The 144179-nt window shown below is 44.6% G+C and overlaps 1 long non-coding RNA gene across 1 annotated transcript; it reads right to left on the bottom strand.

Moving 5' to 3' along the window:
- Positions 1–96485: 96485 nt before the first annotated feature.
- Positions 96486–97822, bottom strand: LOC140002555 (uncharacterized). The gene is made up of 2 exons (XR_011809383.1): positions 97613–97822; positions 96486–97523 (listed from the first exon to the last, which is right to left on the bottom strand). It is a non-coding gene; the product is annotated as an uncharacterized lncRNA (long non-coding RNA).
- Positions 97823–144179: the final 46357 nt, after the last annotated feature.

Raw genomic sequence — 144179 nt, 5'->3', positions numbered from 1 at the left:
CAAACATAGAGATTACGTGCATATATAAAACTAAAGCAAGAAAGGAACTCAGTGGTGATGTACCTGTTACACGGAGAGCCATCACCTAGTAACTGCACTGTAAATGCAAACATTGTGCTAATTCAGAAGATGAGTTTTATAGACAAACTCAGTGGATTAACGCTTTTATCGTGTTCTTTTCTTTTATACTTGGCATGGTTTTTGTCTCCAAATTTCTTTTCAGCCATCTCATTGCTTTGCTTGTTATTTTTGAAATACATTAACAAGAATGCTGAAAGGAAAGGTGAGCAAAGGACACTGTCAGCTACCGAACTGTGCAATGAAGAGGTGATCAATCCAGGTTTGGTCCACTTAATTTTCAGTCAACATAATGAGTACATTTGTTTTGCTGTTCTTTTAAGCTTTGTTGTCAAGGATACAACAATATCCCCTATGTCAGAAGATGAATCTACTATGAAGAACTACTTTTCATTGGCATTTACTCAATCAAACTTGACATAAAGGCAGCATCTGTCCAATAATTTTTTACTTAAAGTAAAGCCATTAGTTATAATATCCAGCTCAACAACAAAAAACATAAATCTTTCTGAAAGCCAGCTGGAGTGACATTGAATGCTACTTATTTTTTGCCTGAAAAGGACAGACTTTATAGTGGTCGTGCACTGACATATTCTCTTATGACTGAGGTGAAGGGTTCAAACTTGGTATACACAACAAGGGAGAGAATAAATGTGATAATCTATATGCATAGGGCCACCGTAAATGCAGCTATTGAAGCACACAGCGAAGAGGGGGGAAGGTTATACCCAGCCTGCATGCAGCTCCTCCATCATGCAGGCTGCATATCCAAATCCAAACACTCTTGTTCCATTAGCTACGTCCTGTAATGAGGCACATTACACAGTGTATCGTCCCAAATTGATGCACATTATTGCAAGCTGCTTCTGCTTAAAAAACAAACAATCCTGTCTCTGCGCTGTGTGCAGCACAATGCACTAAACACACAGATCAGCTAAACACACGGCAGAGCTATAATCTTTCCGTCACTCACTGACCACTTGTTTGAAAATGAAAATACTACCTGCTCACTCCCTGCTCTCTTTTGAAGCTCAGATTGTGATCTAGGAAAATGTTTGCTGGCTAATAGGCAGCTCGGGTAGCTTTTAACCCTCTTGCTCTGATAGACGACGGCATGGAGACGCTGATGCAGACTCAAGATGTTTTTTCTCACCACAACATGGTTTTAGAGGCAGTCCCTCTCCACACCAGGAATGATTGAGATCTTTTCATTCTTAAGCATTACAGAAAAGCACTGACAGTAGAATGTATCAAAAATATATCTTGCTAGCCAACCCTGATTGTTTTTTTCAATAGACTTATCAAAGCAGATTCAAGAAATCTGTATTATATCGGGAGTGAAGTGGCAGATACTGTCTCAGAGAAATTCTACCTTGAAAACTAATTAAATAGGCTTAGATAGAAGCACTTTCATGTGGGCTGGAAATTAATTGAAAGGCAGCATACAAAAGGTAATGATGAATATTAATATGCTGAATTGGTGGCAATATCAAATAGAGTGAGATTTTTATCTACCACTGTGGACTGGGAAATATTATAGAAAGATGTTAAAACCATACGATTTCAATTAAGGAAAAAAAAAAAAAAAAAAAAAAAGCAAACAGGCTAAAAGGCTAATACACACATGGCTTAGAAGGAAACACACTCAACAGAAGTGTGAACTTCTAAGGTGAGAAGGGATATAGAAGGGATATAGATACCATGAGGAGCCACAGCACATCAGTGGATGCTCCATCAGCACTGCCTACCCGTGGCTCCAGCCTCTCCTTCCTTCGTGGCTATGTGCTGCCCACACAGACGAAAACAGCTGCTGTGAAGGATGCTGGCCACATCCCGTACAGCCCTTGGGCACTGTGGCCACCCCGCAGCCAGGAGGCACGCAGATGCCTGATGAAACTTTAGTCTGTGGATGGGGATGCAGCACACTGCAGGGGGCTGGAACTATCACTCCTTCATCTCCTTTGCCTTTTCTTCAATGTGATGCACCTGATTTCAACTGGAAAAATTACTAAAACACATATAAATACATCTTATTCATGATAAAAGCTGTAGTCAATTAATTTCCTTTGTTCAGAAGCTGGTAAGAGAAAAGCATGAGGCTGAAACTACTTATGTTTCACTTAAGATTTTTTTTTTTGAGTTAATTGACTCCTTGTTGTTACACGCACATATGTAACTTTCCTTTGAAGGAGTGCCAGAACATCTGTAAATTATGGTATGAAAAGAAGTTCAGTTTTACCATTTTTCCATTAAAAATTCACAGGTGAGTGCAGAAACCCTCATCCCTCAGAGACAGCTATATAAAACAATTGCAGTCACACCCTGGGAGACCTGGTAACACTGCACTGGAGGGGCAGGAGATTTCTGACAGTTACCAGGTAAGGGCAGCACCAGGGATCAATTCATTTGGAGCAGTGTGGGCAATTCCCAGCTATGAATCGATACATGGACCACAGCATGTTCTCTGGGAGGTGCTTGGGCTGCCCACAGAAAGGAGGGCCAAAGGAGCACCACCTGCACGACCTGTCCCATCCAGAACCATTCTCAGGTGAGCTGAGCTGTGCTCGGACTTCTTTAGTGAACAATTTGAGCAAGCACTGCTGTTCAAGTACAAGCTTAGACGTCTGCTTGGGCAGAAGGACTGTTTTCTCACTCATTGGAAACACAGATGGAACAGAAAACCTGTTAGCAATCCCTTTCTGTCCTAAGTCAAGCAAACACACTGAGGGAAGGTTCAAGAAACACTCTATGGCCAGACGTATACACAGCAAAACCAGCCCAGAGACCCTTGCGTTCATTTGGAAGTTGTTCCAGTAAATTGGGAAAACGGTTTAGGGAATAATTAAGGATCAGAGCAGGCTCCTTGGCAGAACGTAAGGGAATTAGACCAGGGCAAACAGACTCATCAGTTCTGCGAACTACTGAGACTTTTCTGTGTGCCAAAGCTTGTAGAGGGAAAACATTCAGAGCTCAGAAACCTGCAACTGGGAAAGAAAAATTTTGCATCTTTAAGTTTGTGCTGGTACCATTACCGCTGAAAAGCAGCAGCTTATTCCAACAGCACGAATCGCATCCAGTGGTCACTCGTAATAAAAAGTGCCAGGCATTAATCAAACAGACAAGGTCAGGGAGTTGGTAGAAGCTTAAAAATAGTTATCTAGGTCTGCTTTGAAAATAAGAATGCTATTTCTCAGGGAAAAAAAAAATAAAAAAAAATAATAAAATAAAGTAATAATAATAATAAAAAAGCCATTTGTTTTTGTCTGGCCCCAAAGAGGACCTAGGTCTGCTGGAACTCCTCATGCAGCGTGGACAAGGCCATCATCAGCTGCAAGGCAGAAACCTGGTGGCACATCCCTGAATCTGCTGCACACCAGCACTGGAGGTGGTGAGGGAGGAGTGGGAGCCTCCAGCCCTTCTCTGTAACCCACAGCACACACGGGTTCACTGCTGAGCTCTTTTTGCTGAGAGCCTGGCATTTTCATGCCTCCGTTTGCTAATTACCCACACGATGGTACTCCAGCCTGCTTTGGCACACCTCTGGCATTTAATGTCTTTAAATATTGACAGATGGATTGTTGTCTCCTGTTACTCAGTGAAAGCTGGGAGCATAATGCTAAGCTGATTAAAAGAAGGGGGATCACCAGTTAAATCCATTTCTTCCTGACTTCTAAATGTGGATGCACCTTTTCATTGCTTAAGGGATATATTTTTGTAAAAGATCTGGCTCCTGAACCAGCAGTACAAACACTCCCTGGATGCTCTTGCAAGAAGCAGACTTTCTTGTTATTCTGCTTAAAGAGTTTTTCACCCTACTTATCCTGCTGTGTAAAAAGAGTGCTTTTTTTTTTTTTTTGCTTTTTTTTTTTTTTTGTGTCTCACCTTGCAAAAGAAAGAGTCAATTTTGTTCTTTCATTGGGAAAAAAAAATGAATAATAGACAAAGCCTGCTACTTAAAAGGAAAATTGTTTAGTGCCTCAGGGTCCAAACTTACAGCAAACCACGTTGTCCAAACCATTGCCTCTGCCCAGACTGGCTATTGATCTGAGCAGACAAAAGGGAAGCGAGGGAACGGAGAAATAAAGAGGCTGTTTGAACCTCGCCCAGCAGGTAAGTGGCAGAGCTGGGAAGAGCAGCCAGCACTTCTGCCTCTGTAACACTGTGCCTTGCTCACTAGACCAGATCAAGAGCCAGGGAAGACATTTCATCTGTTTTTTTAGAAGTTTTATTGTTCTGCCTCGGAAAATGCTAATCAGTGGTGGGGCCGTGAGCCCAGAAGTCCCACTGAAATGACATCACAGCCTCAGAAGGGGGGAGGCAAGGAGAAAATTTGGGAGCTTCACTTTTTTTCTCCTTCCCTCATCACATGTTGATGTTATACTTGCAGCTGATCGTACGTTTCTGCTGTAAGCAAATGCGTTTTTGCCCGCCTGGCACCTGCAGCTCCCTCACAGGGCTATTCTGTTACTCTATCCTGAGTGTCAATACATCTCAAACCAGTACTTTACATCTGTTGATCTCCACGGTGCTTATTAGGCCCAAAGGGCTGAGCTTGGCAAGTGCTTGTGCCCATTCTCAGCCCCAACCTGCGAGCTGCTGCAGCCGAGGGAATGCAGCCTCTGCATGGGCACGAGCATCAGCATGTTCCTAACTGCTCGCTGGGTTGCTCAGCTGCTAATTGACCCAATAAAAATGATCAAATAGAAATTTCCACTTTTTTAAAGACTGGAAGCTTACAGACTGCAGGTAAATGAAGATGGAAAACAAGTCAAGGGAAACCAAAATTAACATCCGTCTTCTAAGAAGACACTGGCATGAATATGTATGACACATTATAGATTTGACTGTTGAATGACCCGTAACTCATCAGAAGTAATGGCTTACACTGAGTAATGGAGGCTTCTCTTTCAAGATGAAGCATTAGTCACTTAAATGCCTTCCACATCATAATGCAAGAAAACCTTTTGGATGTTTAACTTAAGTGCTGTTTTCTTTATAAGAATTTATAAAAAACCATTCCCAATTTAAATATGGCATCCCATTAGACACAATAAATACTCCAAAACACATTTCCTTGCATTTTCTTTGGCTTTGCTGTCATCGCTTTGCCAGCACTTGGCTGTTATCTGTGCAAAGGGAAGGAAGATCTCATTCCCTCTTGTCCAGGAAAGAAACCAGGGATGAAGTAGGTTCCCCTGTGCAGGCAGAACTGAAGAACGGGCTCAGCCAAAGGAGCTAGAGCATTTTCAGGCCCAAGCTTCTGTGACACTGTTACAACCCAAATAATGCTCTGGGGGTTATTGCTTCGATGAGTCGGATGGTCTGGGTGCTTGTGGACCTGCAGAGGGTGACTGAACAATGGCACAACCCATCTCATTATGCTTTAACAAGCAGCCACAAGCAGGTTTTGTCCTTCTGCTGTAGCTGAGCTAAAACCACGAAACCAGAACTTCGCTGGGCAAGCTGAGCAAGTCTTTGTCAAACAAAAGCCTGAATCAGGCAATAGCTAGAATAGATGATACCTACAGATTGATTCAGCATTGGTAATTGGCCAAATCCAGACTCCTTTTTTTCAGATCAGGAAGTATATAGGAATTTTGTCCGTGCAAAAACTTAATGAAATGTGCTGCATCTGTGTTTCTGGAAAGTAATGACTCTGTCCCACACAGTTTTCCTAAACAATTCGTTTTGCCCATTTAATTGTCTTTCTCTTTGTCCCTTAACTTTAAACAAAAAAATCCATGTCACCATGTCCATCTGCCACCCACCACCACCAGTGCCAAAGCCAAATTCTGTACTGGTCATACATTTCATACACTGGACAAAGCAAATTCCATACTGCTCTTGGGCTGGCAGGGGAGGAAAACAGGCAGAGAGCTGGGGGGTCTCCTGCCTTCCCCCTGCTCCGTGCTTCTGATCTCCCAGCTGGAGAACCGTGGATTTAACGATGATTTGATGAACGTGGCAGCTGGCAGTGGCAGAGCAGAGAGGTGGGATGGGGAGAAAGGCAGGCTTGGAGCACCATCTGAGCCACCCGGGGCATGTGCCAGCAGCTCCAGGGGCTCCTCTGCCAGGAGGCTGCAGGCACAACACGAAGAGGCAGAGCCATCAGGATTTTAACACCCAGCCAGCTCCAATTCTCCTGAATTCTTCCCTTCTGAACCATTAGGTTAAAAGATATAAAAAAGGCACTGTGTCACTGCTACAATTCTCTAACTAAAATTGATTTTGTAAAGGTAATTTTGCTAAGGAATTCACCAAAAATTGGAAAAAATGTCATTTGAGGTCAGATTTTCTACTCAGGCTTGCAAAGCAGCACTGAAAACCCAAGCAGATAATGGTTTATGCTGCATTGTATTGCATTTGCTATTTGATGGTCTGGTAACATTTTAATAGTCTTGAATGAGCATTTAATTTAGATTTAATAGGGCAGCTTCTCTGTTGTAATTAAATATCAATTGATTGTTAAAAGAGCACTTGCTAGATTTAATATATAAGAGATAAACCTGGTTTGCTGTATAATTAACTCAGAACACAACAATAAAAGTGCAATTAAATTTCTAGAACACAGAACTTGTAAAAAAAAAGTTTATCAAGTTGGTGGACATGAGAGGAATTAAATAAAAATGGTGTTAAAAATTGTGTTTAATAAGGACAGTAAGATCTATTAATTAGCTTGGTTAACTATTGATGATTTTGACCTTTGATGTAGAGATTTCTTTGAGATGGAAATCAAACAATGAAAGTGACTGTTCCCACTGGGCATGCATGGTACCACCAGCCTGCTTTCTTCAAACAGGTATAGAAAAAATGTCAGACATCTAATGTAATTTTAATGTGTTTTTTTTCAGCATTAATAGTTAGTGTTTATCTTATCTGCACTTTAAAAATTCATCCTTTTAAATATTCAGCTTCACCATGATTTACAAACAGGTACTTAATTCCCACTCTGTTTTCCACATCTATGCTTTAGCCATTACTCCTGGAGATTTTTTAATAGGGTCAGTCTCATAAAAACGGAAAACCAAGAAGCCTGGCAGCGTGATGTTACTGACTATTAACCATGACGAGCCGTCCGTGTGCAGAGCATTAACCCTGTACCAGAATCGTCCTCCATCCTGCCGGCCACAGGAAAACAAAACCAGAAATGATGCGAGCATCAGAAGAATCATCTCCAAACATCTTAAATGGCTTGAGCCATTTTCTGAGCTTCCATCACACATGTGAAGCTCCTTGCTACTAAATTATTTTCTCCCTACAAGACATTGACAAGATGCTCTTCACAACTCACTTGCGTCTTGCGATGTGCCTGCCCAGCAGTGACCGTGCCTGCAACGCACTTTCCTCTCCCAACATATGCTGCACACCAAAACCGAACAAAAACATGGCAGAATATTGTAACTTCTGTTTTGCAGAATATTCTAACTTCTCTATATAATTTCTGGGTCCCCCGGCAGAGGGAGCCCAACCCGTCACCTTCCATGTGTCCTCAGACATTTTGCTTCCATTCAAATTCATGCAAAGTTTTTCCAATAAATCCCTTATCAAATAGTGCAGTTGGGATCACATTTTTGGGATGCCTGCCACGAAGCCCTGTTGGTGTGCATCCCAGGGCCTGAGTCCTCCCCATGACCGGACCCCATGGCTGCAGAGGAGCGGGGCCACGAGCTGGCTGTGTGTTTTGTAGGGACAAGGGGTGGCTGGGACCTCCACCGGGCTCTCCATGGCCTTCAGAGATGGGGCTTGCTGCCACAGCCGAGCCACACTCAAAAGCCACCTTGTATCGTGATGGTAAATCTCACAGATGCAGGTGTGGATGCACTGAAAACCACCATTATTATTGTTGTTGTTGTTGTTACATTTTCCCTGAAATTAAAATCAAAACCATTCAAAACCTATCAAAACCATTCCATGTATTTGACAAAAAAAGTAAAACCAAGATTGATTTTTAAGTCAATCTTTCCTGAAAATGCCCAAGAGGGGTGTGCTTTATGCTGTTAAGACAGAACTGCTATTAAAATAGAATTGCTAATATCAGGTAAGGCTTTTAGGGTGCTGGTGCGTTGTGTAAAGCAGGAGGAAAACCAAGACGGTGCTGAGGCCAGCGTGATGGGCAGAGGGACATTCATGATGGCTGTTGTCACAGCCCCCCAGGTGCTGGGATTGTGGGGAGCAGGTGGGACTTGTGATTAATTCACATTTTTTCCACTGCACATAAGAGAAGTGCGGGTTAAAATACGACTCCAGCGCAAGCACCAGTGAGCTGCGCTAAGTGCAGCGAGAACAGCCTCTTCAATCACGCTGTTTGCTTTTGTCCAGATAGTGCTTCTAGACGAGTCCGGACAGAAATGGAGTGGAACATGATAAGTTTTCTCACAGCAGCCATGCCCAGGTCACAGAGCTCTGCTCTTATTTATGCTGCGGCGGCGGAACAACCCGCATTTACAGCACGCGGGAGCCAGCTTGGAGGACACGGATGGAAGCAGGCTCACCTGCATGCTGGCTTTTATTAGAGCTTGAAAAGCCTGCAAGCAGGGAGCAGGGAAGCAAGTATTACCGCGTAAGAGACAATGGCACATTTCAGACCATGGTGAAAATAAAGGATCGAAATCATCACAGGTTGGGCTCTGCTGGCACTGGCAGCTTCTGCTCCTCTGCACCGCTACGTTCCCAGTAAAGCTGGCCCTTAGGAATATTTAGGATTATAAGGCTCCTGGCTTCTCATTTAATAGAAATATACAGAAAATCTTCATTACAGGCAAAAATGTCCTACCGTATGTGCTCATGATAGATGAAGAACTGACAAATCTGTCTCAGTGGCTGGTGAGAAAAATCTGGCAACTAATTCCTGAAATTCATGGATAGCAGCCACTAAATAATGGGGCGCACACACACACACACACACAACTGCTGCTGTAGGTGACTTGCTCGGCTCGCATGGGCAAGCTTTGAGTCCTAAATCACTTCCTAGTCTCAAACACACAACGCAAAACTGGAATGAAGCAAAGCACTCAACTGGAATCACTTTTAGCACAACAGCAAGAATATCCTTGGGTGTTTTATATTTGATTTGAGGTCTAACTTGCATATCTTATTTCCCCCAAAATGCTGGTGGAAAATTAGTCCCAACCTTCTGTAACTCACAGGCCAAGCAATGCAATTTACCAGTATGTAAATCTCACTTCCACATAGCTTAAAAATAGCAAAGCTTAAAGGCTTTGCAGCTGAGAACCAAACTGATCCAGCTCCCTGGAGAGTTAATGCAAAATCTCCCATTGACTTTTACAGGCATTAGAGCAGACCCTCGGCTGACTTTATAATCTACAAAGGGAAAATAATTGGGATTTCCAGAAAATTGGCTCAGCATAATTTTAACACTATAAATGTTTCTTCTTGGAAACAGTACAAGTTGTATGTTTTTTTCCCAATCCAACGATAAAACAATTCCCATAATAAATACACTGTTAAAATGCTTTTTGGAGAAAGTCCCATCCTTGAAAGATGCTTTTGCTAGGGATATTTCTGATGCGATGTTCTCATTTCAGAACACCTCATGTGCGCCCGAGTGCTAATTGCTCATATCATTACTTTCTAAGAGGCAGCATCTTTCTATCTCCTTCCTTTCCTCCTGCCAACAATCTTCCCACACCTGTCTTTATAGCTAGTTTTCCTCACTCTGCCCCCCACTTTTATTATGGAAAGGAAGTAATTAAAACCAAAAAATTCTAGTATTAGCACAACAGCAAGGATATAGATCAAGAATATAGCATCAAGAAATTCCAAGAATTAAGGTTGCTTTTGTAACATCTCCGGATCTCCTTCACAGGAAGCAGCCATGGCTAAAGCCCAAGCTGTAGCTCCCTGCTCCCTTGGAGGGGATCGAGGGGAGGGTGCAGGGTCACGGTCCTTGTCCCCTGATGGAAGGAGATGCACAGTCATCTGTTAGAGTGGAGTGACCAGATTGGCAATCCGAAATTTTAGTGAGAGAGGACAGAAAATCTCAGGTTTCAGAATAGATGCAGGTGTGGATGTTACCTTCACAGTGGATTTGTGCGAGTTTAGCAATTTCTCTGCATCAGCCTATTGTACAATAAATACAACCTATTGTATTTATTTTTCAAGGCAAAATTATCATAACAGCCAGGATAACTTTTGTTGTCCATACTTCTGGAAAACCCTCTCACCCCCCAAAAAAATCATTTCCTGTGAAAAATGGGTTATTCACTTATTTGAATATCTTCCTTTTAATATGGCAGCACATCCTCACTGAAGTATTACCACAAACCAGCATTTTCCCTTTCTGAGTGAAGTTTGAAAACACACACATGCAGGAAACCAGAGGCACACGAAGCAGGTGGCAGCAGGGCGCTCCTGCTGTAGTTTTCCTCCCTCACCTTCTGCGTTTCCAGATTCCTGCAGGTGGAGAGCCACGTGCGCTTGGCTGGAGCCTCTCCACTAACAAGCGCCTTCATTAGCATTCACATTTCATCAGCAGAAACCAAGCTTCCTTTTTTTTTTTTTTTTTTTTTTTTTTTTTTCCTTGAAGGAAGAACAAACAAAAGCTTTATTATTCTCTGCATTGTCTGCAGAAGTCAGACAACTCTTTGGCTTCAATGAAGATCAAATATTAATGCCATATTCCAAGCAGGATTTTTGAAGCTATCAGCAGCTCATGCTTGTTGAAAACAGTGGCTAGAGAAAACTCTTCACAGCAAAGTCCTTTAAAGTGTGTGATGCTAGCAGATGAAAAACAGTGGGTTGTTGAATGTAATTTTTGAAGAAATTGAGTGAAGCCACGGTAGAGCAGCCAGATTTCCAAGCCCAATAACAAGCACGGAAGGCAGTGGGAGCAGCAGTGGATGGCAGTGGGAGCAGCAATTCATTTTCAAATGGGGAACTTCAGAAACAAGCAGGGGGCAGAGGCTGCGGTTTACCTGGCCCTCAGGGTGTGCTGGCTGCGGGGCCCAGCTCACTTTTCGATGTAATCCCATCAACCAGCCACCAGCTTGAGGCAGGCAAGGTGTGAGGCACAGCGACAGCATCGTCACCTCCTCTAGAACAACCCCTGTCGATCTGTGAGCTTCGGGTGGAAGTGGTCATTGACAGTAAATGACCATTCTTTTTTCTTTTCATTTACATTTTCCCACTTCTTATTCCTCTCAAGGGAAGGTGGGTAATTAGTTTGCTTATATTCACTGCAAGCCCTTACCCTGATCCACCAGGGGTCACAGGGCAGGCAGAGGAAGAAGGGACGAAGAGCATGAGAGCAGGAGTGTCCCTGCCACGTCAGGGGAGCTCTGATTGCTCCTGTAACAACTGCACCAAATGGAAGAACATCACCCGTGCTGGAGACCATAAGGAGATGGAGATTTCTGCTTGCTTTTTTCAAAAGATTAAGAAATAAAAATTCCAGCTGGGCTTTTCTATCCATGTAAAGATCTGAGAGCATCAGGAGCATCCTTGTGAATCTCCAGGTGCTTGTGATCCTAAACACATCGCGTTCCTGGATGCTCAAAATCTTTTCCAACCCTGCTGGAGGAGTCCTGGTCACCCAGGTGTTCACCGCTCCATCTCACTCCCCAGCCTGCCCATGTCAGATGCTGAAAATGCTTAGGAGCTATTATCAAAGCACAGGAATGATCATCCTAGGTCCGACCCAAGGTCCATCTGGGACCATCTTCCATCTGGGTCTATCTCCCCGTCCCTGAGTATGGCCATGCCTAACCCAGCTTCTAGCCTGGCGATCTGCTGAGCAGGGGGTGTGACAAGAGCCACTACCTGTTCAAAAGATGTGTTTCCCTGCAGAACTGCTGAGGATAATAAAGACTGTTTAAACTCTTTGGAGAATGGTGTTATAATTTACAACACAAGTACCGTCAAATCTTTCAAGAAGGGACTATAAACACTATGTGCGTTCCCACTCAAAGCCAGACTGCTAGATGTATTCTGTTTCCAAAAGGCACCGCTTTCATTAGGTTGGCTACTAATTAAGTTGTTTAGTTTTTTTCTTTTTTTTTTTTTTTTTTATTTACAAAGATTTCTTACTCCTACTCGTTGCACTTCACAAAGAAAATGGAATGTGTTCTTTCAAAGTCCTTAACAATCCCTTACAGCTCTGCAGCATCCGAGATCACAGAGAAATAAAGTAAGAACAAAGTTATAGCAGACGTAAATATTAGCGAGAGACCGTACCTCATCTTGCTCGTCTGTGGGGCTCCGGAGAGCAGAGCCATGGATATACTGCTCTCAGTCGTCAAAACCCTGCAACTGCACACACCTGCATATCAATTACCTGCGTGCTGCACTGCATCACTGACAAACGTGCGGTGACAAGGGAGGCAGATCAGACCCATTTTAATTTTTCTTGTATCGTCTCCAAAAAGTTGCCATAAAGTCTGAAGACGTATGTGCTGCTATGGAAGAGCTTAGGGCCATCTGATGGCATTAACCCTTTAACAACCACTCCTCCACAGAACTCTGCCGTGCTTTTACGCGCAGGCAATCTGCCTTTTGTACTCCGCTGGCTGTTATTTTGTCCCAAGGACATAGCTGGTGCAGCAGGAATTACAGCTTTGGCAGACCAAGAAGCAAATTAAACGTCCAGTTTCCACTTCAGAGCAATGCTGCTGTCTTTGGGATGACTCAATTGCTCCTTTTACCATCCCCTCACTGTGTCTGGGCTTCTTCTTTTCCCACCCACATGGTGTTAGATGAGCCTTGAAAGTGCTCAATGTGCGTTCGCAGCGTGGGATCCCTCGTTTTTCCATGGCTCTTGGTATGGGCACCGGGGCACCCAGTCAGCCCCGGGCTGACAAAGATGTTATGGGAATCACACTGAGCAGGACGGGACGGGAGCTGTCAGCCTCCACGCACTGACAGTGCTGGCTGACCCTCGGTGAGAGAAACTGCCCCTATTTCTTAGAGAAATAGTGAAATGAAGGGCCACTGTTAAAAAGAAATACAATTTGTGGAGAACACAGGTATTTACATTTCACACGGTGATTCCTAACACCCTGCTTTATCCCAGCCAGATGTCACTAACGTAACAGGGGGACCAAAGGTGTTCAGTTCCCTGTGCCTGATGTGCTGCCTCTGACGTCCTTGTCTACAGCTGACTTCCCAAGAAATAAAGGAGCCTGCTTTCCTCATGGACACACCGCCTGGGACTTCAGCCCACCTCACAGTGCCCACCAGCTCAGCTCAGCACTGAGACATGGGGGAAAGGCACAGCGCGGCCTGCAGCACTGCCAGGAGTCCCCACTGCTAAGACATGCCCCGTGCTGGGAACCCCTCCTTGGGGATTTCTCCCCCTCTACTTCCCATGTAAAGACCCCGGGTGACTTCTGCCTGTGAAGGCTGCTCCACAGGATGGGCTTCTAGAAAAGAGAAATGCACATGGGACTCTGGGTGCCAGGGTGAGCTGTGACACTGGGACTTGCTGGGGGCTGCGGGGCCACCACCACTGCAGGGCCCTGGCTGCACGGTGACTCTGTCATCTGCCACAGTCCCACCTGCAGAAAAGCTGGGTCTGCACGGCTGCATTTCCAAATATCCACTGGGAATCAGAGAATCCCAGAATATCCCGAGTTGGAAGGGACCCATAAGGATCATCGAGTCCAGCTCCTGGAGGTAATGTAAGCAAAGGGGATGATGATGACCCAACATTTCCTCCCATGGTCCCTGTGCTTTTTAACGTCACTATTTTATCCTCTTGGATCACGCTGAACCCAGAGACCCCTCAGCACTCCACGGTCCTTCAAATAACTGGTAGTGGGGAATGATGAACAGAGCAGGAGCAAACAGGGAGACACGAGGGGCACAGCCGTCCTCCATGGCACCTTCTGTGAATTTCAGGGGATCTGCAGGCTCTGAAGCCTCTCTCCATCCCTGTGTTAATCTGATAACTCATCCCCTCCCAGGAATGTGGGAACATTTATACAGATATAAGAGAGGGAGAGAAGCAGAAGGAAGAGGAGAAGGACAGACGGGAGGTCTGCATCCAGCCCAACAGCCATACTGAGCACCCACCTGTGGTGCCAACCCCTCTGCCGTCCTGGCATTAAGGAAGAAAAATCTGCCCCTTAGCAGCACACATGAGTGCTTCAGTGACCTTATGATGACATTAATTTGTTGTGGCTTCTTAAAGAAGATTTCAATTATTGCAGATTTTTAATACCACTGGGGAAAACACAGAAGGCTGTCAGCATTGGCTGATCTGAAATGCGATGCAATTATCATCCAGCCTTAGTAAAGGATTTTAAATTAAAGACAACTTGGTCTGTAAATACTTTGTGTCTAGATTATTGTTCTCTTTTTCTAATGGCTTTTGGCACAGGCCTTGTCAGTGGTTTATTGTACAACCCTTTGGCTGTGACAGTGTCTTCTATGAATAAATCATACACTTCACTAAGCACCAGACGATGGCAAAATGCAACAGCAGATGAAATAAGCAATAAAGAACCATTACAGCTGCCTGTTCTCCTCTACAGGTTTACATCACCATCTGATTTAATTTCCTATTTGTAAAAGCACAGCTCACTGCAATGCCATTATGAAATAAAATCATAAATGTTCACACGGGCACAAATGAAAAGTGAGGCACCTGCTCGGTTATGAGGTATTTACTCCCTCAGCAGTGTTGTTCAGCATCTTATTCATACACTCGGGTCAGAAAGACACCGGAGGATTTACAGAGGATGAAATACCTTGGGCATATTACTGCTACAACTGCAACGCGCCACAGCCGTGTGTGTCCCGTGGCTGAGATCGGCTTTCACCCCCTGAGGGAAATGCAGTGAGCAGTGGGAGGGGATGGAAGAGGCAGCACATCGATTTCTGTCCTGCAGGCAGTGCTGCCATCGAGCACGCCTGGCTCTGGGGCTGCACATGCCAATGCTCTGCTGCTACAGAGGAGCAGCTCTGCATGGAGCTCAGGGACCCTGTGCACCCTGAGAGCCCTGGGTTTCCTCCCCAGAGCGTGCACCCCCTGCTCAGGGACACAGATGATGGGAAGAGCAATGTCAAGGTTATAATTCAGCCATTTGTTCACCTACTGCCTCAGCCATCCTTCTATCCTAACCCCTTCCACACGTCAGGCCATGCACAGCTCATCCAAATTACAGCGAAGGCAAAGCTCTGGGAGATCTCACTGTGCTGGAAACAAAACCATCCATGCCCTGCATCGTCACAGCCTTTCTGCAGTCCTTTTGGGGAAATGTGGTGCTTAGCAGCACTGATTTGGGTCTCCAGCTCTTTTTCCTGTTTCTCTTCCCAACCATCCTTCATAAAGGTGAGTGGCTGTAACAGTGTGGGCATTTTTGCTGACTGCGTTTGTTTCGGAGTGGCTCTGAGCAGAGGTACCGTTACGGTGTGCCACGGCCTGACACCACTGTACGTGGATGAAGTTTTACCAAGGAGAGGTACAGCTGAAAAAAAAATCATCCACTTACTTGAGATAGAGCTCTACATGCTTCTTCAGTGTGAAAATACCAACCACAAGTTGTGTTCTCAAGGGAAAACAGTGGGGTTAAACATGAGAAAATGGATCCCGGACCAAGGTGCGGGGTGGCATCAGGGTGTCAGCTCACATACAAGCAAGAACAAACATCGGGGTATGCACAGAAACCTGGACTTCTCTGGCCTTTGCCTGACACTGGAGAGAGACCTGTTGGTGAAAGGGGGAAAAGGACAATGTCAGGGTAGGGATCTCCTCCCTGCCCCCAGGTAGCATCTGCTGAGTGGCTGCAACTAACCCGAGCCAGCATTGCATCTCCCGTGCTCCTCTTCCTCCCCACAATGAAGAAAAGAGTCCCAGAGGGAGCCTTGGACGACACACCTGGCTTTGTTAAAAAGCCTGCGGTGCTGCTCAGGCCACTCAATGAGAACAAGCATCTGCTGCGTGTGCCAGCCTCCCGCAGCCCATTGCACACAGTCCCAGCTGACTGCACGCCCAGCATCTGCAGGGGGAGGCTACCTGATTGCTGGAGACTGCTGCCAAGAAAGCGTTCCAGCAAAGCCCAGGAATAATACCTTTCCTCTGCACACACAATATGGCTATGACACGGTCAGCAGCCATGCAGTCCTGCTGCACTTTAATGCCTATCCCTGCAGAGGCTGGTTTTTGACACCGCATCACTCCCTCTGCTTCGCCACAATCTTGGTTGTATGAGTACGTAAAATTACCAAGGAGCTCTCTACATAATTTCCACGTAAACTCTCTGGCATGGTACTACAGCTGCAGCACTTGCCCAGGCGGTATTTTAGGTTTACAGTTAAAGCCCAAGCACTGACCTTTCAAAATATAATTTTTCTCTCGTAAAGCTTTGATAGGGACATGTAAACGGAAAGCTTGTAGCTACATACTCACGTATATTTTCCACCAGCTTTCCTACCAGACATCCCAAGATCTTCAGCTGCTGTAAATGGGGACAGTTTCACCAACGTCCCCTTTGGCATCCAGCCCTGGCTGGGGTCAGCCCCCTGCTCCATGGGAACAACGCTGCACCTGTTATCACCCCCACCTGGCTCAACAACACTTACCTTACACAAAAACATGTTAAAAAAAAATCTTTTCCTTCTTTTAGTACTTAACTCTTCGCTATCTGGGTCAGCTGATGATGTGTCCAGCAGACGCTGAAGGAGAGCAAAGCACCCAGCACTGCAGCTGCTGACCCCCTGCTATCCCCTCCGTGCCCACACACTGTGAAGCAGAAGCATCCTGGGCCCCCCTTGCAGCTTTTTCTTCTACACTTATAGTACTCTTCTGTGCCCATTTTTTTTTTACTTTTTTTTTTTCAGATTTCTGATCTACTTTTTCCTTTCTGTACAACTCCTTTTTGCTCAGAGTCAATAAAAGACCTCTTGGTTTAGCCATCGTGGTCTCTTTCTGCCCTTCTTACTGCTCCTCTGCATTGGGATGGATTGTACGAGTGTCCTTAATAACAGTTTTTAAAGAACTGCCAACTTGCTTGAGCTCCTTTCTTCATTTGCTCTTGTTTCCCAGAGGATTTCACCAGACAGTTCTGAGTTTATTGCACATTGCCGTGTAGAAGGTCATTGCTTTTGTTGGTGAATTTTTGAAAATTTTGGAGGAGTTTTTTTCAATTTTCTGCACTTTTTACTCTTCCACAGCCTTCCTAATTATCGTGACTCTAAATTTCATGGCCATGCTCACAAGTTACTCTCCACTGTCATGATCTCCATCAGTCTGCCTGCTGCTCTGTATCAGAATCAGAAGCTCTCATATTTTTATCCATGTTGGGTATTTGAATATCAGCTCCAGCCCCTTCTCCTGGATGGCTTTCAGCCAGTTCCTCAGGACAAGAAACATCAGCATGAGTTCAGCTTTCATGCAAACCATGGGACCTCCTCAGGGATTTATGAAGCAGCTCTTCATGTGCAGTAAGTGAGCTTGCTGCTAGGGAACTAGCAGTCAAAAATATCCCCTACCCCCAATTTAAAAAAAAAAAAAAAAAAAAAGCATTTTAAAATCCCTCCAGGGTCTCTTGAACATGTCTGAATGCAAAGTGTTTTCTCCAAACCCTCTGAAGGGTTTGAATCTGCCACCCTCACCCTGCAGTGGTGCTCACCCACATGCGGGTAATAGTGGTGGAGATCTGTGTGAGCCCGAGGACCCCTCCATCAAACACTGATTTGTCAATATGTTGCAGAACAGAGAAGGGATTTCTGTTGCTTTCCAGGGCAGGCTGCCTAGCACCAGTGGTGTGGTTGAGTACCGAGCCACCATGAGGATTTTCACAGCTTGCCCTTCCTCACTTGTCACCAATAGCCCAAGAAAAAAATGATAGCACGTAACATCAGCCAGTCTGCTTGGGGCCTCAGCCCAGGCCTGGTGTCAGAACTGCTTTTCAGGTATAGAAGTGGGAAATTAATTCCTCTTGAAGTCAGCTCCTTTTTTTTTTTTTTTTTTTTTTCATCATTTCCATGTAGGGTTTTTAAAATAAACACTGGTTATTTGGCAAAGGGACAAACGGAAGAAAGAAATTCACTGCATCCCACCATGCATCTATAGCTTTATTCCTTTTTCCACTAGACTGAAAAAATGAAACATTCAGGGAGGAACAGAACAGAGATAACAGCAGCAGATGAGGCACAGCCATGCTACTGACCTGATATATAGCCTTGGTTGAATCACTTTGTCTTTCTTTCTGAATGCTGTGCAATGAAATGCCTGCTCTCTGCAGAGAGGCTGCATGAGTTACCGATGTGCAATGTGCAGTAAGCGCTATAAAGGTGCTCACAGACTCCCCAGGTGAACTATATTTAATTGGAGACATCAGGATGGGGCACTGAGGTTTTGAAGAAAGGTTCCCACTAGAGAAATTCCTCCAAATAGAAGTGACCACCCAGTGGTTTGGAGGGAGAGAAGGAGGATTCTTCCATGGCCACATTTTAAAAATAGAGAAACGTTTTAAGGTTTATTTTATTGTTTCCAGAGCCACGAACAAAACTCCACTCTCCAAAAAGCACTCCCCAGCTTTTGAAGTGGTGCTCACATTGCAGATAGGCAGCTGTAAATGGGCTAATTGCTTATCTCTGGGAGACAACCTTTAAAATGTTCCAAGCTTATGACAAAATGCAATGGCTCTGATCAGTTGTAAAACAACTACAAATAAAAGAATAAAAACTTAAAATGAACCTTGATGCATTTTCTGCTCTGGGTGCTAGAACACAAATGCACGTTAGTGGGTTTCTGCGCTTGGAAGATTGTGTCTTTTGTAATGTGCTTATAAATTTTTAAGATCATCTCATGTAGCTATGAAACACCCAACATGGGAAGTGCATTTGGCAGAAGCCTATGAATGTCAGGAAGATGTTAAGGATGATAAAATCAGTCACCTTTTTAGTGCCTGCTGTTAACTCCAAAAGCTTTATGTGCCGTAAGAGGTCAGGTATATTGGAAGAAATGTTTGGTTTCCATCTCAGTAGCAATTACAATGTTAAATCCCCTTTTAGATGTTGGGATCTGAGGACAGAAGGGAACATTTATTTGCTAGATGGCATCTCTTGCACAAAGTGGCATAAACCAGAAACCTGCATCTACTTTAAAGACACTGCATACAATTTACTGTCCTGTAATTATTGGTAAAGAAACGCTTGTTTGGGAAGTCCTCAGAGCCACAGCTTTATAGCTTTATAATGGGTGAATCCAGGGATCTCAGCCAGGACCTGATCTTTCTTCTTTCATTTTTATGTGTGATTTTAATTTGAAATTAAAAATCAGATTAATTATTTGTATCAGAAGGCCCTGCTCTTGTTCTTGTTGCTTTCTAACCTCCCTTCCTCTTGCCTTCCTTTCTCTGGCTGTCACCACTACCACTGCTACCCCCTGCCCCCTCCAAGCATCCCCAGTCCCAGGTCTGCCCAGTGCCACCCCACGGGGGCATCTAGGACACCAGAGTCACAGACATGTTGAGCACCTGTTGATGGGACTTAGCACACACTTACACACTGGTCCTACATTGATAAATTTGAACCTTTGCCTCCTCACCTGTCTCCTATCCTCTCCTTAGCCCTGCTAAGTCCGAGCTCCTTATTCATATTCGGAACTTGCTCTTGTTTCTTCTCTGCTCTCCATTTTTATTTATTTTTTTCCCCCAGAAAATACAGTAGGCACAGACTATCAGCATCTTTAGGCACCTAATGACCTTCACAAATCTGGCCCACAGTCACTTTACGCTTATATTTCCCAGAAAGAGCCCTTTCTATTGCATTTTTTCACCTTAGAGGTTTTTAACCAACTGGAGGACCTAGGACATCCAGCTTCCACAGGAGTCCAGGCTGGAATAACGCACGCAGGCATCCGACATCCACAGTTACACCTCACACAGCTCCTGCTTCATATCACCAAACAGCCCAAGCCTACTCTTACCAAGGACAAATGTTTCCCAGGGAATTTAAGAAGCCAATTAGCTGGCTTTATCACCACCATTTAGTGGTTATGTGCTCTCTCTCTGGCCACGTTCCTTCCTATTAATAAGATGGAGGTGACCAGCTCTGAAGCGCACTCTGATTCATAAATCCTGCTCAGTAATGCCGAAGCTGCTGAATGCACAAAGTCTGATTTGGGAACTGCTTTTGTTATCTCAGGGAGAGAAGAGCCCCAGTTTAAGGTCAGCAAAATTTCTAAGGCTTCGCCCATTTTATCTCAGATGGACGAGGCATTACAGAGGCATTGCTTTCTGTCTTTATTACTGTCTGGCAACATCTGCAGCTGCAATTATCCCAGAGCTGCAGGAGGGGATGAACTCCATCCAGTGTCACCTACAATATCTGTCATCTTTTAGTCGTGCTGCCTGAATACACCTCTGTTGCAGGGAGCCTTCTCTGTAATCCAGGCTGATAGTGCAAAACCCCATCTATAGATATGGGGTCTGTATTATTTGGTCATGCATCTTGCTCTGGATTTTTGCAAATTCCCATTAGCAAACACAAAAGACATTAAGTTTGCTTGACTAAATAAATGTTTGGCTCCGCAAAACCCAACTGGTGCACATTACAAACCTTTTTCACCTTCCTACACACCCCGTCCATTAATACACTGAACTACAAAGATTCCAGAAAAGGGCTGGTATCTGACAAGTTTCAGAAGGAACAGAGGCTGTAAAAGCTGTTCCCACTGCCCATTCTAGAACTAGGTGAGAAAAGATGGATGCATTAAAGATGGATGCATAAACCTGTATTTATTGGTTTGGGGTTTCTTGTTGTTTTTGTTTGTTTGTTTGTTTTGTGTGTGTGTGTGCTGGTTTTGTTTTTAAACCTGGTAACGCTGCAGGCAGCAGAGAAAACTACCGTAGCTGAAAATTCTGGCTTAAGAGCTGCTTTTCTAAATGCTAACTCAATAATCAGTTTGACCTCACCTCTGAACGCAGGAAGCAGTGAGGTCCTAGGGCAGCAGTCTGATTTTCTGTAATTACTGAGAGGCTCTAGCTGTGATCTGGTATGGACTGTTGGAGTGCCGAGAGTACAGCTGGTCAGGAGATGGCCCAGTGCCTTGTTCTGGGCGCATTGTTGAAGGCACAGCGTGGTGCTGGGTCTTTTGGGCCACCAACTTGCCTGAGAGTAAGCCCCACAAATGGTCGGGTTGCACTGACTTCAGCTCCCACAGTCCTGCAAGCTGATGCTGGTGTTCACTTTGCTTGGGCTTCAGTGGGAGTCCCACAAACAGAGGACTTAAAAGTTGTGTTCCCAGGAATGTTTTTGTGATCCTAACCGGCTGTTCATCCTGTTGCCTATTCCCCCCAAGTACAGCGTACTAGGTAGGTGCAAAATTAACAGAAATGTCACGCACTTCAATTAATTCAAACTTACACGAGCAATAAATACATCATTTGCATTATGACTAACATACAATTTAAGAGGCATGTTTGGATATGAATCTAACATGATAGCTTTAGTACGTTAATTAGATAATTGCTAAACATACTAATTGATTTTTAATTAGAGAGAGCGAAGCCTGCAGCAGAGCCAGGACTGGCAGACTTCTCTGTCATTAGAGAACAAAAGGAACTTCAGCAACGCTTCAGCATCCCCAGACTCAGACGTGTTCTGTTTTCTGTACCTTCTTCTCTAAGTCACTTACAAACCCACCAAGGTTTCCCCATCTGCTGATTTTCTTGCAGTTTTAAAGATTCTTGGGTAAAAGAGAAAAAGCTTAAAAAATAAAAATAAAAAGTCCCGGGAGAAAGATGTTTAAACATGTTGGCTTCAATTCACTTTTCTGTCTATAAACAGTAAATTCAGGACCTGAGACAGCCACCTCCACAGATTTGCCACCAGGAAAAGATTTCAGTTTGTTTCCTTTTTGTCTTGTGCTTTGCTACCTCCTCTGAGGCCATACTTATTCATCCCTTAGAAATCTTCTCCAGCTCCTGTGCACGAGCACAGCAGTCAGCTGCCAAGGACCTGGAGGTGCAGTTGTCAGAGCAGCACCCACCAAATTCGCCCAGCTCAGGGCCATGGCACTAAGGCACTGTCACTGCTACACAGCCAAACGTGGGCTGAAGAGCTTTCCTCCTCATCTTGCAGAACAGTCTTCAGGAATGAAGACTTCATAGGATTCAAAGTGCACACCAGAGAACCACGCTTGCTCCCTGGACTACAGTCCAATACCCCAAGAAGGGCCCCAGGGGAACGTGTCCAGGTTTGCATGTGATGTGGATCTCCACAGAAATCAAACTGCTGCCTGTTGGTGATAGCCTGCATCACTTACAACCCCCTTTTATTTGCCACCTTATACTGGAGGTCTGCCAGCACACCTTGGTGCCGCCTTTGCTGTGTCTGTTGCCCCCGTGAGGATTTTTCCAGTGACTGAGACCAAGGCCCTCAATCCACGCTCCTCGTGCATGAAATTTTCTCCTGGCCACGCTGTTGTCTGTGCAAGAAACACACCGATCTAAAACCAGCTTGGAGGCACTGCCTTTTGCATTGCTCTGTGTGCATTTTACCATGAGATGTCACATTATTTTCACCTGTACTTGTCCCACGGATCCCTGAAACGAGGGCATGAGGACAGCTTTAGAAATGAAGGCAGCTTCTGATCTGCCAGTTTTTAGCAGGGATAGTATACAAGAGGGACCTGAAGCGGTACAGCTGTTCCACCACCTCCCTCTGTAACCCCAAAACTGCGAAGCACACCTGAACCAGCCCACCCACACTGTAGAAAATGGAAATTTTCTCCTGTTCCCTTGTTATGAACAGAAGAGCTAGGTCGGAGGGCCAGCTGCTGCCCAAAGGGAAGAACACCTCCACCAAAGTCCCTGGGACTGGTGAGTGGGCAGGAGAGCTGCTGTCAGCCCGGAGGCACTGGTAGGATTATGGCCTTAAGGGCTTTTAAGCTCATCTCCATCCCTGGCGAGGTGAGTCTGGATCTGCCTCACCCACGAGAGCTGTCACAGAAAGGAGCTGCCAGCGGCCTCCTCTATGTCAGGCTCACAGTAGTCACAGGCTGATAGTCCCCGTCTGCCCTAGAGGCCCTGGTGGCCCTGGGTGAGGGTGATCTCCTGTGTGTTTGGGACAGTGACAGGAGATGTGCACACGGGGAGGCTCAAAGTCCAGGCTGAGATCAGTAATGAGTGGTGTTCCTCACAGGTTGGTATTGGGACCGGCGTTGTTCAACATCTTTGTTGGTGACATGGGCAGTGGGATCGAGTGCACCCTCAGCATTTTTGTGGATGATGCCAAGCTGTGTGGTGTGGCCGCCACGCTGGAGGGAAGGGATGGCATCCCGAGGGACCTGGAGAGGCCTGGGAGGTGGGCCTGTGCGAACCTCCTGAGGTTCAACAAGGCCAAGTGCAAGGCCCTGCCTCTGGCTGGGGCATCCCAAGCACAAACACAGGCTGGGGGGGTGAATGGACTGAGAGCAGCCCTGAGGGGGAATGGCTTTAGACTAAAATGGGGTGGATTTAGATTAAATGTAAAGAAGTTCTTCCCTCTGCAGGCAGAGAGGCCCTGATACAGGTTGCCCATTTCCTTAAAACTTACTTGGGGCACTTCGGGCTAAATCCTACCTCCACCCTCCTTAGCCTGTGAATGAGATTCGAGGTGACAGATGCGGGCTTTTTCCTTCCTCAGCTCCATGTGCTGAACTATTTCAGCCCTGAGACCACAGCGGGATCAAACCCTGCATTCCCACCTATTTACTGCTCATCGCCTGGACACTCACCCACACCGCAGTAGCCACAGGTTTGTTTTCAGCCTGTGCAAACAAATTGCTTCTTGGGACACCCACCACCAAAGCCAAACCCCTCGATATGAAGATGTGCCACCTATTTTGTGTCCCCACTGAGTGGCAGCTCCCGTGTTGATGCCCACAGATGCACAGTGATGGCTGCAGAGCTCACCTCTCCGTGGGAGGAGGATCACGTCTTTGCTCAGCTCAGTCCTTCTTCAGGGAACTTGACCCCAAGCTGAGTTTATTTTTTCAGATTATGCAGTTCTCTGCGGATTTCTAAGTGGCAGAGACACTTCCCAGCCAGTAAAGAAATCAGCCAGCAGAAGTACAGCTGCTTGCTGTCACGGTGCCCAAGGCAGAGAACCGCATGCCTTGAGGTGTGTATCGCCCCGAGGCAAACACGGAGAGACTTCACAATTCTGCAGGAGCCCTTCTTGCAGCTGCTGCAGTGGAGGAGAGCCCTGGTGTCTGAATGCCACCAGTGTGCTCAGATCCGTTGTCTTACAGCACGGGAAGCCATCTGAGCACACACTTAATTTTCCTTTACAGATCTGGCATGTCTGCACTTGTACGTGTTAGACCTCAAGGGATCACGACACTCTGCTACTGAAAACCCATGTGAAAGATTTTGGGAGGGTGGGTTACTGTACACAGCTGAGACTTTAAATGCATCTTAAAGTGTATTACTTCAATACTGCAGCCACATCCGAGAACACAAATTTCTGACAGCACATTGACAGTCTATTTCTTTTTCTTTCCTGCATAGCTTTAAAAATTGTTTCCAGATGAAGCTCTCACATGCAAGAATCCAATATTCATGTTCTAGGTATGTTTTTCTCATTCTCACATAAAATAACATCTTTTCAGTAAAATCTCTCCCACATGCCTTGGAGGATTATCCAGTGGAAATGCCAGGGATCAGTTTTCAGATTGTCTTGTCTTTTATTTGGCTCCCAGAGCCCTCCACACCCACCCAAAACCCAGCCTGTGCATGCTCCAGCTCCTGTTCAGATGCAAGGAGGAGCTGCTGCACATGCTCGAGATCAGATCCTTCCAGTCAGACACCAAAACTGGCCTCAGACAAAATGATTTACCCAATGCAGCCTCAGAAAGGAACAGGAGATGAGTGTGACTTTGGCAGGGAATTTAAAGGCTCGCTTCTGCCCTCTCTTTGCCACAGGGGCAGCAGGATTCTCCCCTTGGAAACAGCTTTTGCTAGAGGGGTCAGGGCTAGGCCATGGCATAGCCTGGAGTAATTAGTAACTCCCTAGACTTCAATGGCCAGGAATGTAACTGGGCTGGGATGCTCCTCTGTAGCTAAAACAGGGCCTGAAAACCTAAAAGTGGGCATTTTGCATGACCTCCCAGACCCTGCCAGGATTCCTGCATTACTCCTTGCTGCTTTCCAACAACCATCTGCACTTGGTTTTTGTTCTCACCACTGATGTTCCATCATGCCACTGTCCAGACACTTGTCTCACCCTCCTTGGGCCACAACTGAGCATCTGCATTATGAAAAAACAAAGCTCTTATGAAAACAAACCCTTACTTGTGAACACAGCCAACTAAATCTGCAGAGACTGAAATGCTGCATTTTATCTCATGCTATGGGGTCGATCAACAGAAAGCAGGATGGAAAATGATACTCCAGACTGCTCCTCGGAGCAGTTTGAACCCTTGAGACTCGTTACACAGCTGTTCAGCGAAAAACCACCTCATATTTTATCCTCCCCTCTCCACCTCCCTCATAAACACCATTTACTAAAAGCTCGTGTTTTGCTCCGTTCCCTCCAAGCCCGGCATGCAGCATGTTTGATATTTCGATCTCTTTGGCCATGCATCATTCCCAAGCCTCCCAACTCATTTTGCTATAGCTTGGCACCCCGAGGCCCGATCACATCTGCATTTTGTGCTGGCAGCTCCGTGCAAGGTGTGGCTGTGATGGTCCATGACATGCTGTCCTGTGATGGTCCATGACGTGCTGTCCTGCCGAGCCGTCGCGAAGGGATGCACTGCACAGGGTGAGCCGCTTTGCAAAGTCACAGGTAAAAATAGCAAGGCAGTTTGCAGCCAGGCACAGAGCAAGCAGTTTGCTGTGACTTGACGTGACAACAACTGACTTCTGCCATTTGCCAGCACTGCGTGCAAGCAGTGCCAGCGCTGGCAGCCCCCCTCCACGGAACACAGTGGCTCTGGCACTGCAGAGCTCAGCAGCACAGGGCGGCTGCTTGTCACTGCGAGCAGGGCTGAGGGCAGGCAGATACCTTTCTTTAAAGCAGCTGATGAATAAAAATAAACATTGATATCTCAGGAAGCCTGGGGCAGCAGGGCAGCTGACTGGAGGAGGGCTGAGTGAGGCACTGCAGCCGGGCTCTCCTGCAGCTCCGTTATGAAAAACAAGAGCAGGCGCTGGCAGACAAAGGGAATGTGAAGCACCTCACATCCCTATAAATGCACTTTTTGTTCCTAAAAAAGATGCGTTGGAGCAGCAATCACATGGACAGCCTGGGCTTTACCTGCTGCACATCAGGTGGAGATGCCAGGGATGAGAGAGCGAGGCTGAGCTGAGCTGCAGTGAGCGCCTCTCCCCAGCCCGAGCTCTGTTCAGGGGGAGAGGGGAAATTAAAATGTGGGAAGGGGCGAGGGGGTGCTGATGGGGTTCCACAGTGCAGCTGAAACCATGAGACCATCGACGCTTCATGACAAGGAAAATGAGCTGTTTAAGAAGGCTTCAACAAATATGTTATTTCCAACTCAAGGGAAATCCTTTCGCCCTCTTTTATCGAAGACACTTACTCAACACCTGGCTTTGTATATAGGAATGGTGTCATAGCAGGGCTTCTTTCTTGTTTTAATTTATTTTGTCTTCTTCCAGCTTTTTTTTTTCTTTTTTTTTTTTTTTTTAATTTTCTTTAAGAACGGTGCACTGTTTTGGGGAGCTTTCAGAGTAACTAGACCAGAGAGAGACATGTCACATACTGTGGAGGGGAACAGCGCCCCAGGAAACCTCTGGCAATTCAGAACAGCCACAAAAAAAAAAGAAAAAAGAAAGAAAGAAAGAAAGAAAGAAAGAAAGAAACACTAGCAAGTACTTTATGTGAAATTCTGAATTCTGTCCCAGTACAGGCAATGGGAGTTTTGGGCATCAGCTTCAACAAGTATGGGATTTTGCCATCAGACTTTAAAAGCTGGCATGTGGATTATTAAACCTCTCGTACCACACACAGGGTTCTGAAAATCGCAGGCAGCACTGCCTTTGCTGATGAATGAACTGCAGAAGAATTTATTGTGACAAGGTCTGAAACTGGCTGCCTGGCTGAGCCACCGAGGTCGCACACAGCTGGCGTTCTGAGGTGCCATCACCCCATCAAGTCGCGGCCAAATACCAAGAGGCAGGGGGAGAATTTGGCTGTCTGGAGTGCACGGGCAGCACTGTTCGGAAATAAGGAGATGATCCAGCACCTCGGGGCATACCGAGGGCTTCACGTGGAGAATTACGAATGTATAGTTATGTGTTAAAATGAATTCAAAAGGAAACCACCGATACCTAGCACAAATTACTGCAACAGCACAGGGACCCAAGATGCAGCATCTGCAGGCACGGAGCGGCAAGGGAAGAGGCTGCTCGTCACAGACTTCTCTGCCTAAGGAGAGAAATGAGCCTAACCACCGTTTGGTGGAGATATTTAAAAGTGGGCTGCACGAGGAGCCTCCCCCCAGCAGCTGCTGGAACAGGGGCTACAGGGGGGACACAGAGGCTCGGCACAGCCACAGAGCAGTTCATGCATTTGCCCCAGCCCTCTGCAGGCAAACTGCCTGCAAATCCATAGGTGTATTTTAAAAACAGGGAAGATGATATCAGACCACTGTTGACAGCTCAGAGAACATATCTCAAAACAAATAAATAAATAAAAAATAAAAGCTACTCTAAGTCCAGCAAACTGTAATTTTGCAGTCTTTCTTGTGGCTTCTCCAACTGCTTTCAGCTTTTTTTTTCTGCTTTTTTTAAATTTTTTTCCCCAACAACCTTACACTTTTCTTGCCAAGTTAGAGTGGGTTTTCATTAGCAAGGAAAAGGTTGATGTCAAAGAGAATCAAAAGATTTCAAAGGAGAGCTACCAGCTGCATGCTATCAGCACACATCACAATGTAACACCAGCGCCGTGCACCTCCTTGCTGCTCCATGATGCACCTCACACTCCTCCACCTGTGCTTCTTGACTAATTGACTGCTTCACCAGTGCCAGTTCACTGACTCAGTGCTTCCAGCATCATCCAGAAAGAAGTAACAGAGCCAGGCTTTAGCTGGGCATGTGGTGCACCTGCATGCAGGGTGCTTTACCTTGAGGAAACCACATGCTCAGGGGTCTGATGAGCAGCAGATAGAAATGTTCCAAGCAGCACGTCCTCAGCAGATGTGGCAGCATGTGGGAGGGTCAGATGTCGCACCACGGCTGTCTTCGGGCTCTTAGCAGAGGAAAAACTAAAGAAACAGGTGATCTGCAGCAGGAGCTGCACCTTCACAGCTACAGATCCAGGCAGTGCGTAAGAGCAGAGTGAGGGTGTGGATGAAATGGCACGCTGCTGGGTAGCCTGGCTCCGACACAAACCTACAACGCCTGGGTAAAATATATGCAAGTTGTCTCAGACGATCTCCTGAGGGGGAGGGATTTCCATCTGTTTTTTAGAAAACCGAACCAGAAAAGACTTCAAAATTGTAATTTTGTTTTAGCAGCAGCACATGGATTTCATTATGCAGCTTCTAGAGAGATTACTGACATTTCTGAACAGGCGCTGGCAGGCGGATGTGTTGCTTGTTCATTATTTTCCAGCAGCCAGCTCTCAACTACTAGTATTAAAACGTGTTAAACATCGTACAGGCAAAGGGTATGGGAAACAGGTAAAGAGTTTGCAATTACACGAGAGCGTGCGGATCGCTAACCTGAGTCAGACAAAAGGCTCTCCTTGCCCAGCATTGCTGCTGGCAGTGGACAGCTGCGGCCAGGCAGCAGGAGGAGAGGCAAGCTGTGCCAGCCCTCAGCACGTCCCCGCTACCTCCAGCACTCCTCTCCACCACCTTCCTCGGCCAGAGGCTGTACCTGCAGCCTCACTCTTAATTAACGGCCGCTAAAACCTGTCCCATGGCATATGTCATTGCTATCACTGAATAGCAGTAGAAGACCGGGACGCACGCACCTTTCTAGCTTAAAAAATAAGCCCTCCTGAGCTGGAGGGTTACAGCACATCAGTCAAACCCACCTGAAACGATGAAACCCTGCCCAGCGAGTGGGGCTCCAGAAGTGCTGGCAGCAGAGAACTATCACAGAGCTTTCTGGCAGCCTCCGCTAGACACCAGCATATGCTCTACGTTCATTAATGAACTGAGCATACACACGGAATAACAATCAATAAAATTAAGCCACTTTTCCCTCTCCTTACACCTCGCCAGGAAGGCTGACAAAATGGCTGAGATTTATTTCGGGCAGTACTGCTCGCGTGGAGACCCGTGCAGACGGAAGCTGGCTTTGGACACAGCTGAGGACACAGCGAGGTGGGCAAAGAGGGAGGACGCTGGCACCCCCGACACACCACGAATCTGGCTCACTGTCCTGCCGAGCCTCCAGCATCTGCTCCGGGATGAAGCCTGAAGACACAGGGAGCAGCAGCACCACAGGGTTTATGGCTCTCTCCCTTGGAACAGACAAAAGCTGGCCAAGGGACTGAAAAATTAACTCTCGCTCCTATTTCCTAACACATTAGGCTTGCAAAGGTTACTGCCAGGAGCTGGTAAGCCTTCACATTTACCTCTTTAATGCTTATTTTTCATCTTTTTTTTTTTTTTTTTTTTCCCTGCAGCTATAACAAATGGCACCTGGGAGCAAAGATGCCTGCTGGTCGCTGCCTCCCCGCTCATGCAATGGGTGACGGGTCCATGATATAAGCACAGGGCAACAAAAGCCCATGAACGCAAGGAACAGAGGAGAGCAGAGAGATGCCTCCAGGGAGTCAGCTCCTTGCACCAGTGATGTTCCTGGGTGTGCTTAAATAAATTATTTTCTCTTGATAATCCTGACAGTGGTGAAGCTGAGAATTCAATACTGACTATTGCTCTCGTGCTTTCATTTCTAAAAGGAGGTTGAAAAATTGGAGTGGAACAGAACTACAGAAATTACTCAAGGACTGGGAAAAATGCCATGTGCTGAGAGCTCGATGGAGAGGAAATGTGATTACACAGGATAAGCACCTCTACGGGGAGAAAAATGCCTGCTACGGCAGGACTCCCTGCCATCCTGAGGAAGGCAGAACAGGCAAACCGGAATGGGAAAACAGCCTGAATGCTTTAGAAGAGGTGGGAGCTGAGCACCAGCTTTACCAGGACTGATGGGCTCCCCACCTCCTCCCAGGGCACGGGGTCTTCTCGGTGCTGACCCTTAAAGCTGGGAGCCCCCAGGCCCCGGGGTGCAGCCCTGAGCCCCAGCGTGCCTCCCTCCTGACACCTCCAGATCTGCAGAGGTTGGTTACAGGAGGGACACCAAATGCACCATGTTACACGAGGGACACAACGATGCCCCAAAGCAGCTGTAAAACGAGGCAGGGCTGGCTGCTGGAAAGAGCAGAGGCTCTGCAGCAGGAGCTGAGCTTTGCCTGGGCTGATTTATCCCAGCGAGCAGAAAATGTGCTGTGGGAGCTGAGCTCAGCTATCTCCACACCGAATCATATCCCGATCATCTCCCATCCCACACACCCAGAGAATTCAGAGCTGTGAGAACCAGAGAGGAGGAGGCTGACAGTTGCACCATGAAGTTGTGTCATTTCTTAGACTCTTTGCAAAGAAACCTCTGTTTACAACACTAGCCCACCAGTTGGAAAGGAAAAACCATCAGTTATTCAGGTACCAGCAAAAAAAAAAAAACCTGTTGGGCTGTCACAGGTTCATTTTATAGTTACACATTAATTTTACCCAAAATTATAGTGGTGAATTCTTTTGTGTCAATTAATCAGTTGTTTTAAGCTTTTTTTTTTCTTCTGTTTTTTGTTTGTTTGTTTTATGTTTTTCTCACAAATACGCATTTCTGCCCCGACCAGCCTCAAGGCAAGAACTCAGGAAACGTTTTGCTGTCTGAAGCTCAGTGGCTCTCGCGTATCTCCAGCTCACAGAAGCAAACTGCTGTGCCCAAGGTGACTTCTGTGCTGAACTCCTGGTGACACCCAGCAGTTGTGGGTAGGCAAAGGCCCTGAACAAATGTGAGCTGACTGCAGATTCAGCACGCGTACCTCCACGCCTTCGCACAGACACGGTGTTCAATGGGTGAATAGCCCTGATAGGCTTTTTTCCCCCTCTTGTTCTTCTCTTTTTCATTAGCATTTATTTGGCAGTACCCCCAAAACGTACTAAATTATTCATGCCTGAGAAAAAGACTAAGAAATATCAAAATCCAGCTACCGGCACACAATGTAGAAACAGAAGGCAAGGTTATTTATAGCGGCAATCCTGATTTTTTTCCTTTTCTGCTTTCAGGAGCCAAAGCAGCCCAGAGCAGAGCTGCAATTGGCAGTGCAGTGCAGCAGTGGGGTTGGACACGCTCACAGTCCCGAGGAGGCTCTCGTCTTGCAGGGTTTTAAATGCACAAATTACATTTGTTAGGTGACAAAGCACGAGATGCAGGAACTTACAGTAAAATAACAGTAACAGCATCACAGCCATATAAAATGTGCACTACCGAGTACAATCCCAGCCTGTGCTTGCTGTGTCATCGTGCTACTTGAAATGAGTCAGTGGCTGCATGGATGAGACCCGTGGCAGGAGGGGGCCTGTGCGGCACCGCCTGTGCCACCGCCGACCTGTCCCTGCTGCGCTCCCCTGGGGCCACCACCACGAGAAACGCGGCCCCTTTGGTGAGCCAGCAGGTTCACACCGGGGAGTAGCAGTGCTAATGTAAATAATTCATCACGGAAGGATTTTATGAGAGCTGTAACACAAGCTCCATTGTAAATGTTACAAATCTGTGAAGTTTTGCGGGCTCATCCAGCAGCCACGGTGCTGGCGGTCGGCAGCCCTCTGCCAAAAAGTGAGAAGAAAAGCCAAGAGCTTTTTGGGGAGCCCAAGCAGGGCTGTCAGTGTAAGGTGAGCTACACCAGCAGGGCTGGGAGGCTTCCTCCATCCCAGGGCCATGGCCACTGACAGCCAGCAAGATCAGAGAAGTTTCTGTGCAAATTGGTGTAAGAGCTCACAAAGAGCAGAGTGCCAAAACTCCTGACATTAAAGGAGTCATCCTTTTTATTTTTTTTTCAATTAAAATTTTCAATGGGGATGACTCTTACTCCTCTTCAGAAACTAGATTCATTGGAAATATTTTTGTGTTTTGACAATTGATTTCTTATGTGTCAGCCTTAGGGTTCATTTTTAATTGGTGCAATTTTTCCATTTGTCAGCAATACTTCTCCAAATGTTTGTAAAACCTATTAATCTGTCAAGGGAAAAATAATGCTGTAATTTGTCTTTCTCATGTAATTCCTGTCATGTGAGATGTGGTACTCAGGAATGGACAAAACTTTTAATAGAGAAATTACCTATAATAACTTCCTGCATTTTATGCTTAAAAAAAAAAAAAAAAAAAAAAAAAGTAAAGGAAGTAGTTGAATTCCCACAGTAGAGTTCTGCATAATTTTGTGGCTTTGGCAAGAGACTTTAGGGCAAAGCTTTCAAACAGCTTACCATTCAGGGACAGTTTCCTTCTGATCCCGATAGATAGCAATTAGCTTATTCAGTGGTACTTGGGGTTCCTAAGCCTTCAGAAACTGGTTGAAATACCATCTTTTCTTTTAATCCTGCCAAGTTCTTAACCTCCCACAGCAGCTACTCAGATAACCCAAGCTGGTGCTCTGCGGTGCTGCACAAACACCTCCTCTTCGTTTTTGAACCAGGTCTGAAACATTTAACAGCAAGTTTCCTGTGTTTGTTTTTCCGTTCCCCACAAGGCTGAGGCTGTGGCTCCAAGATCATTATCACCGGATCCACGCACTACTCCTTTATGCAGATACAGTGCTTCAGATGGCACCGCGATGGTGAAAACCTGCCTGCTGTCTGCTTCCCTGAAAGATTTATGAAGGCAGCGGGAAGCAGAGGGTACATGATACAGACACAAAGTTAAATGTGCTCTAAGAAACTCATGTCATGAGAGCTAGTTCATGGAAGATCAGCATCTTCCCTCCTGGGGCCACGACATTTTTCATCTGGTGCCAAGTGTCCTAGAGCCAGACAAGACCATGGTTTCACATCCATCTCCCCCTCCATAAAATACCAAATTTTGGTGTAACATTAACAGCCCCAGGCTCATGAAGAAGCTCTGCATAAAGCACATGGGCACTTTGCAGCCTGTGCCAGGCCAGATCCCCCCCCAAAGAGAAAGCTCCTCTGAAGGCACCTCCGCCTCAATAAGAGCTGGCTGGGAGCGTGGGGATGGTGCTGAGCTCTGCTGAACCAGGCTGATGGCACCGGCACAGCTCTGGCAGGAGATTTTTATTCATCTACGACATTTTGCTTTGTCCTTCCGCTGGCACTGCTGTGCTTGACCTTCCCACACGTGAGGATCTCGTCACATTTATTTGCAATTCATTGCTGGCCAGTGCTGAGGATCGATGGCCATGTGGGGAGGGCAGAGGGCTGGAAAAGGCAGCAGAAGGAGAGAAAAGGAGGGTTAGAAAAACAACAGAAGGGCTCAGAAAAACTTGCGGGCACATCTCTGGACTGGAGAGATCTGTGTGAAAAGGCTGCTGGAGTCCAGGATGCTCATCAAAAGACTTCAGGACTTGGTGCTAATTGATGCCATTTATGAACTGGTGGTGTTTGCCATGCTGCAGCAAAGGGCAATGTGCCTGTTCATCCAGACCATGAATATTTCATCTTTGTCCAGTATTAATCCGTTGGTTCAAGATAAAATGTGCAGACAGATGATAGACTCTAAATTGTGAACCAGTTAAGAAACACATAGTTAAGAAGTTGTATTCTATACTTGAATGTAGTGATTTAAAGTGTCACCAACACTTCCTCTCCTAAGGTCCCTAGATTACAAATGTTTGGAATACAGATGGAGGTTCAGCCTGCTGCTGGGGAATGCTGCCAAAAAGGCTGTTCAGCCTAATAGAAATATGGGGAAATTAAAAAAGAAGAAGAAGAAGAAAAAAGAAAAACTGTTAAGAAGAAAGGATGAAAGAAGTACCAGCTTTACATAACACTGTGAGATAGGAGAGAAAATAACTATATATAGTAGGGAAACTTGAGAAAATTTCTGATTATGATTTTCCTAATCCTACTCATTTAGGATTTTTTCACTTTCTAGAACCTGACTGCAGATCTGTGTTAAGAGAGTCAATAAACATTTTTCTCTATCTCTTTCTGGAGTGAGAAGTGTTTGAGTTCATATTACTTTTTTTTTTTTCTTCCTTTTCACATTTGGATACGTAGCTTTATCAGAAAGTGCCTCACGTCTCAGTTTTACCCCATCAAGTCTGCTTTCCTTATTAACCTTTCACAAGAGGCAGTGCTGCCACATGAGGAATCCTCTGCCTCAGAGATGCCTTGGCAACATTATCTGATCCAAAGGCACAAAGAAAACGGGAACCTCTCTGTGGTCCCAGATGGATCTCAAAAAATTCACTGGTACGTTGAGGGAATAAATTGTGTAGAGAAGACCACAGGCCTGTGTGTTTCTAAAAGTTGACCAAACTGTAAGTTTTCATTTGCATGGCTTATGTTCAAGTTTCTACCTAATAGTACACCGAGAAATCAGAAATAGCCTTTTCTATCAATTTATCAAAGTAAGGAACAGGAAAAGAGCATAGAGATTTTTTATTTTTTAATTATTAAAAAAACAAACAAACAAACAAAACAAAAAAAAAAACAAAAAAAAAAACACAACTTTATTGTCTAAAGCCGAGAATTTCTAGTTTGTTTTTTTTTTCTTGACCAAACTGAAATCTGCAGAATGGACTAGGTAGCTGCCCTCATGTAAGTCATTCCAATAATAGAAACAATCTGGGACTGATGCAACACCAAAGACTGCCCTGATGTGAGCAGCACACTGGATGGATCATGAAACTCTGTACCATTCTCTACAGTATTAATACTGCAGCACAATATAATCTTGTCATTGTAAAAGACATTTCAAAGAGTAACTGTGAAAATCTTCCACCTAATTGCAAGTTTATTTAAAAAAAAAAATAAAAAAATCAGAGGTTTAGCAAGTTCCTAAATCCATTTCTATCTCAGGACTCCTCCAAGTAGTAAACCAAAATTCATTTGCCACTGCCTAAAAAAAAATATGAAAAAAGCCACCACATACACAAGCCAGAAGGTGGATCAGAATCCTGGAGCAATTCAAGAGTCATTCATGCAGGTCTATGGCACATTGGGTGCAAAATCTGAGTTGCTGTCGAAGGATGGTTGTTCTCTTCCACATTTCCAAATGTCATCATTGTTACTAATTTTTAACATCTAAGAAGTCAATTAAGGACATGGAAATTTTTTTCATAGGATGGAAAATTACATATTAATTGTAGAATAATACTGGTATTTACTGCCTGTGGCATATAGCTCTAGAATTTCAAAGCATTGTGTTTACCAGTGTCAGATCAGGAAATAAATACGATAGTGGGGGGCTGTTGGGTTCGAACTCCCCAGATGCTAGGAATATGTCTAAATACCACCCTTGCCCCACAGCACCAGCTTTGTCCTGGTCTGGCCCAGACCCCCGCAGAGGAGGGACAGCAGTTTGGTGTTGCAGCAGTCAGGGTTCATTGGGCCAGTGAGCTCAGTGAGTGCGATGCCATTTCAGATGACAGCCCGATCTGGAAATGAAGAAAGATTAATTCATGCCAAAGGCAGAGTTGTGATACCTAAAATGGTCCTTTGAACAGGAATTATGGCACATTAACCCTCATTCTTAATTAACTACGGAATCCATACTGTCACGTACACGGCTGCTGCTTCGTATTGTTTCCGAGGGAAAAGGGAGAAGCTGCTGCTGGTTTAGTCCAAGCACGGAGGAGGAATATTCACGTTCACTTGCCAGAAAAAGCACCTTAACACCACTGATCCCTGCCACTGCAGGTCCTGGGACTGGGACTTGGTGGAGTCAGCCCTTCCAATGCAACGGCCAAATTTGTTTGCTGAAGTAACAATGGTTTCATTCCCAGCTTGTAGTTAGCTGCACAAGATCTCCTACATCTCCTTTTTCCTGCAAGGTGATATTTTAAAATGGGAACCAAGCCCCACGTGACACCATCTTTACTCCTGGCTTCTCACAAGAATAGGACATTTCATTTGAAAAATCAAGAATTTATAAAATTGTATCACGCAGTACAGAAAACAGATAAGAAATCAAAATAATCCACCTACCAGGCCTACATATTTTAAGACATTTCCATGTTTTCCCTGCTATTGCTCTCTAAAGAACAGCAGAAGGAAAAGTCAGACCCAGCCATCACACAGGAGCCTTGTAGCACACATTGCACTGCATCGAGATGTGGAGATCATTTAAATTGATTTTGATACGTAACCTTATCTGCAGACAGATCAGGTCTGATTTATTTTCCATTGCAGAATGGAAGTAAAGTTCTTAAACACAGAGGAATTTCAAAAACAAGCAAACAAACAATAAAACCAAAAAGAAAACAAAACCAGCACATGCAGCACAGCTCCACTGGTGCCTGCAAATGCAGCACTTCGTGGAGCTGTGTGTAACGTGAAGGCAAAAGTTGCTACTATTGCCTTGGTAGCTGGAAGTCAGCCTCTATTAGTGAAGGCCAGGAGGTCGGAAGGTCAGATCCAAAAAAAAAGGCTTTACATCTACCAAATTGGCATTAGTGCTGCAGGGTAGCAAGATCCATCGGAAGGTGTCTGAGTTTTTCAGAGCAAGGAGCCAGCCTCTGGGATTTGTTGCTGATGTTCGTATTTCTGTGTTCTGCTGGACTTGGGGCAAAGCACAGGATTGCCAGTTAATGCATTTCCCTTTGTGGATCCTGATGCAAAGGGTGCCCACACCTTGTAATACACAGTATCTTGTATAAAATGGCATGACATTATTTTACAAGCATTTAACAAAACCGTCAGACCTCCATATCGTATTTTACTCTTACATATTCACTAAACAATTTCTCATGCCGATGTGTTGCTTCTCTTAAAAAATAAAAGGGATACATATCAGTAAGAGTGACTTATCTCTACTCTCCCATGAAATTACTTTTGCACAATATAGCATTTCCAAAATACACTTAAAAGCAAAGCAATGTGCATGCAGAGACCACAGTTCAGTGCTTGCCCTGAGTGCAGCTGAACCCAGGAGCTGTGACTTTGCACCTCAGCTCCCAGCGCCTGGGTCTGAGCGTGGCACTGCCCTTGGTGCACTTCTGCAAATGACCGATTCCCAGGAAAATCTCCCTTCTTCCCCCACCTAACCAGCAGAATGCTAAATTGCAGCAGCATTTCATGGGGCAAGGGCCACAAGACAGTTTGAACACTGATGTAAATCTGATAGCAGTTCCCAGTTAGAAGCGGCTCGGTCACACCGCAGGCAAGTTTAAGGTGAATCTTCAAGTCAGATTCACAGCTTTGCCACAGTGACTGGCCAAGGAATTACTGACAGGTTTTCAGCCCAGACAAGACAACTAGATCTCTCCAGCTGATCTCTCGATGGCACAACACATCAGAGGTTATGCTGCTGCTCCTGTGCACAGCCCAGGTTTGTGTCTGACCACAGCATGTGTTCATGGGGTCTTTGGCAAGAGCTCGATTCTTTTTACCACAGCTTTTAATTATTTTTCCATGTGACTCACACCGGTTCCTTTTGATCAGTGGCACATTACACCTTGATGACTTTTTTAAAATTTCTCCAGCATTGCAAACTTTATTTACTTGTTTTGTTGGTTTATAAACTGTTCATCCAAAATATCCTCAATTGTTTTAGTTGTTTTAAGTCATTTGGGAGCAAACTATCAAGTCATGTCTAAACAAACCTATTTTTTTTATTTGTAGGTATTGTGGAGCACTAAAAAGGACAATAACTCCTCATTAAATGAGTGCACCTGCTTCTCGCCAAGAAAAACACTGAAGCAGTTCACAGATATCAGCATTAGCAACCTTTCTGTTTCCATCTAGACAACACTGCTCTAAGGATTTCTTTTATCATGGTAAAGAGGAAGCAGAAGGCGGTTGGTCAAGGCCAGCAGAAGAGAGAGCATTACCCTGAGTGCAGTGGTACACCGCAACGGGGAATACACGAGAAGGAACAGCTTCAAAGGCCTAAAAGCTACGGAAACTCACTCGGTGTCCTGAAATACACGGACATGAAAAGATGTGCTCTGAAGAGATGGGCCTGTTCACAAGGGCTCGCAGTCTGAGTACACCACAATAATAATGCATTGACGAGGCAACGCTCCAAAACGTGGCATGGCACCGCCTGCACGGCCCCGAGGGAGCACCGCAGTCATCTCAAGGAACAAGGAGTGCATTTGCACCTCATCCAGGAGCATGTGAGCCGTGGATTTGTCCCCTCAGCACTGCAGGTGCCGCGTTCCCACTTGTTCTATAAATAAGGTTGGTCCTGAGAGTGAACATCAAGCACAGGAGCTGGCCTCTCTCTTTCGCTGTGCTTACTTTTTACCTTTTGGCTAGGCAGACATTATTGCAATAGTAGTAATAGCTACTTACAATTTTCTCCTAGCATCACCCAAAAAAAAAGCCCTCAAAAACATTCCCAATAGACACTTCTCTTGCAGGGACTTTATAAATATATATATACATCTATACAGGTGGAATATTTTACTACTTTTTTTTTTTTTTAATAAACCTCAGTTTATCAAGATTCTAGTTGCAGCATTTATTTTTCAACTCTCAGAAATAAAAAGTTATAAGGCTTTAACATCAGAGGCTCTGGTGGTCAAAAGCCACCTACAACTACGTGCAAGACTCTATATTACACTCAGCTATTTAACACTGAAAGGATTAGCACACACACACCTTTGCTCAGCATCCTCCTCAGTTCCTCTCCGCTCGGTGTACAGACATTAAAAGCCGTAAGAAGGATAGAAGGATTCTGAAATTCCTTCCAGCCCCATGGTGCTGCTTCCCATCTATTCCCATCCATTTGTTCAAATGGCCTCAGGGCCACAAAATTCTCTCCGTAATTCAAGGAAGTAAATGTTGATTTGTGGTGAAGTATCTCCTGTGGCTCACTACCCTATAGCAAAGGCACCGTATTACTTATTCCGTTAAGCAAAATGAAGTTATTGCAAGGTAGCAGTGGAAAAGTTACTGTCTTTTTATTTATGTATTTATTTATTTTTTTAAGCACTGTTTTGTTACCCCTTGGTGCTCAGCAGCTCCTGAACTTTGCTGTTTAGTACCTGAGGGCAAATGCCTGTTTGCTCACAGCTCCACGCGAGGTTACGCAGGTTGCAGTCCCCCTAAAGAGCTGCGATCTTTCCTAGGTGCAAACCATGACTCGGTTTGCATTTGCACAGCATTCAGCACAGTTGCTCCACTGGGCTGTGCTAACAGTGCTTGCTGTCATTTGTGTCCCAGCTTCCTGCAGAGCCGATGCAGGGCACACACAGCCAGCAGACGGGCGGTCAGCTGCACCGCTGGCTTAGGAGGGATTCCAGAGCAAATGTACCCCCTTCTACATGCACCCATCACAAACCAGACTGCAGCAAAGCTACTGGCAGCCTCTGCATGCATCTGATAACCTGATCGGTAACAGGCTGTTGTGGTTTGACCAGGACACAGGTTTAAAACAGAACAAAATAAAACTCATGGCAATGGACACTCAGCCGGTGACCTTCCCTGCCTGCACACACTCCATGGAACGAGTTGTGCACAAACCTGACAAAGTGCACAACTTTTTTTATTTGCATAAGGAGTAGTGAAAATGTAAGGTAGTTGAAAAGTATTAATTTTCTGAAGCTTCAGAAACAGGCAAGCACTGTTTGTAAGATCAAAAGCAGGACAGTGAATGCAGTACAATGGAGCATCGTTGTAAGAAGCATTTTCATTGTGTTATGTTTTTGATCTCTGACACTAAATTTGTCTCTTCTCCATTGAAAATCTGCAAAGTTGCCAAACCACTAACTTTGAGGAACCCCTGACTTGCAAGAAATGCTTGATCATTATCTCTGACCCTAAGGCACCCATCCCTCTGTTGGGCTTTGAACAGGGATCTCAGAGGGGCTAACCTTCTCCTTCCTATAGATAAATTGATCTCTTTCTCTTAATTGCCACTCCCTCTTGAACTTTGGCTGGCCGTGCTTGCAAGGCTTAGAAGCAAAACCTGGCAAGTGATTTGAATTACAAGGGTTCTTCTAATGTTTTCTTTATGCCTTTTCCTATTAATCTTTGTAACCTCCACTCAAATATTGCGGCACTGCAGGTATTAGGCAGCTTGACCTTTACAACTTCCCATTATTGACCAAAATATAACATTAACACAAAACGCCATTCTTTCATAGAAGAGCTACTTGCCTGGTTAATTGTGAAGAAATTATTCTGTTAGAATAAATGGCTGCAGGTGCTTGTTACAGGAAAACTATTAGAAAATCCTAATTCATTTTCAAAAGAGTTACAGAATTATAATTTATGAAGGCAGCATTCTTTTAACTAGTTGTAATGATGAAGTATTGTGTTCAGAGCTCGCACGATAAGATGCCTGAAGGAGTTCTTCCAATTACAAACAGATTATGCGAGCAGCGTTAGAGCAATGCCACTTTATCTGGAGCAAAGGAAGATCAAATAAAGGCTATGAATGCCTCGCCAATACAAAACACTGAGGCATTCAGGCTGGTGATTAATAAAAGGTCCAAGTCTGAATTTGCAATTATGAGCGTCTAGTAAAACAACAAGAAAATTGAATGAAAACAGGTGTTTTCTCAGTGTACTTACTTGTACAAGATTGCAGTACTTTAGGGAAAGGACCGGAGCTTTCCTAAGAGCCATCCCGTGTTTGCTACCACGGCATCAGATTCCAGAGAAAATCTGCAGGTAACAGCCTGAATGTTACTGCTAGTGAATATTATTGTTATGGCAGGAATAAAGAGACAGCCCTGTTACATGCCTCCTGGCATGCTTTTTCAAAGCTTTTTCAAACTGGAGGCTCCAAACTTTCAGTTTTTGGGGAACTTCTGGTTTGTTTGCTTCCTTCGTGTGCTCCCTGGTGGGATCTGGGGCAGGACAACTGGTTCTCTCACCAGGTTTCTTGAACCACAGGCAACCCCCAAAACCTGGCAGCCACCAGGGATGTGTTCAGGTAGAGATGTGAGAGAGGGGGCTGCCACAAGCTGGTTACAGCTGCCTCTGTTGCAGCAGTGCTGTATATCAATAAAACAGATGACTCCAGTGATTTCCTGACCCGATGCATCCCCGGTGGCTTACCAACAGCATCAGTTTGCAAAACCTACATAAGCTGGGAAAAAGACAAAAAACTTCAGGCTTAAAACTCCACCTGTAATCATATGGGATCAGCTGGTCTGCTATTGCTAAGCCTCCAGAAGTACATGAAATCTTGGTCAGCCAGCTACAGCAGGTGAGAATTACTTGTCCTTCCCTTATGCATGGGCTCCAAGAACAGAAGCAGCCACCTGAGACCTCGCAATTCCCATCATGTAGACAAGTACTTTCTGACCTTGAAACACTTGCAGTAAATCCACTGATATCCCTTATTCCCTGTATCCAGCACTAGCTAATAGTGTAGCAAATGTTAGACACTGAAAGGTATTGACCATCAAGGAAGACTCTGGGGTTTGTCTGACCCCATCCCAGGTCACAAGTGGGAGAGGACAATAAGGACACGGCACAGGCACTGCCAACCCCTCACCCAGCACTTGGCTCTCTGCAGGGATTGCTTTGGAACACCAAACAATTGAAGGGAATTTCTTTTAACACTAGCACTAAATACTCAAAGATGGCATAATAAACAAGTCTGGTTCACAAAATTAAGCTGCTATAGTTTACAAGGACTGTGCAGCAACTTCACGTACCAGCAATTCGGAAAGGCAGGTAAATAATTACGGGCAGTCATGGGCTGTAATTCCTGCATGCATACAGCTCACAAACCCTTCCCATCTAAATTTGTCCTTTTCTTGTGTGCTAATTTCTTAGGAGATCTTGATATTTGAGCTTCATGAATATTAAAATCAGTTCTGCACGGAGCTGTGAGAGCTTTGTGCAGCCTTTCACTGCACTCTGCATGCCCTCGGTGGAAGGAGTTGCATTGCACTGCAGTTTATGATCTTGGCTGGGTGTGAGTCAATGAATGCACACTCAACTGTTCCCCTGTGCTTAATGAAGGTCGTAAAAGCCAGTGAGAGCTGTAATACATTCTGATTTGCATATCCAGGCTGAACAACCCTGTTCACTTTTGCGCCTTACTAGCCTATTGTACAGCTCATCAGGCGTACTAGAAGAGAGTTATTTTATTTGTCCAAAACTTGCACAATAAGAACAAAAATGATCCCTCAAGGCTTTTCCTTCCGATAATTAATCATTGTAAAAGACTGCATTGATAAATAAGGAAATAGGTTTCACAGAGCTACTGTTCAAGGTCTTCTCTGCCAACTCATCCACTACCCAAGTCCTACTACTCTCTGAAGGTGAATGCTGAAGAACATGCATAATGCACATGCTATCTTTGTTTATCAGTCTCAGCTCTGCTCAGGACATTCCCTTCCTCCACTTTACAAGCTGTCATGAAAATCTTTTCAGAGTCAAGTCTCCAAGAGCAGACACGAAGAAAAGAGATGTTTTATCAACCCAGATAAATTAGAGCAATGTCCTTTATTAAAGCATGTTAGTAAAGCCCTAAATCTGTCTTCCAGAATTCCTTTCTCTACCTGATTCTAAAATACTCAGTGGAAGTGTGTAATTCCTCATTATTTCTACCAGGCCTTACCTTGTGTTCATACCATTGTGGTGAGTGCAGCTCTTCACCGCTCTGCAACGTGCAGTGCAGATCGCATCAATGCAGAGCAAGTTTGGAAAAGCTGCTAAGGTCAGAGTCTTGCAGCCATTGGCACCGTAATTACAGAATTCATGAGCCACACAGCACAGCCACCACAGCATGGTCTGTGTAGAAGCGGGTAGGAGCATGCTGATCAGGCACTATTGATAACAAGAGGCACTGTGGACCTTTCACCGCAAGGAAGAGGCAGAGAAGAGCTGGGCACTAAAGACTAAGCAAAGGCACCAAAGATGGGCTGTTTTCCTTACCTGAACACAATTTGGCAGCATGCAGATCACTCAAAAGGGAATTCATTTTAAATTAGTCTGGACTGTACACAAACCCAGGGGGAACAGGATGAAGCCCAGGCTAAAAGCCTGTCTCTGCTACAGCTTCATCCCTCAGGTCAAATTCAAATGGGAACCGGCTTCCAAAGCCAGGAAGACCCCAAAGAGGCAGAACTGAGATGATCCCTAGCTAAAGCCAGAAGCCTTCCCAGTAGGCTGGGAGCCAGGCATTAAAATTCCTCGGACCGATATCATTGTCAGACCTCTCGTGTAAGCCCAAAGAAAATACCAGAGAAGCCGCAGTCCAACCAGAAATGAGGATTTCATGCTCGTTGAATGTTTTGCAGATAACTTCCCACAGTAAAATCGGTAAATCAGAGAGAGGCTAACGTAAGTCTTCCTATAATGCATCGAGATGTACTAACAGAAACCTGTAGCTCTATCCTGGGCTCATTTATGTTAACACGCTTCCGCTAGTGTTTGCACAAGGACATCGCCTGAGGGCAGCTGAAGATACAAACCACCCTGCCCAGTGCAGGATCAGCATCGGCTCACACAGAGCCCTCCCCACGAACCAAGCACAACAAATAAAACGAAGCTGATCTGGGGCCAGTGGGAGGACGGATGACTTGAGCTCATTTGAACCAGGCCAAACGAGGCAGCAGCTGATGCACAGAGCAGCGATGCCAACACAGGCAGCTTTCCCTCTGCTGCTATGACTGATGGCAAAGAGAATGACACTGGAGAGCAAACAGCAAATGTCCAGATGATTTAAGAGGGTCTGAACTACAGAACACTAAATAAATATATTCTTTACTGAATCCTTCTTGTTTTATGTAGCTGTGGTGCTACATCACCTCATCAGCTCCCAGAACAATAGTATGGCTAAGAAACATGTGGCTGTAGCAATAAGGAAGACAGAGGAGAATTAAATGAAAATCTTTAAATTCTCAACACTGTAATTTACGTTGACATATGCGTAGGGGGATGTGGGCAGTATTTTTTTAATGGGAGAAAAACTGGAGAAGATGCAGGAAAGCACCACCAAAATAATTCGAAGGTTAAAGAAAATACTTTATATGAAGCCATTTAAAGAATTCACCGTTTCTCTTCACCAAAAAGGAAAAACAAGAGGGAATGGTGGGGATGGGGGGCAGGACACCTCTGTCCCAAGTCCCACGGGGCCCCAGCTGCAGGCAGGGACTGCAGGTGAGCACGACCCCCGCTCCCTGCATTCAAATTCTGTGCAGTCTCATTGAAACTACAGAAATTTATCTCAGGTCTTTGTGCCAAGTTGAAAGAGTCAGGGGAAAAAAGGTTCTGGTTTGGTCTGTGGCCGGGAGTATCCATTTCCAAATCAGCCTGGTTTTAGTATTCCAGCCTCAGCCCTGCTTTAGTGCAAAATGACCAGAGCGAAACCACACGCCCAAAGGTTAAAGACAGGCAGGTAATCCGGGAACTAAAAATAAAAAGATACGAAAGCTCGTGCAGAAGGGAGCATTAGCAGCTACCATAAGCGATACAGACATGCAAGCAGATGCAGATAAGGGACAAAAAGAAGAAATAGCAAGTTTTGAAAGATAAATTGAGATTTATCTGAGAGTTATTTCTTGAGGCTGTGTCTCCCTGATAAATCCACAGGGGGTGGTGATTCATTTTCAAAGCCTTGCTTGAGGATTTAGCTATGTGATTCCCATTAACACCACAGCCAAATCCCTCCACACCATTTCTGAAGTCTAGCACCAGACGCAGGCACGGGGTGACAAAACAGTTGCAAGATACAATCAGGGGGCAGTGAGAGGCAGGAGTTACCAAATGCTATCTGTAAGGACTGAAAACAGCGTTTTATATAAATGAATTGCAAAAATAGAAGCAGGAAATGAGAAGGGATTGTGGAAGGTGTTGGTTAATAGCTGACTGTGTGAGCATGGCACATTGAGGTGTGGGAGAGGCCACCAGGAATGCTAGGGGAAGATAATTTTGCAAGACTTGTCTGTCCTAAAAGACACAATTAATTATTTACATTGGATTTACGTGCAGGCAGTAAGCAGAGTCTGGAAATCAAGCACTAATAAAGAGATGGAGAACTGTCTGTGCATGTCAGTGTGCTGCTGTGCCCATTGCCTGAGCCACCAGGACTGTGCTGCTTGTGTGCCCGTCACACAGCACTGTTAAAGTGAGTAAATATTGGTTAATGACACCAAAACTGTCACTCATAGCCTGCACAAAGCAGACAGCAGGCATGGAGGGTCAAAGCATCTAAAAAAAGCATCTTCTGCTGACCCCAAATCACACTCATGCTCCCTAAACTATGACCAGACTTGAAAGTAAAACCTGCCTTTCATTTTCTTCTTTCTTTTTTAAATTACAGATTGAGTCAATGTTTTCTTGATAAGTGGCAGTTTCATCAAAACTATCTTTGAAATACTCTTACCTCAAAAATTCAACAATGATGTCAGGTTTCTTTCAATTTCAAACATTTCAGAAATATTATTTTATTTCTAAGATATTAAAAACTCAGAATTCATAGTAAAAACATTCAACTCTGTTTAAAATATTTCAGTTTTCTGATACTGGCATTTCTAACAATTACCAATTATTTTACCAATTATTTACCAATTATTTAATTTTAAATGGAACAGAAAAAGTATTCTTTAAAAAAAAAAAAAAAAACACAACTGCTTGAAGTCTTTGTTTCATAAAATGCATTCTTTGCTGAAACAAATGAAATTTTGTGATGTCATCCATACTGTAATGCCACAAGAAAAACTAGAGAAGAGCAAAACTGGAGAGGTGAATGCAAGAATGATGAGAGAAATTTAATTAGATGTGAAAATGTTAATGAGAAGTTGTGTATAATACATGAAAAAAAGATGCAGTCTTCCATAAGAGACATTTCATCAAAGATTTTGTTGCTGTCTAATTATAAAAGTAATTAAAATGGTGTTTGTATGAAGCCCCTATGTGGAGGAGAGAACAATAGGATACGGAGAGGGATAAATGGATAAGACTTTAAAGAAGAGGCATTAATCAGAAAGTGAGGGTAAGCGATCTCCCTTGTTATAATGAATTTTAGTGAATTGCTGCCATTTCAAACCATTTCAAACCAGGCTTTTGCACTGGGAAGAAATGTTTAACTCATTGCTTGCGTTTTGGAGGTTAATCTATTATAATTTATTCTGTGAAATAACTGCAGCTATAGAGAAAAAACGAAATAGATTGCATTAAACAGCCAAAGTCTATCCAGTCTCTGCCAGAAAAAAAAGAAAAAAAAATGAAGAAGAAAAAAGATAAATTTGGAAGAGTTGTTAGGCGACTAGGAAGATGTAGAGATACTCAGAGGTGGCGCAGAAGATTCGATTGCTGTTCTCCTGAGGTCCACCAGCTGGTTTATCAGCCTCAGCGATGTCCTCATTGCAAGGTGACCCCGCCGTGAGCTCCTCTGGGCTCTGCCAGCTCACAGCTCCCTCTGCGCTGGGGGCTTCAGGATTTGGAGGTGACATTTATCACACCACTGCTGTGCGGCTCCCAAAATGGAGCGAGAGCACGGGGCTGGAGGTGGGCCAGCACGAGCCCTGCTTCACACGAGTTTCCCCAGGAAGGGAGAGGGGAAACTCAATCACCCCCGGCATCTGCAGACAGAGCACATTCACTTCCCTCACTCTGATAAGCTCCTTGAAGGTTTTCCAAAGATAAAATCACAATAGGTAAGCCCATTAGCAGAGAGGAGTTGGAAAGGTGGCTTTTGAAGAGGAGGAGCAGGGTCCTGGGTGGTGAAGAAGCCTCCTGCAGGGCTCCAAGCTCCAGGGTCTGCCACAGGAGCGATACGGATGGACCGGGAACCATCAGCTTGTGGGTAGGACAGAGCTCAGTGATGGCACAGGGAACCAGGCTGGTTTTGTCACCTGAACAGACAGACCCACATCATTTTGCATTTAATAACAACGTTTGGCTTTGCTTTAAGCAAAAAGGCGATCAAAATTTTTATAAGAAACCAAAGGGGAGAATTATTGCCAGACAGGAGCAGCAGAGGACATGAGCAGCAGATAAAACACGTTTATGTGGAGGTGTGCTACAGAGACACATTTTCTGTAGCTGTATTGTCACATTTCAAAAGTCCTAAAAACGGGGACTCTGTGGTGTTTAAGCGTGCCTCGCTGGAGAGGTGCATCGGTGACTGCCCTGCTCCATGGCACGATGCTTGTCCAGCCAAACCAGCCGCTGGCACAAGACATCACACCTTTATGTGCCACGTTAACGTGGAGCAGCTGCAGGTCTGACCCCTGAGTTTCACTGGGCAGGGTTTGCCTGCACCTCCAGCTCTGCTAACGTGCTGCCGTGCCCTTCCTAGCAGAGCAGGGGGAAGGCAGAGCTCTCTCCAGCAAAAAATACACGGAGGAGGAAAAGAACCAAAGAAACGCTGCTTTCCTTAAAATGCTCAAAAGCATAAGAATATTTTTCCTCTGTCAAATCTGAAAACCTTCAGACGTTCAGATGAGAAATGCTGGTAAAACCATGTTACGTGCCTACCAAGTTATTTAGGAAGGGCTAAATGACCTTTATCTACGCTTTGTCATTATGAACCTGAAATATGCATTACAGATCAAAGATCCCTTCAGCCTAGCCCTGCCCACCCTATCTCCATCCCCGATCAGCCAAATCCTCTGCCACTACTCCGAAGCATGGCTTTTCCTGCAAGGTTGACAACTGCAGGTCAAGCAATAGATAAAGGTGGGAGTCAAAAATTCATTCCAGGTGTGACTGAAGCAAACTGAACGTCAGAAAAACCTCTGGGTTTTAATTCTACCCGGCAGATCCTGGGATGCACATGCCACCTGACGCCCTTTTTACTGTGCATGTTGCTCTCAGCATCCACTTTTTAATGTTGCCTTCCCTTTCATACCTCCTTCCTACAGCACCTCCCACAATGGGACCCAGACAGCCAAATCTAGAGGTAGTGCCACAACATCCTGATGAAGATACCATCAAAGACACAAGGACAGCACGTGCTTGACCTGTTCCTTGGCTCCTGAGCCAGAGCCAGGAGCTGCCAGAAGCACATCCATCTTCTCAGCTTCTTCAAAAACTCCATTTTCCGCTCGGTAGCTCTCCCCAGCAGGGATGCTGCAGCTCGTGCTGGTGATGGGCATGCTCTCTGTGGTGTGGGATGTATAGGCTTTACTGACTCCCTTCTACATTGGGGAAAAAAAAAAAAAAAAAAAGTATTTTTGAATCTTAACTTTTTTTCTTTCTTTCTCAAACTTCTCAATCCCTGTGTGAAAAAAAAAAAAAAAAAGGATCTGGCTTTTATTTCATAGCACTAGGGAATTTCATAATACACTGCAGTCATACATAAAGTCATGAAAAAGGAAACAGCTTCCCACTGCAACTAAAATGCCTTGATGCAGCACATATTCTAAACAGAGAAAACACTACCGGGCAGGGCTTTTTATCTTCTAAATGTCCCTGCCATTTTAAAGGGATTTATTTATTAATGTCTATTATGAGCACAAAGATAATACACAAGCACAGCATTCTTCCATATTTTATAAAATAAGGAAAAAATAGTCACTGCAGAAGAAGCCACCATGAATTCAGCTTAAGCATGAAACCGAAATGTGTGAGAATTTAGGTAAGAAAATGACAGGCAGGACAATGGTAAAGGTACACACGCCTGCTGCTAAACTATCACCCTCTTTTTCAGGGCAGGTATACTTTTTTTTTTTTCCCCTGAGTGTAAGGAAATAATATGAGACACTTAGCTCCCAGTTTTGTTTGGATGCTTTTCTGTTGGTTCCTAAAACTCGCCAGCTGCTGCCTGTTCTCGTGTAAGCTGTCCCACGCTGGATATGGATTGACACTGGGAAATCCACCGGTCACTTCTGCCCAGTGCTCTGCTGCATGATCCAAAACACATCACCACCTGTCCCTAACATTTCTGTTCTTTCCCACAGTTTTATCCCAAGCCTGGGTGTAAAATTTATGATGTTACATTGGATGGTAACAGGAAATTTTAGAGCAGAGTCTTTTTCTCCCTTAACAGTATTTCTCTTTGTAGCTTTCCTCCTGGTCTTGTTTGTTCTCCCTGAGCCCATTTACTTTTTGTCCTTTGCAGAAGGCAGTCCCAAACCATGTCAAAGCATCGTTGTGACCATGTGGCTTTCTTCTCCAATGCTTTTGCTTCTGGCAGCTCTGAGCACCCGGAGGCTGTGCTCAGATGCAGAGCAGGAGCTCTGAGCTCTGGGAAAGATGTGCTTATTCATTTCACCCACCTCCAGAAACTGCCATCTGCGAGCATGAGCATCCTGAGACTGGTGTCTAAAGCACAACAGCTTCACAGCTCCCTCAGGTAAGTTTCTGGTGGAACACAGGTGATAAAAATCTCATGTGGAGATGCTGAGGGAGATGATGAAAGAAGCTGATAGATCTGGTGATCCCTGTCAGAGAGGAGAAACTCCAAAGATTTCCGATGATAAAGGCAGTAGGTGGTGCTTGATGAGTGAAGGATGAAGAAAATGTCAAGGAAATGTCTGTGCTATGAGCAGGAGAGCACAAGGACTGCCTGTAAGCAGAGGCCCAAGAGCTTTATTAAAACAGCAGGAAAAGCCAAGGGGAAGGAGGGAGGAGGAGGGTGGGTGGTTGGAGCATGAAATGGGAAAGAAAAGGCATAGGTGTCCAGAAGTAAAGGAGAAGCTGAAAAGTGGAGGAAAACAGTAGAAAGAGGAGGGAAGCTCATCACCACTAACACTGTTACATATATAAATACGTTCCATTTCCCTGGTTTTAGGAAGCACACGTGTCTGTGGGCAGCCAAGGTCCATCTCTATTGAGCTCAGCCTTGACCAGTTTACAAGACATGGCTCTGATGTGGCTGCCCACAGCAGCCAGGTTGAACTTCGTGACTCAGCAAGTCTTTTTCTGATCCTTTTCCTGGTCTTATTCCTCTGTTTCTTTGGAACATTTCCCAGCTGCGTGGTTGATTGTCACACCTCCACCACCACCCTTTGAACTCTCCAGGACTAGGCTGCTTCTGTGCTTCTGGAGTTATTTTCTCTTCCTTTAAAGTTATAAACACCTTCAAACTAAATATGAAAAATTAAATGAGATGAGAAAACTATGCCAAACCTGACTTGAAAAGACCTCTTTTTCCTAAAAAAAAAACCTAGAATGAAAGTTCTCCTACCATTTGTTTTTAATAGATAGGCATTAGTACTGAGAATGCTAGAATTACTGAGATGCTTTGAAACACTAAAACCGTTTCCAATTCATGTGAATCATATTTTTAACATCAATTTTGTCTTAGAAATCACTGGCAGACATTAAATCATTTTAGACACTGCAATTATAAACAGATTAATATTCACTCAAAATGAGTCTCCTGTCAATAAGAAACAAAGTAAGGTTGCATCAGAAGGACCAGAATAAAAATGCAGTTGCAGATTACACAGTGAAGTGTTTAAATAAATCTTTCTAAGGCCTGGTATTTCCCTGTGCAGCCTTACAGCTCCTGGGATAGACTGGACTATTTAAATGAGCATACACAGAAGACAGAGTGAAAGCTGAGCAACTGGGCTTTATTTTAACAAATTAATTTTATTTTGACTCTCATTCCTGGGATCAAAATCATGTCGTATTTAATTATCTTATATACTGGAGAAGGTTAGGAATGGTCTTTTTATTTTTTTCTTCCAAGCCAGATGCACAACACTCTACCCAGGAAAGATTTATACCTAAGTAATGTAGGGAAAAAAAAAAATAGAAAGACCAGACGAAGAACCATTATGCAGGTTGCAGTGCAGGACATTGGGTGTTACTGGGAATCTCAAGCTCAACATCAATCAGAAATGTCATTTTATTGCAGAAAAAAACAAACAGGCCCTGAAATGTTTTATTGGCAGTAGACTGCAAATTCAGAGAGGTAATGCTCTGTGCCCTTCTGTACTGAAGTACTGCACACAGTTTACACCAGTGCCTGTACCATGGGTATGGATGGTTGGGGGGGAGGCCAAGAAATGGTGATGGGCGTAATCAGAAAATAATCACAAATCAGAAAAAATAAATAAATAACATGAATGACCTACAAAGAATGACCGAACAAAGTAGGATTTGTAAACCAAGACAGAAGATAGATTTGTACAGGCAGTAGTTTTCAAGGTCATAAAGGCTGTTGCATGCTCACTATAGGACAAGAAGTCATATGCCTAAATGCCAGGAAGGAAGGCTAAATTAATTCCCCCCAGAGTTACATTCTAACACAAGGGCTACTGAAATCCAGCAAGTCATTGCTTGAGAAGCTTCAGATTCAACATCCCTGGAGTCTTTTGGAAGAAATCCATGTTTCTGCCTGAAAATCCCAATGTGTGGCACATCATTATCTAGTGTAGCAACCAGACTAGAGACTTCTTCCAGTCCAATACAGGCGCATCAGGTTGTACATATACAGAGAAAAGGACCCTAAGAAGTGAGAGGCACAGGGAAATCCTCAGCGTACAATATATTCCGAACTTAATATTCCCTTTCTTATTTCTTTCCTTCCCTAATTCCATCCATTCTTAGAGGTTTCCAATAACATTACAGTGCTGGGTACCCCAAAGGCAGACTGAGCCTGCCCAGTCCATTTAAAAGCTCTTTTCATACCCACGGAAATAAAGTTTCCACAGTGCTAAATGGGAGAAAGAGTCTGATACCTGGTAGATACCTCAACAGACATAGGCTTAAAAAGAGCTGCCCACATTGTTTTTCTAAAGTTAAAGCTAAAACACGAAATTAAAGATTGTCATTACATGAGATGGGGAAAGATGTCTGATAGTAAGGGAGCATTTTACTTCAATGATAAACATTTATAGGCATCGGGCATTATCAGTTCAGCACCACTGTGGATATATAATTTTCATAATTTATAAACCATCAAAAAACTCACCAAAAACTTTACACAAAGTATACTTTTCACAAGTCAGTTCTAGCTGTTCCCGCCTTTGTGTTTAAGGATCAGTAACACAAAATGGGGTCTCAGTCATTTGTGACAATTTCACTGGGGTTACTGCAGCATAGTCATCATTTCTAACATTTCTGTGAGAATACCAACAGCAAGAGGAGCATATAGGAGAGACCGACTTATCATCCTAATAGCTCATGCCTGCTGCCAGTTTATCAATCTTTGAAATATTAGCAAACAATTCCAATTATCACCGAGAAAGGCATTCCTGCCTTTGTCCTGCTCCACCTGTAGGCTAAAGCTAATTAATGCAACACAGCGAGAAAAATATATCACAATAAAGGATCAAGCTTTCTCTGCACTCACTATACGTTCTCCTGGCTCAGCCAGGATTCAAAGACTGCTCACAAATGTCCACAGGGCAATCTGAGTGGTAGAAAGGATGAAGCTGTCAGAGAGGTGAAAGATGAGTTGTGCTTAGTGCAAGAGAAATTAAAATGATAAGAGCTGAGCAGTATGCAGGTGATGGATGTCAGCAGGGAAATGGAAGGTAAAAAAAACAATTAGCATGTTAACTTCTTCCTAAACTCAACCTCACCTTCTTGGAGGCTTTGCTCTCCTGCTCAGACCATTCTACCCAACCCCATACTGGATCAGCCCAGTGTGCTCCCCAGCCCCCCAAACCCTCAGTACTGTGCCATGAAAAGGGTCTGAAAACCCTTGTTGGCTTTGGAAAAGAAATACTGAATTTATTTAGACAACCTCTCTGTATTGTTCTCGTCTCTTGACTGAAGATGAGAGTGCAGATTCTAACCTGAGCATGGAAGGATGCTCACTGAGCACACCCAGAGAGCGCCTACACAGGAGCTGGAAAAGTCAAAGTGATTTACGTTTTAGCAGTCAAGGTGTCAAGGCAGGCTCTCCGGGAGATCAGTTCTCTGAGAAATTGAACGTGCTCCACAAAAGATGAATCACAGCATGCAAATACATGGATCACGTCCTGTCCTATCTGCCAATGCTGGCTCTGCCTTCGCTAGCTTTGCTACAGATATTTGCATTTCACACAAAAGAAACAAAGAGCAAGTGAAGATTTTCCATGCCTGAAATTCTCTGTTCTTCACACAGTTAATGGATACAGGCACCCAGTAAGCAACTGTCCCCAAACTCCTCTCTGGAGAATTACGGGTGATCCTGACAGTTAATGCCAAAGGTAAGGGGTAGAGCTTTGGAAAAATGAATCTAGGTAAGTTTTATTTCCATATTAAGATGCTAGATACAAATTCTGCTTGGATTTATATTGGAAGAAATCCCACAAGCTCGAGCAAGAAGACAATTTCTTCTCTATATTTTAAGAGAAGAAGTTACAGGGATTTAAATCATTTAACTCGACAACTTCCTTCAAAACCATCAGCCTATCACTGCACCATAGTTCTGCTACCACCACAGCCCTGGCCAGCAGCTGCCAGTACTGCTTCTGTCTCCCCCAGAAGAACGTGGGCTTACCCAGACGTCTGCAGATGCAAACTTCTGAATCCGTGTGAATCAACGGGCCTGTCCGAAACCCAGGGAGGAACATGGAGCGCGGTTATTTACAAATAGATATGGGGATGGTTTTATTTGACCTGAGATCTAGCACAGGCTTCTCCTCTGATTAAGAATAAAGTTAAAATCAATCCCTTTCCTAGGCAATAAGAAAGTTTGACCGATTTATCCCTCATCTGAAAAAGGTAAAATCGCATCTGCAAGAGTGAAACCAGAAAATTCCATTAGTCCATTTCCTAATTAGATTTGTAATCAGGTTATACTGTCTAAAAGAGGTTTATTTGGTCAAAAAGGAAGTCTGAACTTTTTGAACCCAAGGGAACTATGATTTCATTGTGGATAATGCCAGGAAAAAAAAAAAAAAAAAGGTATTAAAAGGAATGAGACAACGTAGGTAGCTGAGGTATTGGCACAGAAAACTGCTATCCTGACCAAATATTTTCTTCCCTGTGCTTCTTTCTGGATACTTCCCTGCAGCAGAACCCCCTACCTCTACATCATGGTACTGGGGCTTCCAACAACCAGCGTCCTCCCCCTCCTCCTTTTTTTAAACAGACCTTATAGCGTTATCTGAAAGTATAGCATCTGGTAAATCCCCAAAACATTGTATTTGCCTTCTGTCATTCACTTCCAAACAAACTGCTTCAGCTATCGCCCCTTCTAACCTTCCAGGTATTTTGTAGAGGAAAAGTCATGCCTTCCCTCTGGCAGCTTCAATGCAACTAAGCTAGAAGAGCATCTTCATTTTTATTTCTGTTCAAAGCAAACAATTCTCAGTCAAATCAATGTAGACCTCTTACTTAGATGAACAAAATACAATGCATCATCAAAAGATAGCATATTACATAATTAATTTAATATTAATGAACTTTATTTCATGCAGAGTTTCACAGGGTTTTCTATTTAGTAACTGCATTAGGCTTATGGAACCTCCTAGAAAAATGAAACTTTGAAATTAACCAGAGGTATAATAGAATTTACAAGTGGAACTTAATTATGGCAAGCTATTTTTTATGCTTTGCTAGCCAAATTAATACTTCGATGTCATTGTTTTATAAAAATAAATCATAAACCCTATAGAAATGATTAAAATACATGCAATTACAATCCTCAAGACAGCAGTAGAGGAAAATAGAGCAGGAAACAGAACTGTAGTTATATTCTTTTCTTTTCTGTCCCCAAGCCCCATATAGCATTTCTTCCTCTTTATCTCCAATTTAATAGGCAATAGTTGCTTACCATATTGTACACACATATTAGCCCTCTTAACAATCCTTAGATTAGGCCTAATCCTAATCTTCAAAATCCAGAACAATTTAACGACATCTAGAACAACTTCAGCACAGTAAGTTCCTTATCACTGAACTCCAAGGTCTTTTGTAAAAGATGCATAAAGAACTACTTCCAGGAATGTCCTGGAACCACCCCCAGTACCTATTGCACAAGGCCAAGGTGCATCAGATGACCCTGGACAATTCCTTTATCCTTCAAACCTAAGCACCACTGGGCTGGCTGAGGCTGTCCCCTCGTCCCCACCCACACCTCCTCCAATTACTGTGCCACTATGCATGTGTGTGAATATCCTCTTGTGTTTCAGTGTTCAAGAGATGCTCTAGATAACTGCATACCAGAGGGAAAAATGAAAGGAATTTTTCTGGGAATTATCTACCCCCAAAGGCCTTTCCTTTGTCCTCAGCCAGTTTTGCTGTAAGAAAACTCCATATGCAACAAACTGATGTATACGTAAAGGTCTAGCTACACAGTCTGAGGTAGCAAATCCAAGGCCTAGGAAAATTAATTCCACTCAGGACACCAGTATGTGAAATGAAGTTTTGATGAAGTTACTGGAGACCAGATCCATCCAACCACACAGCCTTATCTTTGTGCTTAATTTTAAGTTCTAAGATATCCCCTGATGCTTACGAGATTGTGTGTGGTTCAAAAAGGCTTCTTCGCTTTCAAAAAGTTTCCATAAATCATGACACCTGATAAATACTTAATTTTATTTTTGTCTGAGATCTTGAGCCTGTTCCTTATAATATTGCTTACCACTAATAATGGTGGGGGACAAACCTGCATATGCAGACACGGAGAAAGTTGTCTGCTACTGTCCTGCTCTTCCCAGCGTGGGATTCAGTGACAATTCCCAACATACCTGAGCCATTCTTACAAAAGTGTGATCTCACCTAAAGCATAGAAGTAGATTGAACAGACAAAGTTCTAGATATATTATTAGCAGTCAAATAACAAACCAAATACCCTGTTGGTTGACTAATGTATTTAAAAGTAGCATTTGAATCTATCGTATCCTCAAAGTCCCTGCTTAATTAGAGGACTGACCTGATGCGATGGCTACGCTGCCTGCATAACCACCGAGTTTGCAGGGAGTTTGGTTTTGTTGTTTTCAAACAATGTTCAGCTAGGCTCTCAGAAACATACCTGCATAAACAATCAGTTTCATAATTAAATATCTACCCAGAAAGACTGCAGCAGAAGTAGAACAAGGTCCGCTGGCACACCCTGACAAAGACCATAGGACAGTGGGGCTTCAGCAGGACAGAGGTGCTGGAGCCAGGACTAAAATTCCCCACCCGCCAGACGCCTTCCCAAGGAACTGTGAAGGCCCAGAGGTCCCTCCTCATATGTGAAAGGAGGGCATCTGCACTCAGGTCCTTGGTCAGCGAAAACTCTGCTTTGGAGGTCCCCAAAGCACGGCTCCGCTTCCACCCCCAGGTGATTTGGGAACTGGGTGAATCTCCTGGCTCCCCAAAGCCAACCCTCTTTACCCTTTCGCATCACTGTGTTGGCTCCACACCACTTCAGGCTCCTGGAGCCCTTCAGAGTTGCCAAGACAAAAGCCTCCAGCAGCACACAACAGCAGCTTTCTCCTGGTAGTAAGCTAAGCAGAAAACTCCCTGGGATCACTGCCTGGCTCTCTTTGCACCATGTCACTGCTTTCACTTTCCTACAGCACTCATCACTACTTCAGGAAGGTGTTTTGCTGGGCAGCATTTTCCCTGCCCGGTCTTGCTCTTCATGTGAGCTTCACACGTTCATTATGGATTTCTTGCTGCTGCTCTGGTGCCAGCAGAAAAGGTTCAGCAACCAGCCTCACGGGCTGAGCTAGCAGGCATGGAGCCTCTGCAGGTTCAGTAGCAACCCACTGCTCTTCTGGAGAGAACAGAGGGAAGAGAGTGAAAATTCAAGTGTCGTGAATCCCTGCAGATCATCACAAGCTTCTGCACTGTGTTAGCATCGAGAAACGAAGCGGAATCATCAGCAGATCTTGGAGCTGGAGAAACGTCTTGCTTAGAATAGGGATGCCAGCACCATGCAGGAGACGAGGCACTAAAGCACACACATCTGCATTATAGTCTCTGATATTCAGTAACAATACAGATAACTGTAAGGAAATATTGAACCATCTTACAGTGAAACTTAACTCACATGCATGCTATAAGCCCTTCAGCATGGGAAGGTCTCTGCACAAGTCACAGAAGCACAAAATTCTGGCCAGAAATACTTGTAGAGAACTCTGGGTCAGCCCTCACTCAAATCAGGGCCAACTTTGAAGTTGGATCTAATCTGAAAATTAGGTCAGGTTGCTCAGGGCCTCATCCAGCTGAGTTTTGATTTCTAAGGATGGAGATCAAACATCATCCCTCTACCCCTGGGTGTCCACTGCCACAGTGGATTTTATTCTCCTAATACCTAATTAGCACTTCTCCAAACCTGTGTCCACCACGTCTCATCCCACCGCTGTGTACCTCTTTTGCGCACCAAGACCCCCAGATCCTTCTTTGCAGGTCTCCTTCCCAGCTGCCAGCCCCCAGCCCGTACTGGTGCCCAGGGTTATCCCACCCAGGAAAGAGCTGTTCTTCCCTTGGTTTAGCCCCATCGGGCTCCTGGCATCCCATTTCTCCAGTGTGTCCACATCTGAGAGTCAGCCCTGCTCCTCCATTCGAGGGGGTCTTGCCTTGCAATACTTCCTACAGCAATACTCACAGAACGTGTGTGCATCCTTCCTCTTCTCCTATCATTTGCTTCCTCCCTTTGATGGCTCTTCGTATATCTGGCTGAACAGCTCCCAGTCAGTGCTGGGAGCTAACGCTGCTCAACTGCCCTTACACTGCAGAGACCTTCCCCAAAATCCTCCCCTGCATCCCCATGCCGCAGGGCAAATGCAATTTCATCAAGTTTTTGGGATGCAGCAGAACCGGCAGCCATGTGCTAGCTGTTGGAAGCAGATGGGAAAGAAGTACCCACAATCAGTGAATCCAGAGCAGCAGGGCACGTTCATTCTCCCTCCCACCTCTGTGAGCGGCTGTGCCATCGTGCTGGGAGCGTGCCCAGCCAGCAGCACACCCCTCACCTGGCAGCAAGCAGATCCAGCAAGCACCAAGCACCAGGAGAGCCGTGGTGACACCCAGCAGGAGCAGCAGCCTGGCAACTACAGCTGGTAATCACCAAACCTGCTGATGGAGAAAACACTTTGTGATATCCCCAATGAGTCCAAAATTATCCGTTTGCCCAAGGTGTGAAAAAGCAGCAAGAACAGCTGTGTTCGTTAGCACACTTTTACCACGTCCCTAGTTATTTTCCTGGGAGGTGGGCAGTGAGCAGACAGCAAGGGCAAGCAGTGGGCAGGATGGGTGGGAGAAAGCCATGGAATTATTTATGTGGCTGTGGTCAGCTGCGTGAAATTTGCATTCAACTAAGCAATTACAGGCAGACGATGATGCTGCAGAGAGCACAGCCTGGCAAAGAGCTGCGAGGTGGATAGAATTTTTAAAACCAGAGGTTGCAGCCAGTGGTGCACATCCTCCTGTAGGCTGGGCTTCCTTGCAGCAAACACCTGTAAGGTCCAACTGTGTGGGACCTCAGTCTGCCAAAACCAGGGGTGGTGCAGCAGATGTCAACTCAGTCTTTCAGTAGGAGAGCTGAAATGGCGTGAGGAACAGGGAAACATGCTGGAGAGATTTCTTCTTGCCATTTTCTCCTATCCCCTCCTCATTCTACCAGGAAAAGCCCACAAAGCACAATCTGCTGCTAACTGGAAAGGTCCTCGGCCACCTTACCTCACTGTTCATAAAGAGAAATCCTGTTTCAGCTTGATTCATCATTCTTCAGAAATGGAAAGGGTTACCTGGGACCAGCTTGACATACGTGCCAGCTCTCACCATGTCACCTGAACACAACTCCCATTACTGTGGAACAGCAGCCTCTTAACCGCAGCGTACAACAGATCACACAGAGACACGTATAACAAGGAGGTACAGCCCTTGCAAATAGAAGTAAAATTAATTTCTCTTTCCAGAAAGAGAGCTGTACAAATTCCTTCTTGCTCAGGAAGGTGACCTAAGGGTGGTACCCCAACGCGTCAGACTGAGTAGCTCAGAACCAGTCTGCAACTCTGAGAAACATCCCTCATTCCTTATCAACTCCTTACTTTAAATACAAAGCAAAATGGCTTCAGTTTGAAATTTTCCTTTGCTTCTCTAGCGGCATGCACTTTTCCTAAAGGCACATCATTAGATCAGACTACTTCAGCCAGAGGCATTTTATCCTTTGAACTAACTCTTCTTGGAGGAAGAATATTCATTACAGCTTTGCACAGTGCCTATCCTCAGCACATCCTAGGCTTGCTTTGGAAACCTACAGACTACAGTAAAACAAACAGAAGAGACAGAAGAATGGCAAATCAGTTACCTTAATGACTCTGCCTGCAGTAAATAGCTTCCCAGAATTACTCTTAGAGGCAAAATTCATTAAATTCGAACAAGCTCAGAACCTGAATCAGTTGCTCACATGAAGGTGTTTCGTGCTTTTTTTTTAGTGCTTTTTTTCTACCATAAACCCCTGTGGGATATGGTAGAGCCATCTGGAGACCTCTGCCCCACAGCCTGGGCTGGATCCCACAGGGCAGCTCAAAGCAGCCCCGTATTCAGGCCTCCCTCCTGTCAGACACTCGTTGCTTTTCTGTTCCCGAAACGTATCCTTCTCCCCTCTTCGTCTCTCTTCGTAGTGCAGTGCTCCTCCTTTTATGGTTGGACAAATGCTCAGCGTGTATCTTATTCTATTTCATCCGCATTTCTGTAGTCTCCTCATTAACTCCGTACTGGTGTTGGTTTCCAAGGCAGAGGAGCAGCCCCCAGCCCTTCAGCCCCTGTCCCTGCAAGGTCACTGCCAGCAGGGACGTGTCAACACAGCTCTCTTCTATCCTTTTCCTCGCTACTAAATTTTATTGCTGCAAGGTTTGGCTTCTACTGCATTGCGAACTAAATTTTAAAATGAAACCACGGTTATTTATATCCTGGATGAGCCCTTGTTTAAGACCAGGTTGATGAGGCCCTGGGTGACCTGATCTAGCGGGTGGCATCCCTGCCTCAGGGGGGCTGGAGCTGGGGGGTCTTTAAGGTCCCTCCCAACTCGAGCTATTCCATAAATTCTATGATTATATGCCTAGAAGTACTTGTACTAAAAGAAAACAAATAGTTTTTATATCACGATTCAAATACATGTTTCAGAGGTGCTCAAAGGATGTTTTCAAACATCTTGTGAATCAGGGAGACCCACGTTTGTCTGCTGATCTCCAAAACGTCACTGCAGTATGGGGAAGAGTGGAGCAATACATCTACTACATGAATGTTTGTTGGAAAACACTAGAGCAAATCACCGAGGAGCCAACAGAAATATCTAACAGTTTAGAAGAGCTGACAGGGCACAGGCAGCACATACTTACCAAAACCAGAGGCTGGCTAACTGATCTGATTTCTTTTGCTACCATGGCAATGAGCCTTGTGGTCAGAGGACTAGAGAATATTTCATTATTTTAGAGAGACTTTTGACAGTACCTCTCATGACAGCAACTGCTTCCTCCTTCCCCAAAGTAGTCTGGGAGAAGACTACTTGAGCATTGTTAAACTGGCAGAGGAAAGGAAGCACAGAAACAATTTTCCCAATTTTTCTGATTCAATTTACTGCTGTCCTAAATGAGCTAGATGAAAGAATAAAAAGGACATCTACAAGACAAGAAAGCAGGACATATCACAGGTGTTTTGTAGAACAGGAGAAAAAGTTCAGTTGTTGGCAATTCAGAGAAAACACACACACACCCCAAAAAAAAAAAAAAAAAAGACAGGGAAAAAAAAAGTCTTGGGGTGAAATTGCACAAAAGAAAGTTCAAAAACTCTATGCATAGGTAAACTTCAAATACACAGGAGAAAGAGGCTTGAGAACATTTGGTTAGCTGGCCACAGTGCTAGAAATGATTGCAGGGAGAGAGATCAAATAAATCACAAAGGAAAAGGAAATATCATGTTGAGCATTATTAATTGGACTGCTGGATAGCAAACACTGGAGGCAAACCCCCGGTTCGGTGCAGACCTGGTGAGGCCTGGAGAACACGCTCCTCTCATTAGCATTGCTCTTTAAAAAATCCAAACTAATTGCAAAGTGTCAAGTGGTGGGAAGGCGACAGATTTATTGAATGCAAATTCTGAGGCAAGAGGGGAGAAGTAAGAGAACACGGGAAGGAAACAGACTGCCAACATGCAAAACACCCCGGTTAGAAGAAGGGTCATCAGCTCTTCCCCGTACCCCCCCAGCCTGTAGATAAAAAGTAATTGAAAAAATTTCATAGAAGATTTAGAGGCAATAATGGCAAGAACTTTCTAACTAAAAGGTAGTAAAACACCGGAACAGCTGCCTTGGGACAATGTAATTCCCCTTCATTACACGTTTTACTGTCTTTTAGCATGGCTCAGGAAGGTCTGAGTCACTCCAGCAGCTGCCTCCAAGGACCGTCAGTGCCTGCACGGCCACGCGCCCGCCTCACCTGGAGGCACGGAGGCAGAAACACAAAGTGCAGAGATGTTCCTTGTCCTTAACCGGCAGCTAAACCGTCCCAGCCCTATGCATTAATTGCTATTCTGCCCCAAATCCCCCCCCAATAATCCTAATTTCAGCCAGCTCATTGCAACTCATTTCAAGAGGTGCATGTCATCAAGGACAGCAGTAATAAACTGTTCTCAATATGCCCGTACAGATTTGTAACCGTGTATGTGGGAGGTTATAGTATCTACATAATTTAAATAAAAAAAAAAAAAAAAAAAAAAAACAGTTAACAGAAGAATGGGAAGAGGTATTTCTTTTGTTCTAAAACTTTAAATAAAAATCTCAATATACAAAATGTCAACAATTCTGAAAAAAGTTCCTAAGGAAACTTTTGATGGATGAAGTCCTGACCAAAGCCCACAATGAGGGCATGGGTTTTTTTTTGTTTCTACCAGTTTGAACTGGGTGTGTACGAGAAAACTCTTTACTAAATTCAGGTATACGGAAAACCAATACTACGTCACAGTCTTTCCTGTATGCATCTGTTATTTGCAAAACAACAGAGAAATACCAAGCATTTATGAGGTTTTCTTCACTCTCCTGACAGTAATACATTAAAATTATACTATGTTTTTACTGATTTCATTTTTACCTATGGAGTAGATATAAAATAAATAATTTGTACATTAATGAGTCAGCACAGGTTAATTGTTTACATGGTTTAAAATAAATTTTAAAAAGGAAGAAATTGCAAGACTCCTGTGGTTTTGAAGTTTGTACCATTATTTAAAATACAAAAGCAATGAGATGACATAGCAAGAAACCTGTTACCTGAACTGTTGTCTTATTACAGCAGGGACAATGATTTTATTCCCGTATCTACAGTCACAGCATAGAATTGTCTTTATTGCGAGGTTTAATTCTGAGAGACTGACGGGTCCTGCTAAAGCTCCGACGTTAATTCGGTCAGGCCATTTAACTGCCCAAATGCCTGCCTTTTCCAGGCATTGCGCCCCTGTCCAGACCTTGTGTGCACAGCAAGTTTCACTGGTGTGAAGGAGATCATTTTTAATATTGATTTTTATTTTTTTTCAAACCAATCCGACCTCTGTAATGGTTGAATCAATTCACATCTGGGTGGCTCATATCAACACAGTGGGCAAATGAAGGCAGTAGCAATAAGCCAGCACTAAATCCCTTCATGAACGGGCACGTGAGTGCTGCAGCCGTGCAACTCAACCCGTTGGGCATCCTACAAGAGTACAATTTCCTCCTCCTCCTCCCCACTAAATTCACACTGGCGAGGCTCAGACACTTCCCCTGGTGCCCCAAAAGCAGGCGGCATGACACCAAACTGCACGGGCTCCACAGAAACCAAAGCTGCTCTGTGATGCCAGGGGACTGGCTCCACGTTAACCCCGTGCACCAGCACCAAGACAATTTACATCTAGCAAAAGGCTCCGTGTTCCCAGCCTAATGCTCTGAAATTGATACAGAGCATCATCGCTGGGAAAAGGGACGTGGTGACCTTTCAAAAACTAGGGAAAAAAAATCTAATCTAAATAAGAAAGAAAGGTTGTACCTACAATCTTTTAAGTATGATAGAGACAAGCGTATAAATCCCGCTGACCAGGGAGAAGCAATTAGAGTGATGGATTGCAGCCAATTCAATAGAGATGTGAAATACTGAGACAACTCTCAAATACAAATTATTACACAAAATTACCCTTAGCCCGCTCAAACTTTTCAGAGAATTAGTCATTCACATCACCAGCATATTTGGACCATATGCCAGCGTGGTTTTCTCCACCCTAGCACCAGCCGAGCACGGTGGGGTCATCCCACAGCCCAGGCACTGCACAGCACGGTAAATGGCAAAGGCTGGGGAACGTGATCAGCCCCAGCATAGTCACACAGCCTGGCCTTGGGAAGGTCTCCTCCGTGTGTCTCACTCTTCCAGTGAGAGCATTGGATATGCCCTTTGCAATATGGCAATGTTTTATTTTTATTCAAAGGTTTTCCATCTGAATACCACAACAGAGAAGGAAACAACCACAGGTCAATCTGTGCAGGACACCCACAACATTCTGCAGGTTATCCTAAAGCACAGAAAGCTCCTCCTTGGAGCCAGGGGCCCAGGCGCCTCCTTTCTCCCAGGCAATTCCCCATGACCCTGTGCTAGGGAGCACACACAGAGCATGGCTCATGATGGGAGCACTGCTGCTTGCAACCCAGAATGAGGCATAGGCCAGCTTGGCCCAAAAGTTTGGGTGTGTCTGGTGTGCTGTAGTCCCCAGAATTCTTTGCCACATTGGTTTTTCATGCTTTATGGAGGAAAGAATATTAGTAATTAAGAGAGGTGTTGATCTGACAGCAGTAATGCAGATGGATGATAGCTGGTGGGAGACTCAAGATGCCACCTAAATTGCTTCCAGCTGCTATCTTTCAGTGGAGGATAAGACAGACTTTTTTTTTTTAAATTAAGATGGTGAAGAGCCCAAAGTGCCAAGCCAAACAGCAGCAGTCACTGAGGGGTGAGGTCCCTGTGCCCCCTCACCTCCCCCAGGCAGGTGTGCTCTCCCCTCTGCGCAGATCCAGCACAAGCACCAAGAGCAGCAGCAGGTTTTGACAGAAGACCCAGTGTGACCACAGTGGCAGACCTGCTTCCATGGCTCTGTTCATTATAGTGTCCTCCTCACCTTTTTCTTTTTCTTTCCTGTTTTTTGTTTTGGATTGGTTTTGCCGCTGGAGCAGAGCACACATTTGCAAGCTGCAGCCATGTGAATTCTACCCACGCGTCTCTGTTGGTTTAATTTCAGTTAAGCAGGACGTTTTGCTAACACCATAATGAAAGGGATTTTAAAATAGATCCTGGTAATAACTCTAACATCAATTTTCTGACACCAGATCAGAAGGCTTTCAATTTAAAGCATTCCCACATGATATTTGTCAGGAAACCTGGAGTGTTATTTTCTCAATACCAGCAGATAGCAAGTTTTTCCTTTTTAATACAGTTCCACCTCTATTTTCTCCAAAAGAATGGCACGCTGCAGTCATGTAGTTATTACAAACCTGATCCAAAATGAAGTGAGGGAAACAGAAATTCTCAGAAATTTCTGCAGACTGCGGGTGAAGCTTTACATCTCAATCAGATTCAGAGATCTGTTCAGCTCTCTCTCCCTTCCTAACCCACTGCAGTCTCAGATATGGTCCTTGCTCTTTTGCCATTCTGTAGACCAAGATCTCTCTTAAATCGTCCTAAGCAGATTTTCCTTGTTTTTCCTAAATTTTCAGTGTTTTCAGCAGCAAATTTACAAGCTTTACTTCATACATTGCATAGCATTAAGCAAATGTGACTACAAACTTTTTCATATTTTTCACATTTTGAAATGTAAATAATTGTATATAATTTAATTTAGCCCAATCTTAGTTGCTCAACAGTGGTGACTGTATGCTGAAATGCTTTGCCATTTCCCCAAATTCTTGCTCATTTGATTAATTCGGACTAAACAAAATGGTCCCATGGAACAGTTTCTTAGATCAACGTAGTTCTACGAGTCAGATTTATAATCTGAATGCTGAAATCCGAAAGTTCAAATTCTGGATGCTTTCTCAGCTGATCCTGGGAAGTAAATATCAGTCATTTCCTTCAGCTGGGTATTCTCAAGCAGGTGTGTACACATTTAAGCGTAGAAAGTGAATCCTTGAAAGGCTTCCAGGGCAAGGCTCCTGTGAAGGTCTCCAGGCCACCCCTGCTCAAAGCTGGACCAGGTCGCTTGGGATCTTGCCCTGTCATTTTGAAAATGTTCAGGGATGGGAACTGCACGGCCTCCCTGGGCAACTCCAGCTGAGGAGGTTTTTCCTCACATCCAGCTGGAATTTCCCTTGCTACACCTTTTCTTTTTACTGTTCACCTTTGAGAAGAGTCTGGCTCCACCTTCTGTACCATTCGGCTTTAAGCAGGGCAGTCAGATCTCTTCAAATTGTCCAGCTACGAGGAAGGAACGTGGATGCCATGCACAGACTTGATGAGGGTGCTCCCCGTTACCCATGTCCCTGATGAGGATGCATTGATGGGCCACTATGTTCCTATCAGTATTTTACCTTTCAGAAATGCAGCTCATAACTGGTTTCTGCTTACACTCAGTCACTGGGCAGTAGCCTCTGAGTCCAACAACACGAAAAAAAAATTAGGTCAATTTAGGTTAATTTAGGCACCACAAGAGGGAGGTGCTCAGGGAGCTATAATCAGCCATGTGTTAAGCAATCTTTGCAACAGACTTCTGGAATGTTTTCTTGGACTTTGGTGTAGAAGTCCCATTGCTTTACTGACGTTATTTATGTGGAGGTCAACAAATTGAAGTGTCAGTGGAATTATGTCCTGAGCTGTGAGGACTACACAACTTACTTAGCCTACTAAAATATTATTTTACCATAATTTATGCACCAAAGAGCTCGTAAGTGAGCATGAGTCAACAGACTTCCCGAGAACATTCTTGATGATAAGCTCAAGCAAATTGAGTAGTTATAAAGAGTGATTTTAGTGAGAAGTTTTGCAAGAAAACAATCTTAGAGGAACTTATTTTTTAAATGATTTCTGTAGGTCCTGTAAACAGTCTATACAATACCGTAATAGATATAATTCTCCTAAATTTGTCAGATTTAGAATATTTATTTGTTGACAACTTCTGTATTGGATAATAAAACCTCAATATGCCTCTGCTATTGTCAACTACAGAGAGTAAAACAGGTGTTTATTCAAGACAATATCTCTGTTATGCTTGGTGTGCTATCATGGAAGGTATTTAGAAAGACCAGTATGTTTTGTTGAAAAAAGGAGGATGAGCACAATGAAGTGGGAAAGTACTTTCAGAGGAAGAAGAAATATTAAGTTCCAAAGGGATCTACAGTCCAGGACAGAAAGCTGAACAAAAGTGAGGTGGTTATGACCTTAAAACCAACTGAATTCATTATATGAAAAACATACTTCATTTCTAAGAGTCTTATTGGAACCAGTACAGCCTTTGAGACAAAATAAAAGAACAAACCAAATTGTTGGAACAGGCTGCCAAGTGGTAGCATCTTCAGGACAAAGCAGGATTTCCCTCTATTTACTCTGTCTTAGCCAAAAGCAAGCTACTGGTTGTGATACAAAGATTAATACACAAAATGTCACAACATTCCTGTCACAGAGTAGGTGATCTAATTGGTCCTTCCAACATCACACCTAATTTCTTCCACATCCTGCCATGCACATAAAATGGAACTTCCTTAGCAAAGAAACTCATGGAGTTCAGAAAAGCAAATGAAAAAACACCATGTGAAGAAGAGTCTACAGAAATATTTCAAGCAGAAGTAATAATAAGCTAGCTGTAGCTCAGTAAGCAGGATCTAAGACTGAAATGTAGGGCTCCATACTGACCAATCAGTAAAATCACTGACATTTCCACTAAAATATTGTTTTGGTCTAATGAAGACAAAAATCAATAACAAAAGCAGTTAGAGTAGCAATAGTAGCATTAGAGTAGTAATAACATTACTAATAATTTTAGATGAAACCAAATAATTTTATTTGAGCTTAAAGTATCTTAAAAAAAAAAGTAAAAAATTGCATTTTACATAATGCATTTAACATAATTCTAAAATAATAGACTAGTTTTGTTTTGAAAGACTTGAAATAGAGTTTATGTCTTAAGGGAAAGTATTTTCTTTCCTTTTGGATTACATTAAACTTAGATTCAGGCTTAGATGTGATAGAATTCATCTAAAAAAAAAAAAAAAAAAGAGTGCTAGACAGAAGAAAACAATTTGGAATGCATAACTTGAGCTGTCTCCAAATGTTAGAGATCATAAACTGTCTGGATTTCGTTCAAGAGATTATAATGAACTAGTAGCTAACCTGGGTATATTTAAAAATGAAACCTGAGGATTATGAGAGTTCAAATGGGCATGGTGGAAGCCATTTACACAACAGTTAATTACAGGGAGAATATTTGATAACGCACCTCCAGAATTTCCCTCTCTCTGAGGGAGAGCAATTTTCCATTAATCTTTGCAGACACTGAGCAATAGGTAACCCAGGAAAAGCAGCTGACATTTTAATCCTCTATTTGCTGCAAATGACATAATAACCTAAAGAAAAGCTCCATCCACAAGGAGCAGTTTTGAAGGCTGCTATGACAGTACTAATATCAAGGAGAAATGCAGTCTGCCAAGGATAGGAATCTAAATATTGTCGTAAAAGCCCGCAATAGACGGGATGGAGCAGCAATAAAGCAGTGTGCTGCCTTGTGCTTCCAGATTGAAGACTCACTGCAACACAGGGTGCACCCTTCCTGTTCTATTGCTTCCATATCCTCTTTCAATGTCTGCTTTTAATCCTGCAAAATAAATATTTCACTTTGGAAACCATTTGTTCTTCATGCTTCCAGAAGGAGAAACAGATCCAGTTGTGTGAAAGGCGTGCTCTCCTTGCTAAGCAACCACTCCCCAGCAAGAATCAGGTCGCTCATGTCACCACTCTGCAAAGCGTCCTTTCCTCACGGCTACTCTTTTCACCATCAACTCCTAACTATATGAATTGCTAATTTCTAAGCAACTCAGTTGCACTCTTTTTTTCTTCCTCCTTTTGTCACATCAATTCTCCTGCTCCTGCTCCCAGCAGCCTTGGGTGCTGTTTATGATGGACCTGCAAACGGTCCGATTCCTACCATTTCAGCCAGGATTTCCACTGAGCTGCAGCATGCTGTAGGAGATGCAGGTCATCAACTTCAGCAACGGCTTTCCCAGTGAAGGCATGTTTCCCAACCCGCCATAAACCAATAAAACATTTCCTGAAAAATGGAAACCTAATTCAAGGATTAAGTATTTCTTTGGCTACCTCCGTAATGCTCCTTGAAATGGCTCATTACTGCAAGGGCCACGCGTGCCATTAACCTGGTGAGAAGAACCTGTCAAGGAAGTTAATTTTGAAGCAATGTGTAATGACCTTTGGAGCTACCTTTGAATCACTTAAGGAATAAGCAAGCAGGAGGAAACCAGGGATCTTCCAGCATGCTGACAGCCTGTTCACACTTCAGAAATACTTGGGATTACTTTCTGGCATGCCTAGAAAATAAAGGTTTCTGGCAGTTCTGTGCTCTTCACAGACACAATAAAACACCATTAGAAGTGCTCAATATAACTCGAAAAGCTTTACATTCTCATCTGGATGCTGTCTTCTGACAGCCAATCACTAATCTCTTTTCAATATTTTGAAAAGGTTTTAGGGTATATTTGAGCTACCAACAATGCAGAACGCATCCTTAAGGGTGATAAAGTGCTCGTAGTGCATTACAGCTTAATAACAACAATACGGTGTTAGTGATTTATTTTGATCTGAGGACTAGTGGATGCACTCTTTTATCAAGTTCATTACTGTAATAGCTGCTTACCTTCCAACAGTACACTAAACAATGGGATTGATTATTTTCATATTCCGTCCCTACAGATGCAAGTAGTAGCAGCACCATGCTTTATTTCAGAAGAATGTTTCCGTGATCCAGGCCACTGGGCCCTTGCCAACAAGAAGTAATTCTCTGAACCAGACTTCCCGTTCTGCAGAAAGTCAGAGACAAAACCTCAAGGCAGGAGCTGTGAGCTCTGCCAGCAGGCAGGGCAGGCCATCTCTTTTCCTATGTTAACACAGACTGAAAGTTTTGCCCCTAGAACCATGAGAAACCAGCGAGGAATTCAGCAGGGAATTCAAAAGCACAAAACAACTGTTCAAGATTTTACTTATCTTGAGCATGTAGCTTCAAAGAGTACATATGACATACATTGAATATTTCCTCTTGTAGGAATTCTTTATCCATGATGTAAAGTACCTGAAGTAGCAGGGTTTTGAATTTGCTACAGGACAGGCAGGTTGCAGCAGCCCTATAGTACTGACGCTCAAGCCAGCCAACCTAAAGACTACCCTGATGGAAAATGACAGCAGCCTGGGATAATTGTAGAAAACCAGTAGCAAATTGAACAAGAATCAATGCAACTTCCCACTAAAAATGATTAGGTACCTCCTTCCAAGAGATACCCAGACATTTCTAGGATGTTTTCCTTCACCATGGTACTTGAAACCTTGAGAGACAGCCAGACTACATACTTTGGAGAACTCAAAATGAATTTCATCCCTCTTTCTGATGACCATACAACATTTGTCAGCAATTTCCCTCTTCCGAAGTTATGCAGTTGCCCAGATAAAACTGCATCTCAATTGTCAAGCATCAGATGTAAGGTTGGATTGTCTACATGCAAAGATCTTTGGAGAGTTCCTCTTCAAAAGACTATGCAAAAACAGTGGCTGTCTCAGATCAACACGTCCAGCTGAAGCATCTTCTACATCAGTTGGTTAATTGAAAGACAACTGGAGGAGAAGGCATTTCGCTAGGAAAGTACTGTCATCATTCTTGTTACCAAAAGTAGAAATAATGTGCACTGGATTCACAGGCTTTGCCTCAACTCTCCCAGGTGTCCAGAATTTCTCAATGAACAAATGTACAAACTGGGGACACACAGAACATAGCCACTCTCTTTAAGATTCAACCTATACATTTTCCACTGCACTAAGATAATTGCTTTTTTTAGTATTAGTATATTTTTTAGTATGTGGGGTTTTTAATACTTTTAAATAATCAGGTGTAGACAGCAAAATAGCTGTGGGAACATAGGAACGGAGGAGACCTCTAAATTAACAACTCCAGGCCTCAGCTATTATTATATTATAAAACTAGATTCACCAATTTACCACAGTCCTTCTTAAACCTAGTCAGGTTTTGGTCCCAAAAGCAGTATCTGGAAACTCTTCTAGAATTTTACTGCTCAGACAACAAGAAAAATTTGCTCAACCTTTCAGTCTAAATGCATTAGAAGTTGAGCTCTACCCTTTTGATCTTGAATGAGTAACTTTTGTTTTAAGTTATTCTTTCCCTTCCTTCTGTTTGGCTGACAAGGCAATACCATATTCCCCTGCAGCTCTTCTTCCATCTTGTAATAAAGCTCTCTTAAAAAATAAGAGACAAAGAGAATATTTGGACTGAATCATTCGATTCTGAGCTTGTACATCCAGCTAAAAACGATGCACAAAATTCTGGCAAGACTGTAGTGAAGCAATGCATGCAGGTAGGAAACCACGGGTACACATATTGCCTGGTTCTGCTTCAGAGTTAAATCTGGTCTTCTATTTCCAGTCTCAAACATCTGCAGCTTAGCAGCATCGTTCTGGCGTACTGAGAGCAGCAGTTCCTCAGGTTCAAACCCACCCAGGGGCCATTTTCCCTGGGGCTGTGCTTGCGCAGAATTTTCTCTAAAATTGGTAGCAGACTTGTCTAAAGACAGAAATGTTAGCACCTATGGGACTTTAGAGTTGTTCTCTAAGTCTTTCAATGGCTCCCAATCTTTGCTTAGCACAGCTTACAAGGATATTATGAGAAAGGTACATATTTAATAAACCAAGACATCATTTGACGATAAAATTGTCACTTGGAGAGAAGGGAGCTAGCAGAAGATGAAAACCCTTTCCCCATTTCTGCCACAAGTCCTCCATAGAGGCCAAAGCCGAGCAAGCAAAAAATTTTAACTTCTAATATCAATATGAAGGTCTTATTAAAATGAAAAAACAAGCACTAAAAATAAAACAAATCAAGAGATAATTGACAGTTTGCAATAAGAAAAAAATCCAACAAAACGTTAGAGAAAATAATTCACTAAGAGAGCCATTAAACATTGGAACAAGGGCCAATAAATAAATAAATCAATAATCTCCATCCTTGCAGATTTTCCAAAACTGATGGGACAAGGTCCTCAGCAGCCTGATCCTCCTTAAAGTTAGTCTGGCTTTGAACAGGACATTGTATTGAAGACCCCTAGATGTACCTTACAATGGTGCTGCAGAAAATGAAAAAAATATATGTATGGGTGCCATAAACCATATCTGATTTCTCTTACTCTCCGCTGTAAATTTTCCTTGGCATCACTGTTTATTGACACCTTAAAGACGTGTACCTCCCACCACCCACGGTCTCTGCCCATGCCTTCAGGATATTGATAGTACAGTAAACCACAGCTAAGACGATGCTCAAAAGCAGCATAATTGGTTATTTTACTATCTAGATTTTGCGTTTGGAATACTAAAACCTCTGCAGGTACTGGAAGGCTAATTACAGAAGTAGCATGCATCAATGGGATTAGAGAAGAAGGGTGCAGAAATGCATGTGAAATTCACAGCTATACAAGAAAGCACAACTCACTCTACATACTATAACCTTCTAAAGGATTTTTCTTTTGACTTAATGTTTTGAACCATGAAGAAAACTTGCTACAGAAAAGTTACTTGCCTATAAAAGGTGAATTTTATATAACAAATGTTTGATTTTTTTAATTATCCTATACATTATATCACATACTTTCAGCATTTGGTGAATTTTAGCCTTTTTTTATTTGCCATATGGCATTATGAATACATCTCTATAATATAATTCCCACTGCAACCATGAAATCAGATTTAATATGCTTTGAGCAGCATTTCCCTATTCTTAAACGTTACATCAAGACTCCCGGTTCTACACGCTTAAAACTATGGGCACCAGGGCTGGCTGGCAGAAGCAGTGCATTGGGTCTATAACTTTAAGGAAGGCAAAACAAAAATTCAAGGTACCAAACAGGCTTTGATTATAGACATTTTCCTGGCCAGGTTGATGATACTTCAAGACTGATTTTATTGCATGTGATGATCCTTTTTCCTTTACCTACTAACACTAGCTTACATTATCTCTGCAGTTTGGAGCTAAGAGAGAAGGAAACTGCCACCATCTCTTCTAGTAAAGAGCTACTGAATCCAGTCCCCTTTTCTCAAGTCTCTCCTTGCAAAATAATCGAGCAGGCAACATTTTGGTGGACATTTCTTTTTCCTGGTGACCTGACAACTGTGGCTCCTTCCTTTTACATTTTCAATCATATTTCAAACATACCAGGACATTCGATTCCCTTGACGTCCCCAAGGTTCAACCATATTTTTCGACACAGCATTTTTCCCACCTTGAAGTCCACAATATACCTCTTGCAAATAAAGCAGCTATGCTGAGGCACTGATAACAGATTTCTCAGCAGCTACATTATGCATTTTTAAAATCAATAATGCTGACCATATAAGTGGTTATGAATTGCAAGCAATCTTTCTTTATTTTATAATCATCCCTAGTATTCTACCTAGCAATACTAATACCTAGCATTCAAAGTACTTGCTAACCTCAGCAAATTACCTATTTATGCTTAGCTTTTAGCATTTTTTCTACCTCATTACCAGTATTAATTTCACCCCTTTTCTACACCATTATATTCTCATAAATTTCTGAGTTATTCTAAGTAATTATATTATGTATTTAGGCAGTCAGACTTTTTCAGTCTAAAACAGCCTGTTTTTTCCCTAATACAATCCATGTGCTTGAACTGTATTGATTGTTTTTCCTAGAACTCATGCATTTTCTGTGCTTTTTTGGGGGGGTTATTTATTTATTTATTTATTTATTTATTTAGCTAAGGACTTTATTTTGTACATTCCCAAGGGAGCATTCATAGCTGTGTCTGTGTGTAAGACATGCAGTTTGTGCCATACACAAACAAACAGTGCCCATACTTCCATTTGAATTTCCAGCAATGGAGCATGGCATATTGGCATGTACCAACCCATTAAATGAGGTACTGCAAATGACATTAGATATCATTAGACAAGATCTGGAAGAAAGAGCAGACAGTGAGCTTACAAGGTTGCAGGGAATTTATTCAAGATAATGAAATTATTTCTGTTTGTGAAGAGTTGAGGGGCAATAAAATGGTGGATGAAATGCAGAATCTGTCATTACAAAAATGCATATGAGGAGTAAAAGCCTGTAACTTTCTTACACAACAATAGGTATTAAATTAGCCATTACTCCAGGAAAGAGACTGCGAGACTGCAGAGGCATTGCAGAAAGTTGTTCAAAAACATAGCTCAAAACCCAGAAGCAGGAAAAAAAAAAAAAACACAACTAGAACATCAGAAAAAGGACCAAAGAACAGAAAGGAAAATAAAAATAAATAAATGCCATGCTCACATCCTCAAAAGGGTCCAAAGAACAGAAAGAAAGAAAAATTTCATGCTGTGCCCTCATCTTGAGTTCTTCCTTCAGTGGCAGCCAATGCTCTTCATACAGGTGTAATACAACTTAGATCAGGTAGAGCAAAGAATGCTGAAAGAGCTACAGGACAAGAGACTAAATAGATCCCTTAGCTGGAGACAGATGGCAATGTGGGTGATGATATGGCAGACACCGTTACAATCTTAACAGATGTGCATAGATTGAATAAGGAACAATTATTCCTTGTTCTTCCAAACTAAGCACATACATTGAAATTACCAGGTGGCTCTAAAATTGACATTAAAACAAACAGGACACAGAATTTTCTTGTGACCACAAAGGTATGAAGGTTATGGAATCATACATAGTGGGAAGCTCAGAAAATGGACATAAGTTCCTGCATGACACATCAATTCAGGAACATGCAGCAGGCTAAATACAAGGTCCTGTTCTGAAAATCCCAAAGTTTCTAATTATCAGCAGATTGGTTCTGATTCGGTACAATATATGTTAAAGCTCAGAGCCACTTGAGACAGCTTAGAGTTGAGCCCTGCCTGGCCTTCAGCTCTTGCTCTGTAAGGACAGATGTAGTCAATCTCCCTTGGATCTGCTAATCTCAGGCAAGTGTCTTGGATATCCTTGACTGCCATACAAGGAACAACAAATCCTACCTTACAAGCTAGGACCAGTGGAAAGATCACTCCATTCTTACTTATTATTTACAATTTTTCTTAGGCAATAGTGATTTTCTGCTTCTGAAAACAAGATGGTTCAATGATGAAGATTTTTGGAGCTGCACAACTTAAAATTTATTTTATTGTTTTTTAGCAAAAGAAATCTTTGAGAAGGAAATACAAGAATGTAAATGTAAATATAATTTATAGCGGATTAAATGATTTTTACATTACTTCTATTGTATATGAAATGAGAACTATGTAATGACCTCTCAGTCACTTCCATTACAATAATGAAAAAAAGTAGTAACAGTTGGTAATGAGCATGCTTTCCCATGTGATACAGGGCGTCTAAGTGCATCTCAGAGAGGAATTACGTTTAAGCAATGGACAGGCACCGTCAAAGTTGATGATCACCAGGCACCTAATTCCACCACAGCCTTCAGTTCCTTGGAGACTACTGATTCTGCGGTGTTCTCATTTCTGCCAGTTCTGTGATCTCATTTGTTCAGAATTTGTTGAGCCACAAGTTTCACAGCTATAGCACTAACTCAGATTAGCTCTATTCTACCTAACCACCATGATTGTGAAACCTGCTGTGCCAAACTTTCTTGAACATCTTCAGACTATAAATATTATTCTTAACCGTCGTATCCAGTGGCACATTAATTGATTTATATTTCAAAGTGATCGGTAAGCCATGGATTGCATACCCCCTTGTTTCTCTCTTCCTTCATCCTTACTTTCATCCTCTGCAACATTTTTTTTCCATCCCTCCACTGTACCCTGTAGCAAAAGAAGACTAAATTAGTTACACCACCGCCTGGTACCCAGACACTAATTTTAAGTGTCATGGCAGAACACAGACATTAGCTAATTAGAATAGTTGATTTTAACCCACTGTAAATAACTCTGAAGTAAAATATTTGACTATGCCATAACAAAACGCTTTTGATCTTAATCACTCAGTGCCCATGCATGCTATGCTGCAGGATAGCCGCACATCAAAGCAGCAATAACAATAATTTTATATTCATAACAATTTTTCCAGCAGTGTAATACTTAATAGAGATTTTTAATTTATTGTAAATAAATGAAGCATGAAATACTTTTTATGCCTGAAACACTAGATGCAAAATTGCATGGGTAAAAAATAATCTAATTTTACTTTTACAGATTCTAAATATTTTAAGTCGAATGTGCATCATTAAGCAATATCAATGATACCTCTCACATTTTCCAATTAATGGCTTTTAGAAGAGAACTTCTCCCATCCAGTGCTGTACAGTACCCCATTACCTAATACACAAGCAGCCTGGTTTCACTGCTGTTTGTAGCTCTGTGTAGAAACCCTGGATTTTAAAATAATCTGACACAGACCCCTACTCACAGCAGGTCCCTACTAACAACATTGCACTGCAAAACCTGAAGACATTTACTGGCCCTCCTCCTCCTCTGGGTCTTTCTTAAAAGGAGTGTGGCTTGGCTGCAGAATCTCCAAGGGCCAGAGCAAGGAGCCAGAGCATCCCTCATGGTCACATCAGAACGTGGACTTTTTTTTTTTTTATTATTTTTTGTTGTTGTTTAAACTTTAACACAGCAAACAAAAGGTAACAGGAACAACAGAGGGAAAATGGATTTTTAAAAGTTTTTTTCCTACCTGCTAGTGGGCTCAGGACCACTAGCGTGACTAAATTGGATAATTCCCCTTGCCATCGGACAGAACACAGACGAGGTGCTGGGCTCAGTCTGGGGGCTTCTCCAGAAACAAACCCAGGAGATTCAGTCAACAAGCAACCACACAGCACCGCACCAGCGCTTGGTCCTGCAGAGCTTATCCTCACTTCCTCCAGAGGAATACAAACGCTCCACAAGGACAAAAACCAGGAAGAGTCAAAGCCAGAGTCCACCCAGCTCAGGCAAGTCTCCAGCGTTGGCCATGGGAGATCCCCTCAGACACTGCTTGCTCTCATATTCCTGCACATGAATTCATATAATCCCTTTCACACCTCTCCTCTCTGGGTTGTGTCATTCCCAAGCACCTCTTACACATTTTCTGTCCACACCAATTCCCTTTCTGACTTCCCAGTTTTACTAACAGCTCGAGCATCCCTTGAGGGTGCTCTTCTAATACTTTTTTCCAGCCATCTGAATTTCCTGTTTACATTTGACTGCCACGATTTGCAGCCATTTCATTTCACAGCAATTTTGAAAGGAGACAATTCATAAACTTCCAAGATCAAAACTCATTTCCCTGCCATTTCCCCAGGTTTTGCAATGGCAGAAGTCTGTCAGTAAAAAGGGAGTGGAATCAACAGAGGAATTGCCTGTGTGAGAGGCACTTTTTCCTCTGAGTATCATTATTCATTCTTCTGGCTTATCTATAAAGCAAATTTGCCCATCTTTCCGTCTGGAGCGAACATAACACATGCCTGGTGTAGCAAGAGAGCAGAGACCATTTAAGATGTCACTCATTAGTGCTGCATTGCTGTTTGTCAACTTGGTGGTCCTGGGCATTTCCTTCCACATTAGCCCACCCCGATGAGGTACCACAATAACTCACCTCGGAAATATCACTGCTGCTTTGAGAAAGCTGCGCTCACCACTTCCAACAGGAATCACCCAATAAACACAAAGGGCTCATCTTTTCATTCTTATGGTTGCAGAAAATGCTGCCCATCATTAAAATTTCAATACAGACAAGATAGTTTTAGGCATTTGTAACTTGACGGAACCAAATGTACCCAGGTGTCCATAAAAAAAATTCTGGGCAGCGTCCATGCAAGAGAAGGAGCTGAGATAAGGAAGAATCGATGCCACTTTGAAAGTGTTAGAATGAAGTATTGATATTTTAAGTCTACATTAACACTAATGGCAAAACTATAAATCATGGACAGGCTTAATAAAAAGAATCCTGTCTTGTGACTGCTCAGAAGAGGTCTTGGATTGATTTTTGGCATCAGTCAGGTAATTCTGAGATCAATAGGACACAAAATCCACCTATTTGCTTATTAGTAGCAGAATTAGGTTTTGTCACACAAAGGCTCACTGCTTATAAAGCCTGCTTCACGTGTAAAGCACATGCATCTTCTAGCTATGAAATTGAATGTTAATTGTTTGATATAAAATTAAGATTAAATTACAGCCCTCTTAAACTTCTATACGCTTATACTTCAATGCAACCAAATGATAATTCAATGGATAAAAATGTAAACTGAAAATTGCAAAGATTTTTAAAATCAATGCATAACCTTAACAGTTCATGCTGCATCTCCCAAATACAACTGCGGACTGACATCAGAGAAGCAGTTTCTGCCAGCTGAGACCGCTCTGATATTGGATGCTGACAGTTACAAAAAAGCCTGTGATTATTTGTGAGCCACCTAAATTATAGAGCAATTCCTCAAGAGATCTCTAAGTTGACCTGGGAAAGATGCATGGCAATGAAAGTGAAAAACAACGCAGAAGGTTGCATTTTGGGTGTCACCCAAAGAAGGGCTGTCAATGTGGTCCATGTATGTTCCATTCAGATGTACAGAATCCAGTCCTTTATCACTGTGTTGTTGATTGTTGTTGGTTTTTGGTGCCAATGCCTCTAAAGTGCACGTATATACAACACGAGACTGAGCAGCTGTGAGGACTTCTGATTTTATTACATAAAACACGACTCTCACAAGGCTTTCAAATCAAGATGGCACAAAGCATGCCCTGCAGCGAGCACAGAACTCCACAGATGTTAGTGCTGATCAGCAGTGGTCTTCTCTGTCGGTAGGAATTTGAGACTTTGGGACAGGTTACTACTGCGGGCTTCGGTTGGGTAAAATGTAGACATCACAGTTATTGTAAGCACGCCTGCTGAAGGAGCACGAGCTGCATGGCACACACCAAGCGCGTCAAACCTATTCTCACTTGTCTCTTTGACAGAGCCTACAGAGATGAGATTTCCGCCCAACACTTGCTGTTCAACAGCCTGCATTTTCTCAGTGAACTTACAGCACTTTTGAATACAAATTGATTAATAGCTCTTGTTTGTATACAGAAATTAAACAAAATTTAAAATAGAGAAACACACTAGGAAAGTGCAATGAAAGCACTTAAGTTACCAAAATTTCTATCAGTCTGTATTACTAAGACTGAGATATGGAAATTGTTGCTGGGAGCAGAACATTTCTGAAAATGATGAGAGTTTTATGGTACTAAAGAAAAACTATTTGGTTATTCTCAACTGATGGAAGCTTCACAGCTAACTCTACACGTTGCCATACGCTGTCGAAGCGAGCTCTATCTAATGACCCCAGTCACTACTTTTACTCTGAAAGGGTAGGAAAATGGACAATTCCCAAACCATAATAAATTCTTACAAACCCTTTTCTTATCCTTTGCTGAATGCCACACACACACACACAAATCCCTCATGCCCTCATTTTTGCCAGATTTATGCAACCCATCTGTTCTGCTAAACAGTTTCTAGCTTTTAAAGCCAAAGTAATTGCTTTTTTTGCCTCCATGTGCTTTATGCATATTTATGATAATTTTCCTTTTTCTAGCCAAATACTGTCTTTGCTACAGAACCAATCATTACTAATCAGAAGGCCCAAATTGCATGAAGTAGCCAGATGACCTCCAATGGGCAGAAATCTCTCCTTTCAAGCAAGCTGCGACACAGAAGTCAAAAGAAAAAATCGAAATCCTAAGCGCCTGATGATTTGAGGTCCCTTATGGAGGAGGTAGAGCTGTGCATGAGCAAGGCGGGTGAAGAATTCACAGCAAGTGTTCAGCACAGCCTCAATACTCTCATCCCCAGTGCAGAGGAAGAACTGGAGGAGCTGGAAGGAACGTAGCAGTAGGACGTGCTGCGAGGGTGACATGCTGCCATGTCCATGGTACGTACAGATGAAAAGTGTGACACTCACATCTACAGAAACCTAAGGAGCCCCAGCGAAGCCTTGAGGAAGGAGAGAGACTTCTTTTGCCCTGGGAAATCTGACCTACTCATTTTCTACATCCACATTTGAATTGGGGTGGGTGCTGAATTCTGCCCCTCACCAGCAGCCCCTACGTGTAAGCTTTTAAAGCACCTGTGAGGAGATGCTGTTTTTGTTTCCTCTCCTGGCAACATAAGCCAATCTCTGGAAGGATTTGAATTTTATATTAGTGACCTTTCAGTTTATGGAAAGACAGATCAGATTATAGCACATAATTCAAACACATTTCAAGATAATTGTGACTGGTGCACTGAGAGCACACAGAAGGAATCCATAAATTATGATTCTGAGATAGTGATCAAGGAAGACAGGAGGAGACTACTCGCAGGAGAAACTGTGGCAACATTGCCACCTAATAATACAAGAGCTTAAGTCTTCTTTTAGAATAATTTTAGAAATATTTTAGAAGACATCTATCTTTTCCTCAGTCTTCAAGATATTTCCATTCTACATAGAAAAAAGCTCTCTTAAATCTGTGAGAAAGCCAAGGAGAGCATTTTGGGAGAGTCAAGAAATCTATTAACAGTATCCAAAGTTTACTGACATTTCCAGCCGCACAAGCATTTCAGCAAATATCAAGGCACAACTTTGGGGATTCTGCTGCAGTACCCTGGCAATAAAGAGAGGCATTTTGTGTCAGATCTCACCCCAAAGGAAGATGCTATTTAACGTGTTCAGACAAATTCCCAGAAGTTTCCTAGCATTTTGATGTTTCAATAATTGCCTCCCATTAGCACTATTTCTAAACCCTCAGCATCTAGGCAAGGCGCTGCCTGCAGACAGAGACTAGGCACAGAACAAGCAACCCAAACCCAGCTGGAGAGCGTATGTCGTGAAACAGCATCTGAACCCGAGGCTTCTGGAGAGACTCAGATTAACGCAGTGGGAAAGTATTTGAGCTGTTCTGACTGCTGTTAGTCACGGGAGGAAAATGCAGATGATTAAAGTAGCAACTACTGGAAATCACTTTCAAAATTATAAGTGCTTGGCCCTATTGCTTGTCAGCCTTCAGCTGTTCAGCCACAAGAAGGCCGATTGCCCATTGGTGTCCTCCAGTCCTCGGTGGATATCAAGTCCCAGAGCAGCTGAGTCCACCTCTGTCACATGGATTTGACAAAAGCTGGTGACTATGTGTGACAATAACAGTGGCATAGCTAATCCAATAAAATGGATTTTTAAATGTTTTTAAATCCATGCCTTAAAACGCATTGCCTGTGAATGTTTACACAGCAGTTGCTGAAAGTGTATTCTTGCTTATTAGCATGTTGAGCGTTTTAAAAATCTTTGACTGCAGAAAAGCGATTAAAAAATGGTTCTTAAATGTTGGTTTCTGAATTGTTCCAGGACATACTTCACAGCAAACAGAAGAAACAGGTGAAAACTATATGAAATGGAGTATTAAGGGAAACACACTCCTAGATTTTAACGTTACAGTACAAATTGGAGAGACCTTTGGAAAGCATCATCTGGTGCATGAGTTACAGGAAAAGTGACTTAGAGCTGTCATTACATTAAAAGACTGTCCTCCACAGTCACAATGATTTATGGGTGCACAACCCTGACACACATTCTGGAAAAGAAAAATTACACCATTTTCCTGCTTGAGCTGCTAACTAGCACCGAGCTTCTGTTATGCATGAGGACGTGCAGTGGCCATCAAAACACTAGGATGAGCTTCCAGCCTATGAAAACGGAAATCGATCAGATTAGGAACAAAGAATGCATATTTTTGAACTTCAAATGGTTCATCACTGAACGCAGGAACAGCCCTGCCACCAGCAGAAGCTGCAGGAAGAGCCCACCTGAGAAGCTGCACCTTGCAGGTACTGGGGGAGAAAACTTGAGAGATGTGTCCTTGCTTAAGTGATGAGATGTAAACAAAGAACTCCATTAATCTCAGAAAGGAGTCTGGTAGTGACTTTTTTTTTTTCCCTCCTCTCTTTGTTTGTACTGCTCCTATCATCGTGTTGGCTGAGTTGCACATTTCCATCTCTCAGAGAAGCAGCTATTCAAATACCTTGCTGGCCAGGTTTGTTCCTTGCATGGGAACATGTTCCCTCCTAAAACCTCTTTCCTGTGACAAATCATTCAGCTGTGGACTCTCTAAACATAAGATGAGTGTTTCAATTCTTTCATTACAAATTTTCAATCATTTCTGCAGCCCTTTTATTAGTTTTCTTTTGGTTATTCTTAACCTGCATACTAGAGAAAGTGAATCTTTCTATCTTCATTTCGTTGCTACCAGCACTGCAATCAAAAAGAATAGATTAAGAATTCCCAGAAAACAAAATACTAAACCACCACCAAAAAAAAAAAAAAAAAAAAAAGAGAGAAGAGAAGGACACAGGAAAGACATGGATTAGAATTGCGGAATCTCAAAATTAAATTAACGAAAGGAATTATTCAGACTATGACATTACGTGGAATTAATCACATGATTGCATTAAGGCTTAATTGAGCCATTAGGAAAATATGCTCATTGAAGAGAAAGAATTGGAGAGAATGGGAGATGAGGTATCCTTTGTTAACAGCAGGAGGTACATCAACGTTAACATCCTGGTACAGATGGTACCAGGACTAGAAGAACCAGATGTGACTGAGAACTTCCCAGATGTTGAACAAAGACTTTCCCACGCATAACTTCGTGTTCTGGAGGTGGATCATCACGTGCTAGAAGTGTACATCAGCAGGCTGTGTGCTTATTATCGATGCAGATAAAAGATATGTTCTCAGTGCCATCCCACAACAACTTAATTCCCCTGTACTGTGATGTGCACTGCCATAACCCCTCTACTCCAGATGAGAGACTTCAAAGAGCCATTGAATACACATGCCTACAGAACTAATGGCAAATATTCCCCCCAAAATCTCATGACAGGTTAATAACTTTCTTTTCTCCAACTGGGACAATCTCAACAAATTAATGATCCACAAAGCATGGATAATTATACTGATACCAATTAACAGCAGGTAACAAATCTCCAGTGCAGTAAGTAAAAATAAATCCCGTCTGTACTAAGCTGATGAAAATGGGGTTTATAAACCTGTGGTAGAAAAGCAAAAAACTGTACAGCTCCTCCTGGAATGTCTCACCGAGGGGCAACAAGCCCTGGGTAACCTGGCAGCTGAGATCACCAGAGATTCCTGGTGACCTGAGAGTCATCAGAAGTCATTGGCAGACTTGTAATAGGGAACTGCAAATTCTGTTTGTAAGGCTCCAGCCCCCTGTCAGTAGCAGCACCATCGGTACTGGGAAATCCTGGAGCTCAGGGCAGCCCCAGCTCACCCGGCACTCCTCTGGCCAGGTGGCAGCCGGGGCTGATTGTGCCAGAAATTGTTTGCAGATGTCTGGGAAATTAATCCAAGCCTGGGCTTCTCCTGAGCTTCCACCCACTATAATAAATCTGGGTATCAGGTTGACAGAGTCCAGTGATTCTTGTGGTAGCTTTAAATTAACTCCCTGGAACACCAATAGAATATGGAAAAAGTAGCAAGCGTTTTAGAAGTGAATGCATACAGCAAGCTGGAATAAACTTCCAAAGCCTTGTTTGGGTGACAAAACGTGCCTGTCTGGCATGGTGCAAAGTTTGGTTGGGTTTGTTCTTTTTGGCAAGCCCGGTGTAGCTGAGAGCAGCCTGCTCCTGCTCACCTGAGCAGTTGGAAGCACTTCAGGTGTCTCTAACCTACATCTCAGCCCAGAAAAGGGGCACGTTGCTGTATGCTGTTACAGGCGCTGGAATTCAACTTTTCAGTTATTCATAGCCCAAAGCATGATGATCCCCACTGGGTCCCAAGGATGCCTTGGGACAACATTGTTCTACACATCTGCAGAACATGAAGACTTCTCTACACTCAAGCAATGCAAATCAATACATTTGTAATTGCCACCTTATGTCCACCACACTTCACTAAAAAATCCTTTAATTAGTTTCTTCTAGGAATACATGGGTCATTTAGGTAATTAAATCCAATCCTCTCTTGTAAAGGATCCTATGCCATCAAATCCCATTTACAAGCTCATTGTGCTCCACCTTACGACCACCAGTCGCCACCTTCTCACTGAAGGACTTTGCTGTCAGAGGTGCTAAAAACCATTTGGTTGTTCATGCTCAGATCTCAGTCAGAGAAGAGCCTACGAGCACCGAGACACATCACCTTCATGCCTTCTGCTTCCAAGGCTGTTGGTAGAAAAAATATTCTAATAGAACCTCAAATTAAAACGCATATTGGTGAATGGCATGGAGATACCCCCTCATAAAAATTGAGGGGCAAAACACAACTCAAATCTTCACGATGTCCAGGAAGCTCCCCTAAATCATCAGCATGGACATTTTCCAGTTTTATTAGTGGAAACAAATTACAAAGGTCACAATAGATTTCCAAGTATCATCTAATGTAAAACTATCATTAGGATAGGAACAAGGTCTTAAGGTCACTCAAGGTAATAAAAAAAGACCACCCTTTAGTCAGTAGTTAATTTTTCCTCACAAAAAGATCTTAATGTGAACAGTGAAGTCAACATTTTCAGAGATGGGTATTAAGCCTTTTCTATAAAATAAGGCTTCTCCCCCCATAGTTTTCACTGTCCTGGAAGAGCAAATCTTTTTGAAGACAGAAATGCAAATACTTCCAATTTACTGCAATTAAAAATCCTAGCTGCCATCCAAAGTAAATTTTAAACTAAATGGAGATATTACTGCAACAGAAGTTACACTGGCGAGGCTCGCTGCTCCATAACCTTCACGTATATGTTTGTTTCATTATAAGATTTTTACTGATTTGGTAAAAAATAAAACGTACAGAATGAGGAAAAAAAAGCCTCACAGAAAGGATGTTTGCTTTACAGGTGAGCAGAGCATCAGAATATCGAGTCAATGCACACCCCTACCACGTGGATTTTTCAGGGTCTTGCTCCACGTGGGTGCCCCGGGGGTGCTCACAGCCACCCCTCGCAGTGGGATGTAGAAGTGTGCCTGCTCTGCTTTGCACGCCACTTGGCCATGCTGGTGCTGCACCCGGCCAAGGAGCTCAACAGGAGATCTCAGTGCCACTCACCCAGCTCAGAACCACAACTCACCTTGACCAGGTTGGGGCAGTCACTGCCTGGCTTTGCTCCCTATTTAGGAAACAATCGTGGAGAAGTCCAGCATGGCATCTCCCCCCCCTGCAGGCACCTTGTCACACACAGCAGCATCGCTGCCTCAGCACCAGCTGCTGCACAGGCTTAAAAACCCCAACCCAAGCACATTTAGGAGGCTCGCAGCCCAGAAAGCAAGTCAAAACAGAACTCAAAGTTATTAACAACATTTTAAATTTCACAATTGAAGGTAATTTCATGGATTTTTGGACCTGACTCGGGGTTTTTTAAATGCCTGGAGCCAGCTATACCGCAGCTGCGGAGGAATCAATATTAAAAAAGCCCAGGTCCTCCAGCCTCAGAGCATCAATAGCTACTTACTTTGCCCTGTAAATTATCCAAACTAATCGGCTGCTCCCTGCTAGTTACACATTTGCTCTGTGTTAAGATCCGTGCAAAGGCAAGGCGGCTGCATGGCCGTACAGGAACACGGCCGTACAGGAACAAGTGCAGCCACCGGGACAGTCATTTTGCTGCTCTCTGCTATCCCAAGTAATTTTATGAGGTTTCTTCATCTAATTAATGCAGTTTATACCCCATTTGCTGCAAAACAGCTCAGCAAGTTAATGTATATATATATAATTATAATGTAAAGTCATACAACTATATTCGGGATGAAATGAGAGTTTATCATTCCTCACGTCTCCCGCATAAGGGACTTAATTCTTTATGCTCTAAGAAACATTAATTAACGTCGATGGGCTTTGCACCTGGATGGTAAAACCAGGAGTCAGGATTTGGAGGATTTGGGAGAGAAGATCTGGGCAGCGGCACCTTCCAAGCATACAGACGTGAGCACTGGAGGAACCAACAAATGGGACAGACATCCCACAGGCATTTTGAAAGGAGTGTTCCTCAAGACCAAGGCTTGGTACCCCCAGCCAAAACACTCCAGGTTTCCCCACCACCACCTCACCGCCTCTGAAATCCACCAGCACCACCAGCCTCCACTGAAAGCACTGCTCTGCCACCGTGTTTTTGAGAAAAATCTGGGCTGCACCCAAGCAACGCTCTTAGCACCACGGCAAAGAAATTATTATTATTTCCCTTTAATCAAATTATCCTTATCTCAACCCGTGAGTTGTTCTTTGCTTTACTTCTTCCCCTCCTCATCAAAGGAGGGGGACAGAGAGCAGTTGTGGTGTTCAGCTGCCCAGCACGGTAAAACCACCACAGATGTCCCGGCCTCGCAGCAGCTTTTCAAAGAGCACTGCAAGCCTAAAAAATAGTAAGTGCTTGGAGAACATTCCTGGGAAATATTTTGATGTTTTATACTCACTTTCACTTGCCGTAAGTTTTCCATTTTATTTATTTTGCACCACTACAGGAATATCTGGGCACCAAGATATGCAATGGCCGAACTTCTCCAGTTTTCACAGGGGGCAATTTCAGCCAACCCTTAATATCGCTGGGAAAACAATATCTAAATGGGTTGTTTCTGTCAAACGTGCATCTATGCATGGCAGCCTTCTCCGTTGTGCTAGCTCCCAAAGAAGGTATTTTGTACTTGTTCATTATGAGATCTTCACGAGATGTTTGTACCGTACATTAAATGGAGCTGAATTGTAGCAAAGATCAAAAGTGTTGCTACTCTGATTTTCCCCCTCAAACCAGCTTAAAATAAATAAATTAACCCCGCCTCCCCAAGAAACATTCAGCAGGGAACTTTAGTCGTCTGCTCTGATTTTAAATATATACACACACGTGTATATATATTATATATATTTAAAAAAAAAAAAAAAAAAAACAGACATTAAGCATGGTTTTATGTTTCTATTTAGCCCCTTGATTTACCAGGAAAGCTGTTTTGTTATTCCCCCAGCAATAGGGGAAAGCAAGATTGTACAGAAATACTTCTTGGCAGAACTTTGTATGAATTTCTTCCAGTGAAGGATTGCCTCTGCTGCACAGGTGAGACTTCTCTGCCACCTTGTTCTTCATTGGGTAAGAACAGAGAAGTAGACAGGATCCATCCAGCAGTGCTTTTTGACCCCAGATTCCTCTGCATTTTTTTCTTAGCTCTGTTTTTGTGATATTTCAGCAGATGGCTTTTAGTCCCCACACCCTGTCTCCTCCTCTCTCCCGCTGCCAGCTGACCCCTCGCAAACCCCCTCTCCCCCCGGCCAGCTCTTCCTTGCACGATAAGGGCAGCTCAACCAGGTCTGGCCCTGAGCTCACTGCAGTTTATCGCTGCTAGGCTGAAACGCCAGGAAGCCAGAAGCACACGCAGCAGCCACACGCGCCTTCCCAGCTCAGCACTTGGGGTGCCCACTTTGGGCTTTTCTCCCCCACCAAAAGCAATTCACCAACAGCTCCCCCTGTTTTCTTGCAGGCAAGTCCTGCAACCACACCGGATGAAAACTCCGCCTATCGCAATTCTTAAAACTGCAAATTTTTAAATTGCCATCATTATCCAAATGCAAATTGAAGCCAAGAGCTTGGTGACGGTTGGGACCAGAAGGATGCAGCAGCAGCATCCAGCCCAGGGAAAGCTTAGGACTCTTCAGCCCCCTGCTGCCTTTAACAGAAGCTGAATTATCCTTTAGGTTACGGGTAAGGTGCCCGGGTAGGGCACAGCCCCTGAGCCCCTCAGATTTACTCGTGCCACACCAGGCTGGCAGCTGCCTGAGCACAGAGGCGAGGTGACTGTGCCATCTAGCTGCAGCTGCCACGCTGCTGCAGCACAGCACCAACACTCACAGCACACTGAGCTGCTCTGCAGGCAGAAACCACTGCATTTATCCCATCCGTGCCATGCTGGGATTGACGCATGCAAAGGAGTTGGTTTGGCCAAGAGGTAAGCTGCTACAAAGAACCAACAAGCATGTAGGTGATAGGAAGAGTTATTCTCCTTTTATTTACAGTTTTATTCTACAACAAGCTTAGCTGGCATTAAGATCGCCACTTTATGTTTCTTGTTTCCACGCTGTTTTATGTCTATGCCTTTAAATCTCCCTCTCTCACCAACATATTACCCCACACACATCTGCACCCCTCCTGGTCCTGCACCCCCTGCCCTGCTGCCAGGCAGCCACACAGCCCTACACACACACAAAAATTCGTTTTACAAGACGTGGAAAGGGTGGCAGGGCACAGCTCGTAACTTCAGCAGCAAACACGGGCTCCAAAATGAAAATGCGAAGGCATGGGGTTTGATTCATCAGCAGCAAGGATTACTTTAATGATGCAGAAACAAACTAAATATATTTTTAATTTCATATTTTAATTTGTCAAGAGTATCTCAGTGGCTTTTAAATGAGATTTAAAGTGCATTTTATTCCGCCAGGAATAAATTCAGTGACTGGCTAAAATTAGATTAGTGGCTCCAGTGCCTAATTAGCAATTGGTTTGGAGGCTGCATTTTGGAACATTCTGGGCCATATCTCATTAACCCCTCTCTAAATAACCTTCTCTGTCGATATATGATTTTTGCAAAAGCAGGGCAGGATCTGGGAGCAAGGCACAAGTACAGGGGACACTGCCTTAGTTTATAGCTGGACACTGAGGCAGGACATCCACTTCAGGGCTGGACCCACGAGGAGCTGGGCTGGGAGCAGGCAGCAGGGCACGGAGCAGGAGCGATGTCCTCCAAAAACCTGGACGAGACAGCCCTATTCACATCAAATGGCACCAACCCCAGGGGAATGGGGACTGAGCTAGCCTTTGGCCCATGTCCTCAGTTGCCCCTAACATCTCGTTAGTGATGCACTCAACACATCCTACCTCAACCTGGTAGTTCAGCATCTACCACGCGTTCCCGATTAATGCTTGCCAAAGAACAATTCCCTGCCTCTGGCAAAACAATTCTCAGGAATACCCAGGAATAGGAGAAGTTGACAGCAGTGGCTGGATGCTTGCTTGCTGTGATGGCACATCGTCGGCTCGGAAAGACAGTGAGGCATTTGTTGCCATCATAACAAAGAGTCAGCTACCATCCAACCTGGGAGCTCCCTTCCTCGTTTTTCCTTATGTTCTATTCCTACACAGCCATTTGTTTCTCATTTACATTTTTTAAACAGTACAGTGATTTCCTAAATTAAATTAATTCAAACTTTCTACCGTCCTCTTTTCCATGTATCTTTTATTGTTTTTATTACCACGACTGGGCTGGCTTTGGCTTATTTTTCATCACGGAGCATTTTACAGGATCTCAGGAGCACTCTTGTTTTTCATTTTCCTCCTCATTAATAGATCCATAATCACCACACCATAGTGTGCCAAGCTTCCTTTTTGTTCTTGTTGCTCTTGATTTTTTTTTTGTTGTGTTTTTAATAAGCCTATAATCAAAAAAATATATTTTTTTTTTGGCAAAAGATATCTAATCTGGTGTCTCCTGATGGCTGGGTGAACTTGGCAGGAGAAGCAAAAGACCATCTGGAGAGGGGAAGGAGCCACAAGACAGTGTAACAATGATTGAGCTCATAATTTCACCCAGTTCTAAATATTTTTTCTTCATATGTCATTTTATGAAGATGAAGAAGATGCTGATTCCACTATAGAGGTGCTTTAAATTGTTAGGGGAGGTTAGAGATATGAAAAATGTGACAATTATTTCAAGCATTTCAGTACTGTGTGTTGTATTCCCACCTCCTACCAAGGACGGTAGTAAAACTGAGTTAAAGTTTTTGTGCGAAAACATGAAACTAAACAACAGCAGGCTGAAGAAAGTACCACCTCGTAAGAATAAACTTTTCAGGTCAAATCAAATCCCATGAATGCAGAAGCATTTTGGATGTGATTCAAAGGAACAGACCAGCAAACCCAAGGAGAGACATGCTGAAATTTTCAAGAACTTTACAGTATCCACTGAATTCAAAAATAACTGAAGCTTTTAAACACACTTTAGCTACCCGTAAGGAGTTCAAAATACACAAAAACTGACATCCTACCTCATCCAAGGAGAAGCTAGAACTAGATATTCACAAGCATCCAAGTTAATAGCTTCTTTTGAAAGCCTGGATGTATATTTCAGAGGTAGAAGCTGAATTCTCCTAAAAAAAAAAAAAAAAAAATCCCCCCAAAAGCACAGCAACATTTATTTTTTCCTGATTTCTGCATCTTCAGTGGCTTAATTTACACAGGAATGTGAAAGCAATTCAAAAGGATCTGGACATTTCTCAAGCACCAGCATGCACTTAAGAGCCACTCCAAGGGGCCAGGATGTCCTTCCTCCCTGCTTTGCCCTGGCTCCAGGTTACTGCAAGGCAGTGCTGAGAGCCCCAATGCAGTTTGTCATCTCCCTCACTTTGCAGGGCGAGGATGTTATGATTTTCCACACACAGGTTGAGCTGAGCCTTTCTTCCCCCACTGAGAGCTGCAAAATCCGTGCTTGGTCTGTCTCTTCCCTTTTCCTCCTGCAGAAAGCCACACGTGAGCTTCCTTCGCTCCTCTTCTCTGCAGTAGTGCCTGGGGTGGTGTTTTCCAGCACAGCTGCTCATCTCCCCACCAGCACAGCCTGCAGCACTCACGGCTTCTAGGTACAAGGAGAGCCTCAGAGCAGAGTTCTTCCTTGGAAATAAATCTGACCTCAGCCTACACAACAGCAGTGTCTGCTCCCTGCCTGTTCAGAGGAGAGGCACAGAGAGTGACCAAGTCCTCGCCCTTGCACCAATGCAGGTATTGCATTACAGCAAGGACAAACATATAATTTGGGGGGTGGTGGGGGGGTATTTCTTGAATAAGCCAGAACACATAGCGAGTGTTGGGTTTTTCCATCCCCAAAACTCAGTACTGCTGATTAAAAAATTCTTATAAGTATATTTTGTGTGGTTTTTTTTGTTTTTGTTTTTTTTTTCTTTTTTAAAAGAAAAAAGACCTCTGCTTACTATTATTTCCTTTGCTGCAGCAGCTCCAGCACAGAAATGAACAAACATTAACTTGGATTACACGAACTGGCTTTCACCTTGTGTTACATAAGATAGCATGCCCAGTTGCCTAGAGTTTCTGCAGCACCTGGCTGGAAGCGACACCAGAAATAAAAAGGACTCGGTTATTTCTTTAAAATAGGTATACACTATAGGCCCTCAGTTCATCCATGAAACATCTATAAGACCTTTGGCTTCCTCTGCTTTACTGCAATAGGACAGGAGCACAGGAAATGCAGAGTTGCTCCAGCGAGGTGGGCATCCATCCTGACCGGGATAAGTGGAGAAATTAGTGAGCACAAAGCTCTCTACAATAATGGCAAAATGTATTTTTCTTGTAACCATGAAAACCCATAGGAAAAAAAAGTTTCTAAATAAAAATATTTTTGGACCAATGAGATGAGTTGCAAAATACAAGCAAAGTTTCAGGAACACCATTCCTTTGTCAGGTCACTGATCTGCTTTCTAGTTAAGCAGCAACTGATTTGTTTTGCTTGTGCCTAGAAGAGGCAGAAACTTTAATTAGACCAACCTAACTGGAAGAGTTGGACAAGCTTTCAGATGTACAAATACTCGGCCACAAGTGCTACCCGTGCTGCATGGATGGTGGGATCAATTCCTCCAGGCATAACTTGAAGTTACTTGATCAGAATTGGAAGGAGATGGAGAACCATGGCTGAATAGAGGGGATGCAGGGATATATTAACCCTTCTGGGATTAGAAGGAGCTTGCAAGAGGTGGGATGTGACAGAAATAATAATGAAACCCCCTTTTACTGGTTTCCTTCAATACCATGTGTCAACAGAACTATGTTATACTCGAGGCTATAGAATATACCAATGCTGGTAGTTTTTTCTCTAGACTATCCATTAACACAAACACAACCCACCTCAGATGTGAGCATATGGTCCCAATTCTGCAGAATTAGAGCACAAAAATGGAGGGATTTAACAAGGTTCATGCTGGTTGTAAAAGTGGACCCTTAAAGGAGAGGCAGCACCCAATCCTGCACAGGGCTCACCAGCATGAAGGTGAAGCTTTCAAAAGCATCAAAGTGGCTGTGAGTTTATATGGGGCCGCTGCTTTCTTCCACACAGGAGGTCCTCTGCATCAGGCAGTGCAAAAACCAAAGCCTGGCTTATTGCACCATTGACCCATGGCCCCAGAACAACTATCCCCAGCCCAAATAAACAGTTACGTTCAGGACAAAATGCCAAAAATCTCTTCCATTCTTTCCTGTCTTGTCAGGAGAGGGCTGTTTTCCTACAGACCTTGGCTCTCTCATCATCATGATCACTTGCTGAATGACACCTCACACAGGTATCTGGCACAACCAAAACTGCTGGATTACAAACAGGATTGCTGCAGTCTCAGCCCAGATTCCAGCCTCTAAATTAATGACTGCAAAGCTCTCCCCTCAGAAAGCTTTTAAGCCATGCAGAACCCAGGCGCCTTTAAATATACCTGAAAATTCCCATAGAAAGCTATCATAAGAGCCATTTCCTAATGGTTTTCTATCATTACAGCAATTTTCTTCTACAGCATTTTCCATAAACCAACTGTAGCAGCACCGTATGCAATTAGTTGGAAGAGCAACACAACAGAAATCAAAACAACTCTGCAGAACACAGCTCCGCGCCTCCCCAGCACCACGGTGCAAAAAGGTTGACTGCCAGCTGGGGTGGAAGCAGCGGGTGATGAACAGCTCTGCGCTGTGCTGAACAGGTGCTTTATGCCTCAAATCAATCTGCACGTCTAGCAGGGACACTGCACATGCTGCAACGCTAACCTTAGTTTTCTCTAATGGTATAGTTAGTGTGTTAGCACACTTCCAAGCTCCCCTTGCTCAGCCTGCTCCCACCCTCATCACACCGATGCAGGACGGACTGAATACAGGGAAGGCAACTGCAGCGTTCCTTGGGATCCCACTGAAGGGGCTCAAACTGCATCAGCTTGGCCCAGGAGACCTCATTAGTTGCTATTTTGTAATCCCTCTTTTGGCAGTAATCAACTTTGGAATTAAAAAAGAAAAAACACACACACACATCACCAAGCCATTTATAATAATCTCGATGCTATAAAACCCAGCCTGGGAAGGATCCTGCTCCACGGCTGCTCCCCAGCTTTCCTGGCACACTTGTGGAAACCTCCCAGGCTCTGCTGCTACCCCGTACAGCCCGGCTGAACACAGCAATGCCTTAATTCCACATGAAAACAAAGGGTCCCTTCATCTCTGCTGCCCAGGTAATGCTCTCCTCAGTCAGGAAGAGCACTTACCCAGTACCTTTGAGCACAACCTCCTCCACGTTTGAGCTGTGTGCACTGCACCACTGCAGGAATTTTTGGGAAGTGAGTGAATGAGACCCCTCTCACCTGGCCTGAGCTACAGGAGGATGTGAAAGGTTTTGGAGTTCCTTATTAGAGCTCCCTTTATAACCCACAGGCTGAACCCGCCAAAGGCAGGTGCCCCCATCCCAAGGGCCCTCCATCAGCTGCTCTAAAGGGTGACAGCCTCAGAGGCGGCGTTTTGGAAAGAATAAACACTGTGCTGAGCTGCCCGGCCAGCAGCGATGGCAGAGCATCAAAAACCTCCAGGACAGAGCCACCTCCCCAGCAGCTCCAGCTTTGTGACGAGGGAGTCGACCCCTGTAAGCTTCCCACCTACCTCCAGCACGTAGGAACCAAGCTTGCAGAGATATTAAGCTGTGTTGCTAATGACAGCTTCGATACCACAGCACATCTTAAATGGAAAAGCCTGGGATGAAAACATCCCAATGCCAGAGCTCCTTCACACCAGGGTTAAAAGTATATCGTACATTTGGATAGTGGTGTGGCATTCATCTGTATCAGAAACCCATGTTAGCATTAGCAGTGTTTATAGGAAGAAATTTGCAGTTTTTAACCAATACATACAAATCAATAGAATTTACGGAGTATTTTTTTTTCCTTGTTCCAAGGAATCAATGGTGGTACGTTACAAAGTAAAGCAGTAGCTGCTATTACTAGCACAAATCATTGCAGGTTCTCATAACGACTCTACCAGTGTCATCTCTGACATTGTTTTTAGCAAAAACATAGCTATGAATTCACACACGGGAACACCTGTGCCTCTGCACATTACATCTGATCTGGCATGCCACCACGTGTAACCAAGCAGCCCTGTACCCCTGCATTGCCATAAGCTTAGTAACAGGTTTGTAAGGCCACAGGAGGAGCTGTCAGGCTGCTCTGCCTAACCTTGCAGCTTGCTTTTGTTCAGAAAAACTACAGTTACGGTCACACGAACTGACCGGGTGTCTGCTCGCAGGTCATTTGTTCTGCTCTGTGCAGTACAGCCATTGCTTCATGCAAATAGCAGTAACAAGAATTTTTATATGTACGATGAAGTATTTACAACTACCACACAGTATCGAGAAGTACAGACCTGGGGCGACAGCAGACAAGCAGTGAAAATCTGGGACGTGGCATAGCAGGGTGCAGGTCCAAGAGATGGGCAGAGGCTAGCAGAGAAGACCCCTGGCTACCAGCCGCTCACCCACAGCCAGTTAAATAACACAGACCTAGAGCTGCACAATGCAGGCTTTCAGGGTAATACACTTTTTCTTTTTCTCATTAATTTTCCTAAGAGCCGCCGTAAATTGGGATGTGATGTGGAGTAGAGGACCCGTGAAGAAAGAGATATAAAAGCACATTAGCAAACATGTAAAGATGACCCCAGGTGGGTCCTGGTGCGACCACCTGCAAAGGTCCCTCAGTGGGGAGGCTCAACCATGAGGTCCCACTGCCACCCCATGTGAGACAGAGCACAGGCAAAAGCAAAATGCAAGAAAAAAAAAGGTTGAAACTACATTTGGGTAAGTATTTTAAATGCATTATTATGTAAATCTTTCCTGGACAGATGTATCTCTCTTTCCCATAATACATACATGTATAATCTGATGCTATCTACCAATTCTTGATTTAGACTGTTAAGATTTCAACTATATAAACAACAAAATTTGGACTTTCCTCAAGATTGAGTGTAATAAGTACACAAAGGCCATCAAGAAGGGCCTTAAAATATGCAGCATTGTGCCAGTAAATGGCCTAAAGCACATAAAAGCAAAGGTTTTCATGCAGTAATTGGTACATCCCATTTAGCACACTTTAAAGACTAAGAGGCACAGTGAGGGACTGGATTATCACAGCCTCGGAGAGCTGATCTTCTAATGATCAGGCCAACCCAGGGCCATACAGTGCTTTCTACTTCCTAATAAAGAGTCACAGAATTAAAGTGTTTCACAGCACTGTTGTACTTCTGCAGAAACTGAGGATTTGGGAGGTCAGGAATTAATTTCTGAAGGTCAGAAGTGGCCTAATTGATTTGCATGTTCTCAGTAGGAGAAAGAAAAACCTCGCTGACAGCTTGAGGACCAGGCATGGCAGCTGCAAGTCACGTCCTTCTGTCTGCTTTCTGTTCTTTCCTTCCCCTTTTATCTTAGCACATATTGGATAGATTTGGTCTGATAGTTGAAAAGGACTTTTGATATGTGCAATCAGGACAGCATATGAGAAGAAATAACACTGAAAGTCATGTGCCGGTATTGCTCTGAATTCCAGCAAGAACTCCAGAATTCTTTTATTCAGTAGCAGAAGCTCGGTTTCAGGAAAAAAATATCTAGGTGACTGACATGTCTAAAGGAATATACGCCAACATTGGAAAATGGTCATGAAGAGACAAAAATACTGCCCTACACAAAAAAAAAAAAAAAGCCTTTGAAGTCCACACACACATTTATAATAAATTAGACTTTGCAAATATCATCTTATGGCAGAAGAGTGCGGCTGTAAAAGAAAGGAAGGGCTCGAGCACCAACATCTCTCTCCAACACTACCTTCATTAACACAGAAAACTTCAGCATGTACATATTGCTCCAAAAAAAATCACATCCTTTTCACATACAGATATGTAGTAAGAATAAAAATGTATATTCTAATTCACTTCTATTTGCACCCAAAATAGTCTCACCAAAAAGAATTCATAACAAAACTACAGAATACTGGAATCCAGCAGCACAGCACTACTACTCCTTGTCATTTACAATCGGGTTAAAATAAAGATCTGAACTAGGAGGTGCTGTGCAACCAGCTGTACCACCGTGTTTAGTGGCCTGGTAGAGATCTTGCTATATTAAGAAATTTCTATTATTTTATGTCAAATGTCAAAGCTAAAATAATACAAAATGCTTTTAAAATCTTTATTCTCCCTTAAGTTGCATAATAAAGTAGCAAGTGATAACAAAAGAGATAAATAAAAGAATAGCCTTAAGAATTACATGTTAAATTCCAAGCAAAGAAAAACCATATTCAAATACGACTTAACAAATAAATGTTTACTCCTTATACTGAATTTTCAGGTTCATTAGTAACCGAGATTTAGGAAATTAAGAGAGGTATTTTTAAACCATACTGTTGTCTGATTTGTTACTTTTCTCTTACGCTGTAAAAGAAATCATTGCCAGAAAAACCTTTCAAGATGAAAAAAAATCTTCACAGAATGTAATTCATAACAAAATTAAAGGGATTTGGAAACTCAATTTGGTTTAGAGCGAAAAAGTTCATAAGGATTTTCAATGAGAGAAAGGAATAATCACACAAACAGAGACCTCCAGGTTGTTTTCTTTATAGAACTTCTGATCTTATTTTGAATTCACACTGATATATGGGAATCTGATTTAACATATTAGGCCAGGAAAGAAACTTGTAATAAAGATTGCATCTCTTTTTATACACTTTTATGCTATCTTAATTTGCTGTCTTCCAGACAGATACTATTTGACAACCTGCTGGACTCTACCTGTATCTGTTCATAAATAACATCTCTTACTGATCTATTCTTTAACTTGCTGTAAAGGTATAGGAAAAAACATCATTTTAATACCTTACGGAGTTTAATAGTCCTACAACTCTTTCAGTGTGAAAATATCTCACTCTACCACTGCCAGCTAAGCTTTAAAATTTAATTTTATTTTTTTAATTTCAAATTTTTATTCCCTCCTAAGAAGTATTTACTTGCAACACACCTGGTGCAAAACAAAACTACATCCCAACAGGTGTGAGAAACAGCAGCTGAGCCGAGTGAGATGCTCATGACATCTTCGCTCCCAGCATAGTGCTTAACAAGAAACTAAGTCAGCAAGCAAAGAAAGCCTCACAACTACAGGAGCAGACAAGAGGTCACACAGAACTCAAGCAAGCTGATGTGTAATTAGATTTTTTTGCATATTAGCGGGTTGTGAATACCCAAGTCCATGACCCCAGCACAAAGCACGCTGATCTGGTTTCAGAGCTCCTGTCTGGGGCCCCCACCCTTACAGCCACAGCAGCATCTCTGTGTAGGCTCAAGAACTGTGCCCACTGCCATTAACAACTCACTTCTGAACCAAGCACAGCTGACAATAAGGACTGCAGTTGACTATTCCCTGCACACGGTAGGAAGATGAAGCAGCTTGTAAGATGCCAGTGAATAATGGTGCAATGAAACAGTTGGGAAGAAAAAAGGAACACAGGAACCAAACACAATGGAGTCGGAGATTATTCAGTCCCTACAAGCGGTGGTCTTCAGAGGACACCAGTTACCCATACCAAGGTTCAAGGATACGAACTGAAACACCAGCCATGGCACATTGTTATGGAGCAGACCCACCTCTGGGAAGGGCCGTTTAGAAGGCAGATGAGGCTGATGCACAACGTCCCAGAGGACACAGTGCCAGCATTAGCAACCACCTCTGTGGAGTTAATACCTCCCCACTGGCATTGGGCTGAGGGGTCGAGCACCTCCCACCCCACAAGGCATTCTGTAACAGTTCTCCATTTTTATTTTTTTATTTTTTTTTAAAGTTGGTAGATAAGTACCCTACTTAGAGCCTTTATCACGCTACCAGTGATTGTTACGGTTCAGTGAAGCAGCTCTATGCACGCTTAAGATCTTATTGACTGAAATATATATTTTATCTCCCTGAAGTGCTCTGCTGAGTCCATACACGGCCTGCTCGAGTCATGGCTCTTTTTGGAAGAGACACACATCTGGATCAGCATACAAGCTGCACCTCACAAACTTAATTAACTGAGTCAAACCAACATTGCTTTGAAAGGGGGAAAAAAACACCAAGCCTCAGTTCCCTCCACGAGGTCTCGCAGTTGTTGATTAGCCAGTTCATGTTTGTAGATTGATGAATCTGAATTAACAAAATTATTAATTTGAATTAATGAAAGGCCTGCTGATAAAAATAGGCAGCACGATCTTGATTACGAGGATGAGTACCAGCAGCAGCTCAAGGTGCAGAGATGGGTGGTGGCCTCAGCGCCACAGGCTCAGGTCTGCCAGGGTGGAAAACGAAGAGCTGAAACCAAGTGACCTCCTGCACTATGATTTTGGGGTGCAATTATGACCCCTTTGCTTTGCTTACCTCTGGACACGGGACTCCCTGCTGCTCCAGCGTGCCTGTTACTCTCAGCGTGTCACTGGCTGCAGGATTTGAGCATGGCACTTGGTGAAATAAGGCTCTGCTGGGAAGCACTGCTACGTGGTTATCGTAAGTCACACTTACAAAACCACTGATGTGAATTTAATCAGCATAGATAATGTTCCTATATCCTCCTGGGAACATGCAGCATATAGATTCTGGAAAAGCAATAGTTACATTTTTCATTTCTGTTCATTTTAGCTAAAAATATTCAAACTCTGTTGCAGCATAACTTCCAGAGCAAGCTTCAATCGCTTATAAAGACAGAGCACCCATTAGGCTTACTCAATAACTCTCCTGTTTTGCGCTGGTAATGATCTAACAACATTTAGTTGATCAGATAAAACTACTGAACAGAATTTTTTCCTTGTGGATCTGCTTTTCTTTTAGAAATGCAGCTCTCGTGAGCACTATTGATTACTAATTACCTATGCAACCTATAGAGATAAACCTGAGGAGAGGAAACTACAAGATTAACTCCAAGTGCTCTTTTGCACATAAATGAATTTGAAGGCAAGTGAGAATAAAGCTAGGATTTTAAAAGGTCAAGCCTGGAGAGATTGTTGATTTTTGGACAGCCACCACAACCTTCTGCTCAGCCGGGCTGTGGAAGAAGGCTACCTCGGCACTTTCTGAGGAAGTTGAATAAAGTTCACTACCTTTTCTAAAGAGCAAAAGGATGCAGGAGTTTGCTGAAGCTTGCTGCTCTTTATACTTTATTATTGACTTCCTGACATCAAATGGTAGGCTCGTAGCTAGTGTCAACGCTCATTTTTCTTGCATTCAAATGTCTTCTGCCTTTTTTATTTTGTCAAATTAGAGCTAACTTGTTCTTTCTCCCCCTCTCAAAAATACCCCCAACAGCACCCTGCTATAAGGCTCCATTACTAAATTTAGGTTTGTGCCCACCTGGAAGGCAGTTTTACAAAGAAAAGACGGGGCTGTTTTGCATGCAGTCAAATCTCCAGGCTCCTTTCCCACGTCACAGAGGAGGAATAGCGTACCAGCTCAGAAACACCCCACCAGGCCTTATATTCTGGAGGTTTTAATAGTTTCAGCGGGAACCACAGAAAAATGTTGTACAGCCCTCACCTTTTCAAGCCCTCTGAACGATCACGCTCCAATGCTACTTGCCTTCTCCAGAGGCTACAAACAGGAAACATCTCCTCTTTCAAGATGTTTAAACTTTAAGGCAGGGATTTCCAGAGAGTTTTATGGAGCATTAATCACACAACTTCCACTCTATTTAAGCAGAGTTAAAGAGCCAACCCTCCCCTGACTCCGGCCAAGCAGTCGAGGTGATTATTACACTCCATGAACTCTTCTCGGTTTGCAGCAGCTCCCCTTTCTCAAGTGTGTTCAATTATAACTCTTACTTTCCAAATGTTTGCATCTTGTGAGCTTTCTGCCTCACCACCCTGTAAGGAGCTCATGGCTCTGGTGGGTAGGACCAGCTCACACAAGCTCACTCCAGCTTTGCCTGTTGATGGCTGGGTCCAGAATTGCCTCCCAGCGGTGAGATGACATCCAGCTCACAAGGAGCCACTGCAGTTTTTCCTCACATCCACGGTCCCTGAATGGCTGCAGCTCAACCCCAAACAGATCAGCAGGTGCTGGGAGCATTTCTGCTGCTCCTGCACCTACCCCAGCTGAACAACCTACGCTTAGGAGCATCGCTTTATCCAAGAGCTGGCCAAGCTGTTGGCTCTGCACAGATGGGTCACCACCTCTGAGAAGAGACCTCCCCAAAGTCAAGGAGGAGCTGGGTAGCAGAGCCAGAACTGGCGGAGAGGCCCCTTCATATGCCTTCAAATAGCTTAGGTTAATCATTTTCCTTCATTCAGGATGGACTCTCAAAATACCAGAGGCTTACCAGCTACAAACACCAGTGCAAGAGCCTACCCCGACATGGTAACAGCAGTCCCATGCAGTGGCTGCCCAGGCAAGGAGGCACATTTAATTTTTATACCCCATCTGCAGCTTGCATGCCTTGTCATCTCTTACTTAGCACTTACATCAGAGCCACGTAGCGCAGGAGCTGCCCACCTCGCAGCATGACGAAGCTCTAATTGGGATATTTTTTGATCATCTCCTTGAGGAAAGGAAGAAATGCTGGAAGCCTTCAGTCATACCCCTCAATCTCTGGCAGGAGCAACAGGAGCACACCAAAGCTATGAAAATTAGTATTAAACAAGCGTTTATGGGCATGATTTAGTTCCAAGTCCCTGCTGGATGCCAGCAGGGCACTACAGGCCTGAGGTGGCAATGCTACACCATAAAGAGAAAATGCAAGGAGAGGTTTTACACCTCTGGGACAGGAAGATTGAGCTCCAGCAAAAAGGGGACAACCCAGATCAAAAGATCAAATGCAGACCTCTGAGTGATGTCCTGGTGGAGCACCTCAGTATTTTTCCAAGAGACGGTCATCCCTGGTCACCCTTCGGCACTCCTTGGTCATCCTTCATTTCCCCATGTACACCAAGCAGTACGCTGTAATCATTCTAATGCAACTTCTACCAATATTTCTTTCCATTATTCAAATTTTTAGGGACCACAAACAGTATTAGAAAGGCTGAAAAAGGTGATCTTTGTCAGAGCCTATTGCAGTTTGCCCATCACAGTTACGCAGCTGGTGGCACAGAGGAAGCAGCAGTCCATCATCGGGTAGGGAGGACCCAGGGCCCCCTGCATCTTTCCACCCCTTCTCTTGACAAGAGAACGGTAAAGCTGCTCCCTTCATACCTCCTTCTGCTCCCACCTCATTTGAAGCCTCCCCCACCTGACCTCGCAGCTACTTCTTGAAATTACTTTCCTTCCCAAGCCTGCATTGTCTCTACCTGGAACCAAAGGCTTTTAGGGAAGCTGGACATCTTCCCACATGCGGTCTGTTGTTACAGCACACGTAAATAGATTTTATGTAACCAAAACATTTGAACGAGTTGCTCCTCCTTGCAATCAAGGCATCATCCAGTAATGATCTTCCTAATATACTGCTGTTTCTAAACACTTACGAACAGCGTATGGATTTATCAGTAAAGCACACACAATAATGCAGCTTTCAAGAAATGGGGAAGGAGAGAAATTCAAAGCCAGGTTCCAATGTTTGTTGAAATAAGGGAAAATTTGAGTACCATGTAAAGTCCCACCAGAAATCAAGAGATAACATGGAATTGTGTGTTTTGTTTTGTTTTTAATCCATATACGTGCCAGCATGCCAGGGGCATCAGAGCCAAGTTTGACAGTAAATTATGAAATCCAGCAGGAATTATGGCTGTTTGAACAAAGTGCTTGATACTGTGGTTTTCCTGGAAGATCAGTAAACAGCATTTGAGTGAAGGTATAAACAACACGTTGATGTTACAGTGGGCGCATAAAAAAAAAAAACAACACACAAAAACCTAAGGCAAGAGAGAAGTGAGGAAAATACAGAAGAGTGCAGATGGGTAGAGCAGATGCAGTTGTTTTGGCACTGGACTCTGGCAGGCACGTCCCACCCTGGAGGTAATGCTGTGGCAGCTATAGGAAGATCAGGACTCACATCTGGCTGCTAAAACCCATGAGTTCCTGCCCTGTGGTGGGTGCAGAGGATGTCTTGTGTGGCTGCTACATCTCTGCACTGCCCAGTCCCTTTGCTCTGCAGCCTTTTAGTACAAACACCTTGCTATGGAAGTGCAGGAAACGTGCCTGCATGTGGACAGATGGATTTCATCGTGTGATTCAGCCCAGATTTGAAGGATGAGGTAAAGAGGACAATCTCTGAGGTCACGACTCAGATTTCACGTTTTAAGGGAATCAGAAATCCCAGCAGGTTTTTGCTTTCAGGGGCTACAACCACAACACCAGAGCTACATGAATACAGCAAAGAGACACAAAACTTCCATCCCAAAGCTCCTGCTCATCCCTCCCTCAGTCAGGCATCACCCCTACTCATGGAGGTACAGTGGCTATGGGTTACCCCCAATAAATGCTAGGAATGCTATTAAAGCATCACATCTCCATCACACTGACCACTATCATTTAAAACCCTACAAAATCTAGGTTCATAATTTTCTTGTAGCGCTTGAGCAACTCTTCACAGATTTTCAAAACAGGAGGTTACAGCAGAGGACTTGTGCCCAGGTTCAGGGTTTCGGTGATGGGCTGGTATAAAGTCACACCAAGTAACAGCCCCCCAGCCAACACAGCTGTGGTGAGCTGGAGGCTTTCAGGTCTGAACAACTAATTACAGTGGAAAAACAGAAGGATTTTCAGTTCTCTCATCATAGATCAAGTTCAAGAAACTCATTCATTGATAATGTTTTCTCATCATATTAATTAATATCTGATTGAATTCCCTAATATTACAGTATTGTTAACATATTACAAAAAGAGGTATAATTGTGTAGGCTCCTTCCCATCGGGCAGGAAAGTAATTATCCCTTATCTTTCAACACAGCCAAACCCAGTAAATACAATTACAAAAATTTATGTTCACTGGAGTGTAAAAAAATAAGTCATAAAATTAATATTGTATTTATCCTCTTCCCTTTAGTAGTTATTAAAATGCACCAGTGATTTCTCGACTATGCCTTTTTATGGCTATTTTTTGATTGACTTAATTTTTGCTTTGCTTTCCTTCTTGTTTACAGAGTTTTTCACACCCTCAGAATTACACGTTATTCCAGACATAACAGACTGCTTTCTGTTCTCCTCGATAACAAAAGCAGCTTGAATCAGTTGCTGAAAAATTATTTGCTGCTAAAGAAGGTGGGAAAAGCTCGAACTTCCTTGCAGTTATTTTACATTATTCTCACTCCTCTCACTCCCAGCCCCCTAAAATCAGTCTTATATTAGATAGAAAACCAATGATTACTTCCCAGTCCCTCGCCATAAATCTTTGCGTTATAGATACTTCTCATACTCGTGTTGTCTTTTAGCAGGCTGACATTTGCTGTCCTGCCTATTTTTGCACAGAGGCCTCTGCACAGCCTCAGCCAGCCTTGCCAACAGCCCCCAGAGTGCCCCCCGCCCTGCTCCAGTGTGCTAACGAAGGGGCTCCTCGGCCACTCAAAGCCCCCAGGGGGGCTTGAAGAGCCCGAAAAGAAGAGGAATACTCTTCAGTTGCCCCCTAAGGTGACCTTGCTGTTTGAAACCATCAAAGCCTATCTATCCTGAGGTTTGATCGTTACCTTTCAACCAAGCCCAAAGTCTTGAGAAACAGCTCAAAATGCAAAAACAGAGGCAGAAGCACAAGCAGGTAGGAGAATATTGAAGTGGAGGAGATTTTTTGCTACACCAGGTCCTGTCACACAACCACCCTCAGCCACATCAGCATTAAGCACCCCTTCGCTGAGATGCCTCCACGTGGATCTCATTCGTGCGCTTGGTTTCAGCATCTGGAACCTGCACAAGGTACGTTCTCAGAGGAACATTTAAAAGTTGATAATGCTCCTTTATGAAGTTTTCAAGTGTTACCTAGTTAGTCAGGTATTAAATGAAGGGCTCCATTTCATCTCTGTGTTTACAGAACATAAACCCCAGCAGAATGGCGTTTTTCAGGCTGCCAGGTCTGTCTCCGAGCGAGAGAAGTGTAGCACCATGACAAAGAAGCAGTCTTTGTTGCAATTCCCGTTTCTCCTCTGGTTTCCTGATGTTCTTTTCGCAAAAGAAAAAGTTAGTTTATTACATGCAAGCTAATAAAATTGCTGGTTGAGTTTTTCTTCATGAATTCTGACTACTTGAACATCTTGCACTTAAAAACACTGCAGGCTAAAGAGGTCAGGAGACAGCAAATGGTGAGACCAGCAGCTGCACCTGGGCAGGATACACGAACCTCCTTGTCATCAAGGTCTCTGAACTTCAATACCTATGACCTAAAAAAATTGAGCTCAATATCATGTTTTTGTTATTTCATGGAAAAAAGCGCAGCTGGAAGGAGCAGTACAACACCAAATGAAACCATCAGAAAGCTCTTTTTATTTACTTCCATGTTTTGGAGAAGAGGCTTCTCTTATCTGCTCACCTCAAACAGCCCCAACCCAGCCCACCCAAAGCCCTGCTGGGAGCCAGGCAGCACACCTCACCCTGGGCTGAACAGACACAAGACTTGTACAGAATCCTTTCTGGACCTGCTTTAGTTGTTCCCAGGCTTTTCCAGACACACAGCATCTGCTACCAGGCAGGAGAAGCAAGTGCCAGAGCCTCCAGGACAAGCACCAGCACTTGGATGCACCAGGATGGCATTAATCCTGCCAGACACACCGAGCTGACATTCACCATCAGACAACACGGGACAACACAGTCTTGTAAGATTAAATAACTACGATTTAATATTACTCCTGACCCCATATTTCTATAGCAAGCACCAAGGGTGCGGAGGGGGGTGTTGGGATTTAAAACTTCTGGCACCAAAATAAATGTTACGAGCTCAGGGAGCGCAGCACGACCCAAGTGCTGCAGCAGGAGCTGTCCCCACCGGTGCCTAGTCCTTGACCTGTCAGAGCACGGGGATCGGTGTCAGACTCAGCTAAATGCAGGCCCAGCAGATAAGAAATGACAAATGCAGATTGTTTTCTCCCTGACAGACTCATCAGTTCCCAGTGAGTTAGAGGCGCGGTGAGGAACAGCCTTTTCTAGCTGAAGTGTGCTGTGAGTGATGGGGATGCCACGGGCAGGCTGATGGGTTTGCATCTGAGGCTGTGCGCTAAAACCACAGAGCAACAGTGAAAGAGAGCCAGAGGCAGCCCCATTCCCCTTCTCTCCCCTCCCGAAATCACTGCTCACCCCCTGCTGTTTGCCATGCCCCTCGATATGACACCCAGGCTGGCAGGTGCTCCCCAGCATCACCCCTGCAGAGGGTCCCCCTCAGCCCCACTATAGGCTTGATTGTGCTCAATCCTCTCCTCTCCTCCTTAAGGAGCTTTGCCAGGAAGCTCCCTGCATCTCTAGGCAAGGAAATGGATACGCTTCAGGCAGGGAAGTTCCCAGCTCCATCTAGGACTCCTGCTATCACACGGTCAGGGGCTGAGGAAACACAGCCCAGATATTTGGCTTGGGCCATGCCGTCACCACCCATTCCCAGTGCCAGACCTGGGCAGCCCCCAAGGTCGTTACTCACTCTTCTGATTTACCAGCCACACCAATTTGTCACTTCTGCACCGCTGCAGCAAGCTCTTCCTGTCTAAAGGCAGGCTTGCAGCCACACTCTTATTTTTTTTCAGGAATTATTACAGACAAAACATCGAGACTGCCCAATGCCAGGATCCTCAGGTCTTGTTTCTTCCCTGCCTCCTGGAGAGAAACAGGCAAACAGCCAAGTGTCAGTACTTTCACCGGGGTGGCAGCACGGCACCCCAATTTGTGCAAGCACAGAGCACAACCTCAAATGGAGGTACCACATTAACAGCCCTTCAAGATCACAGCTCCATCCCTGTATTATTGTATTGTTGTTAAGATATCCAAAGCATTTATAGAAAACTGCCATTGAGCTTGTTACTGATGTGTAAATTCCTTCAGAAATTTGGAGAGGAGATGCCCAGACCACTCAGGAACAGACACATTAAGCTCCTTGCTTGTTTTTCCTCTCAGCCCATTATCCCTAAAAGACTACTGATTCTTCCCTCACTTTATCACCAATGACTAAATCTGCCAAGGAATTTTATTTCATTAATCCTGTCTGATTTGCCACAAACATACTGCACAGTGCCTGAATGGGTAGACAAGTGATCTTAACCAATAGAGGTAAAAGCAGTTTTTACCCCAGGTACTTTGAAGAAGTCATTTGCAAGCTAGACTTAAACCAACAACACTCTTTCATGCAGTGAGGTTCTTCGTTTTATTTAGAGTCTTGAGGCTGGGGGACGAGTCTGGAAATAAATACATTAAGGCTTTGAAATGTAAAGCAAGTCTTTATATTCATCCACATCAGCTTGGGCGCATCTTAACTCCAGCCAGCATTGACCTGCTCAGCAGCCAGTACTGGCTGGCACGGAGCTAGCACCAGGCTCTCAGCAGCCAGCACACAACCAGCATTTCTCTGTCCTGTGGGAAGGATCCATGCCTAAAGCCCTGGCAACTCCCATTTCTAAGAATCGCTAAGAGCAAGATGATTTCTGTTGTCCCCACTCCCAGCCTCGGTACAGCATCAGCTCGCAAACTTGCTGGTCGCACATCTGCAACGTGAGCACAGGAGCTGCAAGCCCGCAACTCTGCTGCCACTCTGCTTTTTTTTTTTTTTTTTTGCATTGCAAGATGTCCCTGAACAATCTCCAGACTTTGGACTCGCACAAACTCCCCTTCACGCAGTTCATTCTTCTGAAGTCTTGATTTTCACGAGGTTTAACAGAAGCTGAATGTGTTCAAACATTCCTAGTCACCGCATAAAAGACTTCTTGCTCTAAAATAGTTTTTTCTTAAATAATTCTTAAACAGAGAGCCTTTAAACTTAAGCAAACCTCAAAAGGAAGTTGTCTCTTTATTTTAGAAGTCCTTAGAGAATCTGTTTTCATCTCTGAGATTCACAAAACTTATTTCAGCATTGCTAGATAAGCAATTAATTCCCCAATTAATATAAATAATTTATATGCAACTGGGTTCTTATTTGGATAAGCAATTATATTGAAGTTCTTTGATTCCAAATTAGTAGAAGAAATACCCTGGCATAGGGAAATTATTCCAGTGGTTTTTATTTAGAAAACTATCTGCATGTGCGCAAAAATTCTGTAACATGAGTGGGAGTCTCAAGTGATCAGCATGTTTCAAGAATTCCCTGTGCAGGTTTCAATGGATGTTTCCTCTCCATTTCCCTAAAGGCTTCAGAAGACAGCTGGAAGCTGAACTGCAGCCACCTTCATGGGAACTGGGGCACACCCAGGCGCATCGGAGCACTCCTCAGTTCCAGTTCAGCCTTTAGGGAGATCCGCCTAAAAGCAGCCACTTTCCTTACCCCAAATCATCCACCCAGATCCCTCAGAGCAGCTCCTGTGGAGGAAGGGAGGAGCAGCTTTGCTCAGGGCTGGCTGTGAGGAAGGCAGGCCCCCAGCCACCAGCCAGCTCTGGCCTTTCCGTGCCCAAGGGCGCACTGCCCGGAGCAGAGCAGCCCCCCCGGGGAGCTTTTTTTTTCCAAGCCATTCTTTATTGGCTTGTTTTCATTCTGCCATACCTCACTTGTGAGACAAGGATATTCCTGTAGCTGCCGCTGAGGTGAATTTGCTAAGCAGTAAGTCAAATTTCCAGCAAATTAGCAGCTAGCCAGCCAAAACTAGGCAAGGAGGACAGCTCATAAAAGCAGGGCTGCGACACGACCAGACCGTCGTGTGCGTTGGTGAGCAGCACCCGTTAACCATGCACGGGTCCCCAGCCCCTCCTGCCTGGGCTTCACCTCCTCAAAGCCTCTGCTTTTCCTACTGGGGAGTTAAACTTGTGTTTTAGACATTAATTGACTGCATGGATTGCGCTTTTCCTCAAAAGATGTACCTGCTGCTGTCAGGCAGTAAGTCAGTAAGTGAGATGCTGCCAAACCAGAGATGCATCTGCCTTGCTGGAGCCTTTATGCCATCCCAGACCCCAGCAGCTGCACTCCTGCACCATGCGCACTCTGTGTAAGCACTGCAAATAACACCTACTTTTGACCCAAAACGGAAACTTGAGAGAAATTCTATTTCAGCAGCTTCCCCTGCAGATCAGAGGATGCTTCTTCACTCACTGGAAGCAGTTTTTCCATATATTATTGGTACTTTGGCACATTTAAGATCTGGATCACAATTTGCATACCTGTCCCAGCTGAAAGTTCCCCCTTTGAGAGAAAAGTCTGTGTGTTTTTTTTTTTTTTTTTTTTTATTTATTTATTTTAGCCAAACAAACGCTGAAGAGACTAAGTTTTTCCCAGTTTCAGTCCACACCTGGAGTGTCCAGATATGTTGTAACACACCCCATTTTATTCCCATCAGGACCATCCATGCCTCCTTCCAGCTGAGAGAGGTGTGTAACAATGAGCTCCTTTGGAGAGCCAGAAACAAGGTAAACTTTGTAGATGTTAGGTCAGGAAAATGGGAGAGAATAGTCCAAATAAGCATCCCTGGCCCCTTGTAACTGCTCGGCAAATAAATCAGTTTCTTGTTTCTGCTTTCTGAATCAGAAAGCAAGATTAAGAGCTATATAGAATGAAAAACTATTATTGTTTTCAATTGTTTTCAATCTTTAAAGCACAAAGGCCACAGAGATGTAATCACAGCCAGAAAAGATCACAGTTCACAAGGAAATATTTTTTACTGGAAATGATCAGGAAAAGATGTTGGGCATGATAGGAATTGAAGACATTTAATTTTCACTCAAACTGACACAATTTTGTTTGTGCACACACATTTATATATAAATAAATGCAAAGCCTAGTTATGAAAAAAGCACATTCCAACCTTTGGGGGTCTCACTCAATTGTGGACGAGCTGATGCTGCTTTGGGGGAGCAGCCAGTTCTGCTGTGCTGGGACAAGTCCTAAGGCATCCTAGACACGTACTAAAGCAAAGAGGCCTGAGCTCTGTCATGCTTCTCCAGTGCATTAGTGTACATGGTCTGGTGGCAATTGTGCACATAAGGTAAAGCCAGCAAGCAGGAAAACGACAACTGAAATGCAAGGATTTTAAAACGAGACAGCTGGAATTCATGGGGGAAGGCTGATTGTTTAACAGCTCTTGACTAAAGGAAAGCACTGAAGGAAACTTTGGCTGTATTGACAAGGCAAAGCCCACGGTTACACCAAATGGAACCTAAAAAAATAAATACTCGGGTTCTGGGTATTGACTAACCCAATGCATTGTTTTAAAATGTCAATATCTTTCATTTCCATGAGGCATAATCAGGTTGTCATGAAATTAAGCTTTTCCCTCATTAAAGCAGAGAACAAAGGAAATTAATAGAGGCTGATAGTGTTAATCAATACTCCTATCTTCTTACTAAAGTAGATTGCATTCATTCCTATAAAATAGAGGGTTTGGTTTTATTATTGGGCTCCATCTCCAACTAGCAGCAAGCTGATAACTGTGTGTGGGGCACACACACCCCTCCGGGGCCATAGGGGCTGACCTGCTTGGGGCCGTGGTCCAAATGCTGTTCGTGGCTCCAGCAGCAAGCAGAAGGGCACACACAGGGCAGAATAAAGAGCAATGCACAATACTTCTCCATAGCAGTGTGCCACCCTTCCCTTCTTTCCAGCTCTGCTGGTTTCCCGAAGGGATTTGTCTGGTCAGAAGCAAGCTGGGGGCTTGTTCGGTCAGCACGCCCCACGCTACCTGCAAAAATTGGGCATCTGAAAGCCTGCCAGCAAGGGCAGGGCTTCTCTGAGAAGTCCCCAGCTTCCGACAGTACAAAACTGCTCTGTTTTGCTGCTGGCACCACAAAGGCTTCTTGTGGATCTTTTATGGCAAATTACTCCCCAGAGGAGAAGCAAACAAGCGCTGCCTTCATTTAAGTCGAAACCGCCCCTCACCTACTGCAACTCGATTTGCAATAAGAAAGTATTCCCTTAAATTATATTTATAAGTACCAAAATTACCATCTCATTCCAAGCTCAAGTGCACAAGCAGTTGGCCAGCTCATTGCCTTCCCCACAGCCCCAGCACCGAGCAAGCCCCCAGCTGCAAGCTCAAGCCAATTACCCACAGCAAGATGACAGCGCTGCTCCTCCGAAACGCTCAGTGCCATTCCTTCGAGGAGATGGGAAAGAAAAAAAAAAAGCCTTTCTTACCCCCATCTTAGCACCGTACTTTCCTCCTGAATTATTAAATTATAATACATTTTCACTCAGCTGAAGTTATTATTAGAAGGAGACTTATCTCATGAAGTGAGCAGCCAGTCCCAGGGCTGCTGTACGCTACAGGCTCATCTGATTAACATTTTGAGATCCTACATTAAAAAAAGAAAGCACTGAATATAATGTTTCTAGATGCCTCTCTTTAATTCCAGAGAAAGAGAGCTGTAATACCCAAACGGCATTTAAGCTGGCACTAAAAACTTCAACGCACAATACCCTCAGCAGCAAGAAGCAACTTCTTGGGGAGCTCAGCCTCCCCTCGTTAAATCCAGCCGTTCCTTTTCCCCCAACACATAAACACATTGGGGAAAGCTGAAACACCAGAGAAAGAGCAGTAAAAAGCTAAACCAGAAATAAAAATAAGAAATGCAAGCGGCACAGCACTTACCAGCTCCCACAACCTCCAGCCACACACCCACCTTACCCACCTTGTGGCCCCACACCATGATTATAAGGATCCCTAATGAGAATTGCAGACACCTGCCTTCATCATACCCTCACACAGCTCCGTGCAGCTGCTGGGTGCTGAACAGGGCTCCCCCGGGCACCAGCTGGGTGCTGCAGGCAGCTCTGCACCCTCCTGGCACAGGGCATCCTAACCGGGACAGCTGGCACCAAGTATTTTAATGGCTGTGAACGCACCCACTACAGGTGGGTTTGTTCCGTGGTGCTCTTGGCACTTCTGACTTTGTTTCCCTGCTTTGGATGGAAACCCGTCAGCAGAATCCCCAGCAAGAGGAAAGTCCGGATTTACACTCAGATAGAAGAGTGCTGATAAAAACAGGTTACAGCGAGTTGGCAGCTGGGAAAAATAAAGCTATGAGGAAAATAACCCAAACTCGTAGTGGATTATCGTGGAATAAAACAGCCCCTGAGAAGGCACCGAGCCCCTTGAGGAAGGCTGAGATCCCAATCTGGGCTCACATCTGCCCCCAATGCTGCATGTGGGCAGGAGGCTGTGCTCTCATCAGGTTGTTTTTCTTTTTTTTTTTTTTTTTTTTGTTTGTTTTTGGTTTTTGAGTAAAAGGCCCACCGATACCAGAAAAGTTTAGGCTCCTTAGCCAGCTCCCAAATCCCAGCTCTGCTTCTGTTCCTTAAATGCCTCCATTTGCATAAAACTGTCTGCAAACAATTAAAGTTAATTAAGATAATTTATCACTTGAAAGTAAAGCATCTTATCAGCAGGTATCAGCCTGCAAAGCAAACAAGGAATTCGTTGTAGGGAAACAGCCGGGTCCTTGTTACCGTGTTAGATGTGAAGTGACAAAAATAATTTCTTTATGATACTTTGTTTGGTCTGGGTGTTATGTTTTCAAAGTAATTAACTGCAATTAGCTAATTATCCTCTATAGTAACTTCATTTGTGACACTACACTGTAGTATTGACTCATTTACACTTTGGCAGCCTTCCTGCATATAAATTGCGATAAAAAAAAATAAAAAAACTTTTGGTAACAGCCCAGAGTGCCCTGTGAGCAGCAGTGGGATGTTAGAGAGCTCCTTGGAGACAGCTCCAATGCACACGCAGCAGCACTGGGTCTGCTCCCAAAAAGTGGGAAAGAAAAGCAAAATATTTTAGCCCATAGCACAGCCGGGCTGCACTGCGCGCCTCCCTTTGGCGCAAGGGCCCTACAGACAGGCAGGGTTTCTCCAGGGAGGAGAGGCAGCAGGGCAAACCCCACCCCAAAACCCCACAGCCCCTGCAGAGCCCCCGCAGCCTGTCCCCAAAACCCCCATGTGGAGCCCTAGCAAGGCACACATCACCAAACACATCCCCACGCCAAGTGAGCTGCCATGGCCAGCATCACCTGCGGTGTGTGAATTTGGGCATCCATGCTAGGTGAGGTTTTTGTTTGGTTGGTTTTTCTTCTTTTCCAAGAAGACAAAAGGAGAGGAAATGTCAGGCTGCATACTCAGGCCATTTTCATTCAGCTGAACACGAATGAAATTTGTAAAACAGTATTAAGCTGAAGGTGGTGGCAAAGCTGGAGATGGCCCCTGCCACATAGAGAGGGGATATTTAATTAAGCAGTGCCCAGTGCTGGAGGGCGGCTGCACAACCAGGGCAACCACCTGGGAGCTCCACCTGGGCTGCTGGTGTGGATCCGTGCACCAGGAGGTGCATTTCTTATTTTTTTACTCCCCTTCAAAACATGTGAACAAACAAAAACCTCCTCGCAGGTTGTGTTTCCTGACTCACCTGCATTTCCCAGCTGCCGGCAGCGTAGTGGAGGTGTCACTGACACAACCCAGCCCCAACTCCTTACCGTGGCTGCTGGCTTCCCATTCAGCTCTTCGGAGTTGTAATTGTGAAATGCACACCCCGCCCCCCTTTCCAATTTAATTTAAAAGCAGACAACATTAAAGCCACAGATCTTATTTTTAAAGACAGCTTGTGGTTCAATCTATTGAGAACCACCGCTGTTTTGTTTACTTTTTAACAGGGGTCATCACCCCCTCTGCTGTTGTTTCAAGGTTGACAGTGATTTAAACTTGGTGTATTTTTACAACTCGCACCTAATCCAGGGTATAAATCATTCTGAAGGACATTTATTCCTGCCTGTCACTTCACAGGAAGATGCTATTAAAGCTGAGCTCAGTACAATGTGCAATTCAAAAATTTGTTGCTGATGACTTCAACACGCATTACATTTTCATTAGCTACAGAGAGAGGCAGCGGCAGGGAGGAACGCCAGCCGATTCATCTGAGTAAATGATAATTGCTTTCCCCTCGTTTAGGAGCATGTCACTGCTTTTTCTTCATTAATAAAAGGACATCTGCATGTTAACAGCGCCCCGTGTTTTAGCAGAGACCGAGCCAATCGGGCTCACTGGGTACAGATGCAGAAGCGCAGAGCCCCCGCTCCCCTCCCTGTTCTAAACTGGTCCTCAAAGCCTGCACAGAAACCCTATGTCCCCAGATCTCCAACAGGGCTTGTGATCCCACCCCAGAGATGTGGAAGGAATGATGCCGTGAGAATCATCAGCTCCTTGGGACATCTCTGAAAGGAGCAGGAGGGCCACGGCGGGCTCGGCAGAGCATTACCATGGGGGCAGTTCTGGCTGCCAGTTCTGTTCTCACCTCTTACATCGCTGTGAGCTTGGCAGTGCCGATGTTCTCCGGGGAATAATCATGATAATAGTAACAGAGTTAAAGAAAGCAAAAGGCAAACATTTCGGTTAATTAGCAGGCTGCTGTGCGATGTGCCAGATGCAGGGCAGCCCTCACGCTGCAGACTCACTGTGTGCAGGTCCAGCCTCACTGTGACACCCAACGGCTGCTCCTTGACATGCCCAAATCGGTGAAATGAAATGCCAGCGGAGGGATTTCTTACATTATTTTTAAGAGATCAAAGCAAGAATTCCTCCAACAAATCCCATTAATAACCACTTTGAAACTGTAGCCTGCAAAGCCCATTAAATCCAGAAAGATATATTTAAAGGGAAAACCAGAAGTATTTGAACTTTACAGTGTCTGAGAGGCCGCTTTAATTGAACAGCAAACAGAGCATTTCTAATCCAGCCCAGCCTGGAAAAGAGAGCAGAAAGGACACGCACAACGAGAAGGAAATAACGAGCAGGAGGGCGGGCGGTGCAAGCACCCAGAGCCCCCCGAGCAGGAGGGGTTTGCAGAGGCGCAGACCCCAGTTTAGTGGCACAGCACTGGAGGAACCGCAAGGACCTGCTCCAGCCTGCTCCCACCAAGGAGAGACTCTCAGCTCTCCTCTTTCTTGGTTGTCTCTACAGGCTGTGATAGCGTTCATAAAGAGCTAACTACAAATACAGGATCAACCATTAGCAAACCCAGTTATCCCTCCTGTGTTGTTTTTCTCCTGGCCGTTCCAATCAATGTAATTTCTGTGAAAATAATGATTCATTTGCTTCTTGCCATTCTGCAAGTGTGGAGCGGCGCCACTTAATGCAATTACAATGGGTTAAAACCCAAATGAGAGGAGAAGCAGAGCATGGTAACTGTCTCCTCTGAAAGGGAGAAGTGCACACAGTTAGGGTGGGCTGCAGAACACAAAGGAGTAGCAGTACTCTGATGTGTATCTGTTACACACTGGCTCAGAGCTGTAATGTTGTCTGAGCAGAATGCATTAGCTCCTCAGCACTAATGCCATAATGAACACATCCATGCTGATAATGTACATACGAATCCAGAAGTTGCCTCTTCAGATAGGTAGTGTCATCAAAACAGCACTTCACAGAAAATTCCTAATATCCTCCTTGATTGTAGCACGCTGCTGACTAAATGAGGCGAGACGGGAGCTGGGGCCACCGCTCCTGGCTGCGCCGCAGCCTCTGCCACCGGCATGGGGGACGGGAGACTCAGATGGAGCCTCCTTGGTTTCGGCTTCTTGCTCTGGCATCCCACGGCGTTTTGTTCATGGAGGCATTCACCTCTGCTTGCAATGTGACCTCCTCCTCATGGGCACGAAGGCCACACCACGCCGCGCAGATCCCTTCCTTGCGCAGATTTGATGCCAAGCACCCAGAGAGCAAAGCACTGCTTTGGAGGGAGAGCATCCTTCAGAGGACCCCAGGGACGTCGCTGGCTCTCCCCCTGGCTGCAGAGGGCGGCTGCCCAGCACTGCTCCCTGCCCATGTGCGGTGATGGGGAGATGGGCACTGCCTGCCCTGCGAGAGCGCTGCCACCACGGCACAGCCGGCACAGCAAGGGGCTCAGCAACAGCCTTGGGACTTGGCAGCAAGAAGCTATCGCCCCCTCCCAGATTCTTCAGCACTCTTTAGGACAAGGTCCCAGGAAGAAAATAAGGACAAGTCCCTGCTGAGATGGCCAAAGCACTTCCTCAGCTGTGCTGGGCCATTTAATGCCTTGCTGCCACCAGAGCTGCAGTACACGACCTCTTGAACTCCCTTCATTTAGGTGATATTGCTGAATTTATTTATGCAATTTTTTTATATATTTTCAGGTGAGAGGTAAGAAGTGGGAAAGCTTTCTCAAATCTCCCTGCTAATGCTCGCAGTGGTAGGATTGGAGGCACGTGAGGTCCTGCAGGGCTGGGAGGTGTTTTGTGAAGCCTGTGCTGTGCTTTGCATGCACTGCAGTCGTTCAGCTGGCAGCCTCCAGAGCTTGCCTCCGCCACTCCTAGGAAATGGCCTTTGATAGGAAATTGCTGGGCTCAGTCAAAAGCCCCCTGCACGATGAATTTCCACAAAGCATGGCTGTGAAATGCAGAACAAGAGGCCCAGCGTGAGAGGATGGCAGAAGCCCATCCCACGCCCAGCCTCGGCGTTACCACTTGCACTTCAGAGCAGAAGCTGTGCCATTATCATTCAGGCTAAAAAATAACTTTACCATTCAAGAAGCTGCACAGCGCGTGCTCTGCTTGGTGCATTACCATGGCCCAGCATCGCTGATGAGTTCTTTATGCATTCCATTTACAAAATATAATTATTTCAAGAGCTGATAGTGAAGCTATCCATCAAACCATTAACGCTGCTCTGCTCCCTAATGAATCAAGCCTTGAAATCCACATGCTTCTCTCCTTATGTAATTTTAAGTAAGGGCTATACTGAACTTTCACATTATTAAATGTACTATGGAGACAGCTCTAGTAAATGATCCTCTGGATAGTCCTGGAAGTACTTGCCAGATATTCCCTACTGTAAACTTTCACTGAAACTCTAAAGACTTTGGGGAAAATCATTAAAAACCACATTTGATTCACAATTTCCAAAGTGGATGTCTTTCCAATTCCCCATACCAGAAAAATCCTCTCGACTCTACTGAATAATGACAGATGACATGCTCTACCCAGGATTTATAATTAAGTCCAAATGTCAGTGCATGAGAGAAAATAAAAATGGACAAAGGAGATGAGAATTTCTTGGTCTGTGACTGCCACTGCATTTCTGCATCCACCAGTGTGTTAAAGCTTTGGGGTTAGAGAAAGACACAGATCTTCTGCTAACATTCTGGAAAGTCATTTTAGGTGCAAAGTAGAAATAAAATAAGCTACAGAGCTTGAATTATTTATGAAAATAATTAGTACATGTCCTTGTACATATATGAAAGAGAGAGTGGGAATGCCTGTATAATACTAATTTGCCTCCATAATCCCAATTACATTGGTGCAATTAAAGGTACACCCAAACTGCTGCACAGCCACAGACACGTCGAGGAGAGCTGCTAGCAAACGCTAACTTCAGTGGGGTTTGGACTTTCCGTGGTCAATACGGAATGCCATGGGAAGGCTTTGGAATCAAACACCATTAAAGCTTAAACAAAGACTTCAGAAGATGCACAAACAAGCAGATCAGCGGCTGTCCCGGAGGTGCTGCACTCGCGCTAATGAAGCCAGGAATGTGCAGAGCATCCTCCAGTGAGAGCACTTGCAGCTCTCATTGATGGGACGGGTGAGCACCCACTCTGCCTCTCACTATTTACAGGCATCGCTCCTCACAGCCCATCCTACACGGGGGAGCACAGCACCTGAATGCTGAGGCACAGGGAGAACAAAAAGCCGTTCCCCCATGCAAACCCGAGGGATGGTGCTGCACGGCGGGGTGCCAGCATCAGCCCCAGGCAGCATGCACCCTGAGGGCAAAAGCAGAAATAAAAATGCAAGGCCAGAATTAGCCCCAGGGAAGAGACTGCAACACCTGTGAGCTGATGGAGAAGTGAAGCAATTGGAGCTGGATTTGCAGTCCTGCAGATGAGTTGCAGTTTAGTCCCACGGGATTTCTTCCAGCACAGCAGGCAGTGCTGCCTGTCCCCTCCCAGGAGCTGCAGTCTGCTGCCAGAAGAAAGGAGATGGCACGAAGACTGCACACCAGGAGCACACATGGCCTGACACGGGTGTCCCTCACGCCTTGTCAGCAGACCTCAGGCACTGAAGGAGAAGATTTCTGGAGGAAGCACACGCTAACAAACGGGTCTCTCTGTCACAATCATAGTTCCTTTGTCTCTGCCTGTCACAGGGAGATGAGCCACTTATGCTTGAAGGACGTCGAGATAACCAGTGTAGTTTCCAACCCATCCACATCCAACACGCTGGGTGCCAGGGCTGGGGCCAGGCTCGGGAGCTGCACAGCACGGCAGGGTGGGGAGGGAGGCGAACGAGAGGCTGGGAGCTCCTCGGTAGTCACAACTGCAGTGCTAAGCTCTGGGATAGGAATTAGAGGATTTGCATGCCAAATGTGGACAAGGTGCGGAGGAAATCAACTAACGAGTGGTGGGAATCTAACAGTATGAGCAGCAATTTTAGCCTACAGCCTCACCGTGCGTTTGCACAACTAACAAATGCGACTGATAAATGCCAAAAGGAGGTTTCAGCTGGGATCGCCTGCACCCCAGGCCAGCTCCGTGCTGTGCTGCAGGTCAGCACGGCTGAACATTTACACCCAAACCCCTTACATTTAGCCAGGCCCAAACAACAAAGAGCATCCAAATGGCTGGGAGTGAACAGGACGCAAATGAAAACTCCAGCTGCAGGGAACGGGAGCTGGAGAGGAGAGAGATGAAAGCTCCTATTCAGCCACATCCCCTCCACGAGGAGCACACTGCAATTTATGGAAGCAGCCATGGATTGTTTCAGTGCCGCACATTTTAAACCAAACTACCTCAAATATTGCCCATGAACCTCTAGGTCCTGAATTAAATAAATAAATACAGAAAGTACAACAAAATAAACAGAAGTCTTCTTTGTGAGTTAAATCGGTGATACATTTTCAGGCATCACTGCCCATTTCTCACGATGCCAGAAAAGAAAAAATGGTCACTTAGAGACTCGGCTGTAGTACAATTCGGAGGCAATGTGTTATTTGTTTTTCTTCTCATTCTTCTCTTTTACATCTCCTCTCCTGTGGCTGTAACAGATGCAGAGAGTTCATCTGACACAGCACCAGATGGCATTAATTTATGCAAAACTGTTTTCTTTTCTAGAAAGACTTTGTTGATGTCCCTCACAACTTCAGTCAAGTTGACTTCATTAAATCAGCTCTGTGTATTGAAACCTGGTCTCTGGACATAACGGCCCACCACAAGGAGCTCTTAGATTCAGAGACTTTGTTTTAACAGCAAATGATTAAACAAAAGTGGGGCTGGATCTGCAACGTGATCTTGAGCGGCGTTAGGCAGAACTCTGATCCCTGCCAATCTGTCCCAGGTTCTGCAGAAAGCTTCCTTTCCTGGAGAGAGGGAGAACATGAGAAGTTGGGCACCCTGCAGCTTTCCTACCACCTGCGGGGAAAAAGAGTACATTTGTCCACCGTCCTTTTCCAGGCAGCATCCTCTGACTTTTGCCTTTGTTTTGCAGGGTCAGTGCTGAGCCAGGGCAAACCTCGCCCAGCTGAGCAGGGCTCATCGCACTCACAGGGGCGTTGATGGAAGATTGGGGTTGGCGTATCTCCAAACAGCACAAACAGCAAAGTTCAAGCCATTGGCACTCACGTGAAAAAAGCAATAGCCTACGAGTCTCAGAGATGACCAGGTGAGCAAGCAGGCGAGGGCAGGAGCGTGACTGGTGCCAGCTGCACTGGTAAGGCAGGGACGCACAACTGCAGTTGATTTTTGCTGCTGCAGTTGCAGCTCCAGAAGACATTTCTGGGCTGCAGATGTTACAGGATAACGCGGTGAGGATCCCAGCTACAAGAAAGGAAATGAATGGTCTTATTGAACTAAACTGCAAATATCAAGAGAGATTAGTGAAGAGATTTACGGTCATCTAGGTGAAAAACTGTAAGAAAAATGATCTCGTGTTCCAGCAGGAAAAAAAAAAGTTGATTAACTCTTTTTTCACCATATTTAACATAAATACAGAAATAAAATTTCCACACTCGGGTGGAAATATCACCTGAGTGTGTTCGTGTTTCTTCTTCTCCCAGTCCCTGTGGGAGCGAGGACGCTGGGGGAGCTGGAGATGGGATCTGAGACAAATCCAGGTGGTGTCAGGCTCGGGTGGCAGCCGTGCACAACACTGCACCAGGTATGGTATTGAATCACCACCGAGTGACAGATCTGTGTTTATTCATTTCTAAATAGGCCCGGAAAATCCAGTGTTATTTGCTCTCCAGCAATATCCAAACTGTACATTTGACTCCAGAAGAGAAGTCCCCTGTGACGCCAGAGTGCGGCACCGCAGCCAGCCCAAAGCAATTATCAGCTTCTCAAAATAGATGCCAGAAAGGGCTGTGCCAGCTGAGTTAGCAGAAACTCTGAGCTGAGTCCTACCAGATCCAAATTACTCGTGTAGCATGTTGCAAACGCTCTGAAGCCAAGTGGCAGATTCCCTCTGGCTTACAAAAAATTCCCCGAAATATACCCCTTGTTAATTTGTTGGCGAAATATTGCAAACTTGGCAAATACCATGGGGCAGAAGTCAAACATTGCGTATCGTGTGATTTTTTAAGGTATTAAATTTTCAAGAGAACAGCCTTTCCCATGGCCACAGAGATTAAAAAGATGGTGAATATTTTGCTGTAATTGGTCTTATTCCTATCTGTACTGCATTTATGAATAATATTAATTCACACACAATTTAAGCCATATGGTGCAAGGAAAATTAAAAAGTCACAAAAAGAAAATTAGTTGTTGAGCTGTTTTGTGTGTCTAGGAATTTTTCTTGTTAGGTTTCAAGTTATAAATCTTCCTACCTTTAAATGAATGCGAATGCAGTGTTGTTGTTGTTTTGTCTTTTTCTTTTTTTTTTAAGGTGAACAACTAATTCTCAACTAATTCTTTATTGTCCCAGCACAAGAACAGCTGCTAATATCACTACAGAACTGACCTGGGGATAAGGATGTGCTGGCCCGGGTGCACCAGCTCAGCTGTCACAGAACAGCCAAGGCTGGCAGAGAGCCCTGGAGAGCTGGAGCCGGCTTCTCCCCATCCTGAAGATGCCCCAGTCCCTTAGGGACACCTATGGCCCTTCCTACAAAAAAAGGAGCCTCCTGCACCCCATGGCCCGACTCCTTCTCGAGTGCAGCCCTACTGATGGGCTGCCACAAGGGTTATACGTGGGTACAGATATTGCCCTGGTAGCTCACCGGTGGCTTTATTGCCCTTTAGAAGCACAGCAGCCCACCTGAAGAGGATGGGGAAATGGCAGCAGGGGTTCTCCTGCCCTTGGGTGAGCCAACACAGCGCCGTGAATGCCTGGGCAGCCTACAGATGGGGTTAAGCTGTACCCTGACAAACTCCTCGGGAGAGGGCTCGTCCCTTCACTCTAGATGAACATCAACAGAAATCTCATCTGGCTTTGCTTGCTTCCTACATCTACTTAAGGGAAATTTCCTCTTGCTGTTGTCATCTACTGTGTAACATTAATTGTACTCAAAAGGGCATTTTGGAAAATAGACCTAACCAAGTTTAGGGAACTCAATTCTCTTTGTGTTCCTTTAAGTTGAATTAAATGAGACTAATGTGGTTTAAAAGTTCTTGAGCAATACAATTAAAGCCATTACCACTCAGTAGTTCTGCAATATTGACTTCACAACTGAAATACAATTGGTTTGCTTGGGACTAATGGCAATTCCTGCATTTCTAACGGGAGACATTTAGCAGAGACATATGCTTTTTCGATGTTCTCTCTCATTTGCAAATACTGTAAGGTACTTATTCCGGGGGGGTGATGCCGCTTGCACCACGGCACAGCTGCTTTTCCTGGTATTTGTCCAGCAATGCCTCTCATGGACCCATTTGTGACTCTGCCGAGCTTTCTCGCTGCCTGCTGCTTAAAAGCTCCGGGAGGTTTAATAATAGATAACAACTCATGTAGCATTAGCATGATTAAACACTCAAGCAAAGATTACCCAACTTCAAATGACCAGATGTCTACATTCAGAAGGGACGGTTCTAATTTTTTGAGCTCATCAGACTGACTTCTCCGAGTAATCGTTTTGTCTCGCTTCTCCGCTAGGACTTGCCTTCGTCCTGGCAGCTGTTCCCATCCTGCCTCTGGGTGCCCGGCCATAAAACACAACGCTCTGCTCAGCCCCAGCTGTACCCCTGAGCAGAAATGCTCAGAAGTCCCAGGTGAGACCGAAGTACCTCGTCCTGGTGACTTCTCACACGTTCCTGCACTGTCGCAGTGCTCGTCTGATTTGTCCCTTTCTCACCCCAAAGAGTGGCCGTGTTCCCAGGTGTGATGCAGCAGGGTGCGGGGATAACGAGAATAAAGACCAATAACACACCCCCAGCTGGGGAGCCCACCACTGCTGCAGGAACACAGCACCTCCAGGACATTGAATTGTCTCCTTTAACTTCCTACCTAGGCACAAACAGAGGATCTTTTGGTAAAAAGTCAGTAAATTCAGGAAACGTAACAGAAGTTACCTCATCCTACATGAAATCGCTACCACAAGGGTCATCCCAATGGAGCTGCCTTTTTTTTTTTTTCCTTAATGGGTAGTGTTATAAATGGCTCAGGATTCAAATTAGGATTAAATAAAAAAATAGGATTTATTAAAAGAATATAAAGGAATAGAGGTAAGCAAACAGCGCTGGGTGCACCGGGAGTCTCTGCTCCACCAGGACGCACACCAGTTACATCAAGCAGCTGATTTTTATGCACCTAGACTAATACATATTCATTACTACTTCTAAAAAAAGAGATTATTAAAATTAGCTTCCGGGGTCCAGTTCCTCCTACTGGAGCATGCGCATCAGTCTCCTCTGGGGGTCTCTAGGGGTCTTTCATGCTGAAGGCTCGTAGTCTTCCTCTCACCCTTTGTACTTACTTGGCACTATTCCAAGTTTATGGAACACTCTCTGTACACTCTCCGCAGGTCTTGTCTCCCAACCGTCCTTCAGCTTCTTTTCTCTTCCTCTTAATCTCTTGGCCCCCCTGGCCAGATACCAAGGATCCCATAACAGTCACCAGCAGTCACCGGTTATTATCAGTTGTTCTGAAACTCCCAAACAGGTTGGCAACTCACGAGCAATTAAAACATTCTTTCCCAGCTATTCACAGTCATCTACATAACATCTATAGCAGTGTTAAATCAATCTCGAAGAAGACAGAAAAGAAAAACTGTAACTGTTAGAACTAGAAGTCAGGAATAACAAAAGCAAACAGGTTCATAAATTTAAGGAGTGTTTTCTGAAGACGTGATAAACTGACTGGAATGAGGGGGAGACTGGGGCACACTGCATCTGTGGTTCAAGAATTAAACTGCCATTGCAGGGCCCAGAGGCAGACAGGATTCAAACAGAATTATTCTTTATGGACACGAATTTATGGACACGAATTGGAATTGTTAAAACATTCCTCACAGGTAGGTAATTTCCAGCCCACTCCTGTAATTTCCATTTTCCCAACCATCAGTCATCAGTCCCATTTCAGGGCAACACTGATCACCAGCTGCATGAAGAGACTTTCCCCCTAACATGTAATTTTGGTCCTGGTGACCACAGGGGGGGCTCTGGCAGAACTCGCGGGCTTTTGATGAAGGAGGTATTGAACAAAACAATAGGAAGCCCAAATCACAATGCTAAATCACAGGAAATTATTGTGGTTACAAAGTAAATGTCAGACAGTATTTGCTAGGAGCTTTGTTAATATAAATAAACCTTTCAAGGCAATGTGGGCTAATCAGATACTCCTCTTACCAGGTGACTGCAGAGCAACTCAATGCGTGTGATCTGGAGTTTTGCAGAAGACACAAGAAAAGCCTGCTGTTTTACATGCTGTCACGGCAAACAAAGGGAGTACTCAGAAGCCAAGTGGATTTTGCTTCGCATTTTTTGATTCATTAAAAAGCCCAGCTGCAAACCTCTGCTGGAATCAATCAGCGCCGCTCACACGGCTCCAGGACCCGGACCCAAAATGCCACCCGTTAGGAGGCAGACCCAGCCCCGCTGTCCTTCCTGCCTGACTTCATAAACCAGAAAGCCTGAACACGTGCTTTTGGTTACCCTCATACGATCTGCCAGGCTGCACTTAGTGTTTTTAAGTCCTTTTCCCCCTCCCAGAAACACAGGGTTAATGCCTGCTCCAAAACGCACTTGAAAGCCAAGCCTAAGGCTGTTGCTTAACCCCACAGGGAGCAAGTTCTGCAGAAACAGTGTGTCCTAGGTTCTATCATTTCAACCCAGAATCACCGTGTCCTACACTGAAAGGACTGTGTAAAAAAGGTCAGCAAAAGCAGCCCTTCTCCCTGGAAGATCAGGCCAGCAGCAGGAATACCGGAGCTACTGGTGACATGGAGCAGAAGAGACCCTCACACACGATATTTGAAGCCTATTAAACACACAATCCCTCTGCCCATTTTTTGGGGGCTGTTTTTAATGGCTCATAGTGCACCTTGCTGAAAGAGGTTTTCTCGCCCTGAGCAGCTGGGTGCACGCTACGTTTGCACGTTCAGCACAGAGTGGTTCAATGTGTTTGCAGAACTAAGCACATGTGCCTACACCTGCCAAACTGAACACTGCCAAAACACGTGCAAGAACTGATCCACGTGCATCTCGGTGACTGCCTGCGATGTCTCAGGACAGCGAGTGGACAGCCGGAGGGGGACAGAGGCTGGGGCAGAGCCAGCCTGGGAGCACAGACACAGCACTTCCCAAAGAAGCAAGGAGACAAACTTGAGAAGCTACAGATGGAAACCCCAAGGAGGGACTGCCAGGTCAGCATAACTGCAATTCCTCAGCCAGCACAAACCAGCTCTTCATGAGCAGGCCAGGCAAGGCACATCCACCACAGCTGACCTTGAACCTCCCGGTCTCCTTCTAGGACCACATGAGCTGACTAATTGCAACCAAATTGAATCAAAGGAGAAATTCAGGAACGTGTTGAGGTTCCCAGTGCTTTTGCAGGTGCTCACCCTTTCCATGGCTTCACATGGAAATGAGCTGCTGATTCTACGATTCTATGATTCATTCCAGCCATAAAAAAAGAGAACTAGACTTCAAAATAGAGCATGCTTACTTTGGAGTCTCAATATCATTAGTACAGCGAGTTTTTGTGTCTCTTTGCCACACCTCCAGTAAAGTATGGAGATTCAGCAAAGCTTTTTTATCAATTTCAGTAGAACTAGTACACCCAGATACCAGCGAAGCACTTTCCTGCATTTCTGCAGCATCACCAGGACCTCCACGAAGACGTGGGTCTCTCTGTTCCCAGTATTCCTAAGGAAATATGGACCCAGAAGGTAAAGGTATGCTCCTCACACGAGCCTGATGGTTCACATGGAGAGGTGAAGATTTCCTCAAAGAGCACCTGCAGAGAGCACGGCGCTGGCAGCACAGGATGACTGCATCTCACACAGCACAGCTGGGATGGGAAGAGGAAAAAGGTGTCAGGTAAAGCCATGAACAGGGAAATTTGTTTCTTCTCTTTCTATCCCCCCCTCCCTTGCTCCTCTTTAGGCTAACATTTCCTCACAAGCAATTAATTCCTGTGATGTGTCATTTTAACAACTGCTCACACTTTTAAAGAACATTTTTCAGTGCAAAGAAACCCATCAAAACTCTTTTTTAAAATGGTTGCAGTTGAAAATGGAAAATATTTTTTTTTTTTTTCTCATGATCTTTTAACGGATTTTCAGTTCCCTATGATGAAATGAATTGTGACCCCCATTTATTCCAGTCAGTGGGGTTTTCATACAGAATTTGACAGACATGATTAGGCTCTGAGTCTGGAGGAGGAGAATTCCGTTGTTTAACATAAACTGTGCATTAAAGTTTAAGCAACTACACTCAGATTTCTGTATTTGTTGGAGAAATATGTTCGTGCATTTCAGACTTGGCATTCAAGTAACACGAGGGCGCTCGTCCCATGGTGCGCTACAGGAGGCTGAGGAAATGTAAATGCAATTCTTGGAGACGGGAGCTTTTAGATATTGGAGTTTTCCATCAATTTAATATCTCAACAGGCTTTGTCAGGGATTCAGTCGAAAATCACATCTTGGGAAGGAGGAAGATTACCACGCCAGACTTAAGCATGCAACACCACGCTACCAGCTCGAAACATTACTGATTACTTAATTTTTTGCTCAGTAAAACTACATAAAGCAGCACAACAGTAGGTCAGATGATTCAAATTAGATGTTAAAAAATGCTGTTCTCTTAGGCAATTGAAGGCACTGGAGTGTAAAACAAGATGGTATTTGTTTGAACCGGGGAAGAGGGAATTCTGTGATTTTCCATTAGGGTGCATCTCTCCAGACAGAGCGGCCGCCTGCCCCGGCCCGCGCACACTTTGTCTTCCAGGCGCTCCCGCTCCTGACAGCTCACAATAACTCTCCCAGATCAGTTTTTTAAATTTTCATGCATGAAGTAACATAGCTCGAAAGCATTTATTTCTCACCTGCCAGTTAGGCTACATTACATACTGCCACAATTATAATTTGGAATGGAGATAGGAGCCCTTTACACACACATTAACATTTGTTCTTTTCCATTACGTGGGTAAGCACTCGGACTCGGCTATGCCAAAATCCACGCTGTGGCTTTGCCAATATTCTTTAGTGCTCCGACAATTTAAATGACCTTGAAGTTTCTTTCTATTAACCGTGGATGACATAAATCTGCTACTACACGCTTAAAAATAAAAGACCAATACCATGATGCCTTGTTTCCTTCATATTCCGTACATCACCTATGGCAAGGGGATTGAGAATTGACTAAAGGATCAGAGTTGTTTGGAGTAAGCCCCTTTGAAGTGATTTTCTGAACACGGAGGAAGTTTGTGTGAACTTTTCCTAACTCTTGCTCTTGGTCAAGTGCAGCAAGGTTTCCTGCTAACACCAGAATTTCCCATTTTCCTGTTGTGCCATCACTGACAATAAACCACTCTGAGAACGAAAGACATGGAGATCAGCTCTAATTAAATGTAGCTAATGTAAACGTGCATCATCTGAAGAGCTGGGGCAGGGCATTTTTCTGCTATGGCCTGCCTAAAAAGCAAGCCTCAGGCCCAGCAGGAGCCACACCACACCGAGGAGATTTTCCACTGTGAGCTGCTGCAAGCCATCGCTGCCTTCACATCACGTCTGGACAGCACTTCTCAAACACAGGCTAAAGCCAATAATGAGTTCAGCATGTAATTATTTCTTTCAGTCAGCCTGTGGTTCGTATTCTTTGAGGAATTTACTTAATGAAGAGCTTCTGGGGGGTTTTGTAGCTGCAGAATGAACTTTGTTAATGGTCAATAACTACCAAAGGAGCCAATTAATGACGAGTTTAAAAAAACTCATCCGTGTTGACCATATTCAATGACATCTGCAAACTCAAAAGCATTAATACTGAAATATTAAAATATTAAATATTAAAATACTGCTCCATATACCTTTTTCTTCAGGCCAAGGCAGGCAATGGGGAGGAAAGTTGTTACCGGTGAGGACGCCTGAACTCACAGCTCCCGTACGGACCCCAACCTCCTGCCCAGCTCCGTGGTGCCAAACACCCTGCAAAGTGCCCTCCTGTCCCAGCCGTGCACCACCTTCACCCAGCTGCAATATCCTCCTGTTTCTGAGGGCTCAAACCCTTCCTCCTGATCTCTTTTACACCCCAGCTGACGCCTCTCAGACCTGTCCCCCTGCAGAAGCCAGGTCACCGCATGCATCTCTCAGAGCTTACTTGACAGTTAGTTTGGGTTTGTGCTTTTTTTTTCTGTGTTTTTTTTTTTTTTTTCCCCTTTTCTAAGGAACATACTTTGCGTATTGCATGAGGAATTGGTTTAGAGTTCAACCCTTCTCCTAATGCAAAGTGACAAGATTGACTGATCCGTATAAACTCCCTGGTGAAAGATGACACTAGATGATGCCAGAAGCTAAGCTGTAATAAATGTGCCACTGTGCAAATCATACTAATTTTAGAGACCTCTGGATAAATGTGCAGGTCTCGGGGATGCTGGAAAGAAAGTCCTCACTCTGTGCTGGTTCTCGTCCTCTCTACAAACATCAATCCTCCCCTTCGTTCTCCGCTGACCACCGCACCCTGCCTGTGTATAAATATTTCCTTCTGAAAGTCATCTCATTGTGCCCTGCATCACACGGCAAGGCAGCTGAACAACAGACAGACCGAGAGAAGCAATTTAACAGGGGGTAGCATCTCTCAGTGGATCTGAAAAGAAGATCACAATCACCTGGCGAAATAAGGAAAGCAAATTGACTGCAGGACTACATGGGGACTGCAGGGGAAATCTTGGAGCGCTGAAAGCCTGATGGGTTTATCCCCAAATATAACCGGAGCGGTTTCAAGAGGCTGCTCCAGCAGTGCCTTCGTTGGCAGCGCTCACTAATTACCAGCAGTCGCCACGTGCCCAGCTCAGCCCCTCTGACCTCCTGGCACTCACGACAAAATCACAAAAGCTGAAACTCTCAGAAAGCTGCGGCTGTTCTACAAACGTGTGAAGGGGAAGTACAAAGGAGAACACGAACCACAACCCACCTTACAACGTGTTTCAGAGGAATCTCAGCCCGCCGTGGCCAGCTGTAACCTCAGCGTGCAAAATCACCTCCCTTTAGTGCTGCGGGAAATGCAGGCACACGTGCTGAGATAAACCAGGGGAGCTTTATCTCTAACTGCAGACAACAAAAAGCACTCTGATAAGAGTAAGGAATTTGTTTACTTCTAATGGATTTCTGCCACTGGAAAGAGAAATAAATGCCCTGTCTATTTAATATATACATATATATATACACACCTACATTATCTGTGGTATTAATCTGAGGAAGAGAAAAGTGCCCAATAAGAAGCTACAGCATTTATTTAAACTTCACAGTCCATTCAATGACAAAGAGGTACATGCGTGTTCACAGCCCATATAGCCAGTTTAAGGGGTCTTTAATCACTTTCAATCTTCTATGATTCTGAAATATTATTTGAGGACATTTGCTATCTGTTTGGATAAAAAACAAACCAGAGCCTTCCAATACTGTTACTTACTGTAAATACAGTAGCTGGGTCAGACCCAGAAGATACCAGACTTTAGGAAGCTTTAACCTTGGCAAATCAGATCCTGGGACTCCTTCCCAAGCGGTGCCCAGTTGAGGATCAATTCTTGTATGAGAACTCAGTGTGAAACGCACCCAAAGCAGTAGCAAGACACCTCTAAAGATAGATCTTTGCCAATTATCTGAAATGTGAGCTACCTGCAGAAAGCTTTGACAGGTGCTAATCTGCTACACGAAGACCTGTAAGAATATTTAACATGAAAATCTATCACCTACAAGATCTCTTAGGGAAATGGCTGCATTGGTACCCGGGATAGAACTGATTAAAAGCTGGGAAAGGACATCTGGTGAAGGTTCACAGACGTGGGAGGAGAGAGGAATTGGCTGCTGGTGTGGGGAATGCACAGAGGGGATGGGAACGTGCGTTCTGTGCAGCAGGGTTAATGGTCTCATACAGGGCAGTGAGACCTGTGAGTCAAGGTAGGGAAGGGACCCAAATCCCTGCTTTCAGCGAGACAAAACTCTGCAGAATTTGGGTGACTTTAATCACCGGCCACTGCTTACTGCCTAAATAAAGTTTACAGCTTCACATTGCTCTGCCCCCCTGCCCTAGGTACCCGCTGTAGATTGATGGCACACGTAATGCACTTGTTATGACGGCCGCTGAGCGCTCACAGTGATTTCCGTGGGAATCAATAAAATAAAGCTGCCCTCAGCTGGAGTGAATGGGAACCTTAATCAGGGAGGAAAGCTTTCATAGCAAGCTACATGGAAAAATAAATTTCAAAGGCCGAAGGATCAGTAAGGAGATGGGTATGGCAGTGAGGGAAGGACCGAGTGCTCAGCCAAGGATGACTGCGACATGATGGATTTAGCCGAAACACATCTGGATCTCAGCAATGAGTAGGGCTGAGCGACTGGTTATAGAGATTGGGTAAAGTGCACCACTTGGGGCTTAGGAGGAGCAACTCATATGTCAGAGCTGGAGATAACGGAGATGGACTATTTATTAGGGCACTGCGGGACAGATTGAAAATTGCCAACAGCCATGGTAACAACCTCCATCACAGCAGGGGATGACAGACCATCAGCGAGGCCAGGGAGAGGGAGGAGATAAACCAAATGGAAACGGCGTCTGTGGCAGAAGGATGCTACTATGAACTGGGAGCTGTAACTGCTCGGGTGTGAGCTGCCACCTCTGGCTGCACGGAGCACCAAGGGTGCTCAGATGTGACCGTCTGCCTGGCTGGCATCCCCCAATTTTGACTAGTTTGGGCAAAACACAAAGGGGCAATTGGAAAACCAAAGGTACCAAGCCCAGGCACACACACTGGAAGTCACTGACTGAAGAAGACAGAGCTCACAAGGATCTTCCCTTCCCCAAAGACGGAGGATGGCAAAATGCTCTCATTACATTGGCAGCTGCCAGAAGGCCAATTAACACACCACGGGCCAGCTGATCAGCACCTGGGGCCCTGCGAGCAGCCTGGGGCTCGTGCTCCCTCTTGCCCAGAGCCCGTTCCCATCCCTGAACCCCCTCCAGGGGCAGGGGATGTGCAGCAGGAGACATTTGCTTTTTACTCCTGTTGCTGTCCTCTTTCTTAGAGCGTTATGACCACAGTAAATTTAAAGTATTGATCAATCACAGCCCTTGGAATAAGGAGTTGGTCAGAATTTGCCAGAAGAACAGTTCGTGTGTTAAGTTTTTTGTTTTTTTTTAATTTTTTCTCCTTTTCAAGGGAGAAAATCTGGGCAGCAGGAAGGGACAAACCAGCAGCGTGGACTTCGGCTTCTGCGGGCAGCTCCTGGCTGCGCTGGGCTCCCTGCGGGTGCAGGGGAGGCACGTGCGGTCCCACCCTGCCCGCCTGGCAGAGCCCTTCCTAGGGACAACTTGACATTTCGGAGCTCCCACCCCTCCCCGTGACACTGCTCAGTGGCAACTGTCACATAAAGGGATCCTGCTTAAAATTCCGGCTTAGTAATTGAGTCATGTTGAGAAAACCTCAGGGTGCCTGTAAGATTTAAATTCGGGAAAGCCATCAATGTCAGCCCATCAAACTGTTTACAACAAAAACAGTCTACCTCAAATGGCAAATGAATTGTTTTATCTCCTTTGTCAGGGGCTTGCTGCATATAATTTAACACGACAAAGCACAGCGCTGGACTTGGAGAATAATAAAAACAGATGGAGCACTTTCTCATTTATGTGACCTTTTTGTTCCTTGACTTGAATCGGGCTGTAAATTAACTGCACTAAGTAACTAGTGCTCCCTATCCGCACCTGCTCACTCTCCTAAACACATGCAACCTTTCCTGCTAGGCTGTTTAGCTTAATGGTATCACTCTGACATCAGACAGCTGTGACTTGGTGCTGATGGTGCTACGTAAACCGTGCTAATGGAACCTCCAGGCAACCTTGAACAACAAACAGCAACCTTGAGCATCAAGCAGACAAATAAAAACCAGGCTACGGCTGCTGCGGTTGCGGAGGAAGCCTTGAAAATGTGAGCAGAGTGATCCTGGGTCTCTTGCTCTCTTTGTCTGAACTCCCCGTTGACGGAAGAGTTGATGTGGGCAAAGGATGGGTACGAGCAGAGCCGGTGGTGTGGACCTGAGCGTGACAATCGGCACCACAGGGGATGAAAATTCAGCTGCTGGATGGAGATTTGCCACTTGTTACAACCTGCCAGGAACCTTCCCGATGCTTTCAGGACCAAAGGGATAAACACTTGTTGGGGATCAAGGCAAACATTTCACTCTGACAACCTCGAAACACTGATGTCTTTCTTATTGTGTCACTCAGGATGAAAAGTCGCTTTGAAGTCCAAACATTTTGACACTTTCGGAGCACACGGGGATGCTCTGTCAGTCTCAAATCTGTTTTCGTTTACAGGTAATGCATTTTCTGATACGACACTCTTCCAAAGTTTTTTCCGACGAGCCGTAGCTTTTAGTGCTATCCTTTTACAAAGCCTCCACAAAGCTCTACAACACTTTTACACTTCCATCCAACTGTGCAGCTCTCATTTGAAGTTTTTAAATGGATGCACTTAGGAAACTAAACTTTTTATATCTCCTCACTCATTAACAGCAGAAGCCTGATCTTTTGTCTTGGCTCGGTTTGGTTCCTTTGTGTGTGATCTGCGTGAGCTGCAGTCTGGCTGGCCAGGGCACCGGTTACCTAATCCAATTAGCGCAATCCAATTACCACGTTATATTCCTCTTGTCCTTGCCACGGACCTCACGTCCACGTACAACACGAAGGACACCCCTGAAAGCTTAGCACAAGTTAGTTCACCAAACTCCATGGAGTGCTCGCAGCCTGATTGCCCACCAGGGACCAGCCCCTTATCAGAAACCAGCAATCAGACAGCAGGAGCCCGTGCCAGCAAAGCGTGATGGAAAACCACTCGTTATAGGAATAACGCCGGGAGATGGGAGCCCTCCTCTGTGCTCCATGCCCAAAGCCATTCCGTGATGGACCACGTGGAGGAGTACCTGCTGCCACCAATACCATAAGGAGAACCACACAATTCTCTAGAAAGGACAGGAACCCTACACTGGGTGTCTCCTTTATGCGGTCCCACTCTGCCCCAGTGCCCCCTCCTCGTGCCCAAGCACTGAAGTCACAGTCCCTGGTACTCCGGGCACCACGGGGAGTCAGCACCCACTGCACGAGGGCACCCAGCCCCATGGGACAACCTGTCACAGTGCCATGGGCTGAGGAGAGGGGTGGAAGATCTTCATTTTCAATGTTTTGTGGATGGGTCGGCCGCTGGAGAAAACCTTTAAATGCCACAGACCTTCGGGGTGCTGGTAAAGACTTAAAGGTTATCGCAACGATTTTTGTGAAGATGCTGTGAAACACAGAATTCGTTTTGGGCCAGTAAACCAAGAATCGCCTGATTAACATTTGTTGATTACAATATAACCTGATTACAGCTCCTATACAACACCGCAATATACTCCACGAAACAGCAGGAGACCGTAAATGAACACCTGGTAATCAGGGACGAAATCCCACAGCAATAAGTGCTGTGCGGTGGGGAGCAGGTCCGAGCTTACGGGATCCGGGGAGATGGGGAGACGGGGCTCCTGCTCTCGGTGGGCTTGGGGCCAGGGCTCTGTTACCTCGTAACCTCGGCATCTAATCGTGCATTTCACACTGCTCTCTGTAACTGGGTTTGTTCATCGAGGGCTCTGGTACTGACAGCATAAACAACATTCATTAATAAGGAAACAAATGAGGTGCCGGCACTGCGGGGATTTCAATGAATTTTAAATTTTCCAAACAATATCTCTCAGCCTGTAAGAATTACAGTAGCAAATCAATTTGCCTTGACTCTGGGTATCCATTTCTTTGGCTTCTTCTAATAAAACGAGCACCAAGTGTTTATTACTCTAGCTGTTTATTTACACCCCTTTTCACAAAGCTATACGTGGGGGCTGAGGGGGAACACTGTTAGGAGCCTAATTGGGTATATGGCAAGGCTGGAGCTGCCCGAGGAGGCCAGGGGAACTGGCAGCAGGTTCCAGGCAGTGCCAGCAGCATTGGCCTCGCTTGGTTTTAGGCTCCTCTGAACCCCCACCTGCCCGGCAGAGGGGATGCTGCTGGCAGCCCCTAGCAGCAGCACATTAGGAACCCTTTCTGCCTGTACCCCGCCACCCCTGCCCCAATGGGCGCCCTCCCGCTGCTCCTATTTGCATCCAACCTGCACACCATGGGGCTGCAGGCAGCAGGAACGCCCGGCTCACAGCACTGCACAGCCCCGCTCCCAACAAGCTGTGTCTGTTCAATAACGGGGCCACGTTCGTCCCCGGTGTCGCTTTGCTCACTGCAGGAGGATCCGACCGAGGCTGGTTTGGGCCCATTGCTGCCCTCAATGTTCCCCAGCCCCTGTTTCTTTTCAGTGAGCCCTGCTCCAAGTGGGAGCACAAAACATCAGCTGGGCTTTGTTCAAGACTTGTGATGGCCATGACACAGAATTATCTGGGCTCTGCTGAAATTGTGAAAATAAGAAAATAAGTCAGATCTGCTCTTTTCTGGATCCACCATCACTGTTTTTTGCACATCAGGCTTATTCCTAAAGATTTCATTTTATACACAGTGGTTTAATCTGGAGCTGAAACCTGTTAATAAGAGTAAGAATAAGAATAAGAATAAGAATAAGAATAAGAATAAGAATAAGAATAAGAATAAGAATAAGAATAAGAATAAGAATAAGAATAAGAAAAGAATAAGAATAAGAATAAGAATAAGAATAAGAATAAGAATAAGAATAAGAATAAGAATAAGAATAAGAATAAGAATAAGAATAAGAATAAGAATAAGAATAAGAATAAGAATAAGAATAAGAATAAGAAATAAATCTGAACGCATTTGAAATCACTGCCCTGTTCTAGGGAGAAGGAGAGAGAGAGATGAAGAAGTGTTTGGTTTTACATACAATGGTAGGAAGACATTACATTACATTAAGCATCTACTCTAAGTACGTTTTTATCAGGTCATTAAAAAAAAAAAAGTTCCCAAACACTTCCAAAACACTTCCAAGTCATAACTGATTGCTAGGAAATATTTTTTGGACAATTCACAAAAACGCAGGTAACCTGCTGCTAGAAGAAGGCACAGCTGGGGACATTAAGTTGAGCCTTCTAAAGGTTGGCAATGAACCCGGGAATTTTTAACTAAAGGGTGTTTTTCCCTTCAACACTAAGCCATCAAACATTATTTGGCAACGGTTTGTGCAGTGCAGGATGCTGGAAAGGGAAAAGAGAATTCAGATAAGTCATTCTGCGAGCAAAGGAAATCTAAGGGAGGCTCTCAGCACACACTTTCTCCTAAGACAACATTTGATCCTTCTCCCCCTTGTCAAGATTGGCTGAAATATCCAGAAGATGCAACATCTGGAGACAAGCTACATTTCCACAGATGTCCTGCTTCCTTAGAGATCTGAGCTAAAAACAACAGAAAATGAAGCAACCACGGGCAGACAGTCTAGTGCTAGACTGGCAGTAACAGGTTGTTGGTAACGCTTTGTACTTGTAATATAGTATTTAAATCAAACTTGAAAAAGCAACTTTTCCTTATTTAAGGTCAAATGCATGTATGAAACTATTTGACTTTGATTTTCCTATAATTTAGTTATAATTTTTCTATAATTTCGCTAGAGTGGAAAGATGGAAAGAGAAAACAGCATTTGAAGGTATTTAAAGCACAGCATGATAAGCAGCTAATCCGAACAGAACTGGCAGATGTTTTTCCTCTGTGTCCAACCAGCGCAATTGCCCAAAGATTGGGGAACAAACTCTGGGGTGCAGCTGCTGGGAGCATGAGGAGGACGGGCAGACAGCACGGACGTGGCACGGGCAGCCCCCCCGGCACCTCCGTCCGTGCCGTGAGCCCCCAGTCCTGAAGGTAGGGATGAGCAGCTAAAATCCCGTGGTTTTACAGTTTAGTTTTTCCACCTGATTAGCCAGCGGGAGCAATCAGAGCTGTGCTTGTGCATTTTTTTACTTGATACTTCCAAGGACGCACGGGTGCAACTCACGGGAACCGAGTCAGCCGTGTGCCCCGGCGTCGCCCTGTAAGAGCCTCTTCCAATTTCTGCTTCATGCTCTGTTTTCTGCTCAGAGTGATTATGTGCAAGAAAATCCCTAAATGTCACCTGTGTTTTCTAAAATGTGGCCATACAACACAGCTCTGCAGCACCCGCAGCATGCAGCTTAGATTGTCCTGCCAATATAAATCAATGGCGGTAGTCCCGGTTATCTGGAAATGAGATAAACAAGAGGATTTCAAAAACAAGAGGGGTGTCTGACTGCAGAAGGCAGGGGAGGGCTGAAATACAGCCGGACGGTGCCCATCTCACACCGCCCGCAGGCTGCGCCGATATGTCAACGGCAGCAAACGTCGATATCTCTCATAAAACGCTCCCTGGAGATGGAGTGGGATTCAGCACTGGGCTACAGAGTTCAGACAGGTCAGGCCTCTACAAACACTTGTAGGGGAGGCTGTCGGGTCCCAGAGATGGAGCTGGCCCGTCTGCAGCAAGTATTTTATCAGTAAAATTAAAATTCAGTGAAACCTTCATTCCCAAACCAGGAAGCATCTGCAAGCAAAAGCCCAGGTGTTTCTCCAGAGCTCTTGACTTTTGAGTCTAAGAACCCTAAATCAATTCAGGGCCCTAAAAGGACTTCATTTCATAACTTATGTGCCTGCACACCACAGCCCTGAGCTCTTCAGCCTCAGTCACGTCATTAATCAAAGATATTTGGTTTATCTATAATCTCAGGTGGTCAGGACATTGCCGGCACGCTGGTGATTTGTGCACAGATCCCACACGCTGCTGCGACCCTTGGCGAGGCTTTACAATGCTGTGTGCTTGGGCTTCAGCAGCTCACGACATGAATCATCACCTCCACGTTTCAGCTCTTTCCCTGCATCTCCTCCGGACACAATAAATGTCACTGACGGCACCAGGCCTCCAGCCGATGTGCTCCATATTGAACCTATTTAAGGCACTATTTGAACTATTTCACTCTAGGAACTGTTTGAACTCTTTAAGGATCCCATCACCTCCTTCTTTCGTGGCATGGGGTGCTTGGTGGCAGACAACGTTTTATGCTCTGGCTGGGAGGACAACTGGGAAAACTGGGAGCACAACTGGGTTCGGCCGCTGCTGCCCCAGCTGCCCTGGAGGATGGCAGAAGGAGCGTGCAGAGGCCGGGCTGAGGCTCCCACAGGGAGGACAGCAGAGCTGGGAGCTCCTGGCCCCAGGAGGGATGAGGGCATGGCAGGGCACCCTCTGCAGATGCTCCCCACCAGCAGCGCTGCCCCTCTCCGGAGGAGCTGCAGCACGGCGCGGGGCTGGTTGTCCTTGCAGCCCTGTGTGACTTAATCGCTTTCAAGTGTTTGCTGCAGCCGCATTAAAGGCTTGAGCTCTTTTTCAAAATTGCTTATGTTCAAGAGGAAAATAGCACCAGTCACCCAGCACAGGCGGTTCAGCCACGCTGCTCGGTGGTACTGGAGCACCACCAGGTCCCCCTCCTCCCCCAGCCACTAGGAGATCTGTGGGGTAAAACCAAAAGCTCACCTGAGGCTCTGAGAGAAATTTGCTGAAGGCAGGCGGCTCCTTTGTGTCCTGAGCACAAAGCCATTCGTTGAGTAACTGCGGTAACTACTCGCCTGGGAACAAATACAGCGGAGAGAGCTACAATAACACCTAACTAGAAAGCCGTAATTTCCTTCTTATACTTAGATGTCTTTGCTCTTCTCATCATCTCAGTCACTGCTTGAAACTCAGCAGGTCACAAAATCCAGTTCTGAGGCTCTGCTCAGCTGATAATGCCCGCAAACAAAGGGCTTTTTGATTCCACCTCCCTGCAGGCACGACCCGGTGCCACGCCAGACCTTCCTGCACCACCGAATTTCTGCTCAGCCCTTTGATTCTTGACTACCCGTCAGCAAGGAGGCACGAACAGTGTCTGCAGTCGTCTGCTGTTTTACAACAGAGAGCACCGAGCACCTTGGCCAGTTCTGGATGGCATCAGCCCCGTAACATCGCTGGGCGAAGCCTTGCTCCTGCAGCGCTGTTACAGCTGGGTGCTGCATCGCCCCCCCATGCACCCGGTCCTGCACAACCCCAGGGGGCACACAGGGTGGGCACAGCAACTCCAGCACAATCTGATCCCAGCAGCTCATTCCCCCAGTTGATATAAATGCACTTGTTTGGAAGAACCTGCTGCTCTTGATTTGGTGACACGGTGTTTGGAGAATATTTTGACATCTTCAGTGTTTTGCAGCAATTCTGGTCTTTTCGGTGAAGAATGTCCCCTCTCCATCTCGTTCTGTGCTCGGGTGACGCAGGTGCCCGTATTTCACTTCTTGAACTCTTCCAACACTCACAAGGCACGGCATGCCCGAGACACAGCTTCAGCAGCTTTCAGTTCTGTTCGTTTTATTACCTGCAGGAAATCTTAAAAGACATTTCTTCTCCTGACATACATCAATAAATAGTTCTTTCTGCAAGGACAAAAGCAAAATCCCTGTTTCCTCTGGGCCAGCCAAAGTTTTGACCTCCAACAGCTATTCAACAGATAACCCTTATTCTCGGAGCTTTTTAAGGATCGCCAAAATTGTCCTTACTTGTGCCGGAGATCGTTCTCACCGACAGGGTTTATCACGGCTTGGACACCTCTCTGGCCTTTCCCACCATCAGGCAGATCCCACAGAATTGTGTTTGTGGCATTCAGCACACAGCAGAGAGCAGCAGAACTGCCCATCACGTGTCTGAAGCACAGCACTGTGGACTTCAAGCACTCAGCTTTCTTCTGCTGAAGAAAGGGGCCAGTGCTCTGTTACTGTGGCTCTGGTTACAGGTTCCTTTGTCCCAGTACATTTGCAATTTCCAAGCCACATTTTAATAAAATCTTTTGGTCTTTTCTCTGCAATGGGACCGTTCTTAATCGTCAGTGTAGGTGCCCATGGATTTTCACATTAACCATCTCATGATAAGCTCCGAGTGGTGGATTCCCCAGCTGGTCCTCCCCAGACAGTGATGCCAGTGCTGCTTTTTCTCCTTCGTCTTCCTCTTCTTCACGCAGTCAGCACAGATTTGCAAAGGGAAAATCCCACTTCAGTGGTGTGCTACAGAGCCCCGCACTGCAGTGGTCCAAGGTAAAAATTAGAAGAGCTGTCAATGAGCAGAGCTTCCAGCTAAGGAAGATCCCTTCCCTTCCACGAAGAAAATCTCCACCATGGTTTTCAATGTCCATTTTCCCAGTCCAAGCCTTGCCAAGCTCCACACAGAGGAAAATCAGCCTCCCAGTCTCCCAGATAACAAAATGTGCATGTGTACATACTGCATTGTGCATACCAAATTCTGGTTCTGCGTACGTTTCAGGCACAGGACCTTCTCCAGCCAGTATAAAATTCAAAATGAAAAGATTGAGCAAGATTTGAGGAAAGAGACATAAAAACCTCATGAAATGATCCTGTTAAAATATGCTGATCCTCTCCAGGCAGCGGCTGGCAGAAGGACGGGGTGTTTTTTATTTTAACGTTAGACAAACAAATTCCTTTCCCTCTGCCCTTCAGGTCACAGATTCAATTTAGTATTCTTATCCTTCTGCATCCACGGGGGAGAATAATTGACTCACTGAGTGAGTGAATGGACTACATAAGCATATAATTTGTTAATTTTTAGCCCATTATCTACTAGTGATGATAAGAGCTAGCTGGAACTTGCGGTTGATATAGAATTCGGAAGGCAAACACTTTTTAAAACAGGCTGTTAAATGATTAACTTAAAACACACATTTAAGCCACTAATTACGGTAATGCAAAACTTTTGACTATCATGCAGAAAAGTCATAAGGAAAGCCTACTTTTGTTTCACAGAGGAGACAGAAGAACCAACATCACTTGGTGTTACCTTGTGCAACAGCTATATTCAGGGCTGCCTATGAGCCTTTTTGGGGGAAAAATAGGGCAGAAGAAAGCAGCAGGTAGTGTTAGAGGCAGCCAGCAGGACTGGGAAGGGGCTGCTCTGGTTGGAGACTGAACCCGTGCCCGATGCTCTGCTCCCCCAGGGCATTGCCCACAGAAAGCCGGGGCTGCTGCTGCCTGGCTGGGTCCGACACGCGTGGTGCAGGGGGTTTCAGCCAGACTGCAGGATGCGAGCCGTATTATTTTTGGATCAGTAAAACAATTACTAATACTTGAAAACAAGCTGCAATCTATTCAGTTATAATTTCTAGCTTCGCTGTCAGTGAGCTAATTTAAATTTTAAAAAAGTTTGCAGCTCCCTAATTAAATTTGCTGAAAGCGTTTCTCTTATCAGAAACATAACAACTGGAGTAATTCAGCTTTGGCATTGCCTACATATAACAACCTCCCGTATGTTAAACCCGAGAGTTATGGCTCTATAACAGCAACACTCAACGCGTATCTCAGTGCCTAGCTGAAACCACGGCTGACCGAAACATGTTCCTCCGCACACGGCCTGTTTACAGCAGCCTGCACAGCATTTTCGCCAAAGTTTTATGACGCTGCAGTAAAACTGACAAGCATTAAATGAAGCCTCTGGTTTTATGCCAGCTCACCAGGTCCTTCACCAAATGCTCGGTTTTAATTGTGCTTTATTATGAGCAATGCTGGGAATGGATCCTCATCAGAAACTCGAGTGTGCAAAGGGTGGCACGGAGGTGTTGAAGCCCTGACCTCAGAGTAAGGACTGGGTGAGAGCAGGGCTCTGACCATGGCTAGCAGGGGCAGGCACAGGCCAAGCACAGCTCCCCTTTGCTCGAGGAGCCCCGCTGTATGACTGCTCCCCCCGGATCGTGCTGGATCCATGTGCATGCGTCTGCACAAGGAGAAGCAGAATTCGCCTTCGCAGTTTGCTGGGCTGCCTGTTCCTGCCTGCTGCTCCCCAGGTGCTAAATAAAACCTACAAGCAGGCAGACGAGGCAGCATCGAGGTTTATGGCCTCGGCGCTGGGGCAGGTCACTGCGCGGTTACACCGAGTGCCTGGAGGAAGCATCTGCACACAGTTTAGGAACAACAAATAATAACACAAGCAATCAAGTTGCCAGCGGGATTTTTATACAGAAAGAGAGTTGCTTAAGCACTTTAAATATAATGATAGCTGGGGTTCGTAGGGGCTCTTTAATACCCAACTTCACTCAGAAAGAGGCTATTAAAAAAAAAAAAAAAAATTATAAAGTGGAAGTTTCCACTTTAATTTTTAAGTGGCAACTTGTGCTCCCTGAGCATTGTTCCCTGGCAGCACAGGAATTAGGGCTGAAACACTCATCTCGGCCACGACAGCCTCAGCCTGGCACTGCGGGCGGCTGCACTGCGCTCCCTGGGGGAGACAGCACCGCTGCCCAGCCCTCCCACAGCAAACCTCAGGAATTGCAGGTTGTTTTGAGCAGCCCTACCACAACCCACTGCAGGGCCAGGCTCAGCACTGCTGTCGGGCTGGGGCAGGCCAGCCCCCCAGCACCCCTCACAGCTAAGCACACCCAAAGCAAGGCCAGGCCAAGTGTCTCCCACCCTGACATCCCCCAGGGGCAGCGCAGGGCCATGAGGGCAGGGACAAACACGGTGCTGGGCGCACACTGAGGTCTCGGGGCTCCTCGCAGTGAGCAGGGTTTAGTTTGGGTTTCTCCGTGGTATTTCAGAAAGAAATGCAGGAGACAGGAAGCATGTGGGTTTTGTTGTCTTCATAGAGCACCCTGGAGCATATCTCAGCTCCTGATCAAAATGAAACGACAGCTTGGGCTCTTCTGCAAAACTTTTCTGTGGATCTTGATCCTTAGATGCTTAGCGGAGCACACCACAAATTATTAATAAGTGAATTACATTTCCCCATGCCCTTTTATTAGACTGCTCATCAGAGCCCAACCTTCAAAGCCCAGGCAAGTGCAGTGATTGAAAAGGGCCGGGTTATTTATGTGGCTATATAAACCTTGGCATCAATGACAGCTTCAAGGCGGCGAGCGTACCTACAGCTCATCTCACAGACAGAGCCTGGATTAGTCCAGACAACAGCAATAACATCTCTAATTACGGAATGGGGTAAATAATTCATTGAACTTCTTTCAGACGGAAAGTGGAAACAAAACTTTCGCTTTCTGGGGAGCACAGAAAGGCTGGCAGGGAGCACCGTGCCCGCCTGGGGCTCCACGCTGGGCCAGGGACCAAATGCAAAAGCTGCCGAGGCCGGCGGGTGTCCTTATTCCAAGTGGTAGATGCTCGTGCTCATGGCTTTGTGGAGCAATTTCTGAGGAATAGCAGACTGTTTAACTGCGGCACGGCAATTGAAAAGCAAGCTTTGAACCTTCGTGATGGTTCTACTGTATGCAGAGTGAAAATGAAAGGTTTGTTGTTACAGAGAAAACAGCGATAAGACAGCCCCTCCACGTGGCTATCGATGGCCCACCGCTGACAAACGGGCTGAGGGGGCTGCGTGGGGGCGAGGTGAGTCGGGGGTGACCCACGGGCAGGGATCGGTGACACCCGGCACAGGCAGGGGCAGGCTGCAGCTCCTCATCGTTCATCGCTGCCTGTTGGAAAAGGCCACATTTACCCATCTAAGTGCACTTTCAGTAATGCAGACATTCATTGCACGCTTGTTTTTCCCTAAAGCCTTACAGAAAGAAAAAAAAAAAAAAAGTGCACAAACAGCAGCATTTATGGATCTCTCTGAATACAAAGTGTGTCTGTTGGGGTTTCCACGGCCACACACAATTAAAAACCAGGTTTGTGGGGCTTTTTCCACCCTGAACATAAGGCACTCGCTTCCACTGATGGCCACCGGTTCCACTACGAGCTGGGCAGCTCTGCTTCATCTCCCTTTCTTCTTTTTGAATTGCCTACAGAATTTTTAGTTTCCCATCTAGTTAGCACCTCAACTTGACTTACAACAATTAGGGCTTCTCAGTTTAAGCGAAAATGCCTCTGCCCCACTCCCTCCACCCACCCACCGACGCATTTCCCAGGGGAACCCCGAGCTCCCCGTGGTGCCGGGGCTGCCTCCCCGCAGGAGCACCCATCACAGCAGGGCTCCCATCTCCCACCGGCTGCCTGGGGTTCCCAAACACCCTGCACAGTCTGCAGCTTCCATTCCCTAACTTCAGGCATCTGCCCAGGTGTCCATTACTTTCAATTTCTGAAAATTCATTTCAGATATGACACGTTTGACTCACAAAATGACAAGCCCAGTTTTCAATTATATATATACCTATTTAAACCCAGCATTTTCTGATGAGAAACATTCTACTGCATATTGTCTCATCAACTCTACAGGCTAATTCTTTTTCCTAGCACATCACATGCCCATCCAGCAACTCGTCACGTTGTTTTTTCCATCCTCAGTTGAATGCAGTGCATGGAATAGGATGCCCCATTTAAATTTAACAGTGACAATTTACTGCCAGCTTTCTAGTAAATTCTTCCCCTTCTTTGGCATGCTCGCCAATCTTTCCTTAAAACATGCCTCTGCTTGCTTTCTGTTCCTCCCGTAACGTCACCTCCTTCACTCCCCTGTTCACAGCACAACCCACCGCCAGGCACCGAGGGGTGGTTCGGGATTTCTGCCTGTCATCCTCTGTGAGCAAAACAGTGACAAAATATTTTGCCTTTTCTCAGCATTATGATGAGTTTGTGCTTTTCCTACGCTCGTGTTCATGAGCCAAAGGGACAATCTGGAGCTGCAGGCTCTTCCTGACGTGCTCACATATGTCTCGTTAGGTGTTTGATGCCCTAACCTTGCTCCCTGGTTTCGGTGTTTTGCTCAGGATGAAATCACAGCGCTCTGTGGCTGGCTCCCCTCCACCGCCCCCAGGCAGAACACGGTGATGGCCCCGTCACTCCAAATGTGGCACTTCTGCTTTATTTTAGCATTACTGACGTTTAAAATCCCCGTGCAGTCACGACGTAAATTTAAATCGGAGGTCACTCAGGGCTTACTCTGAATACTTGCGGTACTTCACATCTGTTATCTCTACAAATTCAATAAATGCGGTAAAAGAGAGGAGGCACATTTCTGAGAAATTCTGATGCAACTGATCAAATTAATATTTAACCCCACTGTACAAAAATTAGAGATATACACACAGATTGCAAGGTTAATTGTATTTCACAAGGAGGCCTCTGCGAGCAGCGCGGTGCGTACATCGCTAGGAGTGTGCCTGACTGATTGGCATCAAACCCAATATCTTCCTCGACTTCACCTTCTAACTACAGCTGCCTTATTAAATATTTTGTACATTCATTTATGCAGCAAGCACCTGACATCCGCTTAGTGGAATACAAAGGCTGCATTTTCTAATAAGAATACGAATTGCGTTATGGTTCCAGAGAGCTGTAAATCTGCGGGCACACACTTAAGGCAGCAGTAGAATTGGTCGTATATCACTGGGAAAAAGGAGAGCGGGTTCCCCTAGCACAACCCCAGTGATGACTCCTTTTCTCTTTAGACCCTTTCCTCTTCCTTTTTTGTGTCCGGTTCGGTAGGTCTGGGTTTCTGCTCCTTTATTAGCCCTGGCACAATGCAGATGTTTTCCTCTCTGATGTGAGCTCCCTGCCCGCATCGCAGGGAAGCTGCTGATCAAATCGCCCCATCTCCCCAAAACCCTGTCACAAGGAATGTGAGCAAACTAACCCAGAGAGGCGATGTGCAGGTGGGTACTGAGTTACGGGGATTAACCGCAGAAGGAATAAACTGGGGCTCTCAGTGAGGTCTGTGAGTGAAAATAAAAGCTTCTTCCTACAGCAGGCAAACCGCAGGGAAACACCAAGCACCCCCTGCAAGTCCCAGTCTCCTCTCCCAGCCACACCAGGAGTTTCCACACGGGATGGGAACTGGGCTTTTCGAGGCAGACCTGACCTGGTGTGGTCTTCGCCAAGAAATGGGGTTCTTCCCAGCCCAGGGCACAAGGGCATGGGGAAAGCTTGGGGCGTGGTGGTGTCTCTGGGGCTTAGAAATCAAGAGACACCAGCCAGGCAAAAGTAGATCGCATCAGTTGTGCTGATGAGAGAAACTTATTCTTCCTAGCAGACCTATCTGTACCCGTTTTTTCTCTGAAACACTTGATCATAAGGACAACTAAGAAATGGAAATGGAAATTTTTGAGAAAAATTGTGGAAGCTGGCTGAAAACAAAAATCTAATTCATAATTCATTTGTAGAAGTCTCATCTGAACAAGTTTTCCAACACTATTCAAGCTGGTTGAATAATTCAAAGAAAGACCAATTTATTCAATCAAAACGGTGGCAAAATTTGGGAAATCTGATTTTCCTCTGCATCCCCGGATTTGCATTAGCCTGAGTGACAGCAGATTTGTGTCAGTGTCAAGGAAAATGAATCAAGGCAAGTAGACATGGAAAACTAAGCAGAGTTCAAAGCAGCCCCATAAACCACACTGAAATACAAATATACAAACCCCGAAATACGGAAAACAAAAGCACCGCACCATAAACCTTCAAAACAGCTGTGGGATCATGCTGGTTTTTGCCTGAAGAGGTGGAAGAGGAACAACTCAGCTTCTGAAGCTCGTGGTTCTTTACATTTTGCAGATTCAGCTTTCTGCCTACATTTTACCACTCTTTTGCTTATTATCATCATAATCTCAAAGAAGCTGTTTTAGCAACTTACTGCTCCAAGTACAAGAAGGAAAGTGTTTAATGAAGGAGGTCGCCACCACTTCCTAATGCTCTCAATAATCCTGCAAAGCAAATACAGAACGTCGCCACCCTGAACTGCAGCTGAAGGACTGCAGGTGACAACAGAAACTGCAAGACCAAAACAAACCGAAATTCAGTTCCCTGAACTCCAGCTAGCAAACATATTCCTGCTAACAGCAGGTGTGAAAGCTTTGCATGGGAAGAGGATTTCAGAGGAGCCTGGTTAGATGAAAAAGTAATTGATGCTGGCAGGGCTGGCAGGGAAATCCAGAACCTCCACTGCAGAAGGGGCTATTTTTTTGTGCTTCGGGAGGGATAGAAATGCTGAAAAATATACAGGGTGGCTGTCTGGAAGAGGCAGGGATCTAGCACTGCCAAATTAACGGTATCGTGACAGACACTGAGAACTACTGGAAAAGTCAGGCATGGCAAAATGACATGGAGCAGTGCCCCAGAACTGGCTCTGGGAGCACAGGGCTCAAGCTCTAATCTGCCATTGTTGGTGAAAAAAAAAGAAGGAAAAAAAAAGGAAAAAGAGGGAGGAAAATCTTTTTTTCTGATTAAAATAAACACATTACAACTTCATGTCAGATGATGTACCCTACCCATCAGGCTAACAGGTAATGGAGCCACAGCCCTGCCCAATTATCATCTGCTCCCATCCATCCGTG

This window comes from Anas platyrhynchos, chromosome 5, assembly GCF_047663525.1.
Source record: "Anas platyrhynchos isolate ZD024472 breed Pekin duck chromosome 5, IASCAAS_PekinDuck_T2T, whole genome shotgun sequence".
Taxonomy (NCBI): Eukaryota; Metazoa; Chordata; class Aves; order Anseriformes; family Anatidae; genus Anas; species Anas platyrhynchos.
This window is presented reverse-complemented; position numbering and strand designations above follow the sequence as displayed.